We start from the raw sequence: 112,626 nt of genomic DNA on the forward strand, positions 1-112,626 counted from the left end.
ACGAGGTTGGAGATGTTAGAACAACTATAGAGTTACTATGGAAAAAAAACGCAAGGAGATTATTGTAAAATGGAATAAGTAAGAAAGAAGCATATTTTTCAGAGGGAAAATATGAGTTTTTGGAGGAGCTCATTCTTTGCGATTTACTTTTAACATATTGTAGATGCGTTCCCATGTATCAGCTTTGCACGGATTTTAGAAGGTACCTACTTTTGTTTGTTATTTTACGTACTCCTTTACCTGACGGTTGGGTCTAATCTCTCTCGGACACGTCATTATGTGTTTCCGGGTCGAAGCTACGCACGACTCTAAATTATTAGAAGAAAACGTAAACAACAAGAAGTTGCTGAAAAATCACCGCCTAAACGCCGTCCCATACTCAGACCGTCGTCGAGACTCTTCGTTGGATGAAACTAAGTTAATGTACTAAGTGTTGCGAACAACTATCCTGGGTTGTATCTGTCACGTTAAATTAATGTTTATTTAATATTTATTCATTTCATATGTACAAGACTTATTACTCTGCATTGCAATATGTATATGGTCCTTATCATGATACGATTGAAACAGATTCTTCGCCAAGAAGTTCTGTGTGCCGAACGGGCCAAGAGATGGCAAAAATTATGCCAATCATTTGACCCTTACCGGCCACACCGCCAGCTGTGACGACTGAATACAGAATACAATCAAACTTGGTTTCCTTTAATAAAGAAATTGGCTATAAGTGAAATTTTACAATTCGAACCAAATCCTAATTTATTAATATATCTCCTTTCAGATTACCACACAGGCTTCACAAGAGTCTCTCCCTAATTACCGTGAAATTATCCGACAAACTTTATTAAGGTTTATTTCCCCTCGTTCTGTCGACATAATGTTAGCCTCTTGTCCTGCCAGAAGTCTGCAAGAGTATGTAAATAAAACGGAACGTTTACTTAATCAAAATAATACTCTTTTATTTATTAGTTACAGAAAACCTCATCATAAATTATCCTCTCAAAGATTAAACCATTGGATTAAGGATACTCTTCAACGCAGCTCTTCATCCTGTTGACAGTAGTATCTTTGCTACTATACCGTACTGCCAAGCACTGGCTCGTAGACTAACAATTAATGGTCAAACAAACTTATCTGTAAGTGAAGTTCGACCACAATTATGTGAGCAGCTTCATTCGTATTCATACAAATGATTACAAAATAAAACAATTGGTAGTTTTTGTTTTCTTTATTAAATTCAAATGCATTTGGTATTATATCGTTACACAATATCTCAATCTTTACAAAGTTACATCGACACGTGTCGAATAAATTAGACTCCAGAACACTCGCTTTAAGCTTAGGAAGTATAAATTTAATAAAACAGGAATATGCATTTAGAATATTTTGTTCGTATTAAACCGTCGTATGATATGAAGCATACCTAGTACATAGTTAAGTAGTTAAATATTTGTGATAAAATATTATTACATCTCCAAAGTATTTACATCGAACAATCTTAGTGAAACAGTCGTGCTAATACTGACGCGTCGACTTCTCGCACACACGCACGCACACACAGGTACTTGTGAAACGTATAATTATGACTTTCTGTACTACATTATTTGTTGTCGAGTATAATAATAATTAAATTAATGCACGACGTCCTCGCACCTTAAAGTAATATCAAAGCGTCAAAATTGTAAAAGTATCAACTATAACAAAATAAACATTAGTATTATCATATATCTTCACTCCACAGCGAACTGCGAGCGGCCCCCGACCCGCAGCGCCGCGCGACTCCGTTCGTAAAATAGATACTTCTAATTTACAACTCCGGTACTGACTGACGCGTCGAGGCCCTCCTGCCTTTCATAGCCGATGTTGTGTGATCTCACACTTCCACTTGTACGAAATTCGTCGCAATTGTCGACATTCTTTCATTTCATTCTTTATTTGCTAAGAGAAGGAACCATTGACGTCGACAGACGGAAGGTCTACTTAAAATTTATGTTTTGTACTAATTCGATTAAAATAATAATTAACGAATCATCTCGTCAACATTCGCCACGGACACACTTACAAAAATATAATTTACAGCATACCGACCATAACCACCCCCCCCCCCCCATTCCCCAACGACTCGAGGCGCTCACACGAAGTGGCGCGGCGACAGCATGGGCCGCTCGTCAGCGTCCGGCCCGTCCGGCCCGTCCGGCTCGTCCAGGCCGGCCGAGGCCCAGTCACGCGCGCGCACGGAGGCGCAGCACAGGCCGCAGCCCAGGAAGTCCGCCAGATTGTTGAGCGGGCCGCGGCTGAAGGGCGAGCGCCCCCCCCGCGCCTGGAAGTGCCGGTAGCGCCCGCGGTTCAGCTGCTCGTTGGTCGTCATGCCGAGGCACACCACGAGGTACAGCTGGCAGCACGCCAGCACCGTCACCCAGAACAGGTGGAAGGCGGCGTTTAGCGACACCCAGGCCAGCCACGCGTCGCACGAGGCCCAGGCCAGAGGAGCGCCGGGCCCCGCGGCCGCCCCGCAGCGCGCCGAGAACGAGCGCGTCGCCCCCCACAGCATCCACGCGCACATCACCACCAGGCTCACCAGGAACCCCACGAAGTAGCGGTGGTTCTTGGCTCCTGCGCGGGGAGAGACAGGTCGAGATCGAATCGTCGCGTCCGGCGCGACTACGACTCGGAGGCGCCCGAGCGCTTCCGAGTCGTCGTCAGTCGTCAGTCTCGTCGTCGGGTTCCTACCGATGCAGTTGGCGACCCAGGGGCAGTGGTGGTCGAACTTGGCCACGCAGCGGTTGCACACGGAGCAGTGCTTGGAGCGCAGCGGGCGCCGCAGCAGGCACGCCGAGCAGAACCGCGCCGGCTCGAAGCCGCCGCCCGCGCCGCCGCGCTCCGACAGCTCGATGATGGTCTGCGGGCAGCGGGCCGTGAGCGCCGGGGGGCGGGGGGGCCGCAAGCGGGGGACGGCAAGCGGGGGACGGGGGGACGGGGCGACACTCACGCGGAACTTGTCGGCGCGGCTGGCGCTGATGACGCCGGGGTCGCTGCGCCACGAGCGCAGGAAGGTGTACCAGAGCGCCAGCGAGCACAGCAGGAAGCCGGCCGTGGCCGCGCCGCTCACCACGGGCGCCACGAACGCCAGCCACGTGATGTAGAACCACACCTGCGCGGGGGATAGAGTTCGTGAGCAGAAACGAGGCGGAGAAACTAGAACTATTCGTATGTTATTGAAAATGTCCTATTCGATATTGTGACGTAGACGAGGTATACATAATCGATCGAGTACCTTAGTCGCCAGATACACGCTCAGAGGAAATATATTCTTGAGGTCATCGTCGAAGAGCGCGTTGGTCAGAAAGTGGAGGAGCGCGTAGAAGCAGACGAGAAGGAAGGCCTTGATCGGATACATGGCGTCCATCTCCAGCACCAGCCCCGTGATGTAGAACGCTAGGAAGGGGATACTCACTACGCACCACCACCGAAACTTCTGCAATGGAGAAAACGGATACAAGTTATGTAACAGTTTGTATGTAATGGTGAATAATGAAACAAACCTTTCCTACCGTGTTTCGGTGGACCATTGATCTAGTAATAACTTAAAATACCTTTATATTTTGATAATGTTAATAGGAACACTAAGCTCACAAATATATACGTAAATATCGTTATCGAGATATGGAATTCAGCACGCGTCGGTCGAAAGTATAAAGTTAAATCGACAGCAACGATACGGCGCTCACCTTGTCGTACGCCAGTCGGCGAAATATATTCTTCTTGGACGATATCACAGCATGTTCTTTTATTTTGTCGGAAACCTTGGAACCGACCCACAACGAGTCCGCACTACTCTGCAACATCGCGAGGGGCGTCACTCCGCGAAGGTTGGGCACATCTAAGCTGGCGTTTCCCTGCAAAGTATCAAATCATAAAATCAAGAAGGCCCACGTCCCGATCCGAACCGGTCCTCCCGAAGGTGACACTAGTTCCGAAGACCCAACTCACATAGAGGATCAGGGTGGTGATGGCCGTAGTGTTGCGAGCGAGTATGGCCCAGTGCAGCGCGGTGTTGCCGTGGGAACGGTCGGTGGGGTTGGTGGAGGCGCCCAGGGTGAGCAGCAGGCGCGCCGGGTCCACGGCCGACACCTTCCAGCAGGCCCACATGAGCGGCGTCATGCCGCCCGCGTCGGGCCCGTCGGCCGCCACCCCGCGCGCCACCAGGTAGGCCACGACCGCCGTGTGGCCGAACTGCGCCGCCAGGTGCAGGCATGCGCAGCCCTCCGCGTCGCGCAGCGAGGCGTCGGCGCCCGCGCGCACCAGCAGCACCGTGGCCTCCAGGTGGCCCTGGCGCGTGGCCCAGTGCAGCGGCGTCGACTGCAGCTCGCCGCCGATCGCGTCCACTTTCGCGCCCTTCGACAGCAGGTACTCGATGATCTCCCGTCTTCGAATAATACTCATTCTGACTATTTATCATATGAAAGCTTAAATATACACAAAGAGTCAAAGAATGCTTAGAATTGTTGAGTCATGATTTTGGCATATGATGCCATACATGATATAATTTATAAATATAATATACAATATAATAATAAAAATTTCAGTAAAAATAAAATTAGCAATATAATGATTGGTGTATTATAATTGATATAATGCATAGTTCTCAATAATAATATATCTCAATATTTCACACAAATTTGCTCACTAAACAAAACTTCACAAACAATTTATGTTACAAAAAATAGGTTTAAAATAAATATTGTTTCCTGAGTCATGGTGGCTGATGTTTTTAATATAATACATAATAAAAATCTAATGAACTCAAAGGTTTCACAACAATGTCATTAAATGTAAATAGCAGACAATCTGCATGTTTTGGCTTACATCTTACTGAGGGATGATATGTAAATATATATAAATAAAACAGTTTTACAATCATGTTCAGGCTGTGATATGCCGATATTACTTAAAAAAATAAGGTTTATCTTTCTGTATAAATAACTAGATTCCCCTGAGGGGAGATATCCAAGGTTTAATATCATCAATCCAATTGTATTGTGCAAGTAATAAGTAGTATAATATGCTAATATAATGAAAACAATAATTGTCAAAATAAACAATATTATTTATTTAAAATATACATAACTAAATACATTTATTTGTTTTCAACAAAAATGTTCACGAGCAAATGTGTCCCCCTGAAGGTTAGTACTTGCCTTCGCCAATAGACATTATTTGTACAAAATGTAAACAAATACAACCTAAAAAACTTAACATCTCAAAAAATATACAAGTTGATTTCCTAAATGATAATAGCTATGATTTATTTTTCATTATTCTTACACCTAATGTTTGTCCAATCGAACCAGATGAAGAAACACACATTGACATTTTACTACAGTTAACTTCTATTATATGAAACTGAAACTTTTAACTGAATAAGAACAAAATTGAGATAGTTGTCAATTGAGTCAAATAAAATTCCAAATGTATTCTTAACCTAATTTTCAGCAAAAGCAGTAATAGGTACCACAAAACTCCTTTAATAAGTAAATTAAATTGATGCAAGTAAAGAAGTAGTCTGAGTATATATAATAAATTAAAAAATAGTCTAGTTGATCAGGATAATATACACAATTATAAGATTTTTTTTCTACGTACCTATTGTTTATAGAGGCCCAGTGCAAGAGAGTTACTGTTTCGTGATCTGGTTGATTTACATCCCAACCGGCCTCGACAAGTTCTTTTACACGAGCAAAAGCCCCATATTGTGTGGCCTTTACAATATCGAATCCGCTGTAATCGCGTTCTAGAGGAGCCGGCGGAGGCTCGCGCGGTGGAGGCCCATCGCCCTCGCGCTGGGACTTTCCACATTGTCCCGTAGCGGCGGCGCCGCACGTGCTATCGTACATGCTGTTTATCGTTTACTCATCGATGATAACATTATTATTACTTTACTTTTAAATACGAGCACTATTATTCACGATACTACACAATCAGACTGATAATTATTGATAACGAAAAGAAACTGCTGTCAAACTAATATTATTGACATTTCTCATTTGGTTGCGTTCAAAAACAATTAATTTAAGATAACTTTTTTATGTATTTAACCTGATTAATATGCCTCACCAAACTAGATTATTACAGGTGTAAAGTCCTCATATTTGCTTCATTTTTTTTTTTATGTGTATTGTATACACGTACCATAAAAGGGCTAAAAACAAAACAGATTAAAAAAATATTTTTCAATATAACCTTGTTGCTTATGCTATAGATTAAATAAAAAAATCAAAGAGAGACTCAAAACTCATAGTAACATTAATTTATTAATTTAACCATCAAATGTTTGCAGAAAACTGGTGCAATTAAACTTTTAACTATTGATGATGAAAATGGCCTTAGCAGGCAGGCAATGCAGATACTACCATGACACAGTTCCATAATAAGGATTTTTTAATAAAGCAAAGCTAATACCAGACTACCAAACGGTCAAGCAATGTTTCACCCATTGAAATCATAAAAACCCTGGAAGATCAATTACCAAAATACTTTAAAACTCATATAATATTACCTTGCAAAAATAAACGTTATCGCTAACTACCAGATATTACCAGGAACTATAGCGAAACTAGTCAAGGTATAGGAGCTCCAGATGGGGTTGGAGTGGTCTTAAAACGAACTGAATATTCTTTAGATATATTGACCATTATGAATAGAGCTCTGCTACGCTTTTTTTGGAATAGTATTATGTCTAGAGAATGGTTCTTGCACTATAATGCTGCTTCAGCCATTCTTCATAAGTAAGAACTCAAAATACTCGGTCTACTGTTATACTAAATATTACGTATACTTTGCAATCTTTATGACGGTTGGGAACCATAACAGAGTTTAATTCCGGTTCTTACGTATACATAACAGCACCGCAGCAAAAAAAAAGGGGCCAATATATAATATTATTTATAATAGATAAATGACCCTTTTTCTGACTGGGAGAAACTGCATTCACGCGTCCCGCCTGGTCAGGGAGGATGCGTAAATCATCCCGGAATTCCGCATCACGATATGGCGGCAGGGCTACGGAAACGCTCATGGCTGAAAACCACGGCAAATAAATAAAACCTAACCAAACTTATAATGCGCCAATCTTTCGCAGATTTTTATTTACATATAATAAAAAAAATACCTACTTTATTCAAGTAGGCTTTTACAAGCACTTTACAATCGTCATTTAACAAACTATGTTAAGTGAAGCTACCCCCGGTTCGGAATGCAGATTCTACCGAGAAGAACTGGCAAGAAACTCAGTAGTTACTCTTTTTCAACATTAAAAAATACAAAGTCATGTTAGCTAAATACAATTATATATGTATGTAATCTAACCTGTCTGGAAATCAATAAGTGTCAGCTCCGCGCTTTTTTATCATATACATATATCATCTATATAAATCGCAATATGAATACAATGCAAGAGACACTACTAAGTTTCTTGCCGATTACTATCGGCAGAATCTACATTCTGGACCGGTAGTAGCTTTATATTTTATTTAATCTTATATAATGGCTATTCAAAAATGCTTGAATAAATAATACGAACTAAATTGAACCATTAAACATTGTACACAAACACGTACCATGTTACCATTCAGAAAAGCTAACTTTTTGGTACCCACATCTTCAAAATACGTAACATTTACCTAAAAACCTAAGCTAAATAATTTTTAGGTTAAAAAATTAAACACAAAACGAATTTATTTGTTTAATAAAAATATGTGTCTGAATATAGTCAATTATTGATTTGACCATGAAAAGCACATGCAGACTTCCCGCGCGTTCCAGTCCGCCATACGCCCATACGGTGCGCACGCGCTGATTGCAGCGACCGCTTACGGCTCGCCTTGACGTCGCAGGTAACATATACTTACCATCTGACGCCAGTTTTTTTCCTTTATATGAAATTTTAGTATTACGAATACACATACAGTATGAAAGACGCGACTACATATTTTTTTTAAATACGTATAAAAAAATTAAAAATAAATAACTTTTTATAGATCAGTAGCGAGTGATCCCTATGTAATAAAAATAAACAACCCCTTAACTAAATATTGAAAAAAAAGCTTAAATCAATCAAAATTGAACATAGGTCAGCAATCACAAACGGATTAAAAACCCGCTGAATTTTTCTTTCTTTATTTTCTTTTCCGAACCGGGGGCAGTTTTATTTCTCTATGTAACCGAAGTGTTAAATACAAAGAGCGATTAATCCGTCACCCTAACGACCTCGCTCGAACTCGAACTCACCATGGACAAATATGTGAAACGACTAAAACGTCATCATATCTTAGAGCTAGAAGACTTTCATTTGTTTTTTCGAACAATATCTGGAAAATAATTAGCCCACAGGGTCATAAGATTTCAACAGCATTTACTTCTAAGTTGATAGAACGATACATTCGTATACTCTATTCAAATGGGAATAGGAAAGAATGTGAATAAACTACTTTGACCTTGAATTGACATGACATTTTAGTTATATTAGTGAGGGGAAAAATGTTCAGTGAATGGGTAATGAATGCTAAGGAACGATATATTTTATTGGTTTTACGTAATTTTTTAAATAAATTTTATCTAAATTGCTGGTAAGGTACATATTCAAATTTTTAGTTAGCAGCATTTTTTGTCTTAAATAAAAATTAGGTCGTTAGTTTTGACTTTAGGATCTGTTGTTTTGGTTTTAGGATCGTGGTAATTTGCAAATAGCCTTATTAACTTATAAAGAGGTGATAAGTTACAGAAACACACTCACAATTTCCCTCATTAATAAAAAGAAACATTGGATCTTTCAACAATAAAGTGGCATTTTCAAGACATATGACGTATTCTATAATATTAAGGTTTTGAATAAATAAAATTTTAAATATCTTCCAAAGAACACTCTTACTTAGAATTAAATTTTTTGAAAAAAAAGCAGTATGTAATCCAAAATAACATCTTATCTTAATCTTCAAACTGAAAAAGTAATGTTCAATCAGCGTACTCCGTGTTGAAGGCAAATCAAAAGTCAGTAGGCAAAAGCAAAAGGTTGTAATAGTAAACGGTTACAATTACAGTTCGCTTAAACAAAGCCAGGTCGTAAGAAAAAAACTTTTGATAATTCCGAATAATATCTTACTCTTGTATTATTTACAAAACTATAAATTAAGTGTTGCTTTGCATAAAACTGATCTACATTTTGAGACTTTTTTTATTTCTTTAAAATGAATTCTTTTATATAAAATAATAACATTTTTATCGAACATTATGTAACTTTCTACATTTTTTTTTCATTTTTTTATATTCCATATTAAATAAATATATATTTAAAAAAAAAACTGAAATGTATGTTAAAACTAAAATAATATATTTTTTTTTACCTGTATAAATTTATTAATGCTCCATTCGTTTAGCGATCATCTTTAGTGAGGCCTGCATTTTAATTGTTCGTTCTTCGAAAAATGGCGTTTTGAATGTCGGCAAAACTGTTTTCGTTACTTTGGAAGTAAAGTTAAAGTGGTTTTACATAGTTAAGTGTAATATTGTTGTATTGAAAATGAAGATATATTAATCAAGAACTGTTTGTAGTAAATTATATAGCGGATTTATCAACAAAACACTTGTGATATTGAAAAGTACGGTTTGTTTGATTCTTTCCTATTCTCATTGGAATAGAATATAAATGTATGTTCTCTTGCAGGACATATTCCCGTGTTTGACTTTTTAAATTTTACCTTCCTTTCTATTTATTATTTAACACCAAAAATCCATATAGATTAAATTAGGAGTAAATCGCGAGAAATATCCCCCCAAACGAGTAAGTGATGAGTCGCGAGTCGGCGACGCAGCGGCTGCGACCGCGCCGCCCCGCGCCTCCCCGCCCCGCCGCCCCGCGCGTGCGGGACGTCGCGCTTCCCAGTTCCCAGTTCCCAGTCGCTCGCTCATTGCCATCGTGTTCAGAGACACTGTAAATGCCGACCTCGTTACCCAAGTTGCGACCTCGTGGCAGAATTCAATTGTTAGATTTTATTATTGTGAGCATATCACAACTACGTATAGATGTAGTGAATAATCCTTTCCTTTCGTATTTTCTCGGAAATGTTCGTTGTTGTCTTACTACTTCACTCGCACTCAGTACCCATCGAGACAACGTAGGGAACGGTCGCATTGCAAGAGGAAGTATCTATATAGAGTAGTTAATACCACAGAAATATTTTGTTGATATTTATGTTAGATTTTGTGATAAACTTCATGGACTCGTGTACTAATGCAGGCCACCTATATTTTGATATACTTTTTACATTTTACTCTTGTCTGTCATTTTTGTAAATAATAAACATTGATTTTATTCGATCCACATTAACAAATCATATTTATTTATATTAATTTCTCTGCTGGTATTTTTTGTTTTATGTTGAGGTGTCTTTTTTGTTATGTCATAGTATTTTTAATTAATTACAAAAATTTATTGTTATAAAAAGATCTGCAAAATCCTACTGTAGTTTTGACTTATAGTTAGACTTTTGGGGTTCCAATCCTTATAGAATCATTAGATCATCTCAACCGGAATTTGGTTTTTATCAGTGCGTTTTATTGAAATAAAACGTCCTCGGTAACTAGTTATATTTTTGTTTACCTAACGAATTCTTTATATTATAGAATCGTGGTGGTTTTAACATCTCATTGTAATATACGTCAAACGGGCAGTTTGACATTTGACATTGATAAATAAAGTATGCGATTTATTTGATACCTACACGTAATTTAATAATACAGTAATTCATAGACACATCGGCACTATTCGGGTGTTATCGTTGTTCCGAGTTTTGCCGATAGGAAAGGATTATTCACTACATCTGTACATACATGTACGTACAAACGAGGCGGACGTGAAGGACACGGTCGAATCAAAGATACTAGTAAAGCTTTCAGTTTATTAGTTAAACAAATATCACTTTTATTTACAACCAAAGCAATCACAAATTTATAAACTAATCGTAATCTCCTAAAACTACTTAACAGATTGAAATATTTACAATAGAGTTAACAATCTTCAACTTACGAAACGTACACGCGTCAACTTTCGATCGCATCGCGGAAGGCATCTGACAATTCTTAAGTACCCTACGGTGGCCGGTCACGCCGACGCCAGCGGCTGCGTGACGACGGGCGAGCGGCGCCGCGGGGACGCGTCGTCCGCCTCGCCGGCGCCGCCCGCCGCGCCCGCCTCGCCGGCGCCGCCCGCCTCGCCCGCCGCCTCCGACAGCCGCAGCGCCACCTCCAGGTCGCGCAGCACCTCCGTCTCCTTGTGCTCCAGCAGCGCGAAGCGCCGGTCCAGCGCCGTCAGGTGCGCGAACGTGAGGTGCAGGTGCGCGTGCAGGCGCAGCATGGCGAGCTCGCGGAAGTGCGCCGCGTACATGTGCGCCACCACGTGGAACAGCAGTCGCACCACGCGCCGCACCACGCTCTCGAACTGCGCCGGGAACTCGTTCGCTGCAATTAGTGTCGGTGCCCGGGTTAGCTTCCGCACCCGTACGATGACATCGTTGTCAAAAATATCATAAGCTTATGATATTTTATTGTTGCCCGCGATAAATAATTATAACACGTGAAAGGATCAAAATAGTGTATATAGCGTAGTCGGTTTCGAGCATTTCACAAGTGAGATACGCAGAGTTCTGATAGAGTAACTCAGCGATCGCTGCGTTGCGTACTCGTGTGTACTAATGGGCCAAGAGGCCAAGAGGCAATATTTTTAAAATTAATTATACTTTATCTCCGCCGGTACTGTGGCCCCGGCTTATTGTTTCATGCTGTGTATTAAACATTTCATTAAATATATCCGGTTTAAATTAACAAAACTATATTTGGCAACAAAATTCAAATTAAAAAATGATATCTGTAAGATTTATAAAATTGTGATAACGAGTATATTCTACTCGTATCTCGTACGTACGCAGTAGTACTACAAAGACAATATAATAATCAATTGAATTGTTTGGAGGATATTCAAAACGGGGCCAAGAAAATTGTAATGCTGAATTCCACTTAACCTAGCGACGTCGAATCTAGCTATATATATATTTTATGATATCGTTGGCGGACCAGCAATTGGGCCACCTGATGGTAAGTGGTCACCACCGCCCATAGACAATGGCGTTGTAAGAAATATTAACCATTCCTTACATCACCAATGCGCTACCAACCTTGGGAACCGAGATGTTACGTCCCTTGTGCCTGTAGTTGCTGCTTTACTGGCTCACTCACACTTCAAACCGGAACACAACAATACTGAGTACTGCTGTTTGGCGGTAGAATATCTGATGAGTGGGTGGTTATTCTACGCTAACTTGAAGGCTAAAGCTCGGTGCGATCGCCGATTGTACTCACCATATTTAGTAGGAAAAATAGTCTCATCGTTGACCGTCTTCTGTGTGTACGTCATGACGTAGTCGACATACTGCGGCGCAGCGACCCGCGACTTCTTGCCGCGCTCGTCGTACCACGCGTACGTGCGGCCGCCCGGGCCCGTCATGTCGGCGCACGTGGCCGCCGTGCAGAACTCGGACACCGTGCCGTACAGCAGGTTCACGTGGTCGAACAACGCCAGGGCTGCAGATGCGTTCCGAACATCTCTTATAAAACCACTAACTAAATATGTAGTATCGTAAAAATATTATAAATAAATATTTTGCGTTTGATTTGGAACAAAATATTGATATTGTTTTGTATTGGGGAATTTTAAAATTGTGTTAGTTAATAGCATCGGGACGGGCATAAGCGGTTTAGTTTTTTCATAGGGTACATTTTTGAAACGAAGTTCGTTTACGCGGCTAACACTAAAATAAACTGGCAGAAATCGTCACTAAGGAAGAAAGCGTTGCCCCTTTTCCTTCTCTTACTCTCCGTCTATCGTCATACGTTTGTAACTAACACTTTTTAAACTTATTTATTTAATGTTTCAATTCACTTGGGAATATTAATAACAATTTCATTTCTTGTCTTTTAATTATTTTCAAGCGTTATTATTTTTCGTCACTATGTCTGTTATTTGATAGACATAACATATCGCGAAAGCAGATACACTGTTCGACCCCCTGGTTTGGACCAAGGTATCTCATTTTATATATAATTTAAAATGTCGCTGTAGTGGGTCTAGACGTTTACGAAGCGACCTTTGCCAAAACTATAACAGACACATAAAAACTTTATGTGTACCAGAATGTTGTAAGTCTCCAAAATGTCTATAAGTCAGCTACAGCATGTCTACATTTTATATATTCATAAACCGATAAAAACATTAACGTCAACTTTGGTTTAATTGAATTGTCATAAAATATTAATCCTCATTATGGTTATTGACATAACTATTATTTTAGAGGATTTTTGTAGATAAATATTGCCCGTTACACTTTACAGCTTTATTCGGAGCAGCAGTTTTAGAATAATTAAAACTTAAATGATATATAAATGAACGTATATAGGCAAGACGTATAGATAGATCAATTCACTCTCGAAAGCGCGCCCCCCGCGTCATATGCGTAGAGTTTAATTTGCCTTAATATTTCTCGCACAATAACTAAATGTAAATTGTAATGTTCGCAACTGGACGTTGTTTACACAGCTCATTTGGCCGCGATAATGCGCACTGAGCGCTCTCGCCGCCCCGCCCGCTCGCCCCGCTCGCCCCTCTGGCCCTCCGACCCGCGTCATCAATCACACTCGTTCGATACAATGTTTACATACGTTACGTTTATATTCCTTAATTATATTACTTTCGAATCTTAATCAAAACTGCCTAACAAAATAAAGCTTGTTTGCAGCTCAAAGTAAACACACATATATATGTGGCAATGTACGGATTTTTACCACCACCACTTACCACTATTTGCTCGTCCGCCTACCGATATCATAATATATATATTTCCAATATATATATATATAGTCGTCCCTTTATAATAAATACATTTACCAACTCATGTCGGTAAATCTTAGCTTTTACTAGAAGATTTAACTTAGTTCGAGCTTTTACATCTATATATGGTAAGTGGTGGTGAAAAAATCCTTGCTTCGCCAATACGCCACCAATGGGAGGAATGGGTTACCGGTGGTTACTCGTGTTGCTGTTTGGCGATGTATATGATAAGTGGACGATACCTAGACGGGCCTACCCAGACGGATTACCACAGAGTAATTTATATTATTTGGTTATTGTCGTATTACATTTCACTCGAAAAGATAACGTATCTATAAGATAACTTAAAGAAGACGAGATTACGAGACAGAGTATTGCCGTAAGTATTCGGTACCTTAAAAGGGTGCAAATACCGAAGTCCTGGATTCATGTCCAGTGTTTGCAAGTATAAAATTATCGAGTTATCTGCAGCAACCCAGAGTTGATATCCTGTACCTCAAGGAACAAGGCCAGCCGTTGGCCTAGCTTCTGAATTTTTCCTGGTCAGATTTGCGTCCCATCGAGATTGCGTAAGTAACGACGAATAATTCGTGTTCGTCAAATATACTTGTAATGATAAATGACAGTCGAGCCGATGAATACTGACTGTGCGACGCGAGCCATTCGTTGTAGTCGAGGCCGTCGGGCAGGTCGACGAGCTGGCGCATGTCCAGCTCGGGCAGCTTCCGCTCCAGCAGCGCCTCCTGCAGGTACAGCTTGGGGTCGCCCGCGCCCTCTCCCTCGCGCTCTTTGCGCCGCGCCTTCCTGAAAATAAGTACACACTTTTATTTAATTTTGTGTGACATTCACACAGATATTTAAAAATACTTATAATAAAGATTATAGAAAAAACATTCGAATGACTAAATGAGTATCGATGTTGTCCTGTTCGATAAAAAATATCATTTTAGTGTTTATATTATTAAAAAATATAGTTGATTATATTTGTATGCAATCACCTTAAAGAGATCATGACGTCGACGTTTTAGTCGAACAGTCATTTGTTTTGATGTTAAAACGAAATTATCTTCATATTTTTACTAAAATTACCCAGACGTAGGCGTAAGAAATTACACTAAGGCACAGTTGAAGTTTATACGGAGAATTTGTAATATCAATCAAAAATACATTCAAAAAACATTACACAAACTAAATTTAATAACTTAGTATACACATCTAATATGGAAGATTCATAGTTTACGTTTACAGTTAGAAAGACAATAAGCGACATGTCAGTTTAAAATATTTATTACATCATGCATTTATTAATATTTGGGTTTTTTATTGTAATGACGAACTATAGCTTCGGCCAGTTACAGCCTTATTTAGTTCCATTAGTACCTCTAGTTTTTATTAAAATTATAAAGTATGTATTCGTTTAATATAACTGAACGAGTTATTGTATTATTCAAGCATAACTATTGTAAGTAAGTTAGTTTAATGCGACGGATTATACGTAGGTTACCCAGGGAGTCATTTGATGTTTCGCAACAGAAACTGTATTTGATATCATACAATTCAACAATGTAATTATAATTGTTTACCAAAAATTAATTTATATTAAGGATTGGTATGTAAACAAGGTTTCGAGACAAACGAATTCAATACTAACGGCCAAAGTACAGCGTCGATAAACACGGAAAGCCAAAACACGAACATCTCAAAGCAGCGGGCCATAACCCAGTACTCGAGCCATGCACACTCGTCACTTGCTCACGCTTGTCCACACTTTTAAGTTTTACTACACTGAGCAGAGAGCCCTTCGCTAGCAGGAAATCAACAAAACTTGACAACTCGTTCGATGAAGGTCACGTATCTCACAAAACGTCACAGAGCCGTATTCGTAATGGTGAACATGCGGAACCTACAGTCTACAACAAGCAGGGCACCACAGAGGCGATTACGATGTCGTAAGACTGTCATGGTCGTGACCGCAATTATTAGTCCATCGATATTCGATCCGTTATTGACGAGGCCCTACAGCTTCACCATGCTCACTTCGAGAACAAAAATAAAACATCTAAATATCACTGGACGCATACTATAAGAGTTCGTTTTCAATGAACAATGAAATTCACAAGACGTGACTTGACACTCCGACACTCACGCGTTATTTTATTCATTCATTTTTAGATGAAAGTAAACTTTTATGCCTTTGGCGCCACGATTGCGATGAGAATATGTACTTTATGGTCGGGCTCACCTGAAAGGCACGGCCGAGTAGAGGTACGACGGAAGAGAAAAGAGTACGCCCAGAACCACTGCGTGACACATCACGGGAACTACTGATCGCCGACGGCCGAAGACTCAAAACTGACCGGCTGACCGAGCGCACCGCGCCTCGCCCCGCGTCCCCCTCGCCGTCCACTTTTAAACTTGTCTCTATTACACACACCCGCGCATGCGCTTATCGCCCACGATACTTAAGTTACATACTATCTGTTTTGTGATAGTGTATATTATGATTGTTGAAAATTAATGTGCAACAAGCGTACTTAACGACATGTTAGCAAGGTTCGCCTCGTTACTGGAAATCATTAAATCGGTTCTAATGGCGTTTATGACAATAATATTGGCTCAAATTAGTAACATAAACTTATAGTGAATATTGTTTATTTCTTGATAATTTAGGTGACGCGGTCTCGGGGCCGATAGGAAGAGTAAAAGTGCGCCGGCGAGCATTAACCTCACTTGCCCTGCTGGGTCGGGCGACGTGCCAGGCCGCAGCTTGCAGCTGTGCGCTCCGAGAGCTAACGAACATTTTATTTACCAGCTTTTACTCCCAGCGAGGACTTAATATAACTATGCATTGTAAAATACACTATTTTCGATTAACACTGGGCATACGATACTTCGCTATGCCCATTCTGTTGCTAACCTATGAAATACTTCTATGTGTCAATCATCGTTTTAATGAATTTAACATGCAGCCTGATCAATTTGACCTATTCTGATGTTTGATTGTGCGAGCTGACGATCGCGAGGAATGTACACTAGAGAGCAGGTGCGTGGCGCACTCGGCGCGCGGCGGCTCGCAGCTCGCTGCACGACGCGCGGCTCGCGGCGCTTTCCACACGGAACTCATTACGTACATTCGGGTTATGCGCGAACGACATAACAATTATTTTGTAGACTCAGTCACTGTCAGGGAGGTCAGTGTGTTCGAACTTCATATGTTTCAGCTATTATTTATTAATTCAGAGCATGGCCCGGTGACATCAGTATAGGGAGTTGAGAGCCGCGCCTTCCGCACACAATGTAATGAATTTATCTAAATTGTTTTGTATATGTCGTATAAAATGTTACCCGTATCTTACTTAATCAATTCGTCATAAAAGTTTCTAGACAAAAACGGGAAAATGTAATAAAATAAACATCTGATGAAATTATTTTCAACCTCATAATTAAAAATAAATGATAATGTAAACCAACTCAAACTGTTACAGTGTGCAGTACATCTATCTGAGTTCTACTCAAGACAGGGAGGTGTTTCAAGCTTCTTTCAAATACTATCGGTACTTGTTTTTTTAACTAAAGTCACCGTGAATTACAAATCGTGGATGACATTCTTTAAATTACCAGCGGTGGCCTTTGGAGATTTGGCGCCCACTGAATTTTAGAATACTTGTAAGATATTGAATAATAATGTACCAAAAAAGTGGATAACGATTATAAAAGTAATATTTAATCAAACACTATAAAAATAAACGAATTCATTTATAATTAATTATACTTTAAAAAAATATAAGTCAGCCGCACGCGGAATAGATAAGAGGGTGGAGGGTGGCGTAGAGCGCAAGGCGCAAACTGTGACGTCACGGGATAGACGGAAGGGGGCATTGATAGGCACCTGTTGCCGGCGGCGAGCGGGAGAGACGTCAGCGTCATAATTATATTATCTTGACGCCCGCAGACAAACAGCTTCTCCATACTATATTGTACTACTTCTTGTCCCGGCTGCCATAAGTATTGACTTGTGAGCATTATTATTTTTTTAGTGAATTAGGATACGATAATTGATTATCGAAAACCGACCACCGGTTCCGAAATTTACACCTCGGACCGGAGAAGAACAGTCGAAAGGAACTCACCGGGATTTTTCCTTTAATGTCATATTGTACTATTATAGTTTTCATCCAATAATTAAAAAAAATATTTTCGATATTTTTAATAGTCTGAAGGAGATCATCTTCCCGATGTGGATCAATGGTGCAATCAACTAAAAAGGGCACTAGTTTTGTAATATCCTTTAGCACACAAATACTACTTAACGGTTCTTTAAAAATTTTACAATCGAGTAATTCAGAACTTTTTCTGGAATCCTTTTGTAAAAACGAATATGTTGTTCCACAAAAGGCTCACGATCACACAACCCTGTGTGATCGTGTAATTAAAATTATAAGTTTATGCTTGTTCCTAGTGTTTACAATTCTGCCCAGGTGATAGATTGCATGAAAAGCGCTCTTCGGCATTGAAAAATGGCAATACTTTCGGCTGCATTACCCCAGAGGTGAATGCCTTTTGGACACTGTACTGTGGAAATAAATAAAATACATTAGGTGTCAACGGAAAAATATAATAAAAATAAACAAATACATGAGCCGAGTTGGCCTAGTGGTTAGAACGCGGGCATCTTAACCGATGATTTCGGGTTCAAACCCAGGCAGGCACCACTGAATTTTCATGTTCTTAATTTGTATTTATATATTCATCTCGTGCTCGGCGGTGAAGGAATACACATCGTGAGGAAACCTGCATGTGTCTAATTTCAACGAAATTCTGCCACATGTGTATTCCGCCAACCCGCATTGGAGCAGCGTGGTGGAATATGCTCCAAACCTTCTCCTGAAAGGGAGAGGAGGCCTTTAGCCCAGCAGTGGGAAAATGTACAGGCTACTAATGCTAGGTGTCAACATCAGTCAATAGCATTGTTTTTTACCGCAAAGGCAGCAGACCTGAGTCTTCTCGCGAATCTATTTATAGGGGGGCCAATTGAGCGTAGAATCTATAGTGATACAAAGGTATTCTATTGTTTCTGAATATCTCATGCTTCACCTAGTTAATTCGTGTTTACACGTATTGTCTCTTTACTGTCTAACACAGTAAGTTATTGACACCAAACCAATGAAATATTTCAGAGAGAGCATTGTTCACATCGTCAAATATTGAAATACATCTTTTTATTTCAAAAATTAAAGAAGCATCATCGGCAACCAATACGAACTCGCGTTAACTACCTAAGAGGTGTGTTAATAACATAGTTTGAAAACAAGACTGTAATATTTGATTATTTGTTAAAAATAATAAATGTTCTCATTTTGTAATAAATATTAAATTAATTCGTTAAGCTGGCAGCTGATAATTCTGACCTCGTAACATATATCATATTAAAACCCAGCAGTACGTCAAGTTTTATTTGTTTTTTTATAATTTTCAATTTACAATAATATTTTATCAGGCGATTAAGAAGGCTATTTCTCACCTGCTAACAAAAAGGCGCTGAGGTCTAAAGTATAATGTCAAAAGGACTGGACACAACTGATGGCGTTCCGCGAAAATAGTCCCGGAGAGGATTCAGATGGTTTTTCTAGAGTTCATTAGTTTAGGTACTCGGACGTTGTCGGACTGAACGTTTGCATGAAAAACTCGATAAATAACGTGATCGTTGGACTCTGGTTGTTCAGTGAGTTCTAGAGCATGCATGTGTGCATTGTAGTCCTGAAGCAATCTCACTTTGATTAAAGCTTATTGCCAATATCTTTACACGTGTCACCTTCAGTTTAACGGCACTCAAAGTGTACGTAGCAGCAACAGTGTAGTATAATACCGAATTTGGCAAACACTGATGAGACTGCCCTGGGACTGCAGTGCGGATGATGAATGAAGTGACATGTCGTTAGAGCGGCAGTGACCGTAAAAAGAAAAGAGAATATTTTTACTTAACTCTATTATGATTGTAGTTTTACATTTAAACAAAACAAAATGGTAGTAGACCATTTTGTTTTGTTTAAACGTTAAGAAACGCCGAGATGTTTTGGTGTTCTACAAAACAAGATCGTATTGATATCGACTTGAATCTGCAGTTTACCTACGTTATCGCAACTTCAGCTTTATCTATAAAAACAACGCTACATGAGCGAAATGGCAACTTATTCAAAGTATTACAGTCGTCGTCGTCTCAGCAGACGTAGCTTGGAGACTGAAGATAGCGTGACAGCTACTTTTCTATTTGCTCGACGTGCGTGGGACGACTCGCGAGACATCTACATTGCGTGCACTGATTGTTTAGTGAGCGAAGTATTTTCGTACAACTTCCAATTATTTACGCATTCGAAGGGGCAAAAAAACTTATGATTAACATTTCGGTATCGCAATAAGTTTTAATAAACATATACTAATTTATAAAAGTGGAAACAAAAATTATATCTATATAAAAGTAACAAGAAACAGATTGAATTGAAATAAAATCAATAATTTGCTGAGGACCGTCGCCGCGCCGCGCCGTGATCATGCATGGCTGAATGCCGCATGAATATTGAACAACAGCTGTTTCAAATCCCTTTAGCGTAATGCATGATGTCATTATAACCTTGTATGGATTCTAAGTGCCCAAGCGCCAGCGACTCACGTCGCGGGACATGACGTGACACCGAGCAGGTGAAGCTGTTTCTTTCTAAACACTCAAACAATTTAAATATATTACTTTAAGGCGACATGCCCTGTAGTTAATCAGTACAAATACTTTATATGAAGAGAGTAAGAAAAGATCATTATCCATATCCATACTATCCAAAACAGATTTCATTAGTAACGTTACCCTGAATCGAATTTAGTAAAAGTAATTAATTATGGTTCGAAAACATGCAACGGGAGCGCAGCGGCGAATACTCGAGAGTGGCAACTTCTCTTAAATGAGAACTTCATTGAGGCCTGGTAGGACTGTAAGGACTACTTATATTCACATCACTCACCTAACTGCCTTGTAAGTTTATACTATGTATTTAAATAAACTCATTATTAGCTATAAGTGCTCGATTACATGGCTGTGGATCCCCCAGGCCTAGGTTCAAATCGGTTCAAGTCAGTAAAAAGTTCTAGGGTTAATAAGGAGGATTTTGAAACTTCGAGGATAAAAATGATAATTTATGTCTGACTAAAAATCAAAAGATACTTAATTCAAGTAGGTATTTACATGTTATTTCGATTCGTTATTTTGCAGTGTGTTTAATCTATTGAAGGAAGCGGCCGCCACCATACCTCGGGGCCTCAGCGCGTCGTCGTGGGCGAAGCGGGTCAAGTGACCTAACCCAAGTAAATCTTTATGACCGAACTCATATCTCAAACAGACAGTGCTAATTAATCGAGTATATCTGTCATTAAAAACTACGTGCCTGCATCGATTAGTGGATTATTTTTTACCAGTACAGCTACAGCTCGTCAAACCTATTATATTATATATATAAATTATTTCTTATGTACCTGTGACATTTTTTTAATGATATAGTAAAATAGAATGGACCACCCGATAGTAAGTGGTCACCACCGCCGCTCTATATATCACCAAAAACTATGGCGCTGCAAGAACCATTCTCCAGCCCTAACATCACAAATACGCGCTGTTACACCGGTTCACACACCATTCAAACCAGAACACAACAATTCTAAGTATTGGTTTTTGGAGGAATAATATCTGATGAGCACCTACTAAATACGCACAAAGTACTCCCATCAAATAAAGATAAGAATACGTGCCTCATTTTTATCACACATGAATATTAACATGTAAAAGGCAGTTTTAAAGGCGCACATAACCAACGAGGTCGGTTCGGTTGGTCAAAAATTATTCCGCAATAACTGTATCACTATAAATTGATACGTTCTTACGGAAACAATTGAACGTCTCGAGTCATATTGCGCAAGCGTACTGCTCACTACACTGCGAGGCGCGAGGCCAAGTCCTGTACCTCACCGGTTGCGCTACACTTTACATTTTATAAGCATTTTGAGATTGATTGTGTAACCTCGGGCTTGTTGGTGGATAAGTGTCGGGCCACCTAGCCCTACGAAACGCCAGCAGTGAGTGCAACGTGGTTGTGTCGACACGTAGCTGTTTCCATGGCCCTAATGACACCAAGACGCCGGTCGTAACAATACAATCACGGTATTTTGCAATATCAGTGAAATGCAAGTAATGCGCCTTCGCCACGTTCAAATCCGATCGTAACGCTAATGTCGATATTACCATAAACAATGCTTGCAATCAGCCAATCAGATTTGTCGATTGTCAACGACGACGACGACGAGGACTGCTAGTTACGATACAGTCGTGATAACTTTATAAAATATGAAAGTATAGAAATTCTCCAAGTACTGTCACACTATCACCTACATCCATAAACCTATAAACCGTCACCGTCAACCGTCGTAGCAACTAAGAGCGCGCTCGGTAGAATACCAATGAAGTAACGGTTGCCGCAACATAGATATCAACTACTCAAAAGCGTCAGTCAAATCTATAGATACAGTGTAGTAAGTATACATAGCCGTGGACACCATGAAAAGCGATGTGACCATCACGTGGGCTGTCTGCTAAACTACCTCCCATATTCAATAATTTTAAAAAAGATTATCTCAAATGATATCACTAAATTCTCCAATTGATTAGCTCAGTCCCTGCTGACACTAAAATAGAGAGAGACACCTGCAAACTTAAATCAAACATCACCAGGGCGTATGGTAATGAGAGACAATCAAACGTATGCGACATGTAATTTGCGACGGTAATATTATTATGGAACAATATGTCGACGGCGGCTAAGAGAAGTCCATGAAACAAAGACGCGTGTTACAAAAGATTGCTAATGACTTACAATACAATAGTGCCGGAAGTATAGAGTCGTATCCGTTTACTTACCTGTAAAAGAACAGAGAGCCTTTAAGTAGAGAAATTGAATATTGTTTGAATAATGTTTCAATGAAAATTACATTTAAAACGCACATTCTTATTACGAATAGCGCATACATTCATACGTCCAATAACCTGACTTACATGAATGATATTATTGCCTTCATATTGATACACGAGTTTACGTGACAATACCATAACTCGGTTAGTTGTCATAAAAGTTATTTTACAAATATGGCACGATTTGGGAAATGGGAGAACGGATCTGACTCGTGAAGCGCTCGCTAAAAATAAAGGTATATAACATAACCGATCAAAGGCAAAAGTCTGACGCGGTATAAGCACTGCAACAACACAACTTGTCTGAGCACTTTTACCATCGATCGATCTGGGCGGCTTGTCGTCACCGCTGCGGTGCCTGCTCCACTGCGACTGGTGTGCACTACGTACGCAGAACACGGTATTCGACTCGAAGCACTCGTTGAACATTATAAGTAAAGCAGCTCGAGGGAACGCGGTCACTGAGTGCACAATGACTGAACTAAAGGTATATTTGCGAGAACTGAGTTGCTATATTTTTGTAGTATGCCATTGTTACCGTGGGAATTAGAAAACAGTTTCTGAGTCAACTGTGACACACCGAGTTATACCTACGTTGAATATTATCCTTGTAAAACGTCCTCTTATAATCTTTTGACGACGTGTTATTATTATTATTAAAGGATAATATCCGAAAAATACAATCTGACATTGAGTTACTAGAATTGACTCCTTCGAATTGAGGAACTACTATTTAAATTTCAAATTCATAAACACAAATATATAGTCAACAACATACCATCGTGATCCGATATGATGAGAAATTAGTAGAGCGCTTGCTGAGGGAGTCAAAGGGGGAAGGGGGAAAGACGAACGCGGGTGTGACGTGACGTCAAATGGTGTGATCGCCGCGAAGGCCAAGCTTATCTACCACAAAGCCGCGAGTCCAAACCAAACTGCGTTTTGAATATAATGTGTTATTTTTCATGAACCAATGTGACTTTATTTAAATGTTTTGAAAAGATGGAAACAACATATAATACTTTCCTAGTGGCAAAACCTTCGACTCGTATATTAATCAAACAACATAGTAAATTAACGTGATTAACAAATAACATTTCTTCAGTTCTCGATAAGTTATGACCGTTAGGATAATTATTAATTTTTACTTATTTAATTTATTGCCTGTAAAAATTTGGTCAAACCAAATGTATTTCATTCACGTAAACTTTAAAATGAAGCATTTTTGAATCGTCATAATGTCAACTCGACAGAGGTCGATCGTTCGGGGTTATAAAATAAAAATAGAAACAAATATGTTGTAACTCCAGGAGGATTTTCTGAGAAGAGAATAAATATATTTAAATTAGACTTTTGAAATCAATATAACACGAAATAACAACGATACGGTAACAATTACACGTATCACGTGAGATTGTGATTTACTGGTGATATGTGGTAAAATATCTGATGGGTTGGTAGTACCTGTCCAGACGGACTTGCACAAAGCCTTCAAATATTCTTGAGTATTTTCTAGCAACAAAATTTAATCCAATAATAGTCAATGGTGTAGCTGGTGACATATTGGTATAATAGATAAATTAGACATTTTATCATCAAAACGCTTTTTCTAAAGCTGAGCGTTGTTATGTGAGCTGGTTATGTGAATCCAAATGATTGATAAGAACTATGGAAAATTAAATACGTTGCATTTCGCAACTTCTGTACAAATTACTTGCCGCAGAAGCATCAGATCGTTGTGATCGTTGGATAGGTTTATTTCCAACTGAACACTTAATTTTTCCGTTTATTAAATTATACATTTGTGTTTTTTGGTGATATCATTGAATATTGCTTTAAGTACTTATTAAAATCCAAAAGTACGAAATAAATAAACCAAATTATTTTTCTTTTTCGATAAAGTCCTTATATTGCAAGAACAATAACAACTATTTCGAGAAATTAGTCCAAAATATATTTTTTTGTTTTTTACTAAATGGGCAAAAAATCGCATAGGCCTGTCTTTAAATTTGGAAACGAGTAAAAATAGCCGGTGTCCGGTGGGTGAACAAATGATTTAAACCAAAAGCGAAAACAAGACACCTATAATAGGTATTTGTCATCGCCTACATACTTTGACATCTACTTTAATTGATTCAGTAACACAATACAAGTGGCACATTTTAAGAGATGTGCCCCAAAAGCTGTAAGTTGTACCTAATGGCGCCAGCACGTGTGAATTTTGTTAAGGTTACAAAATATATTTTTTTATATCTAAATAAAATGGGCAGTTACTTGTCACTTACCCAATCACATCCTGTATATCACATTTGAAGTGCATCAGTAAAAGACATCCTCGTCCAAATTTTCACTCCGTTTGTATTGGTAACAAACAATCTGGAGTGCTTTGATTATGGACTACATCTTCCGTCTCTTACGTTTCTTACTTTACAAGATCAAATTAACTATAAAGCCACCTACTATTACTACCGGCGTTTCGATGTGTAATTTCGATTACTCAAAACTAGGAAAAAGAGTAGTTAAAAGGAAAAGTTAGTTTAGAGGAAATATTTTACTGGTAATAGAATCACATGGCAACAAAGTACCATTTGAGTGAAAACAATAATAACGTGACCACACAGCGTTTCTTTATCAATACTGGTTTTGTATCAAAATAACGGCTCATAATTGGACAAATAAAAAATAAAAATTAATCAAATAATATGTTTTGCGGAACTCCGCTCTATTACATCCATATCGGTCAAGGCCCACCATTTCTCCCCGTATGTCTAACAGTCGTATGTATTTTTACTATTTTTTTGCATTAGCAGCCCGTAAATGTCCCACTGCTGGGATAAAGGCCTCCTCTCCCTTTGAGGAGAAGGTTTGGAGCATATTCCACCACGCTGCTCCAATGCGGGTTGGCGGAATACACATGTGGCAGAATTTCGTTGAAATAAGACACATGCAGGTTTCCTCACGATGTTTTCCTTCACCGCCGAGCACGAGATGAATTATAAACACAAATTAAGCACATGAAATTTCAGTGGTGCCTGCCTGGGTTTGAACCCGAAATCATCGGTTAAGATGCACGCGTTCTAGCCACTGGGCCATCTCGGCTCATCCACTGGGCCATCTCGGCTCATTTTTACTATTACAACTTGATTACTGTACACTACAAATGTGCGTTTAAATAAAATATCTTGAAATATCAAACTGTTTGTGGAAGATATTTTGGAAAGTATCGATTATGATGAGAAAAATGTGTACAAAGAACTTTTCATCATACATCATTCAACAATCCGAGGTCATTCGCCACACAAATCAAGCGACGTGTGCAACAAAACACAACACATGGTCCTCTTTGTATATTCGTAGAGCTAGCACTCCTGAGGCGCTTTGAAGCGGACGCTTCTAGCTTCGAGCACGCGTCGTCTCTATTTTCAAGGTAAATGCGCTTAGTTCTACATTTGATTGCGCACTTTCGTCTAGAGTGGACGCACATTTAAAATCATTTATAACTATCGACGAATTCAAAGCTCAATAATGAAAATAGGAGGATGTTCGAATGGGAAACCCATTACTCAGACACAGTTCACATTTGAATTATGATCAATGCAGTGGACGATGTTTATAGACAATAATTCGCTAGACTATTAACCAGTATACGTTCTACAATTGTAGCTTTGTCGAGCGTAGAGTAAACCTTTTGACCACTGACCCGTAAACTATTGTGACTGGCTCTATAACGACTAACTTTTTGTTACTTTCCCTCCGTGGGAAATAAAATTTAAGCCTTTCAAAAACATATTCAGCCATTATATCGAATCGATCACGAATTTGTTTTTATAAGCAATAGTTTTAAACGTGACGTTTGACTAAACATTCCATCAATGGTTGTCGAATATGTATAAGTAGTAATTATTTGTTACTCGGTTACCTTATATTATTAGACGCCTTAGAATTGTTCGCGTAATTAGTGGTTATCAATAATTGACCGTTATGCATGCAGTATGTTTCCTCGTCTTCGAAGGTGTTTTGTTTGTGAGGCGCACTGAGTACAAAATAATAGTCAATTGACAAGAGAGTCGAGTAGTTCATAGAGATCGGATCGAGGTCATCTCGAGACAACGACAAAATACAGAGCTTATATCTGCACCCGGCGCAGCGTTAGAGTGGGCGAGTATTGTGGGGGATGGGTAAGGGTGGGGAGGGCGACCTTGGCACTGTCAGCGTTTATCCAACGTTAAAACAAGTATTACAGGTCTCTGAAAGCGTAACTTTTATAAACTCATACTCAGTGACATTTAGTAACTTTTGGTCAATGGTCATTAAAAAAAATGCCTATATGAATGAAATTTGATTGAGCGCGGCGTCACAACTGATGAGGTCTATGCGCCAGTTGCATGTTCTAAAAACTAGTTTCTCTAATCGGCCTACATTCGAATGGCATTACGTAAAGATTGACGAAACTGCTAACGCGTACTCATGAACAGAGCATATGCACCGCGCTTAACGCTGTAATGCTATACTTTTATTAAATGTGTCGCTTTTATAATTTGCAGTTTTTAGTCACCGCTAGTGCCATTTTGCAACAAAACATGTAAACAACATCGAGCATTTCGTAGTTATCGATTACGGAAGGAGACTGGACCGATGACCCGCTGTCACAGCGAACGCTCCCGCGACTCGCTTTGAATCAGCACTGTGCACCGACGGTAAAGTATTAAACTTCTCTCACGGGTCAATTCAATGATTTGCAATAAAATATTACATCGACTAATCCAAATCGTGGTAATAGGTAATCCATCATTCAGAATAGCAAGACGCAGCGGTCGCTACTCAGCACTGGCTCGAGGGCGGTGCGCGCGGAGCCGCGGGCGCGTATCGGGGCCGCGCGGTCCCGTTACAACTGTACCGAGGGACGCGAACTGAGACTGTTATACAATTCCGGTAAATACAATTTATATCATATGCTCCGTATTTCAGGAACAAATTCGTCAACATTTTATTGGCTATTGAAACACTTCAAAATATTTATATGCTTTATTTTTTTGTGTTTCGTTTGATGACCGTGTTATTATACATTAAACTTTTGTCACAGTTCAGTCATGTAATTATTTTTTGTATGGAATAAATATATTATTATTTTCTATTGGCCGCTTAAAAATATTTAAACTTGCACATATTATTGGTCTGTCAACTTACATATATGTTATCACAACGTCAAGACACATAGACGAAAAACATCGTCGCCGAGATTCAAAATTAAAGCGAGTGAGATTCGGAGAAGTATTGAATAGCGCCCTGCAGCACTGCGCCTCTCAAAGCGACGGCGGCGACGGCGGCGCGGGCGTCGCGAGTGGAGGCGCGAGGACTGCCGGCGGCGACGGCGCGCGCCATGACCACTGTCTAATTGCTTCAGAGGCTTGCGCTCAAGGCAATGAGCGAGACGCTAATTGACGTCGTAATGAGCTCCTCCCGCTTTGCAAAATATAATGAATCTAATCAGCTACACGAATTCCTACTATTAAACTTAATACAAAATTAACATTTTCGCCGAACTTAAACAAAATTAAAATATAGTTTTATAATAATGTTTTTAATTTAAATAGATATGTTAGTAGAAATAACATCAAAACAAAAGTTTGTGCAATTTGGCTCGAGTTCAAAACTGACTGCTGTATTCGTTTCCAGTTACAAACGATGGAATTTAAAAGTAATAAAGTATTTAAAACCGCAAAGAAATGAAAATATGTGTTTAAGAAAATAACACGTTCATACTAACGAATTAAATGTTTTAGCTAGTACAAATGGGATCCAACCAGAACCGCGTATTGCCTTCGTGGCTCTGCCAAGCCACCAGCGCGGTGATCGATCCGATACCAGTAGCTGCCGCATAACGACCGGTTCGCGTGTTCCGCTCCGTGCCCTACTTGTGATTATGATTCGCAACTCGCGATTCTTAGCGTTCTCCACACAAAGACACGCTCAGCTCTAGGACAGAATTAATCGTATTTTAAGTAATACCCATATATCTTGTGCGCGATTCGCACCACGAGTTTGATTGATCAAGTAATTAAAGTTTACTCTTTGATATTCAATACTTACTCATATTCATCGATAGCTTAATTTGAGTACTCGTCACAAAACACAGTTAGCAAACATTGAAAATAACTAATTAAAATCTGCACGAATGTGAAGTGTCGAAATTGTATTGTGTTACGAGGATCGCCGCTCGCCGCTCGCCGCCCGCCGCGCCGGTCGCGTATGGAAATTGCAGCGACTGAACCGTGAGCTCGTTTATGCAACGACGAGAAAGAAGTCCGAGAGATATATGAAATTAAATGCATGTATAGGCTGACGACTACTATGAAAATATAAACAAATGTGTAAAAACAATAGCAAATTAAAATTATAACTACGTAACATTACATATGTACATATAGAAATATGTTGTCAATTAATAATAAATTGCTAAGTGTTGTGAAACAAGCTATTTTTCTTAACGACGCGACGATGGAGGGAAAATAGGGAAATATAAAACGTATATGATATATCGTGCTGCGGTTGTTCCCTACTAGGAACATTGCATTCACTGAGCATCGACACATTAAAGGGAGAGATTGAGTGACAGTTAAGAAAACTTCCAGCACAATAGTGCACTCGATGCGGAATGGGAGCGCAGCCTGTTGCGATCGCGCTGCTGACGAAAGTGACCGTAACACTAATATGTGTGTCAGTGCCGGGCAGCCGGGCAGCCGGCGTCACTCGTCGCCCGGCGGCGCATCGTATGGGATCGCACCGCCGAGGCGCCGGACCGGTTCCAGGCCTCGCCTCCGCGCAGTAATTGCTATTCATGACTCCACGCGTGCTGCGATTACATCCAACGACTGGTTCTGACGCGCATCCGTCACACTATCATCTGATTTCACTTGTTGAAATCTGCTTCTAGAGTTTACCTTTTCAACAGCATTCTATTGTTTTGCGTTACAAGTACGGTAAGATGCTCTATTTCACAAACACCTAGCAGATATTTTACTGAGCCAACTAAATTATATTATAAAGATATTATTTCATAAAGCATAGTTTTTTTTTTTCATAACACTCATTGAAGCCAATATTTAACCCGTGGACACCTATTAACGAAGACTGTATAAAATAACGACTATCTATTTCTAATTTTATGGTATATTTTATTGGTTTTATTAATTATATAACAGTAAAAAATAACTTTAAGTATTGCTTATATTTAATTTATATTTTTAATACATATTGTGATTATGATAGTGCACGGTGAGACTACCTGTAAGTAGTAGAACTTTTGCCTGGATAATTTTGAAATTATTTTTTTAAATTTTGATTTAATATTGTATATACTGTTGGTTGTCCTAATGAAAATAAATAAATAATAAGCGTAAATACTCTTGTCTTTGATGTCATCAAATGCAAAAATGTACTGTGGCCGAGTAAATCTCTCAGTTAACATGAAAATAAACCGCTCTCGATTTTTTTTCTTAATTGATGAAACAATTACATTACTTAGATTCGTGGTCGCCGCCGCAAGTAGTTTTATACCGTTAGAGAAATTCACTCTGTACTCTGTGAATTGTCTGTGCCGTGAGTTTCGTTATTATAAATCAAAACACCTTAATCGTCTTACAATTTTAAATTTGTTAACTCACGCAACAAGCCCGCCCAGAAATGCAACAGGACCACCGCTGATCAGTCTGATCTTGCGATGGCAGGAGTCAAAGAGAGACAGACGCGCGTGTGGCGGCGGTGGCAAGCCTACCATTCCGCCGGTAACAGCCGAACGTAACATTTCGTCACATGCCAAACGAACCACAAACCTTGAACACTCTCTACACTACACTACCCTGGCGCTAGAGCGCGACTTACGAAAAGTGATAGCGCGTCCGGCTCGCCGAGCATCGCAACACGTTTAACTCGGGCCGCGGTCTGCGCGGGACTGTCGTCTGTCGCTCGTGCACGCCTCTCTCCGCGCCGACCCACCCCCTCGGCTCACTCACGACAGTCAACGAGAACGACGTGACTTTGAAAAACAGTCATATTGATTAACTTTGCATAACAGAGTGATGAAAAATATTATATTGTGATAATTATCCACTATATTAAATAATAAATTCTAACATAAAATAGAAACATAGTGTTAGTCAAATCAATAGTCATAACAAAATGAAAATATTTTAAACAGTCAGAATTCTGAAGATATAAACGCAGACAACAATTGAGCTGATCAGCTGATTAGCTGATCACATAGATTGCGTAATTACATATAATATAAAAGACATTTTTTTGTCTACGACCAGTAAAAATTATAAAATTAGTAAATGGTCAATTAGGAATTTACAGAAATACAAATGTCATTGTATCGTCTCTTTAAATAATTATCGGCAGGTAAGTTCCAAGTAATTAACAGTTAATAGCGACAACTGCCACATCACGTGTTGCAAACACACACAGCACTTTAAGCTGTTTAGTTACGAACGAACATTGTACAAACACGAAAATTAAAGACCGACTGATACATCGTGCAAAGGCAATACATCTCTCGGACAAGACATTAATCAGAATACAGGATGGTTTTTCCTCCCCCACCGAAACCTCTCTGAACCTGCTCATGGCGGTACCAAGCAGTCCCAAGCACTCCCACGGCAAGTCTTCCTGGACCTGTTCGAGCAATTTCGACCATCAATGGTGACGCGGGCACGTTATGCAGTCAGCCCTTTATGTTTACGCATTTATCGATTGTCTATTGATCAATACATAAACAAAGGCCACTTTCAATAGCATTGCGATATCAGAAAAATAACACAGTAAACGCTTTACCACCTTTCGAAAACCCCATACCGAGAAAGGAGGTGCAATTTATTATGAGATTGAATTGCAGTTGAGATAAAAAGTATGCGACAGTAATTAGACAAAGATTTATATATTTTTTCGAGACTCCTCGAACGTAGCGTTGTGACACGTCTAAATTTTGCTAAACAGCAGTACTCAGTATTGTTGTGTTCCGGTTTAAAGGGTGAGTGAGCCAGTGTAACTACATGCACAAAGGACGTCCTTCCTTCTTCTTCGTCATCCTTTGTAATCATAATATCCTCCTTTATAATCATATAATCAATTTATTTATATGGTCACCTTGGTAATTTGAAATGTTTCTAAACAGTCTGATATTCGGATGTGGGTGATAGAAATACTCATGTTTGTGTAACTTCTGAGAAAAATACCTTCAAACAATACAATAATAAGAATGAACGATTCAGTTTTCATACGACTTCGATTAAACAAAAGCGAAGAGTTGCAATAAAAAAGCGCATTCTAGATCGTGGTGTGTTGCGAGTCGCGACTGGCGCGTGCTATTTGCGTAGAGCGAGGTTATCCGTTTGTTTGCTCCAGGCGCTCACCGAAGCTTTTACGAAATCGATAGCATCAATAGCCATAAGCGCCGTGCAAATTGTCAGTTGGGATGACGCCATTTTCTGATAGCGACCATTGGGTGACGATATAATTAGTATTCAAGAATTGACTTAAAAATATTACAATATCTGCATCAAGATTACTATATGCCATGTATTGTTATAAATACAGAGTGGCCATAGTTGCGGATGTTGGCATGCGGTTGTGATGGGACTTACCAAAGGCAGTCCAGCATGTTCGGACATGCACGTGGCGCCCGCGGGCCGCACTCACCTGCAACAAGCAATGACATGGTTCAAACGGTGATGCAACTCTTAGTTCGCAGTCTGCGAAAACGATCTATTCTGAGAGCATCAGTTCATCTTTAGCAGAAATACTAAAATACACTAATTCGAAAACATGCGCTGCGTTAAAAATAACCCATCGAGCCAAAAGCAACAAATACATTATAAGAGAAAAATTAAAAACAGCCTAATAATTTTTTCTATACATATGTTTTAAAAATGTTGTTCATAACGTCGGCGTGCGTATCGTTACTCAGAAAAAATTGGTACACATTTCTCGACAATATTATTAAGACGTGCATGGTTAGTTTTTAGTCCCCGGTTGCCTGCTTACCGATACATGTCTTATTTTCAAAGGGAAATTAATGTGATAGGGAACCAAATAAGAGACAATGTTAAGTAATTAGAAGTAGAAGATACTATATAGGTAGTTCTAATAATCGGGTGCGCCGATGATACAAAATAGAATCCCTTTATAATGACATCGAAGGGAATTGACAAACACGTCATAATAACCGGACGTCATACAAAGCGTTTTGTGAAAAAAAATAAAAATATAAATATATATATATATATATATAGTACATATATACATATATATTTTGCACGTAATAAGTACATACGAAACAATTTATTAATTTATGTATGTACTATTTTTTTCATTTTTTTGTAATAACAGTCTCTAATACTATTGTGTATAGAAGACATAGCCATGGTCAAATTATCATTTTCAATATTGCTATGATCAAACCTGCAGACGACCTTTGAGTGAAATTACTTACTCAGATTAAAAACAATGAGCCAGGTGCCGAACGTCGCCGGGAACATTACCGAAGGTGTAAAGAATCATGTCGGTCACTAAAACCGGACACAATTTATAAAAAATGAGTCATAATAAGCGAACTGTCATTATAAGGAAAGTCATTATATCCGACTTTTTTACAAAGAATTTTATATGAGAACCTAACTTCATGGTGCAAGTACGTCACAATAAACAGTTGGTCAATATAGGCGGAGTCATTTTAAGCGGATTCTACTGTACAACCAAAATGCAATTCAAATTGCTTAACACATTTAAAATTGTACAGACCGGTAAGAATATACACTGACGGACTCATAAACTGCATCAATGTACAAGACGCCTTCGAAATAAACATTTTACCAAGTACTCAAAATTTTTATACCAAATAAATAAATTGAAACCTATAGTTTGATTAGTTAACATCATAACAGCGTAAGTGTAAGCGTATGTCTTTAAGTGTATGTGTGTAAATTGGAAAGGACCATTCCTTTTCTTTTAACAAAAACGATAAATGTTATAAAAATTGCTGTAGGTTGGTTTATTAAAAATTAGTTTTTACGACAAAAAATAATTGAAGCACAAGCTTTTTTTCTTTAAAAAAGGTGTATTGCCTACACGTGCCTTATTAAAGATTCTAATCGGTTCCGCATAGATCTGGTTATATATTATTAGGGTTATTAAACGGTCTTGCGGAATATTGTTACATTCTTGTGAGATCACTGTTCTCAGTGCTATCATTATTGTGGGCACAAGATTTCTAGCATACATATAAACTGTCCCAAACATGCTCAATGGTATTAAGACGCGAATGTATCCCAACCTCTTCGCAATGTTGTCCAACTTGCGTATAATCAGGTACCACATGAGCATCTAAAACCTCTGTTATATAGCGTTTTTACCCGACAAACAACCCCTTCTACCGTTTTGACGAGCCATGTCGATGAACCCAAGTTCCGTTCGCATACAGATATGGTACATTTGCTGGTATAAAAGGGGTGATTGCCTCTTCCTTAAGGCTCCTTCTTATTAAACGTGCACTCACTTTTTGGAGTAAACGCACTTCATTTAACTCTGTTTAAGGAAACGATTTTGTAGGGAAGTTGAAACAACAAATCGCCACGACTTGTTACTCGAACTCTGCCGGTAACGGGTCTCCTTTTGTAAGAGCATGTCTCTACTAACCTTTGGTTTACCCTAGACACCGATGACTGATTTAAATTTAAATCTGAGCACAATTTGACCGGCTTGTTCGAAGTACATTTGAGAAGCACTTTTGAATCGTTATGTTAAAGTATTGAATTAAATATAAAGCTACCATTTGTTCGGAAACTAAATTCCCCCAAGAAGAACCGGCAAGAAAATAAGGATTTTTTTTTTAGTTGAGTTACTTATTTATTAATACCACAAGTTATAAAAAGACTGGGATCCCTCAGTACCTAAAGCAGAATAGTTCGTTATGAAAACTATTATTTAGGAGTTAATTTAATGTATTTTAATATTTTTTAATATTTATTTCAACGACGGAAGTATAGAAATACACCTGTTTTAATTATAATAACATGGGTCCCAATCCAAGGATCCAAACTCTCGTTAAAGATTAAGGCTACGGAGCGATATCATAAGTTATACTACTGATTCGGAGGAACAACCCCATAGGTCAGTACCTCTTTTATGTTAAGACTTTTAAACTTCTTTATAATATATTTTGCAGTAACTCGTTCAAATAAAAATTCAACGTCTCATTTGAGAAAATTATTAGTTATTAACTTATTGGCTTTTAAAGCAGACGATTTTGAGTGAGAAGTTGTATCAGAAAAAACTTTTAAGATTTAAAGCAAACACAATTACATTCCATGTAGCAAGTCAGTGTTATGTCTTAAATTTAGTATTTTTTTTTTTTATTTTAAATTCCACTGCCTCTCATTATATAACTGATTTAATTTATTTATATTCTTATATGGCAACAGTATAAGTATAAAATATGTTTTAATCTAAAATAACATTATAAATGCGAAATTAACTCTCTCTGTCTGTCTGTGTACCTGTTACACTTTCACGGCAAACGACTAAATCGAATTTGATGAAATTTGGCTACCTTTTTATACCGCCCACCTGACGGACAACCCATAAAACGCGAGCGAAGCCGCGTGCGACAGCAATATTAATTTACTATTTATTTAAAGTAAGAGATATAAGGCTTCTCTTTGTTGTACCTTTGTCGTATATTCCAATATCCTTAAATCCATTACTTTTTGACTGCTATAGGTTAACTTATAACTTTATATGAATAAGTGATTATTTTGTCTTTCATATAAATTGTTGAGCGCAGTGGTTAGACTGTTTATAATTGACATATCATATATTTTACAGTGACAAAGACATGTCAATACATAATATTTGTGTTAAATTAAATGATTTGAAGAAGTTAACCGATATCAAATTTAACAAATATACGTTTAAATCACCGCACACAATCAAAAATATATGATTGTATATTTGTACAAATTTATACTTATTTTAGTGTAGAACATTTAAGCGAGAGGATAAGCTTTATCTTTGATATTGTTAAAGTTTTTTATGTCAAATTTGATTACTACTTATAATGGATTCAGCTAGTACCAATATATTATACGTTATATACGTATAATATATTGGTACTAGCGACTAATCTAACTACTGTCGTAATTAAAGTTACATACAGTTTTCTTAGAATAAGTTACTTAACAATTTCAAGCGAAAATATTTTTATCGTACGTGACTATCACGAGACACGCGAGGTGACACGTTATAAAACAAGTAGATATTAATTTGCTTAATAATATTTAAGTATATTTTATAATACACAATAGATTGATGTCATCGTTTAGTCGTCGACCGTCTTGTCGCGATGTCTACAGTCTACAGTCTGCAGCTACCCGTGCACGTACGTTCGCGTGCGGACTATGCCTCGGAGCGAAGTGCTCGCTGGCTGCGAGCGAATGATTGAGCGATGAGCGAACTTGCAATGGAAGTACGTACAGGTTACATCTTGCAACTCAATTTAGAAGCAGATATCTTAAATCGATTGAAGCTTAGCTTACTTGGTGGTAGGGCTTTGTGCAAGCCCGTCTGGGTAGGTACCACCCACTCATCAGATATTCTACCGCCAAATAACAGTACACTGTATTGTCGTGTGCCGGTTAGAAGGGTGAGTGAGCCAGTGTAATCACAGGCACAAGGGACATAACATCTTAGTTCCCAAGGTTGGTGGCGCATATGTATGATGTAAGGAATGGTTAATATTTCTTACAGCGCCTTTGTCTATGGGCGGTGGTCACCACTTACCATCAGGTGGCCCATATGCTCGTCCGCCAAACAATGCCATAAAAAAAAAGCTGAAATTTTGTGTACACGTTCAGTTTGAATGACAATGCATGGTTAACTGTGTGACGTCATTCTAAATCCAAAATGGTGGCATACCCAATATGGCAGACCAATTATTTTTTATGTACTCCTACAATATGGGTATGAAATAAAAGGGCTTGCAGAGAATAACTCGAAAAATAATGTGACGTCACCTTTTATTCAATATTTTTCAGCGGACTTCTAAAGTTTCAAAATCAATTTTGAAGCAGATATCTTTAACCGATTGAGCTGAAATTTTGTATACACGTTCAGTTTGAATGACAAGTTATATGATGTAATGCACAGTTAACTGCCTGGCGTCATTCTAAATCCCGCATGGCGGAACACCCAAACTGGCGGATATATTTTTTAATTCAATCCTATAATATGGGTATCAAATGAAAGGGCTTACTGAAAATAAGTCAAAAAATAAAATGACGTCACTGTAAACCAATACGGCGGAGTAAGTTTTTAGTGCTTGCCTATAATATGGATATCAAATAAAAGAACTTACTGAGAATACGAATGCGAGTTAAATTACGAAAATTAGTAAAATAAAAGTAAAAAAACCTTTTTAAAACAAGCTTTTCTTTAAGTGCGCTATAACTTTTACTGTTATACCCTGTTCAGGTTAGCTTGATCTGTTTGACAGAAGGGGTAACGATGAAAAACAGAAAATATATCATATATAACAGTCAATGGAACGATGGAATGCGTAATTCAAATTAGAATTCAATTTTTTTTTTAACTTATTTTTCTAAAAAGAGTTGTTCCAGCTAAAGAAACCCCAACCACTAGCCAAAGAGACCCCAACCAAAAGGACCCCGTTCGTATAACTTAACGTGATCTTTAATAAGGATTTTTGTAATCGATATTTTTAGCAGATACTGCCTGTTATTCGCGTCCTACCGTCCAACTGATGCAACATTGTATAAGCGTCTATTATTTTCAGTGTTTATATTTAAATTTTACTTTGAAGCAATAATATATAATAGAAAAAGTCTTAAAATTTTCGGATATCGCTTGAATCTTTTGGAACCTTTGTGTTATATACATATAATACAAAATTATTAAATATTTTTACAATTTTTAAAATCATTAAATTACGAAAATAATATGTATAATTGCAAGGTTATGTCGATCAGAAAAAATTACATCCGTCAAAAAGATCAAGCTATCTTGTACAGGGTATAACTTATAAGGTCATTTCATATTTGGCAATTTTATATGGTATAAAAGCTTGTTGCGAGACTTACATGTGTAGATAAACAAGTAAATTAAATAATTTGATGTGAATAATTTTATCTATTAAAATTTTCGAACTAAGTAAATACGAGTACTTAAATCTTGCGACAAGTTTTTATATAATACTAGCGACCCGCCCCGGCTTCGCAGGGGTGCAATGCTGATAATGAATTACATGCTGAAAAGGGCAATATTAGTCTATATTAAATGCACAATTTATTGAATATACTTAATTGGATAAGAATTAATGCTGTATTAAAATTACAGTAATTATTATACTATATTATACAATTACTTAAAATTGCTTCGAAAATAAGCCATTTTTTCTCGGAAAAAGTAAAGGATAAAAAATGGTTATTGTGCGTTATCCCTAAGAGATAGACATATACCATCGCAGACTTTTTAAGGATTACAATACTGTAGTGCATTATTTTGATATATCTCTTAGGATTCAGACAGCGTTTGCAATGAAAGCACAAAAATATATTTATTTAAGACATCACTTTAGAAACCTCTAAAATTATCAGTGTTTTTCTACTATATTCTGCATGTATTATACATATAAAACTTCTTGAATCAATTTATCTATTAAAGTAAACCGCATCAAAATCCGTTGTGTAATTTTTAAGATCTAAGCATACCTATGTATGCTTAGATCTAGAACAGACAGCGGTAAGCGACTTTGTTTTATACTATGTAATGATGATAAATTGTGTCAAAGATGGGGGAAACAAAAAAGGTTAAGATTAAGAGGCAACGACTACGACACTCGTATGAGCCGACTCGCGCTGGCATCAGGTGTCGGATGTCTATTGTTGTTCCCTAACGTCACACTAACGGTACAGCGCACTACTGTTCGGTACTTGCGCTATGAAACACTATGAACGTGCTCTATCATGATCGAGTGTATGGCGTTATGGCGCGACACGCAGACTTATCCGACAGTGACGATCGAGAAAACATTTAAGACTCATTTAAGCCGGCACTTATAAAATACAAATAAGGCATTTAACACAAATATCAGTGAATACGTTAACAATAAACAAATGTTCGATTTCCATATCCAAAGAATTGTCATTGCATAGCAGTTAACGATATTTTAATTGTTTTTTATTTATTTTTTTTATTTAATTAAACTTATCGGTACTTTGTACGGGTGCGGGTTATTGTAATTGAGAGATATGTATGTATGTATATTCTATTGACTATGATGTGATTGTATTGACTATGTAAAATAAATAAGTGATTTTACAGATAGATAGAACTAGTTATAATCTTCCTAAATGTTGTGATTTGTGGACGGACAACTTTGCGCCTCGGGCTTAAAAGATAGGTAGGCAGGGGCGATGAGGTAAAGTAGTGGGCGCGAGCGTGGGCGAATTTGAGGCACGGCCGCTGCGGGGAAGTACAAACAGATTACTGCGGGTAAGCCAATAATATGGAGTACTTATGTGTTATTAGCGTGAAAGGTTGCTTAGCTAGCACCTAACCACGCACCTATCAAGGATACGAATGAAGGACCTTGCGTCACGGCTACTACGTGGCCGATAAAACTCAGCAAACAGAAATAAAAATATGTACATAATTTTCTAGCCGTCGCTTGCAGCTTTGCTCACGTATAACATCGAGTTTTAAGCAATCAATTACTGGCTACATGAGCAACGTCGCCATTGTGTTCCCGGAATAGGAATAATACAATCGATTAGAAGAATAAAAATTCATTAATAGATTCGTAACTTTTCACTTGCTCGGTATGCATTCAGTCGACGGTTAGTGCCGTCCGTGGCGTCGCTTTAACCTCCAAACACTTTTAAAATCGAAAAACACATTTCTTCTTTGACATTTTACTATCCTAAGATTCACTTCACTTTTGTATGGCGATGTATGTTTGATCAAAACCAATAATAATTAAGTAGCAATTATAAGAATGGGACTTTTACTTTTAGCGAGTCATTGCACTTTACCCTTTACTGTTTATATGGTCCCGCACAGACCGCGGACAGGTGCTGTAACAAATGGCGCAGTGCGCTCAACTCGCGGCGCTGTGGCGGCCGATGTCGGCGGTGCTGGCCATGGAGCGCGCCAGTCAGGTCAAGGCCGTGTAACCAAATGTATATTGTGCTCACGAAAAAAAATCGCCTCTCGAATGTTACAAGGAATCGCTGTAACGTTTTCGGCTGACAAATTGAGGGAACGCATTAGTTGAAAGAATACTGACGGCAACATAAAACAATCTACGGTGGGCATCATCAGTAAACATTATCAAGCAGCAAGGTGGTAGCGGCTGGGCTCGAACAGCAGTTTGTCTGTAGTAAGAGAGAACACAAATTTATCAGTTGTTATTCGCAGGATAATGACGTAAGCGCGACCGAGCCTCTCGACGAATCAGGAATAAGGTCATAATCACGGATATTTACACGCTTGATTAGACAATGTTGTCATATTGTGTGAAATCACTGTTCCCACTTGTTTCCGATGTTTAAGAAAATAATTCAAATTACAAAAAAACGTCTAAGAGTATTAGTTGAGAGCCGAGTATTTAATAGTTGTTTAAGATAGAATACACGACCTTGTGAATGCGTTATCCGATCCCGCAGCAGTTTAGCTACTTACGCTTCCTATGTAACCGCTTCGCCGGAGTCCTCGCGGACATTAAAATATCACATTCTGTTACATAAAGAAAAAAATAAATAAGCTATCTTTAATTTGACCATGTACTGACTTCTATTCTAGATTTCATTTTGCTACATAAAGCTTAACTTGAGTGACCAACAAAACCTATAACACGTATTTCTTTATTTGTAGAGATAAAATAAAACTCCATAATTGTAAGTTAAAATTAACTAACTCCTACTAACTTTCACCATTTCAAGGAAGGTGGTTCAAGCACGGGAAAAAATCCCTTTTTATTGGTCATATGCCATTTCAGGCATACGATATCGAAATTTGAGCTTTTCCAGTGCTTTGATCTCAGCATTGATGAGTCAGTCCTCAACTGACACATCGACTCGTAGTTATTTATATAGATGATCTTTGACATTGTCCATAAAAACGAACTTTATTTAAATATTGTGTCGATTCCCTCTGAACGATAGAAGCATTCGTTTTAAGATGTACTCTCATACAATTAGCACCACCAGAGTCAATAGTTTTCCATGGAAATATTTATCCGTGGGCGCGGTAATTATGCGATAAATACACGTATCTTAACATGTTCATTTAAACTGTAGAACGTTTTATATTCACGGAAAACGCTTCTGAGCAGTCCACTAAAAAAACCTTATTCGATTTACTAAAAAATATTTTTTTAAATATTAGATTTTAACTATACACCAGTTTTAATTCTAGCTCGATGTAATTCATTCGTATAAGTATAGAAGCGTGTTTTCAAATCGCATCGAAAACGTCGCGTCGTCGTCGAGGAGAGTGACGATGGTGATTAAGTGTAGGTACCACACCGTGAGTAGAAAGCAATAATGATGTTTGTGAGTCACATATACCAATACCGTTAGTAACAGCTTGTCTATTGTCGCATAACCCATTTGTAAAAACTATATTAACATATTTCACCAAAACATGCCGATTCGTTGCATTCACATGTTACATGCTACAGGCATGCCGTATGACACATGCATGAGGATCGAGGGATGACGGTGTGTGTTGAGAGGCGCGAGCAGAGGCTGAGTACTACGAAATATTGCAACTTACGGGGCGCGGCGAGCGAGCATGCGACTCACCTGCAACAATACAAAACGCTTTAGTGTCGTGCCGCTTATCAAATGACTCAGGGTTATTGAATTATCGTCGATAGAACGATGTGTCAGTGTAAAGCTACATTCGAGAGCATAGCAAAGAGTATTATTAATGTAATATGCCACATACATGTTAGTGTATGTCTTCGAGTCTGAGATAGCCAAAACTATCAAATGATATACTCATATTTAACAAAAACTCAAGATATTATAACATAGCGCATCTTTCATTAGACAGTCAGTGCCGTGAGATATTTGAGTGCGAGAAGATCATTTGTTCACGGCCTGATCGGGTCGCCGGAGGTTACCTTAAGTATATTCACTTCTCATCCTGTGCTAATATATACGATAATCGTTATCTCCGCGGCCGGACGTGCTCCCGACACACGGCTGAGAGTGAGAATGCAAGACCAGCTGGCTGCTAAAAGACGTACAAACGATATGTTTACACGGACACACGGACACACGGTCGCATGTTTATTTGGATGACGAGTACAATGTCTATTTTTATACATTATCATGTTAGCAGGACGTCAGATCTGTTGCAAGTGTGGATAATTGTTATTTTTTGTCTGTTACGATTAAGGACTACTACATAAAATATCATTTCTTCCTATAACTTAGGATAATATATTGTTGCCTAAGGTCTGACTTGGCTAGTTCTCATATACGAATTATATTATAGCCTTCGCAAGTTCTAAGCCTGTTACAAATGAATTATAAACCCAAATTTGGCAGGCAAAAATTCAATGGTACTTGTCTGGATATGAACTCCCAATATTAAGATTCATGTTTTCTAGTGACTGGACCATCGCAGCTCTTAATGTACGGTAATACTAACTAAGCAATTTACTGAGCTGTCCTCCATTCTTCTTAGATGTTCTGAATTATAATTTGTTATTATAAACACAAACTACAATTTGTGTTTACGAACATATAAGAACTAGCCAAGACAGACCTTAGGCAACAATATATTATCCTAAGTTATAAGAAGAAATGATATTTTATGTAGTTATAAATAAATTTCAGGAAGGACCATTGTACTTGGCACAAATTTAGATCTCACTTCTTTTGTCGTTGAAGTCAACAACCAAGGTATATACCATAATATTGGACTTGGCTCTCATTTTTACATTTATGTTTTTGATGGGATAATATCAACCAAGTTCAGTTCAGTAATAAATAATAAGTCAATTTTATTTCTGGATACGCGTTTTGGCTAGAATTCAGAAACTGATACATTTTAATTCATTTTGATAACGGATGTAATTATTGCCAATACTAATAAATATTTAATTTAAAAATGTACGTATATAGAAGTAGAAGACCTTGAATTGTTATATTAGAAACAATTTGTTTTTAGTAGCGCGCGTTCTTCACACGTAGTGTGCAAACTTTGTTTCATAAATCAAATATACCTACTTTTGTAATACCTAAGTCAATATCAGGAGTCAGTGGAGTTACGAAATGAAGATACTACATCAAACGCGAAAGCATTTGTGTAAGTATTCTGGTAGAGGTTTATAACCCATACGAACGAAGAGGCTTGTCAAACAAGCGGCTAAATGCTCGCTTAAAGGTCACTCGGCCCGTAGGTATTTAAACAATTCCTTCCACGGCATGTCAGCAAGATTTGTTACGTCACTTGAGCTGCTGCAGCACTGGTTCATTCATCCTTTAATCCGAAGCACACGATACCAGGCGTTGACTTTCGCAAGTAAAATAACTTGTGTAGTAAAATATTTAGACAGGTTTGTTTATCAGCAGTTTTACAATTTACGAAATCCTCAGTACGTTTGCATCTTATTTCCATATGCTAAGTGTTAACTGAATATACAAGCGTCACACTTGCTTTTTTATTGACATTAATAAATCTACTTGCAGTTTCGAATGGAAATCAATGAGATTTTCTTTTTAAAATATTTCATTAACAACATTAATACATATTTTTTATTTCAAACGGCGCGGCATGGTTGTTATTTAGACGATCCCATGGTGTGCCATCTTTAGTTCGTTAATTTTATCTGCATCTCCGGCACAAAATAATATGTTCCATGATCCCTCTCGTTTTTTTTTTATTTGAATACAAGTTATTTTGAGTCACCTACCCAGTTTAAATATAAAATAATAAAGATAGTAAACAGCTATTTCGTAAGGTAAAATTCGCACGCTTAGAGAGAGGAGTTGCTCACTTTTATTTTTGCTCACAGGGCACTAAAGGCCTCAGCAATATTTATCGTTATATTCCGCTTTGTAGGATGAATGAGTCGGAGTTATGACAGGCTCGGAAGGTAACAATTTAGATCACAAGGTTGGTGGCGCCTGGCGATGTAGGGAATGGTTGAAATTTCCCAATTGTTTGAATTAAAATTTAACATAATTATAGAAATTTATGATATTTTAACATATTTGATTTTAAATATTCTGTTTATGACATTTACTTATTTCACACAGAATTTCCTAAAAAATCGGTAAAATCTCAAAATGTAACTATAATTTCAATGAATCTCGTAATATACCATCTAAAAGTAACGTGGCTTCCCGCAAGTGGTTCCAAGCAGAAATTTCTTATAAATTCCGTTGAAAATGGCCAGACAATGTCAGTTTGAACCGTTGAGGAGTTTAGTCGTAGATTGAACAATGAGAGGCGCTTGTTGCGCGCACGGCGCGAGAGGCCGTGTGCGAGACGCGAGTGCGACAAGCGAGTATCATAATTACGGGTCCGGCGGAGTCAAGTGGAGGCAATCAATTGAAGTGAATCTTTTGACACGAGCCCGCACTACACTGAAATTCTCATAGATACATCTCTCCTGCTTTACACGACAAATCCATTCTCGACCTCTAAGCCCATATGAACAAGGCAGTAGCCGACTAACTCACACTGTCTAAACGTCATAGGTGCTTATATAAGTGTCACATAAATGTGGCTTACATCTAGTACATCACTACTCCATACTCGGTAATATCACGCAATCACATACAACCACTAAACCAGTAGATATTGAACTTTTTTACTACCGCAGTTTGTTATTTTGTGGACGAATGTATTTAAAATATAATAATAAAATATATTGTTATTAAGTAAATAATAATAATATACACCTACAGCCTCTTCCAACCGCTGGAGAACAATCGCCAAATAAAGAACATTTGGCATCGAATTGACGATATCAATGATGAAGAACTTATACGATTATAGTTTCGCAAATTAATGGCGTTTTGAACGTCACCGAAGCTGTTAATATAACTCTGAAAGTAAAGTGATAAATTAATTATCTTTTATGTAGGGCAGATCGCAAGAGGCGAATCGGAACATGGCAACATTAAATACTGAAACCTAAGCTAGTCAGTAATTTAATATCTTTTGACTCAAACACAGTTCAACAATACGTAGTGGAAACAATAGTGTCGCGGTGCGAGGCGCGTGACGTCACTCAGGTGGGAGCACTGAGCAGTGAAGCAGTGAAGCAGTGATAAGGTGCGATAGCGCGATAACGGCGAGCGGCGGCCCCGCGGCTGACGGCTCAGCGATTGCAACACAACATCAGGTTACGTTTGCGTTTGCGTTTGCGTTAGCGTTAGCTGCCGCGAAATAGACGTGATTCATTATTTGTCACAACTCACAACTTGCCTTCGATATGAACACAGACAACAGATATTTTTCAATACCTACCTACTATATTACAGATCATTAACCTACTACTTAATAGCACACTGTACACTTAGAATCCTATTAAAAAGTAATTAGACAAAGATACAAAAATGCAAGTAGAACAATGAGTAAATCAAACATTGTATAGACCATCAACAAGTTTCACACCTGCAAAAGCATGACACTGTGTCGTCGATGTCGAGAGGCAGCACGGAGGGAGGCGGCGTGGGCGAGGGAGGAACACTACGGTATTTAACGTGGAGCACGTGGCGAGCCGCGCGCGCGCCGCTGCGCCGCAGGATACCCACGGGCCAGCGGCGCGGGCTCGTCTCCTCCGCCATGAGCGGCGGTGCGACGGAGGCTGGGGGGAGCGCGGGCCGGGTCGCGTCGCGAAATACAGCGCTCGCGGATGCGCGCCGCGGGCGACTGACGGCGGCGACTACGGCGGGAGCACGCGCCGGCGCCGCCGCACAGCCCGCCTCTCTGACATCACGCGTTATCTACGCGGCGCGCACCTGAGCCGTAAGCGGAGCTGAGAGTGCAGTAATGCACGCGACACCGGAAGAGATGCAGATTTTACTGACAGTTTAACTCATCACTAGTGACAACAAAGCTCAATGGCAGTATTATATCAATATAAATTGGCAATGGGACATAAAGGCTATAACAACGTTCCTATCACTACATATAAATACACATAATAAAGTTACATGACACAATAAAGTTAGTTATGATTATTAAAAAATACAAATACAACTGATGAGCAACCTGCAATTATATGCTGGAGTATTATATGTATACATATACTTGTAAACAGACACCAAGTATTGAGTATGGTGTGATAAGAAACTTCATTCAAAACACTGTGATTAGAAAAAGGTAACAACAGTTCTTAATACATGTTTAGAGTGATTAGCAAAATTATAACAGACTACAAAAAAATATTTGCTTAGCTAGGCTGAAGAAAAGTTACCTTTTAAAAATAGCTACACCAATAGTTGTTTACGTAACCAATTATAAGAAAATTATGTTATTATAATTTGTTATTATTTCAGAAATTGACACAAATATTCTATAAATTACTTGGTTTTAATGAATGACTTAATGAATAAAATAATGATAGATAAAGTTTAATAATCAACTATTTTTATTTGAAATACAATATGGACCAAAATGTAGATTAATTTAAAAAAAGCACTATCAAAGAAATTATACTTACTTTTTAAAAAAATTCAACTTCCTAAAAAATCCAGTAAAATAGTTTGATTTTTCTGTTTAGTAACTTAAAAACAATTAAGAATTTTAGACCATTGATAATTTTCAGTGGTTAACTATTAATGAGACTTCAGCGAGTCTCTCAGAGCCATGATTATTAAAAAATTATACCTCAAATCCTATTTTAACAAAACACACAATTGAGACATATTACAGAATAGTAATTTTTTAATAATTAGGGGTTTAGTTTAACATAATAATTATAATATAAACTATTAACACCGATATGTTGACATGGTTTGTTTATTTGATATCTTGATTAAATATTTGTTGTAATGTCATCCCACAATTTATTTTAGTATTATAATTTACATTTTTTGGCAACTTAATAACTCTATAGTTGACGTTGTTTGAATCTATTGTTACGTGATCAGCGATTTCCACCCTTTTTGTCAACTTACCCCATGAACCAGTCGACGGTGTCGCGCAGGTACTCCGGGAGTCGCTCCAGTTTGACGGATTCCTTGTAGCTCACAAATGAATAAAACGGAATATTACACCGAGTCGGGTCTGCACTGATAGCAATTTAGCCACACGAAAACACAGACTGTCCCATCACTTTATCTAGTTATGACAAGCGAATTATAAGATAACTGTAACTGTTCACTTAAAATCTTGTTAACTAGAGCGTGTCACAGTCAGCGAAGACGAAAATTTATAGGAGCAGCTGAGGCAAACTCGCCATGTTGCGCAACTTTAGGCTTAAATTGTTTTTAAATTAAGGGCTAATTTTATAGCCCTCTGTTCAAAGAGTGTATAGCTAAGCTACATTATAAATATGAGTAAAAAACATAATTTGATATCTTCGTATAAAAAGCTCAAGAAAAATAATATCTTATGTCGTAAGTCGTAACCAGAACGAAATATAAATACTATGTTGGTAGCACTTATCAACTCAGCTGGCAAGTACTTCACGTTATCTGTCAAATTAATATTTTAAAGAAACAAGTTCATTTTATTACAGCTATTTAAAAATAACTGTAATAAACATATACTATATTGATTTTAAATTTTCGATCTACATTATGTCAGGTGATATAATTGTAAATGTATAGTAGTTCTTAAACTGATATGATATGATAAAATGCTTTGACCTTTTTATAGGAGGAAAAATTAAGCGAAGAACACATTGATTTTTGATAATATTATAGATACTAGTTTTCTGTATGCGGGGCAAAATCATATTTTGATATTTTTTTCCTATTTCACCTGTATGGTTGAAATTTACGAACAATTAAGAAATAATTAAGTTCTTAATTGTTTGATTGTAATTTAGTTTTGCTGAATTTTTTTTTGCTGAAATTTGAATTTAAGGGTAACGCAGGAGAACAATGTTTTTTTGATCGAATAGGTACTGATTAAATAATCAGAAACTAAAATAAAAAAAAAATATATTTAGTAGGTGCAAACTTAAGTGACATTTTTTTAAGAAGTAAACTAAACACGACCGCAAAAGTAAATTTTGATTGAACAATGGAAAACAGTTCACGAACAAATGAAATAGCAAAAAAAAAATAAACTTTCTACAGAGACAATACATTTGCGGAATAATATATTCAGCGCTATTTATTAAATATATGTAAATAAACAATACTATATAAAAAATCCTAAACATCCACGCTAATGTAAAAATCTCTCTAACCCTCTAATCTAGTATTGTTATGGCGATTTTTATAGTTTCTGATTTTGTTTTGGCAACACTACTAACTAGCTAGCAGTGCTAGTAAGTATAAAGAATAAAATCTTAAGTTCTCAACGTTTGACTAAAAATTATATTTCCTCTTGCCTTCCTAAAATCAGTGGGAATGATGCCGTAAAATTGCCGCCGCTATTTGATTTGACCATTGAGCACACGCACTGATTGTGCTTAATGTTCGATGGTACCTGATTTTGCTATTAGGACATAATTTTATTGTTGTTTATTACTGAGAGGAGTTCTCAAATATTATACATCATGCAACTATTTTAAGGCTCGTTATTTATTTTTTTTGTTTTTGTGTACTTGCCATATTTCTTTTACAGTCGATTTTGTTCATAAACAAACAAGCTAGTATATATGCGAAATTAACAGCGCTTGCCCTGGTTTGATCCCTCAAATGCATTTATATGAGTATTTTTTTGTGGGTAGTATTTATATGAAAACCCTGAAGTGTGATCGCAGTATTGGCAGCACCAAAAGCAGCCTACTAATAATGTATTATTTATTAATAATAATATATAAAATTATAGTAAATTAAAAATATTCTTCATATTATTTTATTGGCTTATTTCGGTAAACCTCTAACATATAAAAAAAACACTAAAGATTTATTTTTTCGTATATTTTTATCACGGAAATATAAAACTTCATTCAAACCTTTATTTGAATGTGCTTTAAGTCACTCACACATGCACTGCTTCTGGAAACAACTAATATTAATGCTTTCTCCATCTTACTTTATATTGGTGAAATAATCTGTGCCCAGTCGGCATAACTAAAAGCTAATAAACTAAGAATTTAATATTAATGCTTATAATAATAACCCCAGAATGACAAATGATTAATGACTTAATAAAGTTAAGTATAACAACGGTTTATTTTATGTCTCTGCAGCCAACATTCAATGTAATAATTATATTTGACTTTAGGATTATGAGGATATACGTAAATAATAAGCTTAATTGAATTCGTAGATTAAAAATAAATGACGGAATAAAATCCCATTATTGTCTATTTTTAGTCTGTATTTTACCTTTTGAGTTTCGACACACCGATGTCACCAATGACAGAACTCCGAGGTTAGAGAAGTATTTCATCATTACGAAAATTTTTATTATAGGTTATTTGGTAACAACATAATAAAATTCATAAATAAACGCTAGTTGCAATTCAAATATGTTTCGATTACCATTTGGCGAAAGAGTTGATCCTTTAGAGGAGAAACGTCAAGCAAGAGAAAATACTATTAACAGCTTTCTCACATTTTGTGTGCTTTGTGCGGCTATTAGAATTGGTAAGTTTAAAATGAAATATAGTCGTATATAATAGATTAGATAAATATAAACACGTGATAAATATGTTCCTAATCGTAACTAATACTATAATTTATAATTATGAGACTTAAATGTGGCGCAAGTATAAATTTATAGATAAATATATTTTTAAAATGAAATCAATATTTTCAAATGATAAATTGCATTAAGCTATCGGTTACAGTTATGTTCATTATTCATACATTTCGTCAGCGATTGTTCCTTGGTTAATTTTGGGATTAGCATAGTGTATTAATTTTAACATTGTAAGTTAACTGATTTGGCAAACATTTATGGCGACCTCCTGTCATCAATAAAAAAAGCAAGTTTTGTATTCTACAAACATAGTGATTGTTAAGGTGCTTGTTTAATAGTATTGATGGGTGTGTTCAACATAAAAAAATCTTTTAGTAATGCCAGTAATTACTTGACTAGATAACATTAAATATCTGTACTCTATGACTTCCGTTGGAATAGGCTACACATGTTTTATTATTATTAACTATTAGCTGTTTTTATCAATTTCTTCTTTCCAGCTCCAGTGATCATCGAGCACAGTGGATTTTAACTTGAATAGATGGATTTTACTAATTCTAATAAAGTCATGATTTTGTTTCATAGTTGAACCAGATTAGTAAGAGTGCACAAATCACAGAATGTAATTGATACTTTTATGTTTCTGTGTGACAGTAATAAGCAAAAAATGATTATATAAATATATTATTTCAACAGTATAGTTGATGTATTATTTCAACAACACAACCAAAAAAAAAATCAACTGCTTTTTTGATTAATACTTAAATATCTTAATTGTTGAATAAATTGTTTCTATTTTGTATTATTCAAGTTTTTTAATCTTCTGATTATAGTTACCTTGCTTTTTTGGATTGAAAACTGTTTACCATGTTTTTTTTTAATGTTATTATATATACTTTTTTATATTATATACTTTTACCCTGCACGGATGAAATAAGAATTTTCTTGTGCTATTTTTTGTTAAAAAAATGTGTACCTTATTAACATACTACAAACATATGTTCTTTTTCCAAATTTAAACCTAACTAATATTTTATATAAAAGTTGCCTATCAAGGGGTTTGTATTTTTGTATTAAACCAGAATTTTGAACAAACAAATCTCTATAAAATATTTAAGGTTTAGTTGTAGTGTAAGCAATACATCTGTTGGACATCTGTCTCCTTCGGCCATAGAATTGGCACCATAAGGAATATTAACAATTTCCTACAACACTAATGAGCACTAATAGTAATTACATTGGCTGAGTCTCTTTAAACTAGAACATAACAATACTAAGTATAGTTATTTGGGGGTAGAATATATGATTAGTGGATGGTCCTACTCAGATTGGCATGCACAAAGCCCTACTACCAATCAAAACACAGTCTATGTTACATTATAAGTCAAACAAGCCTGTAGCTTCAGAGATCTTGTCATCACTCACATATTATATTATATTTGTCACTGATTATTTCAAAACAAAACAAGAGACAGATGGAGCGCAGCATTATAGTGAAGCAACTAAATCAAAAGCCAATACAAAATTACTAGGGATGGGCTGAAATTCCTTTTACATTTGGTTTAATTAAATTCGGCATATTGAACCAAAATTCCGTTCAAATGCCAAACATTCGGAGAATGTAAGCAAGAAAAAAGTAAAATAAAATACCTACTAGCACTATTTTGTCTGAAATTAATCATAGCCGTTAACTGTTAAGTTAGTTAAGGAAATCATAACTAGGCGTTTACATACTCATGGTCATTCGATTTAGTAGAAACAAGAAAAACTCAACGTGATAAAAATTGAATTTTCTTCTTTCTCATTAAATTTCATCATCACAGATCAGCTGTTAGATTTTGTATGGAGAAGTGAATTTTGAAAGAATTACTTTAAGTAGTTTTTTCAAGATTTCGATATTGCTCCCATACAAAAAGTTACACTTGAGCACTACAATCAGTTTCGTCTCTTTTTCTGTTTATTATATAGAAATAGATAGAGAAAAAGATAATTAAAAATTTAACTTGTGAAAATGAAATTGAACAGAAGTTTAGCCGATTTACGTACTCGGTTCAATCCACATTCGGCCCATCTCTACAAATTATAAACTCCTAGTAGTGCGAAATGGCGCGTCTTTGTTTTAATTAGTTAATTTGTTAGTCATCAAAAGTGCTGGCATAGGCGTTCTAATTCTATAAAAAAAATTACGGAATATGTGTAAATTTTAGACTTTACACACATTCCGTCAAAGTAATTTTAAATGTTATTGATGTCCCTGAACACAAAGCCTTAACGAATATCGCTTGTTTGTTGTCAAGTGACATTGAAATGTTTATCATCAAAAGTAAGTTAATTTTAATCAGAAAAAAAACAAAAACGTTGCGTTTACTTTTGTACGCGCTTGAGAAGTTGAACTTCTCCGGCTTAATTAAAAGTATTTTTAATTGCTTGTAAATAATAAATTACAATCAAATAAAAATTATCCTCTTTTTAATCACAAAAATTTTATTATTATTATTATGATAAACGTAATTTCTACTGTTTGTTAACCACTACTACCACCTTTAACACTGACATTTAAACATTCATAATTTAAATTCGTATTGTAATAAAATAACATTGTACAATAAGACAAGGTCTGAAGATGTTCATTTCGAGCGACTTCAACCTTCATTAGCGTGTTTAGCGAGAATCTAACAAGTGGTATACTATAACATGGCAACGTTCCCGCGCTAGCGCTACGTTCTCTGCACCTCCACCTCCACGTTTGGGTACAAGACGTCATTTGTTTGTGTTAAAAACACTCGGTATTGCGTTGATGACTTAATATTCCAGTTAAGAATTATTAAAGGTGTGAAATTGTGTGACAATTAATGACTTTCTTGTATTAACCGTACCTGTGTTGGGTTAATAATGATTTGAGTATTTTTTTACAACCGGCCGACTGCTCCATTATCATTCACATTTCAGTACTCCGCCATTACTCACTAAAAATTAAAATTGTTTGTGAGAATTCGGTTTTTTTAGCGGGCAAGCGCAAACATGCTGACAGTGACTCAAACTTGAGGTGTCTCGAAAAAAAGTATCCCAAATTTTGATGAGCACCCAAAAGAGAAAGGAATGTCGGGTTTCACCATCTCATTCGAATTCGGACTCCTCAATTTCTTGTCATCTGATTCCGAAGATAAACCAGGTTATAGAGGATCCCCAATGTGTCCGCTAGTGCCGTTATGTATCGTAGGTTGGTAAATTTTGAAAAACTTACTTTTTTTTGTAAAAAATAATATTGGAAATTCTAACTGTTTATCGCCATATTATTATTACGAAAGATAAAATCCACATATATAAACTTGTCGTCGGTGAACTTATTTCTTGTCGGTATCAAATAGGCGGTAAGATTTAAATTGACACATAGGTACTGTGAAACAACTCAGAAAACAAGCCGACTTCTATATACGTGTATTGACAATGTATTTTATCAATGTGAAATACTTATATAAGGTATCGATTATAAATAATCTAACTAATGGTGGTCAGCACCATGGTCAATTTTTTTCTGTGGAAAGCAAAATAATGGCTTATTCGCGTAAAATTATACGTAGATTTATAACAGTTAAAAAAGTCAATTGTTTTAAGGATATTGTGAGGTCTAAAATACCTAACTTAGAACTAACGACACAGGATACAGATGACCTTTATACTTCGTTCGTTAAATTAATATTAAATAAAAAATATATTTAAAATTAAAACTTTTTATAGAAAATGTACAATTGAAATTTAGATATTGGCATTTATAAGAGTAGAAATCAATTTTATAAACTGTATATAATGAGAGGCAGTGGAATCAAAAGACTACCTTTGTGGAACACGTTAAGCGTTATTCGAAATCTTGTAATTATTTTGTATGTGCATACCAATATAGATCTATTTGTTAAAAAAATTAAATCCTAGGTACATATGATAAAATCAAGGCTACTTGGGATGAAATTAACAGTATTTGCTGTAAACGTACAATTTTTTTTTGCCTTTTAGTATTAACCTTTGGAAATAGATATTTACATTTGGATTTGGAAGTGGTAAATGTTTTGCAACTTATATAATATCCACCGAAATAACCTCCCACTTAAAATCATCTCCTTTAGAAGCCAATAAATTACTAACAAATAATGTTCCCAAATGTAGAATTTTTTTATTTGAACTAGTTACTGCATTAGATTGTATAATCAATAGTAATATTATATATGATATAGCTCCTTATAAAGCCTTAATTTTTAACAAGTGTTTGGAAAATGGATTCATTTCCTGATTTATTACAATATATGTATTACCAATTTTTTAAATTGGAATTAAAAGCGATCCGTGCAATTAGAGGCCTATTTCTATATTTCCGTCATTGAGTGTAAAATACTTAAAAAAATATTTTAAATCAACTTTGGTTCACTTTGGTATAAATAATATTTTTCATAATGAATAATTCGGTTATACTAGGGGTAACTTGCTCTACAACTGATGCTGGAGTGTCACATGCATCAATCACAGAATGCTAGGCGTGTTCTAGGATTTATCCAACGCATTTGATTGTGTAGACCACGAGACATTTTTGTACAAGCTAAAACATTACGGTGTTAATGGTAAAGCTCTTGATCTCATTGCTTCATACTTAATCAAAGAATTCAACAGGTTTCTATTAATGGAATAAAGTCTTCTGGATCTGTTCGAAGAATGGGCGTTCCACAAGGATCAATTTTGGGTCCTTTTTTATTTTTGTTATTTCGAATTATCCTGTCAAAAAAAGGGATTTTTTGACAGGAAACCACATAATTATGATAGTGTAAACAATGCATTATCATGGATACCAAGTTGGTTTACAAAGAATAATTTAGTTCTTAATGCTAAAAAGACATAATGCATACTGTTTGCCTTACCTAATGTTAGAAAGCAAAATTTCAAGCAGCTTTAAACAATAATGATCTAAATGTAACCGACACTACAGTATTTCTTCAAGACATATATATTAGAAAAATGATTGACATTTGTCATAACTATCTAGATGGTATAAGCAATAAAAAGTTATTAAGTTACTGTTGAAATTTTCACTTGTAACTATCCACACCTAGTAAGTAAAGTAAGTAAACTCAAATTATTGCTAAGCTAAGAGTACACAAAACTCGAAGGAACACGAATATAATTGATCATTTAACGAACTCGCCCAGTGAAGTACTTTCATAATCATACGAGGGTTTTGTACAAATTAGATTAGCATCCACCACCCACCCTATCCTTTTTTACGTGACCCTTGATGGTAAAAATTTCAACATAAAATGGCTTTTCCAAACTAAATGACGATGGTCGGAGTGCATATGGCGCCACAGTGATTTAGACTACAAGTAAACTCAAATTCTTGCTAATTTAATTTGTCGCCGTGTCCCTCGGTATCCGAGCGATTAGTTTGTACACTTGAGTTGCGATTTCTACGTATTCCCTTGCAACAGGTTGCCCGCAGCGGGCCGTCAATAAAAAGCAACGTTTGTAATAAATTACACTGAAGTTTATTCTCACCTTGAATACATATTGACCGATGTTGCTTATTTTACCTTTGCATCACTTCACAACTTTTTATTACAAATCACTCAATCAACATACATTTCTTGCCTGAGGAAACATTTTTTTTTACTTTTCTATATATTTCGTTACAAAATTCTAAAATCTGATAATACAATGAAATTGAAGCATTCTTACAGTTTATCCACTACATTCATTTAGTATTGAAAATAAATGATCATGATAATAATAATAAAAATTGATTTAAGTTCTCGATAGATATATTTTTACAATTTCAACTAAAATACGCTCATTGTCAAGAGAGGGCAGATCGAAGTGCAATCATACGTTCAAACGAACACTATACATTGTATACATTTGTAAAAGTATCAAAATCGAGTAAAAGGCCTACAAAAAATTATCTCGAGACACTAACATTCGTTTACGTAGTATAACCTAAAAATTGACCTATTTAACACTGGAGTCGTCGGCCGCGGCGAGTCTAGCGTTAAAGGGTAACGAGGGTAGGTATTAAACTATTTGGCTTAATTATATTTATATGAGATGAGCGCAAATAAAAGCGGTGCAGTGTTGGGTGTCGCCGGCAGCTGTCTCCTAGTCCTCCGCCTCCTCGTCCTCGGACTCCTGCTGCTGCAGCCACGTCAGCCATGTGTTCACCTGTGCGATATGTTCACATTTACTCTATTCTTAAATCATCTTATACTCAATACCAGTTTCACTAGATCTTATCAATCATTCCCATAAATCTAGAGGTAATCGACCCAAGAGGAGGTATGAGCCCGGCCACCAAAACGTTAACGCAACACCTATGGCTTATTTAACGTGCACTTATTCATCTTTATCATAATATTTATATCATTCATCTTAAAAGTCTTTAAATACTCTCAATTTAGTGTCAAACGTATTGAACTTAAGCTATCTAATATTTTTGTATAAAAGACACAGTATTAATCGTTATGCAGTTTCACCTGGAAGAGCGCCTCCCCCTTGCCCGGGTAGGCGTCCGTCACGTCCTCGCGCCAGCGCAGGAACGCGTCCTCCTCGCACACCTCCAGGTTGTACAGATACATGAACCAGCGCAGCAGCATGCCTGCACAGGCGGGCGTTAGTCAGCCGGACACTTACACGCACTTCGAATGAGCGACGACCGATCATCACGTTCACGGCATCACGGGAAGGGGATCAATGTCAGAAATTAGATTTGTATGTGATCGCTGGCGGTCACCTTTAGGGTAGCGATGGTGGTGCGCGTGGAGCTGCACGGCATAAACGGCGGCCAGCTGCAGGTCGGGGCGGCCCTCGAGCAGCGCCGTGAGCAGCGGCGCGTAGGCCTCCGCCAGCGTCTTCTCGCGCTCCAGCGCCGCCTTGTCGGGCGGAGCCTGCCCCGCCGCGCCCGCCGCCGCCGTCACGTGCTCGGCCACGAGCGCCACGAACGCCGACACGAAGGCGCCGTTGTGGCGCACGGCGGGCTCGACGTTGGCCTTGATCCAGCGGTAGAGCGCCGTGGGCGCCGGCTCGGCCGCCAGCTGGCGCGCCAGCGCGGCCTGCACGCGCAGCTGCGGCACGAGCGCGCCCAGCCCGCGCGCCTCCAGCGCGTCCAGCGCGCGCGCCGCGCTGCCGCCCTCGCGCTCCGACACGTAGGCGCACAGGTTGACCTTGCTCTCGCCGTACAGCGCCTGCAGCCGCTCCGCGCCCACGGCCTCGCCCAGCGCCTGCAGCACCTCCAGCAGCAGCGGGTGGTGCTGGCCGCCCTCGCACCAGGCGCCCACCTCCGACAGCGTTACTAGTTTCTGTCGATGTCATACGAGTTGCGTCTCTGAGTAGTCGTGATATCCATAACACGAAAATGCTTCGGATTGGGATCATTCGATAATATATACATTTCGTTTTAAAATTTGAAATATTACAACATGAATACACGATGTTGTTTTGAAGTTTAAATTAACTGTTAGTCATTTTAAGTTGTATAATTTAATTAATTATTAAAGGGTTAATAAAGTATTTTGTGTTCTTTTGTCCAGTTTGTACTCTATTCACTGGGAATGTTATGATTACGTAATTTCGGAGCTACAGATGGATGATATGTGACCCGTTTAGATAATGTTTTTACGATTGTTTCGGATAGTTTCAGCAAGAAATATTAGATAATTGGAAATGAGAAAATTGCAAAAATAACAAATCGATTTTATTTGTAGCCTATTGTTGGTGTTAGGTATGATCGAAAAAAATAAACAGATAGCCTCAAAAAATATTGATTCGGTTACGGTTACGGTTACGGTTACGGTTGCGGAGCTTCAGAACGACCCTGCTATTTAGCACGGCGAGCAAAGTATGTAGATATACATATATATTGTAGTCCATAGCACGCACCTGTCGGACGGCGTGCGCCAGCAGCGCGGGCAGGCGGCGGTGCGGGTGGTGCGCCAGCAGCAGCGCGCGCAGCGCCTCGCCCAGCGGCGCGCGCTTCACGGCGCGCACCACGCCGCACGCCGCGCCCGCCAGCGCGCCCTCGGCCGCCGACAGCGCCGCGCCCGCCGCGCCCCCCGCGCCCGCCGCGCCCGCCTCGCCCGCCAGCGCGTGCTCCAGCACGGCGGCGATGACGCGCCGCAGCACCTTGTCGGGCAGCTGCAGCTCGCGCAGGCGGCGCAGCGCGGCCGGCTCGTGCTCGGGCTCGCCGTCGTGCTCGTCCGCCGGCTCGTGCTCGAGCGCCGCCAGCGCCGTCACCGCCTCGATGGCCAGCCGGCAGGCCTCCTCCTTGTTCAGTGCCTGCGGGAGAGATCGGGACTGAACGTGACGACCCGTGACAACGCGGCGACCTCGACGACGTCGCGGACGATCGGCGTCATCGAACGCACCTTGTCCTTCTTCGGTTTATCCTTTTTGTCGGGAGCCGGTTTGATGGCGATGGCGGGCTCCTTCATCAGCGGCGGCGCACTGGCGAACGAGGGGGTGAGGACGTCTGAAAGACGATTACGGTGTCATTTGCCGGTCGACGAGACTCGGGGTCGCGCATCGGTATCGAAAGGCGACGGCGACTCACTCTGCGGCGCGAGCGGCAGCGGCGCGGGCTGCGGGCGCGACAGGCGGTTGGCGGTGAACATGAGCGAGTTGGCCGCCGGGCGCATCTGCACGTCCTGCAGCCCGCCCGACGTCATGGTGACGCGCGACTTGCTCACGCGCGTGGACTCCTTGGAGCCGTTGCCCTGCGCCGCGTGCGCCGAGTGCGGCGAGTGCTGCTGGTGCTGCTGGTGCTGCTTGTAGTGCGAGCGCGGGTAGTAGCCGGGCGCCGAGCGCTGGCGGAAGGCGTCGCGCGGCGCGAAGCCGTTGCCGAACAGCTTGTCGGGCGGCGGCACGAGCGCGGTGGCGGGCTGCAGGCTGAGGCCGGCCAGCACGTCGTCCAGCGGGCGGGAGCGCAGGCCGCCGCGGAACAGCGAGTCGCGGTCGCGGTCGCGCTCCCGGTCGCGCTCGCGCTCGCGCCGCGACGGCGGCTCGTCGTCGGCGCGCAGCTGGTGGATGGGCACGGGCCCCTCGGCCGACGACGCCGTGCGCGGCACCCAGCCGCTGCGCCGCAGCTCCACCGTGTCGCGCAGCATGAAGCGGATGCGCGGCGCCAGCTCGCGCGAGGCCGACAGCGTCTCGATGCGCGCGAAGTACTGGTCCATGAGGCCGCGGCCGCGCTCCGAGTCCAGCACCCGTCCGCAGGTGCGCACGAGCTGCGCCAGGCACTCGAGGTCCTCGTGGTGCTCGGCGGCCGCCCGCCGGGCGAGCAGGTTCTGGATGCAGCGGTGCAGGATCGACTCGGCGAGGATCTCGAGCTTGCCGAGCTCGCCGATGAATTTGATGTTGCCGAGCATTTTGCATTTGGCTAGATGTCGTTTTTCTTCTTCTTCTGGTGTGAGCGCCTTGTCGTCGAAGGCCGCGAACGCCTTCGAATGAAATATTTAAAATGCGGTTCAGTTAGTGTTTCGTTTACCTCGAGATATTGAATAAATGATCGGCAGAGCGGGCATATACCTGAGCGCGGTTCTCGAACTCGGTCCGACATTTGTTAAGAAGAAGCAACTTGAAGGTGCAAGGTTGTCCGGGCGGCTCGAAGTTCGGTGCCTCCTCGCTGAGCCGCTTGCAGAGCTGCGCGTACATAGACGAGTACTTGGGCTCATCCAGCGCCTTCTCGAATATGAGAAGTATGACTCCCTTCAGCACCTTATCCGAATTCAATTCCAGGCCGAGTAGATCATCACTCAGTTTTTGGAATTTCTCCGGGGTAAGTTTGTTCAGTATGCCGCGCACCTGTGACAACAAACGGACTCAGTCAGCGGTCGGTCGCCGAGCCGCGCGAGGCGGGGGTCCGGGGGAGCCTCACCTTTCTGTGGATGATGTCGTGTTTGGCGTCGCCGTCGGGCACATCGTGGTGCCGCAGCGAGGAGGGCGGGACCCAGCGCCGCCTCGGGGGGACCGGCGTCCGCCCCGCGGCGCGCAGCACGGGCCCCGACTGCCGCGCGCTCTCCGTCTTGCGGCCGGTGTCGCCGCCTCACGCACACTCGCCTCGCCTCCGCCTCTCTTCGCGACGCGCTCACCGATCGCCTCCGTTTGAACTCTGTCGACGTGAACACTCGTCTTTACGGTGATTATAGCTCGTTTCTGCTAATCCTTTCTGCGAAATTGATAAAGCTAGTTAGAGTTTGGCTCTGCGAGTAGTTGGTGTGATCTTCGCTTATCTTTTCTAAAATGTTTTAAAAGTATTAGCTTTGTTCGAATATAAAGCGACCGACTGCCGCTAAGTGTATGTTAAAGTTTTTCGCATTTAAATAAATTGAAGAGCTCAGTAATATTTTGACACTTCTCGACACTAAAAATCATTAATCGAAATGTTCCTTTTGTGTCGGGACATTTAAGTAAGTAGTGGCCGGAAGGCTTCTTCTTGGTGGTGATTTAAGGCTGATTTATTTTTATTAATAAACAGGCGACAGCAGAACTCGTCTGGTTGTGTGCAGAAATGCAACATCACAAATAATATGCAAAAATAATAATTAGTCTCCGAATAATGTTGATTCATTATATAAATTCCTCAAACTCGAAACAGGACAAGACGTCAGCTGCGTTAAAAATGGTGTCTAATAAAATTGTATCATATATAACATATTATTATTTGAGATTAAGAGATTCATATATATCAGATTAAGGGAAAGCTTATAATGTGCTATTAGGAATTATAACACCTTCTGCAGCCTAACAAAAATATTATTTTTCAGTTGTAAACAAATGTTACAGCTAATCTTTTGTAAAACTAATGGTACTTAGAAAGTAAGTTTGTGTTCAAGTCAGTATTACAACAAATATAATGAACTAGGTAAAGTAGTGTTTTGTTTACATTTTATAATTAAGAAAAGAGTCACTAATTGCGGGTTCTTTTAATAAAGGTATATATACCTATAGGAATAATTCGACACTTTATTTGTTTACTAGTTTACGCAAGTGCATAGTCAGTCTATATAGTACTTTACGTAGATCGGGAACAAAATTAATTAATATCGTAAGCTGATATCCGCTGCTGCCGGAGTCCTAATTATTGTAAATGCATTTGCTGTTGTTTTATTGTATATAACTCAGTGATGGCTAGGTCTTGGAAATATTATTATTTGTTCGATTCCAAAAAATACTAAGGCAAGATAGACAATTAACATTGTACGAGTTGTATTTTTCTACACTTATTCCCTCTTACGAGTATTTATTCATCACATTTAAATGAAAACGCATTAAAGGCAAAGCCTATTCAATTGTAAAAGAAAATCAGTTCACAATCGGCATAAATATCGAATAACATAACTACATAGAGCTCGCTACTTATGTACTAACTTAGCATCAGCTGAACTCGCGGCAGGTGCGAGTCGCAATACTACGCGGTCGACGGTCGCCCTCAGTAGCCGCTAGCCTTTGCGTCAGTTTCGAGACAATATCATTCTGTGTTCGAACTCGACGGATATATCGTCGCCTAGCTAATGCGAGTCGAGGGGGTAGAGCCGGCCCGAGCGGCGAGTGCGACGTGGCCCGTCACTAGCTCGACGCTCGACGCTCGATAGCGCGGGGTCGCCGCACTCGCCGCTCGCCCTCTACTCGGGGCCTTGGGCTGCCGCGGCAAGGTCGCCGTAACGTGCGTTACAGAGATCTGAGATCCAGAGATACTCATTTGCAACATCGTTCGCTATCGAATGATACCGATCCGGTTACCTTAGTCAGAACTAAGGTAAACCGGACTTAACCGGACAGTCAATGACACGTTCTTCGGCCCACATCAATTTCGATCCGAAAAGAAATTTCTAACGCGCGCATTAAACATAAAGGATCGAATCGACTTTACGGCGTATGTTTAGAGGAGAGAGGGCAGACGACACCGGTGCACTGTGCGGAGGGTCGTTGCGCGGCGCGGTGTCAGTGACCCGAGCGCGCTGCATCCCCCAGGTGCGGTGCTCGGGCGCGCGGGCGGCGAGCTGGGCGCGCGGCGCACTCCACGCGCGCCTCCCGCGCGGTCGACGACCCGCCCCGCGCCGCCCGCGCGCCGCACTCCCCTCCTCGTCACACACACACCTAAACATTTTGGTGAATACCAACGCGAGAGCGGCCCGATGCAAAAATTTACAAAAATAAGCGGCGATATCGACAACTTCGCATACCTTGTTTTTACCACATTGTATACGAGAGCAAAACGAGACGGAAACGTGTGCTGCGGAGGATAGTTGACAAAATATTTAACTTAACCTTTATTTCTATAATCTCCGTTCGTTTCTCACTGATGTTAAGTAAATATCACTTTATTCTGATTTACTGTATAAATAAAAAAATAAACATTAGAGAAATCTCAGGTTTAACAGAAACGCGCATCTAGGTACCTTATGCTGAAAAATATATTTTCGTTTTCTTAAATGTTCTGTTTAGCACTGCGCTTCATATAATGACACCATTGAAAGGTAATATATATATTTTTTTTTTTGGTTGATTTTCCGAATTTATACTAAACTACCACCTATTTGTTTGTATTTTCAAAAGTTTTGGTCATGTTTTTGTATCAAAATGTAGGTACATAAATAAATACATGTTTACACTTGGAAGTATTTTCGTGGATATTACAAAGTATTTGAAAGAACTTTTACAATAATAGCGAGTTGAGTATGCGACCGTTTCATTCTCGGTATGGGCTGCATCTATGAGCTCACCCAATCGTATATTAACAATAATTAATTAATCCTTTGGATTTTGGAACATTCGAAAGCATTGCCCGGTGCGACTGAATGATGAACTACCGCAAGTTATGATTACTGATTACATTTATTGATAAATATTTATATGCGCTTACCAGAAATATGTTTAAAATTTCATGAGTTCAATATTTCTGTTTGTTGCATGGTACTGCAGAAGAGAGCTGTTCTGATCACATTACAATATAGAATGTGTTTTATCATGGAACCGGACCATAAACTGAGCGAGCAAACCTCTTCCACAGAAGAAATACCGCTTGGGGTATTACTATACCCAATAACGTAGACTGCACGTTTGACGCAGGGAATGCTAAATTTTAACGAAAAATGAAAGAGTAGAACGGTTATTGATTTAGCGGCATCTTAGTTTTTAAATTGTTTTATAATAAATACGCCCAATGAATTAATTTAATTATTTCATTGTTAAATGGTTTTTGATATAAGACAGAGTCTAGAACCAATTCGTGTTCTGTGATTGATTGACTTTTGAGGGATTAGTTAAAGCCTGCATTTATTAACATTATACCTTACATAAAATTACTTGTATACTATAATACTATTCCCCATATATATATCCATATTTATAGCCAGTCATCGTGATACCGTTGAAATATAGCGATGAAACGCGCATGGATTTAGGAATGCGAATCGTTGCCACCTTTTTTTTTTAGATTCGCGTGTTACAAGTTTTGTAGGGCACATTGAAGCGTGGGACCCTTATGCCCGCTGGCCCCACTCTCCCGGGCCTATGTTGTGCGTGTAATCGCCGAAAAACAACGAGTGAGAGAGAGACACGAGGAGGTAGATGATGGGTGGCCGAGGGAAGGGTCGCTTTAGATATTTTACCATGACACTAAACCCACAAGTAAATTTGAGATTTTTGTGTATGAATATGAGCGTCGCAGTAATGGCAGGTGTCTCTTTAACTTAACACGCTGGCCTTGAAAGGCGTAATATTTCGATTATTGTAATTTTTTCAACTTTTTATTGGAAGCAAAGTCGCTAGTGAGCTTTTAAACTGAACACAGCTAAGTTTATAAGCTATGACATATTTTTAATGATATAATCTTTTATGGGTAATTGTGAATGTTTTGACCGAAAGAATGATCTGGTTGGTCGGAAGAAGGGTCGGTTTATATTGGATTTACTAATAATATAGATTCGTAGTCCGCGTCGGCACAGTGTTACGTGGTCACGAAAGCACAAGGATGGCTCATTTAATGTATTTTTATGTTTTATTTCATTTATTTAAAATAAAGCAAAATTTATACATGACATTGTTTATAGAATTTGGCAATGTAAACTCCGTACAGGTCTAATTTTCTCAGTTGATCTTGCTTTCAATTTGTCATTGTGGGCGAGGTCATTAACCGTACGTACCTAACCTAGCCAAGGTCAAGATCTACGTAGTCCGGCCGAATGGCGCGTCGTCGCTTCGATCCGTAAATCGACATACGTTATGCGATCGCCCTAATGCTATTCTATAATGTGACGATATGGACAGGCAGTTTTAGACACAAACATCGATTATATTGAATAAATCATTACGTGACACACGTTTAGCTTTCGGGACCACTCATTCGTAGGAGGTAGGCGCGAGCGGCTCGGGCCGGAGGTAGCAGGTAGAACGGATCCATAATAATCGCATAGCAATAAAAGCGCAATAGACAAGGGTCGCAGGGGAAGGGCGCGGAGCGGGGCGGGCGGGCGACCCACTTGCAGCGGCCGTGGCGTGCTGTGCCGCGGCCCGCTCCGCTACCATTGACCCAGATCCGAGAGTCCGCGCCCGCTCCCGCTGCCGCTGCGTCTCCCTCGCTTCCTATGCACAGTACGAGCCGCGCGAAGGCCTTGCCGCGACCTGACCTACTAACCAGACTGCCTAACTCAATATGCATTATAGAGCCATTTACTCCTTTTTTTTAACTACAAATATTGCTCTAGAAACCTACTTTCAGTTGGATACTTATCAATATATTTTGGTTTAATACTCAATAAGTGAATATGAACACATAAAATCAATTGTTATGCAAATGTGATCAGTGAACAGAGCGAAGTGATCACTTGGTCAACATTTCTTCCAGAAATAGAGGAGCCGTTATATTCTTAAATATATAGGAACACCAAGTTATTGGCAATTGATTGCAGAATCAAACAAATTGGATAATAAAAGTAAGTAATGCACAACAGAGGCAATGAATAATTTATATAATTCATGGAACTTATTTGACATTGAAACATTATTTTGAAAAAGTACTTTAATTGTTATAATTGAAGTATAAAGAGGCTAAAGGCAAATGTGTGCCGTAAACACCAATAACAATGTTAGTCCCCTATCTGTGCATCTATCTTTAAGGACTTGTTCATAGCCTTTAGTGTGTTACTCACATTATCAACAAGTGAGTGCACTATTATTATACATAAAACATTATGAAATATATTACTCTTTGTAACTACTTAATGGAAAATGCATACATATTCAAAAAAAGGAATTGATAATTAAGTTTTTTTTCCTTCTGTAAAATATATATTTTAATAATATTATTAATATTTTACACTATGTTCAATTTTACACATGGTTATTTCTTTGTTCCAAAGCCTGGCTTAAATCTATATCACTCATTTCTCCAAAAGTGGATTTAAATGATATAGTTATTATAAAGGAGGATTAATAACAGGTTAACCTATTCGTTACAGTTATTGTAAAAAATATTTCCCCCGTAAAAACCACATTGGAGTTATTCGCTTCTCAAGTATGTTAAGGTTAGACCCGTGATTCGGGACAATAAAGAAACAGAATGTAGCAAAAACATACATAGAGGAACAAGCGGCCAGCTAGCGCCACTCGCACAATACGACTTCCTTGTCCTTACTGCGATAGGTTAGAATGCACTTTACCCTCATCAAGTTATCGAATCTCCCGTGTTTTACTCATCTCGTGAGTTCAATTCGACGTTAGTAATAAACAATACACGAGATTCATACAGATTCTAGAATAACAGGAACTTGTAAAATGGCTCACAAAGGTGACGCATCGACACGAACCGATCGAATATTCTTGGCGGATCCTTAGCATCCCCCGCATAATATGCTCTTCTTTCGTTATATTTAACGTCGTAGGAAACGTTTGGAAGCCACTAAATACACTATAATATATAAAAATCACAAACTTACGAGGCGATGAAAGTCAATTGTGGAAAGCACACGCACCGCAACGCGACAAGCGAGTTCTTTTGAACGCACACAACTGCCAAAATTTGTGACAGTACGGTTAAATGTTTCACACATTCGAATAATTTACTCACACTAACATCGTGACAGTGAAAGTTTTGCCATAGATAATATTATATTATATTCTACACAGTAGACAGACTATACAAAATACAGATAACAAAATGAACTTAAATTAACATTCTTTCAAATTTAATTTTATTTAGATTAAAAATAATAATCACTTTAGGTAATCACATGTACTTAAATATTATTCGTAATAAAAACAAAAACATTCTTAATTTTTTAATTATTATTTATTAGTGAATATAATTGTATTGGCAAATTCATGATTTATTTAGTGCGAATTATTTTGATTGAATTCGAGTCATTAAGAAATTTATTCCTTAATGTATTTTAATACCATTTTTTTTCTTGTGTTTAATGATTTTTTTTCAGTTTAAACATTTTTTAAAAATAATTTTGCATCATCTAAGGGTTTTACTAATTATTTAATTTATTATTATTATTTATTAATATATTAATTATTTTCCTAAAACAAAGACCATCTTATTGGTCGAAAAGAGTTACCTACAGAGTATTTTATAATATACATTCCAAATAAGTAGTATCGTTCAATTTAATTTTGTAATATGATGATTCAAATGTACGTACTTACTGCATTTAAACAAAATCCTCTCATAACATAAGAGAAAAGCCAAATAAACAACACTTGGCAACAAAATTGATGCGATATCATAGGTCGCAAAAATTGCACTGTGAACGTCCATGAAACTGTTATCGAAATTTAGTATTGTTGTTGATATAAGTAATAAAGTGGAATAGTGTTATATTATAATTAAAGATATCAGTCAGAACTGTTAGTAGTGCACAATATAGCCGATCTATTAGTAAATCGGATAGCATACGTACCTCTAAGATTTGTTTAAACTTATTCCTATTTCGTTTGGAATAGGCTATAGTTTCTTAGCTTCATGAGTTGTTCCTTAATTTTTACGCCAGAGTTATAAAATAATAGCAAAGTTTTTCGCTCATTCTTAGTAATAAGCTAGTTTTTATATTCATCATCAAGTTTGAATTATAATTCGATTTTTTTGTAGAGTAGTTTAGTAGAAATAAGAAAAAGTCGATTCTGAAAATAGTGTATATTTTAATAATTATAATTCTTAATAAGTAAATACCATGTCAGTGTTATCAAAGCATTTTTAATGCGAAATATTTTCCAATTTTTAATTGGATTTACCTTGTTTTGTAATTTCGGAAATTGTTGAATAAATTTAGTCAAAATATAAATTATGTGATTAGACTACAAATTTAAACCAATTTATATAAAAAAGTAAACAATGAAAAATAATGCAAGTATATAAGAGTGTGTTGTTATCTAAAGTGATAAGAAAGAAAAAAATTAAAGTTTACATTTTATACATGCCCAATTACATTAATACATAAAATACACATGAAAGACGAGGAACGAAATGCTCGACAAATATATTTGTAAAACTTTTAATTAAAAACTAGTACATCGTTAGACAATGAAAGTAAAAGTCACTTGTATAAAATACATAGAGTTGTCAGTTTTAAGTTTCATTTGATAAAATAAAAGTAAATGAGCTTAGGTTTATAAATTATTTTTTACATAAACATTTCTAGCATAACGATGTGAATTTTTAAATGATATTCGCATTTAAATTATATGCAACCGCATTTCTTATACTATGGTAATCGAAAGCTGTAATTTGCTCATATACCCAGTAACACTATGCAAGTCAAGCCAAAATCAGAGTCGAGTGACAAAACAACTGTTACATAAGACTTGGTGAACTTTAAGTCCATTTAAGTACAATTTGAAAGTATAAACGGGTAGTGAGTCCCTGATCAACAGAAAAAGGTACACGAGAAGGAAGCTTAATTTGAAATAGGACTCCTGTAATTGTTACAATGATTATTGTTGTGCTCCAGGAGCTCCAACCTTGCTCCAGGAGCCACGTGTGAGGCAGAGAAACAACACATTTCATAAATAAAATATTGTTCAATTCGGTGTGACCAGAATATCTTCATTAAAATACTTCGAAATGCGGGTGATGTAACAGAGTTGTAGTGTAGATGAGTTATTTCAAAATTACTCTACTTAGCAAAACGTTCTGTGTCTTAGAAGGCTTTCGCTGTCGCGTGTCCCCCTTTTTCTATTGGTCTGAGTAGTAAATACGTTTTATTATCTTTTTGGACGTTTTGACTGTCTTTCAGCATCTATTAAAATGGAGTGAGTCTACAATCTCATATTTAATTAAGTACAATTTGAGATTCAAGTAGTCATTGCTTAACATCATATCTTTATAAAAATAAGTATATAGTGCCATAAATATATGGTTGATAAAAAGTAGGCGTTACGGCGGGCGGCCAGCGCGAACCATTCATGATCACTTATATGAAATAAATCAATCTTTCCTCCCAAGATACAAGAAAAAATATCCAAATCTGCGAGAAAATTCACAAGCCCGGCTGGCAACAGTGGAGACCATGACTGTCAAGGGAACTATTCCAAGTATCATGAATCTCCACAGCCGAGGCCGCCGGCTCCGCTCGGTGCGCGCCGTAAGCCGTCGTATATACAAAATTATATCTAACTCAATCTATATACACGATTGGTCCGCTTTTCTCAATGTACATTTTTACAAAAAGTATATTATTAAAAAAACTTAACACTATAGTACAGAAAAACTCACAGCTGTCCGACAACAGCTTTAAGTACAAATAAGAACCACGATCCGTTGCGAAATGCAATCCTTGTGCGGGACGGCGGCGGGACGGCGACGGGACGCGGCGGGGCGCGGCGGGACGCGGCGGGGCGCGCGGGGCGCGGCGGGACGCGGCCGGCGCCCGGCGGATTGCGGGGACTAACGCCGCCGTCACATGCCCGACTCGGCGATGCCCTCGTCGTCTGAAACACACGGCAGCTGTACTCCGGCGCGCACGTGCGGCGCGCACGGGGTTAGTGCGGAAACGTGAGTGAGGGCTCGGTTAGTGGGGGTTAGTGGCGCCGACGTATGCAAGAGAAACGACTACAGATCAAACGAGACGGCATGCTAGCTCACTCTTTCGCTTTAGCGTCACGACAGTCCGCGTCGTGTCGCTAGCGGCCACCTGTCGCGAGAGACGAGACACATTAGTCGGTCTCGACGGCCGGCACGGCGAGGGCGGCGGACGCGCCGGAGACTTACCTTCGAAGGCGGCGTTGTGGTGGTGGTTGTTGGGCGGCGGCGGCGCCAGGTCCGCGCCCTCCAGCGCCGCCACCACGCACTGGTGGATGCAGATGTACTGCTGCTCCGTCTGCACCATCCACACGCGCTCGCGCCGCATGGCGTGCACCATGCCGAAGATGTCCAGGCACTCGGCGTGCGCGTCCAGCTGCTGCAGCGCGCGGTCCAGCGTGATGAAGGTGCCCGAGCGGCCCACGCCGGCGCTGCAGTGCACGATGACGGGCCGCGTGTCGGGCGGGCAGCGCTCGCGGAAGGCGCGCACGAAGCGGGCCAGCGCCGTGGGCGGGTCGGGCACGCCGAAGTCGGGCCACGTGGTGAAGTGGAAGTGGCGCAGCACGCGCTGCTCGGCGCCGCGGCACACGGCCAGCTCCGTCACGGTCCAGTCGGGGTAGCGGCTCTCGTTGAGCGCCGTCACGGCGATGTCGCCGTAGTACACGGGCCGCGTGTCGTAGGGCCAGTAGCGGTCGCACTTCTCGCGCCCCTTCTCCACGCAGCGCGTCAGCATCACGATGGAGCGCGAGCCCGACTCCCAGCACATGCGCCAGAAGTCGTCGCGCGTGCAGTGCAGCGGGCCCTGCGTCACGATGAACTCGCGCGGGGAGTTGTGGCCGGGCACGTAGTTGGCGTTGATGTAGTCGGAGCCCTCCTCGTCGTCCACCGGCTGCAGCTTGTAGCGCGAGTGGTCGTACGGCAGGATGTTGGTGAAGCGGTTCTTGGGCCGGTTGCAGGGCAGGTCGGCCGCCGTGCACGGCTGCTCGCGGCCGACGTGCTTCAGCTCCTCGAACTCCTCGCTGAACCTGCGGGCGACGGGGCGGTCAGGTCGGGGCGGTAGACGCGGCGAGGGGGCCGGGGCGGGGCGCACCTGAAGTCGGAGTCGGCCGACATGAGGCGGTAGTGGTCCACGAAGTCGGCGACGCGCACGGGGCGCGCGGCGGGCTGCGGCGCGGGCGCGGCGGGCGCGGCGCGCGCGCGGCGGCGGCGCAGCAGCAGCGCGCCCGCCAGCAGCGCCGCCGCCAGCGCGCCGCACACCGCGCCGCCCGCGATCCAGCCCGTGTTGTCGGCCTCTGCCCGGGAGACACTGAGATGAGATCTGCTCGATAGCACCGAATGCTATGCCGTTACTTTACTCGTTTCGTTATTTTTAGACGTTGATTTATTTTGTGCTACGTTTTGAAACGAATTCGATCGACTCTTCGCCGAGCGCTCTCGTCGCGGAACTCGAATCGTCGACGTCCTAGGAATGTCGGTAGTACGATTCCGAGAAGCGGACGAGTACGAATTTTATACAGACAAGTGCAGAACTTTGCTCACCGGTACGGAAAAAAGAACACTATACGTATAAAAACATCGTTACGTTTTTTATATATCCTTTTAACGAGACGATGGAATACCGGGTAGAGTGCGGTAGAAGCGGGTGGGGTACCGGGTCCGCCACATACGCGTAAGTAACGAGGAAACCAATAGATACCCTCATGTCTGAACTTCACTGTGTAGTTTGCCATAGTTCAAAACGGTCGTAGTCGGTACGAGGATTTCATTATCAGATAGTATCCAAGAAATGATTCCGGCTCGCAACGAAATAGACGACCCGACGAATCGCTCGGCGGCGGACACGCGACTGGCGTAAGTTCGATAACAGCTATCAGCACTTGCGACTGGGAGCCGATATCGATCACTTATCGAAACGAACGATCGAGTAATTAAAGCTATGCTCTTTCACGACGAGGCGACACTCACAGAGTGTGTAGTGTGATTTTAAGATAAGGCAGATATTACAGCTTGTATGTTTTTAATACGAGTGACGTTTTATAAATTCAATAAACGGTTTTAAACAAAGAGACGAGGACATCTGCGGAAATTCCGACCCGGATACTTTACCGGGCTGATAGAAAACTACTACATTAATTGTTGAGCCGCGGAAACATAAAGGTACATTAAATTTTTTTGGAAAAAAATAAAAAAATAAATGTGAATTAAGAAAAAGTCTGCAAAACGCTGATCAGATTAAATAGTTACTTCGTCGGTGTAAGTCAAGAAAACAATGTATTTTTAAAATTTGTCTATATAATATTCGTATTTACGGTAGGAGCAGTCGCGGCGGCGTCGCGGGCGAACCTGACATAACTGAACTCAATCACATCACACAGCCGACTGCAGGCCGCTCGCGGAGCCAAAACAATTTCGGACATCGATAACATTTAAGCATGCTTTTTTACTGCTACTACTAAGTATATCACATATCTTTAGTCTGTATGATACTGGATGTGTCATAGGTGTCTGAATCACATCGATTACGAAGAGTCTGGCTACCGAAACACGTTAAAAACCTACCTGCCTATTTGTCTTTTGGTAAGTAAACAGACATCCCGTTATTAATGAAATAATAACTGCAATCACTCGGTTTCGAAGTGGGACGAACTGCTAGCTCAGTCCATATTACATGAACTATCCTATATCAACAGATAATCGATTAGAACGAATGAATAAGAAACGTCGTTATCTCGAAAATGTTACAGAATATCTGCGACGGGGACGTCAGATGAATCAGGCAACCGAGTAGCGGACGCCACTGACCGGTGTACACGACGGTGTAGGCCGTGTCCGTGAACTTGTCGGGCGCCGTGAAGGCGCGCAGCTTCACGTAGTAGCGCGAGCCGGGCTTCAGCGGCCCGTTGCAGTACGAGCGGCCGCCGCCCTCGCAGCGCTCCGAGCCGATCGTGAACTCCTCCACGGCCGACGAGTGGAACGGGTAGTAGGGCTCCGTGACCTGGTAGGGCGGCCACACGGGCAGCCGGTGCACGTCGCGCCACGACGGCAGGCGCGCCGGCGTGTCCGCGCGCGGCTCCTCGGCCAGCACCAGCGTGTAGGCCGTGACGTTGCCGTTGGCCGGCGAGAAGTAGTCGGCGCCGAACGACACGGCCACCGTGGTGGACGAGCGCCGCACCTCGGCCGGCAGCGCCGTGGGCCGCGGCGGCGCCGCGATGGCCATGCGCTGCCGCACGCGCGCCGCCGCGCCCTCGCCCGCGCCGTTGGCGGCGCGCAGCCACAGCTCGTAGTCGCCGCCCGCCGCCAGCCCCGCCACGCGGCCCGCGCGCGCCTCGGGCCCGAAGTCCACCCAGCGCGCCGCGCCCGCCTCGCCCCCCGCCCCCGCCGGCGCCACGTAGATGCGGAAGCGCGACAGCACGCCGTGCGCGTCGCGCGCCGGCAGCGCCCACTCGAAGGCCAGCTCGGTGGGCGTGGCGTCGATGAGCTGGAAGCGCGACGGCGCGGCGGGCGGCGCCTCCAGCGTGCGGAAGCTGCCGGAGCGCGCCCGCGAGCGCGTGAGGATGGTGGCCGGCGTGCCCGCCTGCACGACGACCGTGAACACGTACAGCGTGTACGGCCGCAGCTCGGTCAGCGTGAGCGCCAGCCGGTCGGTGGTGCGCGTCTCGAGGCGGTCCTCGTCCACCAGGTACTGCACCTCGAAGTCCGTGAAGTCCCCGGCGGGCCGCGCCCAGGCGAGCGAGATCTCCCGCGCGCCCACCGCGGTCGCGTTGAGCTCCGTGATGGGCCGCGGGTCTGCGGACGGACGGCGGCGTTAGGTCGGGCCGTCAGGCCGGGCCGGGCACGGACGGAGCCGCGGGAGTGGGATAGTTACAGAGTCGCGCCTGGCGCTGCACGGGGTGCGAGGTGACGTTGTGCGAGACGGTCCACATGGTGAGGTTGTACAGGCGGCCCGGCGTGAGCGAGCGGAAGGCGACCTGCTGCTGCCCCGCGGCGTCGTCGGCGGCGTCAGGGGGGGTGGCGGGGCGCTCCTGCCAGCGTGCGGGCGCCGCCCCCCCCTCGAGCCGGAAGCGGTAGGCGTCGAACTTGCTGGCGGAGGAGGGCGTGGGCGTGTAGAGCACCTGCGAGCGCCGCCGGGAACACACGACCGATCAGTAGCGAAGATTGCGTCTTCGTGACGCGAAAACTTAAGACACTTATTTTTGGATAATTCTTTGGTAACGGAGAGTTATATTATGCTTGTGATATTGCTTAATATAAATTAAACTTTAGTGCTACTAGTAGGACTACTTGTATCTGAGCACAGAGAAGCTTGAATATGAACACAAACAAACGATTATACCATTTAGTGTAGAAATATCTGATGATTAACTAAGTCATCATATACCTCGTCTAAGCAGTTGCTCTCATCTAAATGATACAAATGACAACTGATAGGAACAAGAATAAAACAAGTGTTATATCATTTGTTTTTATTTACAATGTAATCACATCGTGTGTCTGACGCTAACGGGGTCAAGTTCCGTTTTACTATTTCTAACTTTCTTAGCGAGACAAAGCCGACAAACATAACATGTAAAGTAATATTATAATGAGCTTGCACTGTAAGCGGTAGATATAACGATACTAGTCCAGACATTATAGACAAAAAACAGGCCGACAAATGCAAATTAGTCGAGAAGGCTGATTTTGGATATGTTATAGGAGATCGACAACTTTTAGTTAAAAATGCTTAAATAGAAATTGTAGACCTCTTGTTATATAATATACATTTTTTCAGATTAGAGCGGTGTAATAAAATAGGCTATTTGACAATGCGAAGAATAAAGTGCCAATAATTGTAATCAGTATATATTATGAGTTTAAAAATGGTTATTTAGTAACGAAAGTTGAAAATAATAATTAATTTATTCTAAAATCCATAAATAAAAAGGTATTATTTTAAACGTTTGTCACGTGACACAAAACGCTTCTGATTGGTCGGGTTTTTGATGACGTCACTTGCTTGTTAACCTCGTTTGACAGTATTTGGATTATATGTGCTACAGATTACGATACAGGCAAGTGACGTCATCGACCCTATTGCAGCGCCATATTGTTAAACTTGCGTTTTCGCGCGCTATTTAAATATGGAATTTTTAATTTGATATTTATCAGTAAATATGTACTAGAATTTAAAAAAAAAAAACAACTTTTACTGGGTTCCGTTACCTCTACTACATAATATAAAATGGGTTTTAAAAACCAGTCAAATAGCCTATTGGTGATATTCATATTTCAATAGTAACGCGTTCGGTTCCTCGCTAGGAATATTGTTTTTAATTTTGATCAAAATCGGATCCGAGACTTGTTTAAATATTTTTTGCTGTTCCTTGTAGTTTCGGATTTAGCCATCGCCGCCCAGTGACGAGTTGACGTGTTTGGACTCGGGTCGAGAGTTACATTGACGGGCACGTAACGACACGCCATTAAGTCTAATTAATAATTAATCGCCGTCTACAAGTTTTATATTCAACACTAAATAATAATGATTTGAAAAAAAAAACTACATATTTTGTTTTAATTGTTTCGGTGAGATTATTTTCTCATATGTTTGTAGCGAGTCACCGGCTCCTCTTCCTGTATATGCATTTTACGATATAGTTTGTTATTTCCCTGCTCTTTACTGAACCTCGGGTTTTCCTAGAACAAATCGAGTCATAGTAGAAGAGGGATCTCGGCGTACTAATTTTTCACAATTGCGATCGACGAGACTGTGAAGTTCGCTCAGTTGAATGTTTATTTTTCAACGTGAATGAAATCGAATCAACCCTCGCAATGACGTTGCGATAGATTTAGACGGAGGTACGGGACAGTCGAGTGGGGACCAGATAGGGAGCGGGTCGAAGGGCGAACGGAAGCGGTCTGTATCGTAACGTACCAGGATGGCCGGCAGCGTGTCGTTGTCGTCGCCGTCACCGGACTCGTTCACGATCGTCATCTCGGACTGGATCAGAGGCCCTGCTCGCACAGAAACGACGGCAGTTAGAGATCGAAAACCCGAGGAGGCGAACGAACGTGAGCAGAGCGTACGCACGTGTGCGCGTGTGCATCGTGAAGATGTCGCTGGCCAGCTCGTGCGAGTGCGCCGCGATGGACACGGAGTACCCGCGGCCCGGCGCCAGCTCGCCCAGCAGCGCGCGCACCGTGCGCGCCCCGCCCTCCGCGCTCACGTTGCGAGCGCCGCCCGCCGCGCCCGCCGCGCCCGCCGCGCCGCCCGCCTGCTCGCTGGCCCACCAGCGCACCTCGTACCACTCCACGCGCCCCGCCGGCCGCGGCCACTCCAGCGTCACGTTGCGCGTGTCGGCCAGCTGCGCCACGTTGGACACCGGGTTGGGACCTGCGGGACGGGCGCGTCAGAGGCGGCTCGGGCTCGGGCTCGGGCTCGGGCTCGGGCTCGCTCGCGGGGCCGCCTACTCACGGACGGTGTGCTCGGCGCTCAGCGGCTGCCCGCTGTCCACGGTCTCGCCGGCGGCGTCCTCGCTGGCGGTGTCCAGCTGGATCTCGTAGCGCTCGCCGTGCGTCATGTTGGCGATCTGCCGACAGAGCGAGCGTCAGCGAGCTGGGCGGCAGGGGGGGGGGGTGATGTCGGGGTCGTCGCGGGCGTCGCGCGCACCTCGGCGACGTCGGCGCCGGGCGGCAGCGGGTCGAGGCGGCGCCAGGCGGCGGCGGCGGTGCGGTAGCGCAGCACGAAGGCGCCCACGAGGCCCGCGCGCGGCCCGCGCCAGTGCACGGCCACGGAGTTGGACGTGGCGCGCTCCACGGACAGCCACTCGGCGGGCAGCGGACGGACTGGCTTCAGCACGGTGTGCCGCTCGCTGCGCAGGCCGTGGCTGATGGCGACCAGCTGGATCTCGTAGACGGCGCCCGGGTGGAGGTCCTCGAGCGTCGCGTTCGTGTCGGCGGTCACGAGCTGCGGGGAGAGGGAGCGGTGAGAGCCGGCGGGGGGCGGGCGCGGCGGCCCGGGGGAGGATTGGGGGTCTAGGCGTACCGTGGCGTAGGGCGCGTCTCCGTCGCGGCGGCGGTAGCGCAGCTCGTAGCGGTCCTGGCGCGAGTTGACGTCGGAGCTCCAGGCGAGCAGCAGGGCGCGCTGCTCCGCGGTGGCGGAGCGCAGGGCGGGGGCCAGGGGCCTCGTGGCGGCCTGGAACACGCTCTCGTTGGACTCCACCCCGCGCGACACGGCCGCCACGGTGACGGTGTAGTTGCGGCCCGGCAGCAGCGCCTCCAGCGTCACGTTGGTGTTCGTGGTGGTCAGCGTGTTGCTGTCGTCTCGCGAGGGGCCCGTCTCGTGGTACGACACCTGCGACACAGAGACGACGGTACAGTTCCCGCGAAGGTCAGCTCCCGATGGTGAAATGCCAATGTCGCCGCATGTAATGAGCGAACGTCACTCCACTGAGCGCATTGTCATAAGCCGGTCGCGGACGGTCCCCTCACCTTGTACTCGTCCTGGGTGCTACCGTCGGCCGGCTTCCACCAGAGGAACACGCCGCCTCCCTCCTCCGTCTCCACGGAGCGGCCCTGCAGGTCGCGCACCGGCAGCGGCTCTGCAACGAGAGGGCGGGCGTGAGGGCGGCGCGGGGCGCGGCGGGGCGCGGCGGGGCGCGGGCGGGCACTCACTGAGCGTGAGGTCGGCCGTGGCGGGCCACGACGTGACCTTGCCGGACATGGTCTTGACGGTGACGGTGTAGTGCGCGCCGGGCTCCAGCCCGTCGAAGGCGCAGGCGGGCGGCTCCTCGCGCGCGCGCAGCTGCGGCGGCAGGCGGCGCCCCGCCGCGCCCGCGCCGGCCGACACGGACACCTGGTACTTCTCGAACTCGCTGAGCTCGGCGGGCGGCAGCCACGTGACGCGGAAGGCGGTCTCGGCCAGCGAGCGCGCGGGCACGCTGACGTTGCGCGGGCGCAGCGGCACGGTGCGGTACTGCGCCGTGGTGGGCGCCGACAGCTGGTCGTCCGACACGGTCTGCACGGAGATGTCGTAGGCGCGCCCGGGCACGAGGCCCTTGAAGGCGGCCTGCGCGGGGCCCGGCGGCTCACCCTCTTTCTCCACGTACAGCTCCGACTCGCGCGCGTCCTTCGGCTCGATCGACACCTGCGGCGCGAAACGCACGTGAGTGGGGCGGGAGGGGGCGGCGGGGCCCCCGGGGCGGCCGGCCGACCGCTCGTACCTTGTAGTGCGTGTAGGCGCCGGGCGGGTAGGGCGGCTGCCAGAGCACCAGCAGCGTCGTCTCGTTGCGGAACCAGACTATGAACTTGCCCGGGGTGTTCGGTTCTGAAACGTTACGAGTTCACGTTATTTTTTTTGTTGTATCTTCATCCCGGATTGGTCTCTACGAGTGCGGAAGTAATATAAAAAGTGAGTATTTTATGCACGACAACATTTGAGTGTTTGGTCTTTTAAGAAAGGCTCATGTTTTTATAAAATGTTAAATTGATTTCGCTTAAAATTCGAACACAGCCGACACTAAAAGGGCTGACTTTGTATACATCTGACTCCCCGAGATACGGGGACGCATACTCGCACATTCAAATTAATTATTTTGTAATTTACAAAGCACTCATTTGTATAAATAATTTGTGACGACGATAATATTACCAGTTGCACAGTGATTAAGTACAGAACACACACTAAGACGCTACGAGTACATGACAACAACATAAGCCGGTATTGGAAACGGACAGCAAAATAATAGAAATGAAACAATGGACAGTTCGTCAAGAGAACCGACAGCGACACGCGCTCGCCGTCGGCGCCGAAGGCTCTGCCGCTTGCGACGGTGCTATTGAATTAAATATGTCGAGGGAGCCGTATTTTATGTTTCTAAGTGTAAGCACAAACTGATTTCACTTCAATTAATTCCAGTATAAAATATTGGTGTTCTATTTTCAGATATAAAATCGTACAATTAAAAAAAAAATAATATTAAAAAAATTGTGACAAAATGATTGTGTTCGTTGCTAAACTGTTCGAGTCAGTTACTCTCTCGTGGGGTAATTTAAGCGGTTTAACAACAGGGTCCCAGGAATCGTTCAAATTGCTTCTATAGCCAAATAAAAAAAGTGTTGGAACATTTGTGGGCAAATCGTTAATCTACAATGAGTGTGTTCATGGAAAAAAAACTTGGGAAAGAAACGATCGCCTCTTTCTCCAAAATATTGAAAATTATTGAAATTTATCACGAGCAATATGTTTATCTCGAGCGAATAGTTCCTGTCGCCGGTGTGGCGACGGCGACGGCGACGGTATTCATTTTGAACATAACTTATTGTGTAGTACTCGTTAATTAAATAGATGAATATTATTATAAGTTGCTATAACAACGGCATACGAAATATCTCATCTGTTATTTGATGATGACAACCTTGTACCTGTAGTCACGCTGACTCACTCGCCTTTCAGTCTAGAACACAACGACACAAAGTTTTGCTGCTTGGCGGTAGAATATACTATGAGAGACCTTAAATCTATTAAATAATAGATGATATCCTGTCTGTACATGACAGCCTCATAGTGATATCAAAGGGAAAATACAACCTACATTGAGAATAGTTAAAGTTTATGTTATTTAACGTTATCGGGCCGCGACATAGCGTGGCAACCACTTGTGATTTGTCAGTGTACATTTCATCTTTGTCGTCATCAAATAACAATTGAGAGGATATTTTTCTTATGCCGTATCTTAATCTAATAGATAAGTCGTGGAACTAAAGCATGAGCGATCCATGAGCGGCGGCCTGAATGTGAACGGAAGCGGGTAGCGGGACAGATGCAATATTCGCACACGACATGGCTCATTCCAAACAATAAGATAGCGACGAAACATCATGCAACAAACGAAAATAGCAATAAATAATCTCGTGCCGCAAACAAAACGGAAACCGGTCCGGAGCGCTCTCGCGCGCCCACCGCGGCCCCCGGGGCCCCCGGGGCACCGGACTCGGCCAAGCTACGCTACGTGCGGCGGGAACGGTTAGTTTGTACCAGCGCTGGCGAAGTTCCGTGCCCGGCGCTACGGACCCGGGGCTCCGGCGGGGCTCCGCTGCTGGCCGGGAAGGGGGCCCATATTAGTATCCGTAACATGATTACATCTTACACGTTATATATGTATGTTAATACTATATGTGCCGGCGATGTTTCGCCGTCTCGTATATATTATGACTCGGGATAGCTAAACGAGCAATATTAGTGTCAAAACATATGTTAGTTTCTGTGTTTTTGTCTCGTGACTAATCAGATTTTCAAACGTGATGTTACTAACGAAACGAAATGTTACTCGCTCAAACGCTCAGTCGAAAACGAGGAAAATACGTCCGACGCACTCGCCGAGAATCTCGACGACCTTCGCTCGCTGATGTCATTCGCGGAAAATCCCAATACTTAAATCGGAGCGACCTCGAAGGCTTCCCCTCCGGACTCACTGGTGGTGAAGTTGAAGGAGGTGTAGGCGGCGCTCTCCTTGTCGTGCAGCAGCGTGAAGGCGTGCAGCTGGTAGGTGGCGCCGGGCGACAGGTCGCGCAGCACGTGCGACCAGTTGCCGGCGCCCTCCACCGAGATGTTGCGCGCGCCGCCCTCCGCGCGCTCCGACAGCGGCAGCACCTTGAAGCGGAAGCCCGAGTAGTCGCCGTGCGCGGGCGGCGCCCACGAGATGGCGGCCTGCTTGTTGCGGCCCAGCGTCACCGTCAGGTTGGTGGGCGGCTCCGGCGCTGCAACGGGCGCGCGTGAGGCGGATTCGAACAGAATACTATAATATAATTATAACAAGCATTCGATCCCTCGTCGTGCGTGCATGCGTACGGGACGGAGGAACAGATAGAGCGAAAGGAAGAGAGCAAGAACCGGTTATGATGGTTTGGTTCCACGTGAGCAGGTCCGCGAAGGTCGCGTTGGAGTAGTACAGCATGAAGTGGTACTTGGTGCCGGGCAGGCCCTGGAAATTGATGGTGGAGGCGCGCGCGGGCACGGTGTAGTTGGGCGCGGGCGAGCCCTGCGGCGGCCGGTAGTCCAGCCGGTAGTGCGCGCCCTCCGCGCCCGCCGCGCCCCAGCCCGGGATCTCGATCACGAGGTCGGCCGCGTCGCCGCGCGCGCTCCACAGCGCCTGCGCGCCGATACATGCGTATTCATCACTTCGATCGTTCATAAATGGTCATTTATAAGGATACATAATAAAAAGGCAGTATTATCTATCCATATCATATATATTATATATTATCATATATGTGTATGTTTCCCGAAGTTTGTCACAAAGCAGTATGAGTATCTACCTGCGGGATATTTCTACCAAATATAAGTTGTTAATTAAATATGTTTGCAACATACAGAAAATGTCAATAACATAATTCAAGCAAAGCACATAAAACTACACAGAATATGCTTAAACAATTTTCACTGATTCCTTCAAATACCAATTTTTCAGTAAATATATTCTGTAACAATTGCTATATGTATAATCAACTGCACCTGGTAGATATAGTAATAGTTCTCCAGTCGTTTGATATTTGACTGATTTATATGTAAAGATGAATGCTTATTTGGTATTGTGTACTGCTGCAAATAAAGTATAGAGCCATCTATACTTATATTTATACAAATCATCATAACAACATAGTGACATATTGATTTATATTCTAAAATATTATGTTAGTTATCTGACATAGAGAAATAACATATCATAGAACCTATGTTCTAGGAATATTCAAAGCAGTTGGGATTTCTCCATAAATTTATTATGAAATATGGCTTTGTTTTTTTGTTCTTTTATTAGTATCTCGAATGAGCCTTATAAAGATGCATCTTGCTCTCAGTATCTTAAGATTAATATGTTTATAATAATTCAAAATACATACTTTTGAATTGCATGCATTATTTTAGTTCATTGGCAGTAGATTCAAGTTATGCTAAGCTTACTGAGAATTTCATATTTAATTGTCTAAGTACTTTAATTAAAGCTGTTTTTAAAGAAATAGTATTTTAATGATCCAATAGAAATGTAATTTAATAAACATTGTCTAATTAAATGTTTTATAGTTTTTTGTGATTTCCTGTCGATAAAGACTTTGTTACAATCAGTCATCCATGCAAGTGAAATCGCATCTATAAGCCTATTATAGCTTCATATGAGACATAAGAAAAATAAACAATCAAACAATATTTCCACTATTACTTATGACCATTATCATACCCAGCATAGACATTATTTAAGATTTAATAAGTGTACTTTTAATAGACATATCTATCAAATATTAAATTATTTGTTTAATTAATTAAATATACTCAGTAAATTTGTTCAATGTTTTGAATAATTAATTATTCAAAACATTGAACAAATTTACTGAGTTAATTTTATTTGATTTTTTTATGATTGGGCTATAAAAAAGGGCTTAAACTAAAATAATGCTACTAATATTAAAAGGTTTAATGGATTTTTTAGTTTGTGAATGAATGCGTATAATTATATTAATCGAAAGTTATTCGTACTATATATCGAAGTACGTAAACAGGTTCCTAAACAATAACGAGTTTAAGATGAAGATGGAACTACTATATACAAAATAAATAGTGACATGGCTCACAATAACTACGAAGAGCGCAAATGTCAGGGTAGCTGGGGCGCTCATATGTCCAGCCTTCGCTTGCACAATCGACCTCTTCCACATCATTGAAGGCGACTCTCTGATTTCATATGACACTTTCTCCTCCAGGCAATCACTATTTTCGTCCCGTGGAAGCATGATTTGTTTACTACGTCGTGTAGAATCGACATATCAATGTTTTAAATCATAATTGTAAAACACTTTTATAATGAAAACCTTTATAAAAAAATAACAAAATATTGTCATAACTCATATGCCAGGCTAATAAATTGACATTTCAAATTAGTACCAAAGACAAAGAATATTTATGATTGCCTTTTGCCAACTCTCATGATATTTTATTTCTAAGCATGTAAAACTTAAAACTCGTAACTATAACTTCATAGGAACATATTTTTTTACTATAGTATAGAATAGCAATTTAGTTAGCATGAAATAGGTTAAAAGTCACTATAATTTAGAAACTTTAAGTGTATAATATTACATTTAAAGCCACCTTTGAAATAATAATATGACGATGAAGATACAAAGAAAGTAAAGTTATTATTTGTGTATTGTGTATGAGTTGTGTCATCGTAGATTATGTTGTACACTGAGCCGTAGAGTATATAAATTTTATTTATTTAATTCAATTCTTAGTTTAATGGCTTTTAGTTGCGCTGACAGGTCACAGATTATATCGCCAATGTAGATGATAACTGATCGATGACGTTGACACAACTGTCATTGTCATCAACATGGCGAAAGCTAACGGAGACAGGTGACAGTGACAGGACAGCACGACAAAGAGAAGTGAAGTGTGAATTCCGATTTGCGAATCAGAACAGTCGTTCTCGTTATGACATTTACAATGTATCAAAATGAAAAGTTTTTAAAGTTAGTTAAATGTTAAAAACTTTTAAGGAAAGTGTATAAAGTGTAAAAATGAATTACAAAATCTTATTCTTTTGTTTATTAGTAGGAGTTCTTTTGATTAAGGATATTAATTGTAAGTTTTCACTAGTTCTTTGACACGGATATGTTTTCAAGGTAAAGTGAGAGTTTAAATGGCTTGAAAATGAAACTTCCTATTCGCTTAACTCACATTACCTTTATATGAAGTGATTATTTGTGTATCGTATATAAGCTGAATCACCATAGATTATGTTATTTATCGTAAATAAAACGATCGATTATAGTTTAATGAATATATACTTCTTAAGAATAAATTGTTATATATTTTATATATTACTAATTTATATTAAACTTGATACTTAAATAAGCTTTATATTATTTCAGGTTTACATAAACGTTGTATGAAATGTAGGTCAAGGGGCGAGTTAGGCACCTGTGGAGATCCTTTTCCATTTAATGCTACGGAGCCAGAGGTGGAAGAAGGCATTCATGTAGTTGCCTGTCCTTCAGGGTGGTGTGGAAAAATGATAGAAGGGACTACTGGAGCCTTTCGAACTGATGGTGGGTACTATAAAACAATGTAATGGAATGTACCACAGTTATGGCGAAAAAATTAATGACAACAAAATAAAAAGGTCATGAATTACTAATTAAGAGTAGAGCATCTTTAGTATATTCCTCCTCTATTTGCAAAAATAGAGGAGGAAAAGATACTCTACTCTACTTTTTTTTTTAGGTTGTTAATAAAAAAAATATTTGAAATAAGAGTTTACAAAATAATTTGTAATATGTATATTTATGTTCTACCAATTCCTCTTCTGATATTATTATACTCCAAGCAAACTTTTGATAAAAGTGTATTCCATAAATTCCATAATTATTAATTTCATGAAGGAAGACTGACAGACTTCATGGCCTTTATTTTTTCTGTAGAGTAGAGAAGCAAAATGATATTTAGCCATCTTTTTTATGTCAGTTCAATATCAATATTTCATTTACATGAGTATAAACCTATTACAAATAATATAAGCAATTAAATATATAATGTACATAAAACAACTATAGTACTATAATACTATTTTATTACAATGAATCACTGCTCGGTTTCTCAGTAAAACTGAGCATTATTAATTATAGAGTACACAAAAATTAGTACAGTACACAAACTTTAAATGAAACATTACAATCATAATTACAGATTTTATTTTATTCTTTCATTGACACTATTGTTTTCAGGCGACACATTAGCATACACATTTTGTAATAGATCTAGCATTTTCTTTGTGAAGGAGTTGTACTGCTTCTAGTGACCTGTCCTTTGATTTTTGACCAGATTAGCTCAATGGCCTTGTACTGACAGTGATTGAATGGGAAAATTCTGAGGACGATAGTATTAGCTGCCATTTCATTGATTGTATACCGTTGTGCTTCTCTGTTTTTAATGTTTCGTCTGCATTAATCGAGCATCTGACAAAAATCCTTTTCTAGTTTTTGACAACATATGAGTCCCATTACTCATGATTCTTTTGTCTTTTGTTCTAAAAATCAACTTTGAACAATAGCAACAAAGTAAGATTCGACCGCCGATAAAGACACTATTTCGTAGGGATTCCACTAGTTATTTAAACTTGGAATCTGTTTTTTTTTCGGTAATAGTCGTATATAGCGCGACGATGACGAATAATAGCAGCAGCGTCAAAACTGTCAACTATTGTCACTTTACGGGACTGACGTTATTTCTTATGGCCGCTACATAAGACAAAACACGCAAGTAGTAAGTACGATATATCGTAACGATTCGATTTTGCTCAGTAATATCGAATGGCTTTATTTTCTCTTCACGCTACCGAAAATGCGTCGATTTTCTTCCGTCGAATCTATATCGAAACTAGACCGCAAAATTGAATGGATTACTTCGTTTATTCACGGTGTGTCCACTTCGATCTTCTTCCGTCATATTACTATTTGTGCGTGATATGTGCGCATACAGCAAATCCTTTCCTAAATTGATCGACAGGTTGACGTTGCACACGCTAATTTAACTGGAATCGACAACTATTTATCGAATAGAAAATGCAAATGCCTACGATCAACTGTGCAAACGAAATAATCCGCAACGATATTTCATACACATGTTCATTAAAACTGCTCAAACGGACTGCACAGATAAAAGCAAATTGACGCAATATCATTGGTCTTGAGCTTGATTAACCTATCATATTCACTATGGGCGAATTATATATATTGCGAAAAAATGGCGTTATGAACGTCGACGAAACTGTTATCGGGATTTTGGAAGTAAAATTAAAGTGGAAATAAGTGGTTAAGTCGTAGTAGAGCACAAGATAGCTGAGTTGTTAGCAAATTGCATGAAATACGTAAATCTAAAGTTTGTTTATCTTTTTTCCTACTTTCATTGGAATAGGCTATAGTATGTATGTTGTAGCGCTATTCGTTACGATTACTTCAATTTATAATAATGTTAAAAATAAAAAATAATCTTAAATCATAAAAATCACAAAGACACTCCAATTACCACATTTTTAGAACTGTTTAATATTACATTATTTGATTCAATAATGATAGTAATTGTAATGATATTAACTGTTAAGTAGATTAGACAATTATTTTAAAGAAATATATTTAATATAACTGATTTAGGTAAGAACCTAGAACAAAACAGAAATCAATTTAATACTTACCTGAGAAAAGTTAAGCCCGTAGAAGAATTTATTGTTACAGAATATTTTTTACAGTATCTAATAATGAAATTGGACATTTTTGTAAAAACAATAGTTTTTATTAGTATTTGTTAAAATACATTTATTTTTTATCTTTTTTGCTTTAAGTATATTCGTTAATCTATGTCGGCATATCGGTTGTACTGCTCTCTCTTAGATAAATGTAGTAAAGCGTAAGCGAAATGGCATATAAAGATGAAGAAAATACGAATTAAATTATTTACTAACCTTAGATAATTGTTAAATCATATAAACAAAGGGCGCTTGTAAATATTAATGCCTTTTAATGACTCACTAAAAAAAATGTTCGTGCTTACTAAGAATACAAATTAATTGCGGCTTTCAATAACTGTCCGCTCCTATTGGTCGCTCGCATTCAACTATATGAGATGTGGTCAATTGACTAACTTAGTACGCAAAATCTCAGCACTGAAAACTGCGAGTGCGTCGAAAAATATAGTGGCCAATCTTTGGGCAATCAGTTCACGCACACTAGTAAAGTAGTATGACGTTTGGCGATTGTGAAGCGTACCTGTCACACAAGATAATTGTTTGTGTTGTTCTAGGTTAAGGATTTACAAAGAAATTGCTACTACTATGCTAGTCTTCAAAATTTAATTGAGTTTGATTCCTCAACCGTTACCACTCAAACTCTTTCGTGTATTCTCCATCCTAGGTGACATTGGCGAAATAATCTATGCCCTGTCGGCACAACTAAAAGCCCATAAACTAAGAATTGAAAGTTGGCTGGGTCGTTTTAGAGCTCTATCTCTATCTGAATATACAAATAATCGATGCTGTCAACTGCTGTAACTTTAGGGAACTGACGTTTTTTCTTATGTGAAGTTTTAAGGTCTCTTTAGATTACTAGATACATATTGCTCACGTAACTGTATTATGGAAATCATGGCCCAAGTATTATTAGCAGTAAACATGTTTTAAAATATTTATTCTAGAGATCTAGTTCTTTTATGACGCTTGTATGCTGACGAATATTTTATCCCTTTGATTTAATCGAAATAAGAGTTATTTTAATGAGTTTATAACTACAGATTACGGTGCGGCGACCCAGCGAATGTGTCTTCAGAGATCCCCCAGTGACGACGAAGAGAGATGTGCCTACACGATGTGGAATCATAGGAAAGTATACATGTGTTTTTGTAACGGTGACCTCTGCAATTCGGCGTTTAAAATATCGACACCACCACTTTTTCTGTATACTATTTTAGTCATTGTCAAGGTTTTGTTTTAAATTTCATGCTATGATATAAAAAGATTCCGCCGTGTCTTTGTAATCCACGGAAGATCCGCTTACCGTGTACTTAATAGGCTATTTGACTGGTTTTTAAAATCCATTTTATATTATTAAGTAGAGGTTAAAGAACCCTGTAAAAGTTGTTTTTTTTTTATTCTAGTACATATTTGCTGAAAAATTTCAAATTAAAAATACCATATTTAAATAGCGCGCGAAAATGCTACTTTGACAATATGGCGCTGTAATGTGGTCGGTGACGTCACTTGCCTGTATTATAATCTGTGGCACATATAATCCACATACAGTAGTCAAACGACTTCAAACGAGGTTATCAAGCAAGTAAAGTCACCAATAACCCGGCCAATCAGAAGCGTTTTGTGTCACGTGACAAACGTTTAAAAAAATGCATTTTTATTTATGGATTTTTGAATAAATTAATTATTATTTTCTACTTTAGTTAATAAATAACCATTTTTAAACTCAATATAAACTGATTCCAATAATTGACACTTTATTTTTCGCATTCTCAAATAGCCTATTATTAAAGACTCGTCAGAAATGTGATTTGTCGAGTCCTCTCCTACATCACATTTCTGACTTGAGTGGAGGTGATAATCTTGCAAGATCACAATCATGTTTGTTCTCCCCTCGCTGTCATTGTGTCATTAAAATCTTGTTATGTGTCTCAGAAACCTCGTGGCATTTTGAATCGGTCTCAGAAAGTGCCAATACTACAATGACAAATATGATGTGCTTGCTTGAGGATTCGGGTCTCAGAATCTGTGTCTCTGGAACTCCTTTCGATTAATTCGGTGTGAAATATTTATCTTTTGTTAATAATGTCGAAATAGATTTAACTTCAAATGATATAAACATAGTGTCTGTTCATACTATAACATATAAGTTTATTTAATATATATGTAATTGTAAGTCCTGTTTACCTTTCGATCTGTGTATAAATTCTTGTGATATTAAAGTATTTCTATATTCTTGAAATGCTTACAGTGTCCTTAGCGTCAGCGCTCATGTGCGATCATGCGAGCAAAAATCAATAGTAAAAATTGTTACCTTACACTGTAAACGTTTTAAAAAATACATTTTTAGATTAGTTGTACATACGAGTATAGAGATTATGTATCGACTCCAGTATAAGAATCTAAAGCTCTGGCAGTAATAGACTCTCTCGTTGTATTCATTCCGTCCTATGAATGTGATTTCAAGCATAATTAGACATATCGTACAATTGTACTTAAGTTAGTTTTAGTCGATGTCGGGTGTGACACTACTCATTTAGATTGTTATATTGTTAAGATGATTTCTTAAATGATTCGTACTTAATGTTCCGACGTGATCACCGTCAGCTCTGAAATGTCAAGGAAATGCTCGAATGGAATAAAAGTAAAATAACATAAGATGAGGTATTTTTATTTATTTTTGTAAATGCAGTCGGACAGGGATCGGACATAAGAACGAGAATCTCACATGTATCGATATACAAGTATACCACAAACGAGATGTTTTTGTTTAATTCGTACGCTAGGGCCGGCTGTACGGCCAGCTCTGCCGTATGCTGGCGATCCGGTGCGGCTCGAGGTTGTTCTGAATCCTCAGCTCCTGGTGCGCGAGCAGCGACGCGATGTGCGGGACGTCGTGGAAGTAGAGCGCCCCGCGGCGCCGCGCCCGCGCCACCGCGCGCGCCGCCGCGCCGCCCCGTACCAGGTACGGGTCGGCGCCCGTCTCGGCGCCCGCCCCGGCCTCTGTGCCAAACGGCGATGTAGCATATTTACAATTCTATCTAAATTCTAATTCACTGAATTCCTCTCCTACCGTTGCTGAATCATTATTAAAAAACAATGTGAAAAATGTACTATGTTTTAAATTTAATACAGTAAGTTTGAATGACATAATAAGTTCCTTCAGATCACTAGGTATTAAGAAAAGGGTGTCCTTAGTGGCTTGTTTCCTGACCTCATGAAACACAGTAGAGTAATACCAATACTTAAATCAGGTAGTACTTCAGACCCCAACAATTATAGGCCCATCTCCGTACAACCAACTCTTAGCAAGATCTTTGAAAAATTAATACTAAATCAAATGTTCGTACATTTTAACAATAACAAGTTGCTACACAAGAAACAATTTCGATTTACAAGGGGTCGCTCGACAACTGACGCTGGTGTTGAGCTTGTTAAAAATATTTACTAGGCCTGGGAGGAGTCACAGGATGCCTCAGGGATATTTTGTGATTTATCTAAGGCCTTTGATTGTGTGCAACTCGAAACTTTGGTCAGGAAGCTACGTCATTATGGAATTAGGGACACTGCACTCAGTCTTCTGATTTCGTATCCGAGCAATCGGATTCAGAGGTCGCTCGACAACTGATGCGGGAATAGAACTTTTTAAAAATATTTACGGTGCTTGGGAAAATTCACAGAATGCTATTGGAGTATGCTGTGATTTGTCCAAAGCATTTGATGGTGTAGAACACGAGACGCTTCTTTATAAGCCAAATACTACGTTAATAAAGCTCTTGATCTCATTGTTTCCTATTTAAGTCAGAGTCCAGCAAGTCTTCTGGATCTATGTTCAAAATAGGTGTTCCACAAGGATCAACTTTGTGTCCCCTTCTATTTCTAGTATATATAATTGATCTTCCTTTCTATGTTAAAGGTATTTGTGATATAGTGTTGTTTGCTGATGATACTTCTTTGATTTTTAAGGTAGACAGGAAAAAAACTGACTATGACGATGAGAACGGTGCATTATCACAGATACACGCTTGGTTACAGTAAATAATTTAGTTTTGAATACTCAAAAAACAATATGTGTAGTTTTTACCCTACCTTAGAAAGCAAAATTATAATATATCTTTAAATGGTGGGCGTCTTGATGTAGCCGATACTACGCAGCTCAGCTCTGCAGCATACGCAAATCAATCCGGTCTATTTATAATCTTGGAGCTAGAGACTCTCTTCGGGATGTTATTGGGATCAGTGATAATCATTGCATGTGCACAAGAAGTAAGGATAAGCTTAAAGTCAATAAATTATTCTTGGGGCAAGGTATCCGTTTCTATAATAAAATTGCGCAGACATTTTTAATTTTGTCGTTTCATAGATTCAAGTCATTTGTAAAAAATACATCGGTAAAGAAGGCATCTTATTCGATACAAGATTATATAGATGATAAAAAATCGTGGAGTTAATGCATGCACATATAATTGTATTTAACTAACATGACTGTACTTTTAGATGTTGAAAAAGAGTAACTACTGAGTTTCTTGCGGTTCTTCTCGGTAGAATCTACATTCCGAACTGGTGGTAGCTTTACTTTAAATAGTTTGTTAAATGACGACTCAAAAGTGCTTGTAAAAGCCTACTTGAATAAAGTATCTTTTGATTTTGATGTAAATGCAAAGAGATCTCCCAGGATTCTAGTTACTCTGGGGGCCTTCAAGGATCAATTCTTGGTCCATCTCTCTTCCTCGTTTAATATAAATGACCTGCCACATCTTTTAGGCAACAACTCTGTTAAATAGTGAAAGAAAAGACAAAATGTATTAAATTCACTACTCCCAATGTAAGATGTGTCAAAACGAATGTACTTTTAAATGGGCAAGCATTAGATGTTTTAGAAACGACAGAGTTCATTGGTATTACAATAGACTCTAAGGTCCAATGGAGCCCCCATATAAATAGATTGGCGAATAGACTCAGCTCTGCAGCCTATGCGGTAAAAAAAATAGACTTTTGACTGATGGACGGCTCGCCTAGTACATTTTAGTAATTTCCACAGTATAATGCCTTATGGCACCCTACTCTGGGGTAATGTAGCTGATATTAATAGCATTTTCGTATTGCAGAAGAAGGCTATTCGTGCAATCTATAACCTGGGCCCGAAAGATTCGTTAAGATGTAAATAAAAGAAATTAAAATAATGACTGTCGCTTCTCAATTTGTTCTTGATAATGCTATGTATGTACGCAAAAACATAAATTATTTTTCCAGGAATTGTGAAGTACATTCTATTAATACTAGGAACAAGAATAAAATTGTTACTCCAAGTACCCGATTACACAGGGTTAGTAACTCTTTTTCGGGGCAATGTATACGTTTTTACAACAGGATCCCAGTAAACGTTCAAAAATATTCAAATTTTAAATTAAAAAAAAACGTTAAAGAACGTTTGTGTTCCAAAGGATATTATAACACTATTAACTAGATGATCGCCTCCAGGTTGTTTCAGATAACGAAAATATGTTTATTATCATTGTACATGAAAACATGAAATATATATGTAATATGTGAATGCGTGTGAAAATGAAATTTAAAAAATGTGTACATCCCGCTGAGTTTCTTTCGCCGGTTCTTCTCGGGTCCGAAGTGTTAGTTTACGAACCGTTGGTAGATTTTTGACTATCAATAAGCAAGTGTAATCACTTTCATATTGAATACAGATTTTTGACTTTGACTTTGATATTACTTTTCACTTGTCGAAGCAGCTAATGCGTGTTGTTCCAACAGTTTACTCAGTTTATTGCTAGTTAAATGGATCGTTTGCAGATTTCTCGTAGTGTTCATCGGCAGCAGGTAGTGAGCTCATAAAAGCCTATTAAAAGTTTGACTTCTGGTAAAGTTTTAAACTAACCGGCGTCGCCGCCGGAGTCCGACCGCCGGAGGGCCCCCGGGCCCCTCGCGGCGAGCGGCGGCAGGAACAGGCCCAGCGGCCACAGCGACTCCGGGTCGGGCGAGTCCACCCTGTAGGGCGACGGCGGCAGCACCGCGATCGGGACACCTGGGGCGGCGCCGCGGCTTTAGCTCGATTAGTGCAGTAAGAAATATTAATCATTCCTTACATTGTCATTGCGCCGCATACCTTGGAAACTGAGATGTTATGTCCTTTGTGACTGTACTTACACTAGTAATAATAATCAGTATATAGTGTAAATAGTAACCGATAAAGATACATAACTCAAAAGTGATCATACAATAATAAATAATATAGTGGGTGGTCCTACCCAGACGGACTTACTCAAAGATCTTCCAAATAAAGATGTTTTTTCAATGGATTCTTTAACCAAATGACATAATTCATAAACGAATAAATCATTCCCTAATAATAATTTGTGTGTGTGTGTTTCTGCTAGTGACGGTAACATAGAGTAGGTAACGGTTACAATGGTTTCAAATCATACTCATGAAGCTATCGTATTGCCATGGCGTCCCGATCGTCTGATGCTGGACCTCCTCGGCCTGGAAGGGTATCGATGGTTTCTGTCGCGGGTATCCAACAGTCGCGTGCGTCGGTCCTGGAACATACACCAAATGTCTCAGCTTATTTCTTAAACTTTATTATGTATTGTCCCGACGCTACATTTAAAGCATATCGTAAATATAAACTTCAAACTTCCCATCAAACGCAACGAACAAACACTCACTTCGCAACCTCTTTACTGGCGGGCTCTGCGGGTGGCGTTGGTGGGCTCTTCGTTCCAACACTGGTACTGGGTCGCCCACCCCGTGAACGAAGCTACGGCCAGGCGTGTTGAAACTGACGTGCGACGCGAACTGCGTCCCCGGTATGCCATGGGTAGCGTGAGTGAGGAACAGAATTACGACGTAGACGCTTTTGCATAAGTAGCTTTGTGTTTTCTGGAATAAGAAAAAGGATAAAGTGTTACTTTCGAAATGGATCACGACTATTCAACATTTTTAACGTATAATCATTTTTTGAATTTATATGAGGAAGGTTATATGCTACTTCTCATTCGGCCAACGCGCCGCTTACAACAGGATCTTAGAGGGCGTGTCACTACCATGAGTCAATCACCATTCTAACTAGGAACACAGCAATAATTCTACTTATTACTGTGCTTTACGTACTGAGTACTGTTTGTCTGTAGAATAATAGTTGAGTGAAGTGAGTGGAAATCTTACTCATCGCATTTTTTGAGATTAGTCGTATTTCGTACCCACACAATGTAAAGCTAACAACGCAAATATCGTACTATCTTTACCTGTATATATGTACCTGTAGGTAAAGCTGTACCAGTAAAATAATCTAGAAACAATTCTATTAATTTAAACTTGACACAGAAAACGTACTGGTCCTAAAGTGAGTACGTGGCGAGTCGCTGTAATGTTTACTTCCCACGACCTTATTTTATTCCGTTTAATTATGATTAATATTAGTGTTCTTCTAAGATAAAATGATTCGTTAAGTTACTTGATCACGTCGATCAAAAACTTTATGCGAGTACATATTCAACCAAATCAAAACGATTTCCTTTAGTAAATATAGAAGCACTAAATATATTAAAACTGTCACAAAGGTACCAGGTGTGGGTACTGGGTTAAGTGTGATATTTTACCCACTAAATGAGTCCAAACTACTCTCATTATAAAGTCGTATGATTTAGGCCAGGGCGGCCAATTTCAAGGGAGATCAGCCGTGACATTTATACGCAGGACATGTTATAGTAGACAAATGTGTGCGCTAACAGATGCGCTCTCTGTTTATTCAATCTGAGAGGGCAAACCCGAAACGATCGGATGAGTTCTGGCGCAGCATCGACGGCGTTACCTGATTTTCTATTCCCGGGCTGTTATTGAATCAAGTACAATTTGAGAAAAAAATCAAAAAAAAATTATTGGTTTAACCTAGGCTTTGAACTCAGAACCTCGAGGTTTGAAGCGTGATCAACCAGACCGGCAAAGACAAAGTCAACGGCGAAGTGAAGTCAACAAACAATGAATTATCACGAGAGAATTAACACATAGCTAAGTCAAGTTGCACTGACGTGGGGTACTATCCCTGGCGTCTTTGTTGTAAGGTTTTTTGTATGTGAACAGTCCTTAGCCGAGGCGCGGGCGCATACTCTCACGCAGCGGTTGCAACACAATGACGACGCTGTCGTTTGAATTGGGCCTGTGTGGCGAAATGATGAGCTATAAAATCTTAATTGTTGTTCTCTAGAATTTGACCATTTTGTACTGTAATGGCCTCAGAAGCCTTGAAAAGCCTTATATTATTTGCCATTCAGAAATAAACTAAATGAGGATTTATTTTCGTAGTAAAATATTTATATGTGAATTTAATTTTTTCAATTTAATTTTATTTTAGTTACAACTAACACTACCTATTCAATTAAATTTATTTTATGAAACTTAATATCTCCGAGACATATTGAAATTGATAAATGTACCAATGGCTTTGGCGCACCTTGGGAGAAGTGTGTGTCCATCAGTGGAGGAAAAAAGAAAGTGGATACATTTGGCCGACGACGACTACGACAACGATGGTATATTCAAATACAATATTGTTCTAATTGAATATTTCACAAAACGTATTTTGTACTCAAACTCAAACAAGTTCTCGTAAAAACAACATCCATTTATCACCGTTTACTTTATTTCACATAGTAAACCTTTTCTTGTATAAATGCATTTCAGCTTTAATAAATTCGACACGCGTGGGAAGAATATTAATGCGATATTTTGATGCATTCTGTAGGAACTTTTCCATGTATCGCAACCTATGATTCATTGTGCATTAGTTACAGTTAACTATTCGATTACATTATCATTCATACAATGTTTCGACCCAGCCTGCTCATGATATAGTTGGAACGACTTTTCAAATGTTTTCGGGGCATGGTGGTGTTAGGAACGTGACTAATTAATTAATAATTATTAAAGTAATTGTCTTTGGGATTATTTTGCTATATGCCGCATGCCCTTATACAATTACATACATATGACGAGTACTAATACCTAATCCATACCATTGGTTTTACTCATGTCATAGTAACTCTGTAGCATGTGTGGCATGTAGATAAAATATCATTTTAATAAAATGAACACATGCTAATGCACGCCGATAGTAATATAACGAGATGTGGCGTGAGTGAGTTAATCTAGATCTATACCATGTACTTTATTTATTGGTGCGTTTAGTTTGGAGGATTAGTGAGCCAAAGGCTTGAAATGAGTTGAATGAGAAATCAGTGTTGATCATGAAAGGAATAATTAATATTCCTTTAGAACACTTTTTGCATGTTGAACATTCTAATGTCTATGGCGGCGATGGGCCTGTCTTATAATTAATTCCGACTAATATTTACGAGGTTAAAAGTATAAAAACTGCTAATAAATTAGCACTTGTACTTATAATGATTATTAATCATGATATCTCTGACATAATTTGATCTCAACCAAATTGCCCCTTACTTTTCAATGGCAACATGACGAAATAAACCAAATATAACCTTCTTGAAGATGTAATAAATAGGTCTCTTAACGATCGAACAGCTCTCATGGAAGTATGCTTCACTTTAGCTCAAGGTGACACAGACATTACGGTCCGTAACAACGGAATCATCTTTGTATCCGCAACAAAGACGGCTACATTCTTATAAGACATAAAGATACGAGATTTTAATAATTATTTCATCGCATTCACCTAATCTATTCATCATAACTGTCTGCTTGGAGGTGGCGTAGTACCTACTATATTATAGGGATGACGTGGGATATTTTGAAATCTTTTCTTAAAAAGTCATTAGAAATTAAAATTACTATAATGTGGTGCCATGCGAGCAAGAATATATATTAAAAGGGTAACAAAATCAATCAGCAGGATATGTACAGAACCACACCACATTATGTGCAGAATACATATTGTTCGAAAATTTCAATTAGCGCTATCGAATACGTACAATCTACATACATTCAAAGAGAGTTAGCGGGAAAACAAATTTGTAACGAGTGGTTTAAGGAAAAAATTCGGGCAGGCGTTATTATAAGAATCAAAATCAAAATATACCTAATTCAAGTAGGCTTTCACAAGCACTTTTACAAGAAAGTAATTACGAGTTTTTTATTACAAATTGTAATAAAAATCAACCACCAGTTCGGAATGTAGATTTTACTGATAAAAATCGACTTGTATTTCAGAAGTTAGCAAGTAAAAGTTTAGTTTAGTTTACTCGACAATATACACCAAATAATCTTTTAATTACCGAACTTGTTAAACGACCTCGAGGAGCTACAGTCACGACAGATCTAGGAGAAATGTTGGTCTAAAACTCAAGGCGGTAGGATCGGACGCGTTTTTCGACGTATAATTTTGAAATATCCGTTTTATTTAAAATGATTGAAGTAATAGAGTATTAAGAGCTTAAAAAAAATTAACTAACTGCTCCTAAATAATTTATTAATATCTGTTTCTTTCAGAATTTAATATAGAAAATAGTATTTAATGAAATACTGAACTTTTCCATTGAAGTTACTGAAGTTTTCCATCTTGTTTTTAAACGATTAAATTTTTCTATTATGAAGGTAGTAGGTATATTCTCTTATTTATAATATATTTTGGCAGATGGAAAAATGGGCGACCTGATGGTAAGTGGTCATTACCGCCCATAGACAATGCACCGCCAGCCTTGGGAGCTAAGATTATAATTCTGTAGTTACCCTGGCTGACTTACTCTTCAAGCCCACACAAAGATACACAAACACAAAGATACTACGTATTTCTGTTTGGCGGTGGAATATCTGACGAGTGGCTAACCTACGCGTGCCGGCTTGTACAAACCCTACCACTAAATATAATGTCTCGCCGTCTAGGTACGTTTAGTACTATAGGGCCGTATGTTGCACGCGGCTAAGTGGACGAAGAGTCACGGCGAATGTCCAAATCGTGAATTTGCGTGTTTAGTTACAGCTTAATCTTACATCCAACATCAGCCCCATTTTAAATAAATTGGCGACTATTAAATACAATATGCACTCTCTTCGGGGGTCGTCTGTTTTTATATTATTCTGGCATATTATTGTTTTCTTGAATAGCCATAGAGTTTGAGGAAATGGAGCGTATTTTTCGAAAAATAGTTAAGTAGTAGTAGTAAATATTAACCTCATGTAAGGGTTGGTAAGTTCAATTTAATCCAGAAGTCACAGAATTAAATTGAGTTCTATTCCGTTGAAAACATTTTATATTTAAATTTAGTTTTTGATATTTAAAAAAGAGGTATATCATTATTACAATGAAAATAAATTATAACCCGTCTTGGCGACTGCGTGTAATTAAAACGCCTACTTACCATTCACAAGAGATCTCATACAAAGGACAATCACTTAACAACGTTGGCTGAGGCTGCGGCGATTGTGCTCGCGGAGTACGAGTATCTACAGATTAGCTGCCATAAATCAATCGCAAACGATCGCTCGATGTGTGGTGCCTGTGCCTTGCAAACGTGACTGAAAACAAAGCGACTCCTAATTACCGATCTACTTGTTACGAATATTAAGTATTACACCACTTCGTTCTCAAGCTAGGATCGCGAGACGAAACTTTGATTAGGGTACACTGCGTAATTTCTGTTCAATAAATTGGGCAATTTAGGTAAGATCGCAACAGATATAAATAATTGCATAGAAGATTTTAAATTAATATCATTAGATTTGAGAGGAGTTTTAATTATTATATAAAAAAACTACATATATTTTATTTATATTAGGAAGGTAGCCATGGCAATGGGCACCCGAGTGTAAGTCCTAGGAAGAAGTGTGAATCATTTCTCATACCTTCAATGCATCGCTAATTATGGTTCTTCGTTAGTAAGTAGTAACACTGGCGTAATCGCTCTTTAAGCCCGACCACAGCAATACATATTATTAATGTGAGACGGTTGCACATCAAAAAACGTATATTTCGAGCAAAAATAAAATAAGCTGAGATTGTCTCAGTCTAAGAGGTTGCCGAGGAGGTAAGATTGTGTGAAGTCAAACCCCCTAACAAGTGTCAATTTCACAAATATCGTGAATATGTGAAATAATGTCTTAAAAAAATCGAAGGAAATGATCATTGCTCGATAATCAATTGATAAAGGCTATATTAAAGATAGATTCGGATTCTAATAATAATGAGTAAGCAAAATGTCTACTAATATTTTTTTCTTTTCGTAGAACCATAATGAATCGGATGATTACAAATAGAGCCATGAGCTGCATGAATGTAGAGATACTTTTATGCATTTTCACAATGACGTATCGCGGTAATTCAGTGCCTTTTATTTCTAGCCTTGAGAAATTTCTTAGTTTCATGAGCAAATTATTTAGTACCCTTTATTGAAGCACTATAACTCAAAAACGCAGTAAAGTTACCAATATACTTAAGCTACTTGCCCTAGCTTACCGATTTGATTCGTCTTGATCTACACGTAATAGATATCGATATGAACCATGAGCTAAACGTTTTCTAAAATGTTCGCAGCTCCCTAACCGTAACGGATGTGCGGTGACATCACAACTAGAGCCGTAGGCGACAAGAATATATCACGATCTTTTGTCATTTCGACTCGAGCGTGTCACGAGCCATCACGGGATTAAACAAGGACAAAGACTTCTATTTAAGCAGACTATCCAATTTGTTTGATAGCTGCAGTGTCAAGAGTGTTGCAAGTGCATGTGCAACAGCACTGATAAATCGGTCAAGTGCGCGATCCGGAGACACTATCAGATAGATAACTCACATATTCAATTTTCTTATTAACAAAGCTTACGTGACCATACACGAATATATTACAGGTAAATGTTTAATTATAAAGGATCCGGCACTTTCAACGGCATGATCAAACATTTCATCTAGCACTGATGCCATTATATTGATCACATCAGTAAAGGCATCCTAAAAAACCAAGCAAGCAAGTCGGTTTTAAGAAAATCGTGATCTGTAAGAATATTGTTTGTAAATTTATCAGGACCACGTAACGTAATCATCATCATCAATTAGTATAAATAAAATAAATACTATACTGTAATAGTAAATACTAAGGTAAAACTAGGTGCTTCGTTGAGCACTTAAGGAATAAAATGTAACAAAATGTCACCAAGATTTTGTTGCAACGGTTCCATACTTTAATTTTAAGGATAGATTAAAAATTTTAAAACTCTCCTACGTTTTTAACGATTTGTACTTACTGTATATTTTGTTCAAAAATAGACAAGTCATGTTGTGTACTATCGTAGCTCGTACTCTATTTTATTATAAAGACAAAATATTAAGACGTTACCATTATGTTGTGGATTTTATTTTATAAGAATATAGATTTTTGAAAACATGTTTAACTCCGTAATGAGTTCAATAACCTGACTGCATTTATAGTAAAGGAGTAAAAATAAATCAAATGAGATAATCTGCACATTTAGGAGATATAAAGAAGTACCATACTTGGATATAAGAAATTACAGCGGGCTCGAGTGAAGCCAGCTAAAGAGTGACGTAAAAATATATTTGTTCCGAATATAGATCCGACTATAGTTGATAAATTTATGTATTTTTCATACAATTTTACGGCCCCACTAACAATATAACAAGAATCATATATCTCTTATACACATATAAACAACTTTAAATCATATTAACATTTTGCATTGAGGACTTAATAAGATTTAAACAGTTATAAAAATATCTGAAATCACGAACAGCTCCGTGCGCAGTTAAGTATTGATGCTAGTATGTTGTGTAGTAAAATACTCGATTATATAAAAAATGATTTTTTGTTGATTCATGCGGTGAAACAAATTGTAGTCGAGTTTATGATGTTATCAAGGTATTCGTTATTGAGATTCTGTGTAAATATATGAACAGTAATTTACTAAATTACTTAAGTATTTATTAAATAATTTTTATTTGCTTAACAAATTTTAAATAACAGAATAAACGACTTTGATTAAAACTATGATGTCGTAATATGCTCGTATATTTTGAGTACTTTGAAATGCAAGTACGAGTGAGTTTTGGGATGGGACGGTGTATAATATACATGTGCCTTTATTTATTGTATAGGTAGGCGAAGGGGTACATGGACCACCTGATGGTAAGTGGTCACCACCGCCCCCAGACATTGGCGCTCTAACAATTATTAACCATCCATTACATCATCAATGCGTCGTAACCTTGCGTAAACCTTGGGATCAAAGATGTGGTGGCACTGGCTCACTAACCCTTCAAACCAAAGCAAAAAATGCCTAAGTATTGCAAAAAACAATACCATCGTGTAAAACTATCCGAAACTCGATCTAAATACACCAAGTATTCATTTCCTTTATTTATTTTATGCTATTACAATTCTCCGTGTTCAGCTGCGACGACATCATCCTATGCAAACCTTAATGTGAAATAAAGGACTAGGTCGATTTTTACCGCCTAAAAAAAAAATACCGCCTATGTTTTCTGGTCTACTGGAACCACGCGGGCTTTCGGAACTTCTCGGTAGAATCTACATTCCGAACCGGTGGTAGCTTCACTTAATATTGTTTGTAAACTTACGATTCAAAAGTGCTTGTAAAGGCCTACTTGAATAAATTATATTTTGATTTTATTGAGTTAGGCATAAGTTTTATATAAAATTGTTATAATTTTATGTAAAATATATATTTGATATGATGATATGAATACCGTTAAGATGAAGTTTACCGTTACTGTCAAATTATTACAAAAAGCAATGAATAAGCATTTTTAATATATTTTTATTTCCAATACGCGAAGCCACTTGACAATAAATATTTGAAATAATAATATCTAACGATTTTTTATCTTCTATACTCAGGTATGTTGCATCATTCACATCAGCACAAAGTCATATGCCGAGATTTTTCATTTTTACGCAATATATATACATTACTAGTTTATAATAAAGAAAGTACGTAAACAAATATAGGAAGTTGATTTTTATCTATACAATTGTCACATAGATCGAAAAGAATACTCTCTAAGAATGTACACGTTAAGTGCCTTCGAGTCTTCGCTATTTGTTGAGAATGTCCGACATGATTCGTGGATTGTATGAGCGAAAGCATCTGTAGAGCCCATGCTCCCTCGAGGCCGCTCCTACACTTTCACCCGGAAAATCTAAATGTCGTTACAGTTTCCTATCGCGTTCGCAGCGTTATGTGCTGTGATCTACGAAAGACAAGGCGCAAGAAAATATACTGTCATACCTCATCTAGGTACTCGCCCTAAATTTATAAACGACATTATCATAAAAAAAATTCTTGTAGTCTATTTAAATAAGACATATTCTCCGCAGGTGAAAATTGCCATTAAATATCCAAGTATGAGTTCATGTATACACTATAAGTCATTCTTTATACATCATGCTTAAATAAGGACGAACGAGATAAAAAATACCTTAATTTTAAGTCGTCTAAAGCATTATAAATATCTTTATTTTATGCGTTCTTGCCCAGTAGTTAAAGAAACGAATAAACACAAGAACATATTTTTATAATTTTTAAGACCTGTATAAAGCTAAATGTCTATAAATGTTAGGGACTTACTCGATTGTAGAATTCAGTGCGAGTCCGCTCGGTGGGTACCCGATGGTACATGGGCCTCCAAAAGGGCCACAACACTAAGCGCGATCTTTGGCTTTCATTTTTTAACAGTCACCACCCATTTTTGTATGTATGTTCTAAGAGTACCCACTAGCTGAAAAAGACAGTCTACAGCCAAATGGAAATATAGTATTGTATAAACTAATATAGGTAATATTTTCATAAAACAAGAAAAATGCTCAATCCTATTTTTTATTATATAAATTATAATATAATTAAAGTATGGCGAAATTCACGACACATTATGATGCCGTACAGCTACATTTCTATTTACGTTTATTCTTTTATATAATACCATAGAAATTAATAAAAGTTTAGACGAAATGATTCGTGTAATGCGATAAAAATTAGATATTATATATTGATTTTTCTTAATTAGTGTCAAGTGTTCGTTCATCAGTACAATTGGAAATGTCTGCTGGTTTAATAAGAGTGTGCTAATAAAATAAATAATCACTGACGAGATGGCAAAAAATATTCAAAGTCATTCATATAAATTGAAGATGAGTTAAACGATTCGAAAGTGACATTTAGATTGGAATCTTTTGTTAAAACAAACATCAACAGAGGCAACAAGCGTAGAACTTCTTCAAGCGTTTATTGAAGTAGGGTGAAGTTGAAATAATTGTGTGCGTACGTTAATCGTACCGACTTATACGCTTTGAATACTATGTATGTATGTATAGTGCAAAACATTGTATTAATTAGATGCTAACATTAAAAATGCCAAATTGAACTCTTGCGATCGCTTATGCCGGATTAGCCGTTTTCGCGAGACTTTTTAAAGGTATTGTGAGCTAAATGTTTATCACTTACTTAAATGTAAATACCGTAAAGATTAGTCTCTTTTTTTTTCATATAATCTATTGATGAAATCCTAAACAAAGATTACTAACATTTGACAAAATATTCGCTAAAAATGCAAGTATTTAAAAATGTAATAATGAACGCTGTTTCACCCACAAAGGTAAATTGTAAGTTATAGAAATAAATTCATGGCATATTGTGACCTCAGACATTATGTGAACTATAAGGTTCAGGTTGTTTCGAACTTTCCAGTGGTTGCATTCGCTACGAACTAACCACTTAGCTATAGTATATAGCAGCCAGGGGAGATGTAACTCAATCTTGTGTCTTAACTGTTGAAACTTAGTCCGTTTCGAGAGCGGAACACATCCGAGACGTACTCAATCAGTGAGCAGAACTATCGCCCTTTCTTTATTAATAGACTTCGCTCTAGGAGAAAACAAATGTTAAAACAAAAGGTAATATTTTATATTCTGTTTAAAGGCGGGCGAGCAATTTGACCAGCCGACGGTAAGTGGTCACCGCCATAGACAATGGCGCTGTAATAATTCTTGTGCCACCAATATGTCAATAATCTTGGGAGTTAAGATGTTATGTCTTCTGTGCCTATATTCACATCGTCATGGCTCAATAACTCATCAAACCGGAACACAACAATACCACTACAACAATAACTGTTTGGCGATAGAATGTCAGATAGGGACCACCCTGTCTAATATTCTTTGCATGAGCCCGTCTGAATGAGTTGGAACGTCTCTAGAGGGACTGTCGTACCAAATTATTTATTTAAAAACATTTGATAATGATGATGTCTATTTACTGCGAACGTAATTACCGCTGCCTGATTGATACTAAGTACATATTGACAGAAAAAAGTAATAACTCTTTACTGGGCCGATTCGGGAATTAAACCCGGAGTCTCGGGATGTTTAGGTTCATAAACTCTCAACTAAAAACAATTTATATTAGTTCAGTATCCGGTATGAATATATAACAATAATCTGTGATGCAATCACAATAACTTTCTCACGGAGGCTCCGTACCAGTGGTACTAGTTATGTGTCTCTGATACGATTTCGATTATGTATGCTTACAAAGGATCCTTGGGGACGCAAACACATTGAAATATATTACTTTTGCGTATATATTACTATTGCGTGCATCATGAAGCGTTGTATATAAAGCAATGTTAAACGATATTAACGTATAATAGGTCCTTACATATGAAATTAGCGTTTTGTCGTTCTGACCACTTTGATCTGAAATATCCCCTCTTTGGTTAAGAATCCCAAATTAAAATTTATAAATTAATTTAGCTGATACATTTGATTTTTAAAAGCAAGCAGCCATTCATTTGTTTTTTCCTCATTATTTTTCTTTGGCGTCGCTTATTATCACACAATGGTAAACTTGAAATATCGGTATATTTACGAGTACGAGTTCTACCGTGGCAACAGTGGTGCAAAAACAGCTCGAAAGATTAATGTTTACTTGTGATGAAAAGTGGATACTATACGATAATCGGAAGCGCTCGTCGCAATGTCCTGCCCTAAACGAAAATTGACTCAGAAAAAGTTAGTTGTGAGTGTTTGGTGGACTAGTGCCGGTGTCGTTCACTATAGCCTTTTAAAATTTGGCCAAACGATTACGGCAGATATCTATTTGACAATAGAAACAGCAAACCGTGAAGGAAGAACTAGCTGCTAAACAATCGAGATTGGTCAATCGCTCTAGGCCACTGCTGCTTCACGACAACGCAAGACCAAACTCTGCACAACAAACAACCACCAAGTTAGATGAGCTACAATTAGAATGTCTTTGACATCCACCGTACTCCTAGGACCTTGCTCCAATAGATGATCATTTTCGGAATCGGAATTGGGACAAATTCTTACAAGGAAAAAATGTCTTCTAAGCCTTCAAAGACTTTATTGATTCTCGCCCCCATGGTTTTTTTAGTAAAAGGATCAATGAACTACCTATAAGATGCTAAAAGTGCATAGATAACAACGGTGCATACTTTGATTAATTAAATATATTTTACAAAAAAAAAAAAACTATATTCCTCCCCTACAAAACGCCAATTTCATATGTAAGGACCTAATATGATACATAAAAAAATCCCTTCATATACAATTGCATTGATTTTTTACTTTTAAATCAATAGAATATTTCAACATTGGAAACAAATAATAAATAGGTATCGTACTCATACAAAATCTAAAATTCTTACAGAGTTGGATCGAAATCGTTCAGTCGTTTAATCATAAAGTGGTTATTAAAGGATAACGCTACTGATTTAATAGGGCGGTGTATATTTATCGGGATAAAATGCTTACGTCATCCAGTCTACATCACCTAGGCTATGTCACCTAGTTGACATCACCACAGCCGATAAAATAATAAAATGATTATACAGACTTATAGATCACTCCAAGTGTAGTTAAGTAACTGTAACATTTAAATTGATAAAATTCTAACGATGAATTTTAAACACCTCTTCCTATAATATTATATAATGGTGCAAATGATGCTCCGGTGCAGATGATATATTCATACAATTCATACAATAATCTATAGTTTGCAAACTTAGAAACTTAGGTATGAACTTGCCGTTGGTATGCCTTAAAAAACATATATAGACGAAGATATGTATGTCCATGCAAAAATGTCAAATCATCATAATCTTAGTTACCCGTAATACTTACTGCTTAATGTTACGGGCGATGTTTCATTCGTCGCAATGCGAGTCTGAGTGATAATCATAAATCAATAACTAGCCACTTAGGCAATCTTAAATTATGGCTATGTCTTAAGAACCTCGGAATTTAACCGTCGGTGGAAGCTTGGAAGCGACTCGATTGTATCTATGTCCTATATATGTATATATATACACATTTAAAATGTAATTTATAATAAGCATATCATATCAATATACAAAAAAATATCAATCAATCAAAACGAACTAAAACGAAAAACGATCCTTTAATTTTCTTCATAGTCTTGATATTTGAAGCCTGAAGGTCATACTTACCTTTCAGTAATTTAATATAGTTTACCGATAACGATTGCTCAATGTGATCGATTAACGAACCATGATCAATATTTATTCTATGTCGGACCGCCTGGGAATTATTTAAATACTTGAATATGACCTAAAGGAATAACACCTACAACCATGCACTAATATAATAATATCAATAAAAAGCGAAATTCTATACATAGATACATGTATGTATGTATGTATTTGCAAAGTTGTGGAATTAAAGTATTTTTCAATCTTTAGAGAAGCTAAGCAACAGTTAAACTCACCGGAGTCGTAAGGTAATATTATTATTTACACATCATCATCGTAAGTATACAACCTAAAGAGGGACTGTCTCGTTTATCTGGCTAAATCGTAATATGCGACCTCATAACCACGTGATACATCATGTCGCACATGTACAGGTCGCAAATTCGCAGAAATAAAGTTAATTTTCTATGACCGACTTTGAACAGGATTATTAACTCGGTTGTATTTTTTTACGTTTGTTACCCTAGAACTCCGTCATTTATAAACTGATTTGAAAATTATTGTTTTTTTATTAGTACTCCCTGTACTTATCCTTTGGTCCCAATTAAATATGAAGACAAAATGGAGTTAACTATTTTTTTTGTTAAAATTTTATATTAATACTAAGCCCGCAGTAACCGGTGGTACACTCTTTTGTCTCGGTATGAATTGTTGCCATTGGCCTTGGTGATGGTTTGTGGGAGCGCACCTTTGGTTGCATCCACATCCTTGTGCATTGCTTTAGGAGCCCGCGCAGTCATCCAGTCATGGTTAGTTAAAGAAAGGTCGCTGGGATCGAGATTGATCAAGAGAAGTTCATCAAGAATTATAATACTGCGGCCACATTTGATGAATATACGTGTCGGGCAATCGCGACGTACCGACAAACCGTATGATAACAACGACGATGTCGTTGGCATCATAGCGACAACCTTTCGTATTCTGGAATTAAGTTATTCGCGACAGAATCCTTTGATTCAATTCACCGACAACTCCCTACAGGTATTCGTGTTCGCACGAATACATCGTGATGCAGCGAACTGTGTGGCCAGATATGTCGCGACAACGTGAACCTTCGTCGAATCCCGATGTGGCCTCATACTAAGGTTATAATTTACGATGTATGCATTTATTAGTAAGAATCATTAATAAAATAATATTATAATAATAGCATACGTGTAGCTGTATGTTTTCAGCTTTAAAGTGGGTGTGGTTGATGCAATGAACATAAGGTAAATATAAAATAACTAGAGCAGCGTGATCGTGATACACGTACGATCGAATTCAATTTGTGCTTGTATGCACTAATGCAGGATACCTGTTACCCGCGACCGGTTTTAACTGAAGCAGAAACATAATGCTGCACATTTCATTGATGGCTTGGTACGAATCATTACGCAAGTTCTATGAACTTTGAAGTCATTATCAGTCTTGTTTCATTGTCATTATTTATAAAGTAAATATGTGCTGCGTATATCATCATCACAATGGTCATCATCATTCGCTAGCCGTATTCCATTTGGAGTTATTTTTATTATAATTACATCAAAAATAATTTATTTTGTTTACATAAGAATTATTAACATTAACTCCTTAAATATATCAACTCTTCTAATATCAGCCTTTCTGGGAGTTCTATTACTTCTAGATTCCCAGGTATTCTGGATTCTCGTGCGAATGTTGACGGCTTTTACGTGCTCGATTGATTGATGCGCTTAACCAAAATCATTAAGGCGGTTCTCGCAACAGCCGCGAGGTGAGGTGGGAGAATACAACTATTACTTTAGAAAATTTGCTAGTTTTTATACGTGTTCATTATGATTATTAGGAGCTTAATGTATACGTTAATTGGTCTAAAGGTAATTTCTCTGCGTCATAAAAAGGTGGAGCTATGTGTAAGTACGTTATTTTATACCGGAACAACGTTACTTGTGTTTGTACTTTATTCGATTAAATTAAGTATTAACGATAGTTTCGTCAGCTGTAGTATTACCTAATACAAATTACGATCCAAAACCGTCATAGGTTTTCCTACTTAAAGTGACAATACATAACGTGCTTCCCATAAACGCAAATTACCAATGCTTACCTTCCACTGTTCGCAATAATAATTATGATCTTAGCTGTACTTGTAATATTGTAGTTAACTTATAGTATTGCCTTTTAAGGCTTTCGCATTCTCCTATTGCGAACCTCACAAATAAGTACTAATTCAAGAAAAAACCTATTATAAATTAAATTTAATATAAGTTGTATAGGATTCTATCGGAAACTACTATAAATTACGAAGTATCCGAATTTGAATAGCGGTAGCAATAACTTTAACACTCAAGGATCATCGTTACGCGTGATATAGAAATTTGGTAATGATTTCGACAAATTATCGTTTTATTAAACATTAAAGGGATTTGGATCCGTAATTGTTTGAAGGTTGTTATTGTTAAGAGCAAAGGTGACTCATGCACCGTATTAATTAAATGTTATTGATATGTAGGTTTATAGGTAATCAAATGAATTCTGAAACACGCCGAGTAATACTGTACAAAATGTAACAAATACGAAATCGAAGTAATTATTATAAATAAAACTATTACGAGTATCCAACAAGTAGTCAATCGCCAAATAGTATGGATATGGTATTAATAGTAAAAATGTTCTAACATAATACTTAAATATATTCATATATATTTATTCACTTTTATAGGTTTTTTATTTTTGATATATTAATAAAATAAAAAAAAAACACTAAGACAATTTATATACGTATATAAATGTACTGCCACGAATTTCTCCCTTTTACTTTAATTCATTTAAAACACATTGTTTTTTTATGGTTTAGATTAAAAAAAAATTAAAACGAAATGAGCAAAAAATTAAATGTCTCAATACCGAAATAATTTTTTAGATTATATATTTATCACAACTAAAAACAAAAGTATTTTATGTAATTTTAGGTGTTTTATATCAGCAGATAATTTCGAGTTGTTTTTTATAATTTCGTTGAGTGACCTGTTTGTAAACGATGTGAGGTGTGGGTTATACCATAATATTGACATAACGACTATAGCCGGTACACAGCTATTTCAAATTGGATTTGTACAAATTTCGGCTCTAATTACTCAAATTGTTTGTAAAACGTGATCAATGCTTAACGAGATTGACCTTTCATTTCATCAGGTTAAAATTTTGTCCATTTGAAATTAAAAATATGAAGAAAAAATGATATAAAGCCTATTTCAATATAAGCAGTAAAGATAATATACTAACGCACTTCCAACAGTGGCTTGATTAACATATCTCTATTTATAATACTACCCTACTTCTTTTTACTACGTATTTCGATTTCAACTTTACTTTGTTCTCGATCCCAAAGAGCGTCGTAATACCTACGTCGTCTTTGGCTCTAGACGTCAATTTCACGATTTATGTAACATAAGTATCAACATTATATTTTTAACAACACAGATTTGTGCCTTGGAATTATTCCACGCAAATAAATAAAAAGAATATGGATCCTCCAATGCCATTTTCAGCTCAAACTCACTTAACATGGTGATAAACTAAAGTGATCATTTTAATGATATAATTTTTATACTTTTATTTATATATGAATTATTAACATTAAGGGGCAATTAATTTATGAGGTAAGACGATTTGGGGGTAGGGGGGGGGGTAGGGGGGTTGGTCGACCATGTCTTATGTTTTCTTACAAGGGGGTGGGAAGGAGTCTTGATAGTTCTTAAGTAAGATAAAAAAAAGCGCAAAGATAAATAAATTATTTGAAGAAGGTTCGATTGTCGAGGTTCGCTCTGATGCGTATGCGTAGGTATAAAACAATATTTCCATTTCCATGGCAACGGGCTGGCTAAAAAATAAAGATTATTAAATACTTCAAGAAATTGATTCTTTGAAACAAACATTAAAATAAACCAACGTGTATTCATTTTTTCCTTTAGATTCTTACGTAATAAATATTAAGCAGAGGGGAAGGGGTCGGCCTATTCTTATTTTTTCTTATAAAAGGGGGGGAGGGGGTAAAAACCAACGAAAATAGTCCTACGTAATAAATGAATGGGAATATTTATAATATTTATTTGTATATAGTTAAATAAATATTTTTAAATTACAAATAAATGTTACAAATAGTTACTGAACAAATCTTTACCGTGAGGAATGGTGGCAAAAATGCTAGCATTTCCCCGTTGAATCGCAAGTAGAGGCAATAAGGCGAGGTGTTATATTTTTAATGAAGGTTTTTGCACTACTAGTTTGGACTAGTTTGGCCCAACGGTTTTTAGGGTGCACCCTGGGCAAAGGTCCCGGATTGAGCTTTCTCGTCGGCCATGGCTAAGACTGACGCGGCGGGATGCCACGGGGCCGCTCCTGGTACGTCTCTGGTGAGCAGAGTGGACGGTGTGAGTGGTCTCGTTGGCAATAAGGGGGGGAGGGCTCATTACGAGCATCCGAGGTGTGTTTCCACCGGTGGTCAGCGGCGGAGTCAATCATCTTATCCGCCAAGACCAAGGGCTATATGTATAATACAAAGATAAACGTTGTATATTAAGACATTCTGTAGTATATTTAGTATCAGCATTGCATCCGTGCGAAGCCGGGGCGAATCGCTTGTAAATCATAAAGTCAACGCAACGTCTTATAGGTATCCTCTTTTATTACCTATAACTCACCATCATTTACTGCGGTGAGTGCACTGTTGCTTTACGAAAACGGGCGTATCAATGGCTTACTGAACTATACCGATTTTAAGTAACATGGGTTAAACGAGCAGAAGGCTCATTCGGTGGAAAGTGACTGCCACCGTACTTTAGGGGCGACCCCGACCTTTAAGGTAACTTCATTAGTTATAACTTTGAATAAAGAGATAGAAACGAATATTCGCGGTCAGCATCGAGAGCGTCATTATTTTTATTGTTTTGTCGTCGTTTAATTAGATCACTTTGTAATCGAAAAGAAAACAGTAAATTGGCTAAATAATTATACTCGTTGCTTATATAATGATTTGTCAACATTATTGACAAGAGGACATGAAAATATTCTAGAATAGCTTTTGTTGTTTTATTTATTACCCTTTATTTGAATACGTATTATTATGTTATTAATTTTAAAGTATTCCCTTTGGTAAAAATATCAAATACATCAGGGACCCAGCGACGTTTTAAATCGACGTTTATGTTGAGTCAACAGTAGATCTTTAAATTATTTAGAGTCAACAGTAGATCTTTAAATTTTCAAATCAGTACCGAGATATTTAAATTTGTTTTTAGTGCTTTTACAAGCTTCAGTGGCACCAACTTAACGAGTGACCTACCTACCTACCTAAGGGGGTGGAGCCTTGAGCTTAATGCCCTCACTATAAGTGACGTGGTATGGCTATAATAGGAAGCTTAATGTGACGTTATCGAGCCATTGACAAAGGTTCTTCAATATATATTTGCTTTAACAAATACAACTTTTAAAACGCACGTCCTCGTCATTTAATTCGTCTAATAGTAATGATGTAATTGCATAAAAGATACTTCAAACCGCGATATAGCCTTGTGGCTTATGATACCGATTTGTGGATAAGAGGTGAAGGAAACCTTGGCCCACTGTTGGGATTACATTACAAATTATTTTCTTAATGATTGATGAGGAAATGTCCCTCGTACCTGAAATTACGCTTTTTCTTCTTTCTTTATGTTAGACTGAAAACAACAATAGGATTGCAGGACGTTTCTGTTCAGCCATAGAATAAAGTCAGTTGCCAAGGTGGTCCGCCTTGTAAAGTTGATGAACGTTAAAATATCCATCGCAAATGAAACTAGAAAATGTGTGCCATATCACATACAAGAAATACCTGCTAATTACTTGATTTTAAGTCGTACTTGTAGACTATGGTTAAAAAAAGGTGAGTTTATTATTTTTGTTAAGTAATTCACGTTGGGTAAGTGCATTGCGGCGGCGAGACGCCAACTTAATTGTTCAATCTAGACAATTTTAGTTTTTTTGTAAATTATGTTTCTACTAACAATACTTAACTCGTTAAGCGTTTGATTATCAAGACACACATATACACAAAACAAGGACTATTCTTAGCACAAATGTATGCCAAATAAGATCACACGATTGAAAAAATATGATTAAATTTTCCACCTATTTTAACGGTAATAAATAAAACAAATCAAACAAATAAAAAATCCGGTATATAAAATGTCTAACATTTCGATATTCAATCAAGTAATCATTACAACAAAAAATAAATAGGAACAAAAAAGTCTCCGCTTTCAACAAAAACATTAAGATTTGTATCATCAAGAATATAAATAACACATTAAACATTTACTATTTAAAGCCGGAACTAGATTGTGTTTTTGTATCCAGCAACAAGCAGAACATTAGGTACTTTCAGCTTGGGATTTTGTGTATATTTAATTTGAATGCAAAGAATAACACTATTCCATATTTAAATATAAAATAATTATAGAAAATAAAACAATCCGTACCATTCATTTCATCGCGTTTGAAACCAAACAATTGGGAGAAGGATATAAAAAAAAAATTAACTGATATTTATTAATATTCCTTTTTTTACATTGAATATATACAAAAGCTTACTAATGTAATGAGTTTTTCAAAAAAAGAACATAACATTTATAAGAAATTATAATATAAAAAATAAAATATAATATAATATTAGTTTTTACTGTTAGCTGTAATGATAAAATAAAACTATTGTTTACTCACCATTTTCCAAATGCTGTTAAAAATTCAATGAAATGACGACCACTTCTGGCACGATATAAACTCTTTGATTAAAAACAGGCAAACCGAATCGATAATAATGCAATCGTATTGCAGCCCGCCAAATTCTCGCGAAAATTATAATTTGAATGTGTGCGCATGCGCGATGTTCCCGCGCGATTTGCCTTCTGCCTGTGTTCGTACTATTTCGTATTTCCCACAGCCCACGCGCACCACCGCTCACCATCGTAACTGCTTCTTTCTCCAAAGCACGTGATGCGCCTTTTGAAAGCATTGGCCGTGGAACGACAGAACTTTTATATATATTGCACTTTGAATATTATAAACTGGTCAATTTAAAATCCAAAAGTGTTGTCTGTTGTTGCGATATTTGACTGACTGCATTGCATCAATTTTAATCGGTCGGACATCAACAAACAGAAACAGCATGCTACTAATTATAAGCTGCGGTTTTTCGGTAATGAAAGCTATTTGTGCCGTGTTTCAATGTTCTGACAGTTTCAAGCCTACTCCGTGGATACGTGGGGTGGCGGATGAGCCAACTACGGAAACGATTTATTTTGTATTCACTTCAGTACAGAGACTAAATAGAACCTTGAATAAAATTGTTGTGCGGAAGGAATACACGACCTATTACTATTATTTTCTCTTTATTTAGACTAGTTATAAAGAAGTTTAACAAAATAACAGAGCTATCAATTTTATGTGTATATGTGTGATCGAAATGGGTGTGTGTTTAAGTAAATGTAGTAAATGTAGTAGTGCTGTAGTATCTACTTACTGCCTGCTTCCTCTGCGTGTATGTTTCGTTCGTTCTGTAGTTATTGGCTTTTAAACGACGCGACGCGTAATTACTAACCGAACATTTGATTCAGTTTTCATTAAATTCTTTCAGCATATACATATATGGAACCGTACTTTCTCGATTATTTTGTAGCAATTAATAATGATTTATATATTATCATTGTATTTATAACAGCTTAATGTAGTATATTATATGTATACAATTTAATATTACAAACGGAGTTTATAGGCCTTAAGGCAACTTTGCAATAGATGGGAATCTAGTTGGAATATTTGATTTTTGAAGTAAATTCTAATGAAATTTATTTATATATACTAAAATCGTTAAATTTAAATAACAATAATAAATTAAATAATAATAATAACAATATCCTTCATTATCTCTATCTATTGCTATTTCCATCTAGTCATATTCCACTGTTTGCGAGACTGAATGTTGTC

At 39.0% G+C, this 112,626-nt stretch overlaps 6 protein-coding genes and 1 long non-coding RNA gene across 20 annotated transcripts; 2 read left to right on the forward strand and 5 right to left on the reverse strand.

Annotated features, from left to right (window-relative positions):
* Positions 1 to 1,210: 1,210 nt before the first annotated feature.
* On the reverse strand, positions 1,211 to 6,007 carry LOC125077945 (palmitoyltransferase Hip14). The gene is made up of 7 exons (XM_047690071.1): positions 5,641 to 6,007; positions 3,988 to 4,423; positions 3,726 to 3,893; positions 3,272 to 3,472; positions 2,987 to 3,148; positions 2,728 to 2,896; positions 1,211 to 2,610 (listed from the first exon to the last, which is right to left on the reverse strand). The coding sequence occupies exons 1-7, from the start codon at positions 5,889 to 5,891 to the stop codon at positions 2,129 to 2,131; spliced, it is 1,869 nt and encodes a 622-aa protein (XP_047546027.1). The 5' UTR covers positions 5,892 to 6,007; the 3' UTR covers positions 1,211 to 2,128.
* Positions 6,008 to 10,935: 4,928 nt separating this feature from the next.
* LOC125077946 (MOB kinase activator-like 2) lies at positions 10,936 to 47,570 on the reverse strand. 8 transcript variants are annotated; one of them, XM_047690076.1, is made up of 6 exons: positions 47,153 to 47,570; positions 41,781 to 41,809; positions 32,576 to 32,630; positions 14,577 to 14,734; positions 12,406 to 12,627; positions 10,936 to 11,508 (listed from the first exon to the last, which is right to left on the reverse strand). In XM_047690076.1, the coding sequence occupies exons 3-6, from the start codon at positions 32,590 to 32,592 to the stop codon at positions 11,153 to 11,155; spliced, it is 753 nt and encodes a 250-aa protein (XP_047546032.1). In that variant the 5' UTR covers positions 32,593 to 32,630; positions 41,781 to 41,809; positions 47,153 to 47,570; the 3' UTR covers positions 10,936 to 11,152. The 8 variants fall into 8 exon arrangements, with proteins under 8 accessions (XP_047546032.1, XP_047546034.1, XP_047546035.1 ...); XM_047690078.1 differs by lacking the exon at positions 41,781 to 41,809; XM_047690079.1 differs by lacking the exons at positions 41,781 to 41,809; positions 47,153 to 47,570 and adding an exon at positions 45,645 to 45,703.
* A 1,912-nt stretch (positions 47,571 to 49,482) lies between these two features.
* On the forward strand, positions 49,483 to 50,497 carry LOC125077545. The gene is made up of 2 exons (XR_007120766.1): positions 49,483 to 49,744; positions 50,300 to 50,497. It is a non-coding gene; the product is annotated as an uncharacterized LOC125077545 (long non-coding RNA).
* A 4,807-nt stretch (positions 50,498 to 55,304) lies between these two features.
* Positions 55,305 to 59,868, reverse strand: LOC125077543 (eukaryotic translation initiation factor 4 gamma 2). Its single transcript, XM_047689460.1, has 8 exons — positions 59,704 to 59,868; positions 59,355 to 59,630; positions 58,381 to 59,266; positions 58,196 to 58,299; positions 57,711 to 58,106; positions 56,566 to 57,130; positions 56,309 to 56,430; positions 55,305 to 55,997 (listed from the first exon to the last, which is right to left on the reverse strand). The coding sequence occupies exons 2-8, from the start codon at positions 59,478 to 59,480 to the stop codon at positions 55,935 to 55,937; spliced, it is 2,262 nt and encodes a 753-aa protein (XP_047545416.1). The 5' UTR covers positions 59,481 to 59,630; positions 59,704 to 59,868; the 3' UTR covers positions 55,305 to 55,934.
* Positions 59,869 to 67,157: 7,289 nt separating this feature from the next.
* LOC125077542 (tyrosine-protein phosphatase 10D-like) lies at positions 67,158 to 81,735 on the reverse strand. Of its 7 annotated transcripts, XM_047689453.1 has the most exons (16): positions 81,451 to 81,735; positions 79,718 to 79,976; positions 79,300 to 79,584; positions 77,049 to 77,152; positions 76,501 to 76,972; positions 76,318 to 76,427; positions 75,872 to 76,180; positions 75,497 to 75,793; positions 75,302 to 75,416; positions 74,918 to 75,220; positions 74,762 to 74,841; positions 72,716 to 72,962; positions 71,653 to 72,636; positions 69,941 to 70,142; positions 69,040 to 69,875; positions 68,604 to 68,759 (listed from the first exon to the last, which is right to left on the reverse strand). In XM_047689453.1, exons 1-16 carry the CDS (start codon positions 81,607 to 81,609, stop codon positions 68,728 to 68,730), a joined length of 4,794 nt encoding a protein of 1,597 aa, XP_047545409.1. In that variant the 5' UTR covers positions 81,610 to 81,735; the 3' UTR covers positions 68,604 to 68,727. The 7 variants fall into 7 exon arrangements, with proteins under 7 accessions (XP_047545415.1, XP_047545409.1, XP_047545408.1 ...); XM_047689459.1 differs by lacking the exons at positions 68,604 to 68,759; positions 69,941 to 70,142 and adding an exon at positions 67,158 to 68,092 and having other exon boundaries at positions 69,701 to 69,824; positions 71,679 to 72,636; XM_047689452.1 differs by having other exon boundaries at positions 75,497 to 76,180.
* A 548-nt stretch (positions 81,736 to 82,283) lies between these two features.
* LOC125077544 lies at positions 82,284 to 86,544 on the forward strand. The gene is made up of 3 exons (XM_047689461.1): positions 82,284 to 82,459; positions 82,750 to 82,926; positions 86,159 to 86,544. Exons 1-3 carry the CDS (start codon positions 82,396 to 82,398, stop codon positions 86,356 to 86,358), a joined length of 441 nt encoding a protein of 146 aa, XP_047545417.1. The 5' UTR covers positions 82,284 to 82,395; the 3' UTR covers positions 86,359 to 86,544.
* A 1,235-nt stretch (positions 86,545 to 87,779) lies between these two features.
* Positions 87,780 to 109,076, reverse strand: LOC125077949. The gene is made up of 8 exons (XM_047690084.1): positions 108,981 to 109,076; positions 105,512 to 105,564; positions 105,332 to 105,456; positions 93,161 to 93,288; positions 91,799 to 92,012; positions 91,556 to 91,669; positions 91,018 to 91,155; positions 87,780 to 88,118 (listed from the first exon to the last, which is right to left on the reverse strand). Exons 1-8 carry the CDS (start codon positions 109,074 to 109,076, stop codon positions 87,898 to 87,900), a joined length of 1,089 nt encoding a protein of 362 aa, XP_047546040.1. The 3' UTR covers positions 87,780 to 87,897.
* Between the last annotated feature and the right edge of the window lie 3,550 nt (positions 109,077 to 112,626).

Source organism: Vanessa atalanta, chromosome 4 (assembly GCF_905147765.1).
Source record: "Vanessa atalanta chromosome 4, ilVanAtal1.2, whole genome shotgun sequence".
NCBI lineage: Eukaryota > Metazoa > Arthropoda > Insecta > Lepidoptera > Nymphalidae > Vanessa > Vanessa atalanta.

Excerpts from the sequence above, each read along its gene's own strand:
- LOC125077949 (XM_047690084.1), bottom strand. The coding sequence starts at position 109,076 with ATGAGCCCTCCCCCCCTTATTGCCAACGAGACCACTCACACCGTCCAC. Across the intron at positions 105,457-105,511 it reads ATCGTCGTTGTTATCATACG|TATTATAATTCTTGATGAAC; the intron begins GTTTGTCGGTAC and ends ATGTGGCCGCAG. Across the intron at positions 91,156-91,555 it reads GCAATACGATAGCTTCATGA|GTGTCCCGATCGCGGTGCTG; the intron begins GTATGATTTGAA and ends GCGCCGCCCCAG.
- LOC125077544 (XM_047689461.1), top strand. The coding sequence starts at position 82,396 with ATGAATTACAAAATCTTATTCTTTTGTTTATTAGTAGGAGTTCTTTTG. Across the intron at positions 82,460-82,749 it reads TTTGATTAAGGATATTAATT|GTTTACATAAACGTTGTATG; the intron begins GTAAGTTTTCAC and ends ATATTATTTCAG. Across the intron at positions 82,927-86,158 it reads TGGAGCCTTTCGAACTGATG|ATTACGGTGCGGCGACCCAG; the intron begins GTGGGTACTATA and ends TTATAACTACAG.
- LOC125077542 (XM_047689452.1), bottom strand. The coding sequence starts at position 81,609 with ATGCTTCCACGGGACGAAAATAGTGATTGCCTGGAGGAGAAAGTGTCA. Across the intron at positions 79,585-79,717 it reads GAACCAAACCATCATAACCG|CGCCGGAGCCGCCCACCAAC; the intron begins GTTCTTGCTCTC and ends CGCCCGTTGCAG. Across the intron at positions 72,637-72,715 it reads GCAGCGCCAGGCGCGACTCT|ACCCGCGGCCCATCACGGAG; the intron begins GTAACTATCCCA and ends GTCCGTCCGCAG.
- LOC125077946 (XM_047690072.1), bottom strand. The coding sequence starts at position 45,817 with ATGGCGGAGGAGACGAGCCCGCGCCGCTGGCCCGTGGGTATCCTGCGG. Across the intron at positions 14,735-45,644 it reads ACAGTGTCATGCTTTTGCAG|GAAGGCGCGGCGCAAAGAGC; the intron begins GTGTGAAACTTG and ends ACTTATTTTCAG. Across the intron at positions 12,628-14,576 it reads CGAATGGCTCGCGTCGCACA|CCCTGGCGTTGTTCGACCAC; the intron begins GTCAGTATTCAT and ends ACGCATCTGCAG.
- LOC125077543 (XM_047689460.1), bottom strand. The coding sequence starts at position 59,480 with ATGTACGCGCAGCTCTGCAAGCGGCTCAGCGAGGAGGCACCGAACTTC. Across the intron at positions 59,267-59,354 it reads AGTTCGAGAACCGCGCTCAG|GCGTTCGCGGCCTTCGACGA; the intron begins GTATATGCCCGC and ends TTTCATTCGAAG. Across the intron at positions 56,431-56,565 it reads CCACCATCGCTACCCTAAAG|GCATGCTGCTGCGCTGGTTC; the intron begins GTGACCGCCAGC and ends CCGCCTGTGCAG.
- LOC125077945 (XM_047690071.1), bottom strand. The coding sequence starts at position 5,891 with ATGTACGATAGCACGTGCGGCGCCGCCGCTACGGGACAATGTGGAAAG. Across the intron at positions 3,473-3,725 it reads GCCGACTGGCGTACGACAAG|AAGTTTCGGTGGTGGTGCGT; the intron begins GTGAGCGCCGTA and ends TCTCCATTGCAG. Across the intron at positions 3,149-3,271 it reads GCGTGTATCTGGCGACTAAG|GTGTGGTTCTACATCACGTG; the intron begins GTACTCGATCGA and ends TCCCCCGCGCAG.